Raw genomic sequence first — 142978 nt, 5'->3', positions numbered from 1 at the left:
TTTTAAAAATCAAACTTGGAACTTCTTATGTTCCCATTACACATATGTTGGTGTGCTTAATGGTGACCCACATTTTTCTGAGGCTCTGTTCAATTTTCTTCAATCTTTTTTCTCTTTGTTCTTGGGATTGCATAATCTCTTATCAAGTTTGCTAATTCTTCTGTCAGTTAAAATCTACTGTTGAGCCCCTCTGCTGTGTTTTTCATTTCAGTTACTGTATTTTTCAACTTCAGAATTTCCATTTGGTTCTTTTAAAAAATAATTTCTTTCTCTTTGATATTCTTTGTTTATAGCAACTCTGGATATTGACATCCCCCTGTCCCCTGGAGCTTGTTAATTATAGATGGCTTATTTCCTTAGTGTTGGATGGACTGTTTTAGTGATGTCTATTTCCTCCACATTGTGGAGCCTCTGTTATTGGTCCTCAGATGTCACTGCCTTGATCATGTACACATACACTCTAGCATGACAGTGATTTTAGTAGGGCTCCTTACCATCTCTTTCCTTGACCCTATCCAGCTGTTAAGCTCCACTAGTCATCAGCTGATTGCTCTATTTAGTTTTCAACAATCCCCTGGGGCATAAATTGCACCACAATCTGATCCAATTAAATCCTGGCTCCTTTGAAGTGTAGTATTAGGGAACAATGTTTTTGGTTTGTTCTAAAGCTAGGAGGGCTCTTAGCTGTCTGTTTCCCTGGTTCTGTCTGGTAAGCTAGGTGGCCTATGGTTTAGCTGGTATCTCTTAAAAAGCTACCAGCTTCCTCTTAGTTGCTTTCCATCAAAATATCCATTGTTTGGAATCCGCTTAGACTTGATCTTTCCTACACTCTGTTTCAAATAAAGTCAGTTCCTTTGGGGATAGCTTTGGAGCTCTGTTTTACATCCTGGTTCTGTCCCTAGGCAAAATCACTGAGCCACAGCTGTGGAGCTGGGAGTGGAGACAGAGTTATGTGTCTGAGTGACACTCTTACTTTAGGAGCAGGCTTCTGGGTGGGGATGGTCTGGTCTTCTTGACATGCCTCTCCCAATTTGGAAACTCTGACTTACAAATTAGCTGGGGGGAGAGTGATCAGGGGCCCACTATTCTCAGTGTGCCATGCCTGAGGTAGAGCCTCTATTCTAAAAGTGGGGACTAAGTGAAAGAAGGTAGCCCCTCATTTCTTGGCTTCACTTGCTTGGAATTTAGCCTCTACAACACGTGGCTGGGGGAGATGAGAAATTCTGGTACCCTACTCCTCTCAGGAAGATACTGTAGCCCTTGGCTGGGTACTGAGGGGCTGTACACACCTGGAGTGGAGTTTCCATCATGCTGAGCTGGAGGGAAAAGGGAGGATTCCAATACCACATGGGGTCAAATGCTACAGGCACTGGCTGTTCTTACAGAGTTTTAGCAGATTTTTTGGAATAAATATTTCTTCATTTGCTATATGTCCTTAGATCAATTTCCAGAGATTTTTAAGTGGTTGTTTTTTTAAAAAATCATTGTCGGAGGGCTTTCCTGGTGGCGCAGTGGTTGAGAATCTGCCTGCCAATGCAGGGGACATGGGTTTGAGCCCTGGTCTGGGAAGATCCCACATGCCGCGGAGCAACTAGGCCCGTGAGCCACAATTGCTGAGCCTGCGCGTCTGGAGCCTGTGCTCCGCAACAAGAGAGGCCGCGATGGTGAGAGGCCCGCACACCACGATGAAGAGTGGCCCCCACTTGCCGCAACTAGAGAAAGCCCTCGCACAGAAACGAAGACCCAACACAGCCATAAATAAATAAATAAATAAATAAATAAATAAATAAATAAATAAATAAATAAATAAATAAATAAATAAATAAATAAATAAATAAATAAATAAATAAATAAATAAATAAATAAAAATAAAATCATTGTCACCAGTTAGGTTTTTTCAAGGGGGCTCCTCACACTGCCATTCCAACTGTGGGAGTGTATATGTAAACTTTAAGACTATTAAGGACTGGAGAAAAATTTAGCAGGTCATTTACAGGACCTACTAATCAACTTTCTCTCTTGATAGTATATTGTTAAAGAAATAGAATTAATGGAATTATTGCTTACCTGAAAACTTGGGGCTAGAGCTATTGAATGAGGGAATGGCTGTTTGTCAGTCTGATAAATGTCCTATAGAAATGAAAAAATAGGCCCAAGTAATTGATGCAAATATTCAGTTAATAATACTATTTAGTGGATTTCATAACCACAGTGACAAAGTACAATGAAATGAGGATAATGTTTACCCTGTAGGGTAAGTGGTGAGAAATAAAAATCAGATTTTAAGTAAAGCATTTTAAGTTCTTGCTACATAGCTAGTGTTTTGTAAATGTAACCTATTATTTTCTCACATTAAGTTTTTGTCCAGTTCCTAGTACAAAGCAATGTAAGCACTTTCACAGCTCCTATACAGTATTGTCTTTCAAAAAGCATTAAGTGTTGCATTAGAAATTAATTATTCAAGAGTTAGCCCTCAGGGGGAGATAAAAACAGCCCTAAGGATGAGCTTATTAAATAAAATATAAGTATATTGGATCAAGTAACTAGCAATATATATTTACATGATTCTAAGGACTTATAATTTTTATAAGCAAAAAAAGTGATACACACATACACACATATATAATTTTTTTTTTAATTTGAGATCCTTTTTTACTCCCTACTCAGTGAGCATTAATATAAACAAATCTCAGCCATTCTATTATTACCTTATATGATTGGATTTGAATTTTGGGTCATCTTTAATGGTGAAATGCAAAGAATTTTCATGGTCATACTTTATTTATAGGACCAGCTCTGAAATGAATCCTGCTTTAGTCACATGAAACATGTATGTATGACCAGAGTTAGGGTCTGGTTTCTTTTCATCACTACCTGCTTTCCTGGAGCAGAGAACCAGCTGGAAACTCCTGTTTTATAGTTGCTAACTTAATCCAGATGGAAGCAGGGAAACAAAGTGATGTCATGTCATTTTGTTCCAATCACAACTGCAGAATCCTCTAGTTAAACGCTTCCACTGGCAAAGAGCAGAAGTTAACGTACCTTAATAAAAGTTAAGGAGGGAGGAGTTTCATTGTGGAAATAAATATCAGGAGCCAAGACCTCTTAAGTAAGCAGTGTCTCTCATTTGCTGCATGGTCCCTCACCAGACATCTGCATCTCACTGCATCTCCTCTGTTCTCTTAACGGTTAGTTACCTATGCTTACTCATTTTCTGCTTTTTTATTCCTTTGGCTTGGCCTATTCCTAAACCTGGGTCATGGCATCATTTCAGCTTCAACTCCAATTTTTTAATTGCCTTGATCTATTATACTCATTTCAAGTTTCTGAGAGAGGGAATCTGGCCCAGCTTGAATTTTTGGACTAGGCCACTGGCCATATTTAGTAACAATAAACACTTATTGAGCATTTACTTTGTACTAGTCACTATACTATATGCTTTGACATAATTCTTTCATTTAATTCTTTGACAACTTTATAGAATAATTAGTATTATTATGTCCATTTTACAGATAATGTTCATACAGCAAGTAAATGTTGTTAACTGGGATTTAAAGCTAGATTTACTCTCTTGGCTGGCTTCTGGCATTTATCTCAGATTTATGGAAATGGGAGATCTAGGAGATGGGGACCTCTTTGGCAGAAAGAACTGAGCAGCAACCTCCGCCAAAGAGGTTGAGACAGGCTGGGACCTGGTACCCTTTGCTGCACTTCTGCAATGCCTGTACCCGGACAAACGTCTCCTCCAGCTACAACATATTGATACAAAGAAACTATAAGGGACTAAAAATAACTATGTGCGTGCACAATTGGGACGAATTATGGACAAAAAATACAAAAAGACCAAAAAAAACCCCCCAAACCCCAAAACTAACTGCCACCTATGAAGACCCAGAGCAAAAGCAGGGTACTACTGCACATGCCCCCTGCACACACCACCACCACCAAAGGGGTGGGCAAAACACTTGAGTCATCGCTCTGGCCCGACCACTGGACACACCCCTACCATCATCCCATATAAGGAACCAGCTCACCGCCCTCAGGGAGTGAGCAAGGGAACCTTACTTGTTATTGCTCCTCCCAGCTGTAGCAGGGGCCCCAATAAAGCCTTGTGTGAATTTCTTGACTGGCCTCTGATCAATTTCTATTGACTGGGGAAGGCCAAGAACCCTCTTCAATATCAGTTCCAGATTATTCTCAGGTGCGTAAGCTTTATTCAAGGAAACAGAAGCCAAGAGACCATGTGATAGAGGCTAACGTGAGGTCTCAGTGTACCAGTTCTAGAGCCGTCTGAGTGCAGCTGCACGGTGCGCAAAGGGCCCTCTTCCTGGAATCTAGGCAACTGCAGCAAGGATGGGCACCCCGGGAAGCGCCCCTGGTGGGTGGTCTGTGTTGAGACCAAGTCTCTCGATTTGGCTAACGCTGCGAGGCATCCTGAAATCGACGAGTATTTAGAGACTACTGCTTGGCACTAATTAATGGAAACCGAGTTGACAAAGTGAAGGGAAGCCTAACCCTCCCGCAGCAAACAGCTGCAAAGGCTCGGTGACCAATTGCCCAGGAAGCGAATGGAGAGGGGGCGGGGCCCGTCGCCAATCGAGGGGAGCGGATTGGCTGCTGAGGATCGGGGAGCGGAGCCACGTCCTAGTGTCTGGGAGCTCCAGCATCCCAGTCGCAGGCCGCCGCTTTCCTGCCTGCAGCCCCCAGCGTCTGGGTCTCGGGTTTCCGGGGCGGGCGTTGCTTCTTCCTTTCCTCCTGGGCTTCAGAGAGTCCCGCGCTCCCCCAGACGGCTTCACAGGGTCGTGGGCCCCGCCCCTCCTTGTCGCCTCCGTGGGACTCCTGGAGGGCGTCACACCACGTGCAGGTGGTCTCGGGAGGACAGCCTGGCCACCAGCTGTTCGCGGTGCCCCAGGTCCGCGCTTGTCCGGGGCGCGGCCGGCTTGAACTGCTCGGAGGCGGCCAGCGGCTGCCCGGCGGGGGCGTGCCCAGGTGCGCGTCGAGGCGCAGCTGCCCAGTAGACACTGTAATCCCGCCGGCGGGCGGAGCAGCGGGTGCGCCGCTCCCCGCGTGAATACCGGCGGGCGCCGGGCGGCGAGGCGCCGTCCGAGCTCCGCGGCCCCCGGGTCCATTCCCCAGGCTGCGCCTGCATCGCCGCCGCCGGGGGAGTGGAGGTGGCCGACTGCCGCGCGACGTCGGGGCACCGGGGAAGCGGAGAGGGAGAGCCTGGGACCTCGGGGTCCGCGGCCAGTCGGGGGCCCGAGAGTTCTGGAGTCCTGTGGGTGATGCGCCCTTTCTTGGGTCCTCCCAGAGGCACTAATGTTCGCAAGCGTTGTTTTTGATTTTATGGGGCGGATGCAAGTAGCCAGCAGTTTGGGGCACAGCTGCAAACACAAATGGAGCGAAGCGCCGCCGGAGCGGTGGGGGACTCTGGCTCTTGGGTGCGCTCACTTATTGCTACCCTCTCCCGGACGCTCCTGGTAGAGTTGACCTTCTCTGAGACTAATTCCACTACAGCTACTTAGAACTGCAGGTTGGGGGCGGGGTGGTCGGGAAGCGATGAGGCTTTGATTCCCTTATTGTTTCTGAAGTTTTCGAAGTGTGGTCATGGGAAAGATTTGGCGCCTGCTTGGGAGCTGGGAACGACCTGGTGAAGAGTTAGTTCAAGGCACCTTGATGGGAAGAAGGAGCAAACCTAGTCAAAGCAAAGTGCAGCAGTCGAGTGTGGATGGAGGGCGCCCCTGCTCCGGGAAGGCCTGGGCCGCTCTCTCCCTGCGGCCCAGGCAGTGGGTGCCTCTGGTGATAAGGGTGTCCTTTTACCTCCAGACAGGGAGGAAACCTTTCACATGGGAGACTCAGTTCCTGCTCTCAGGAGGACAGGGAGGAGGGTCAGTGTCCCTCTTGTATCAGCTATTTCTTAAGTAACTTTAATTCAAAATAATTAATATGCCACTTAGGCATATTTGGGGGCAACCTGCCCTGAGCCCCAATACCCCTTGAGATGATCAGTTTATTATGAAAGGATATAACTGAGGAACAGCCAGATGGAAGAGATGCACAGGTCAAGGCGCAATGAAACAGTGCAGAGCTTCCGTGTCCTCACTGAGCTTCGCAGCTCTCCCTGAATCTCCGCTTGATCACCAGCCTTGAAGCTCTCAAGAAGGAATGACTTTTTTGTAAAGGTGTTGAGGCATAAACCAGATAAAGGGCTATATATATATATATATATATATATATATATATATATATATTTCCCCTGCTTATTCCAAAAGGTTCTTAAATAGTTTACATAAATATAGTAGCACAAGATAAACAAATTGAAAATAATTGGGGGAGGAGTTCAGAATAGGGAAATAAGGACGAGTTAGGTTATGTAAGTGGTTGGTTTGGCTCGTAGAATGGGAAAGGGAGGAGTAGTGAGGAGAGGTGAGAGAGCGTGTATGACACCAAAAGAGGTCACTTAACACACACACACACACGAGTGAATGCAGTTTTTTTTTTTGTAATGCTGAAAATATATAGAAGGCCTATAGTTAACAATAATGGACTAACGTTCCATTTCCTGTTTTGATATTGTACTACAGCTATATGAGATGTCACCATTGGGAGAAGCTGGGTGAAGGATATAGGGGAATCTTTGTGTTATTTTTGCAACTTCCTGTAAGTTATTTCAACATAAAAAGTTTTATTTAGAAAAACTATAGGGCTTATGGAATAAGTAGGGTTGGGACACTATCCTGAAAAACTTCATCAGTGACACTTCTTTAAAGAAAGAGATAAAACAGTAACACAGCTTTACACATGTTAAGTGATTGCAAAATTTATAAGTACTACAATAAATATGACTACCTTGAAATAAAAATTGGTATAATTTTACTTGCCTCCAGCTCTACCAGTTGGTCCTGTTAGCTTAAGTGTAATATGCACTGTTCAGTGATCGTGTATGCCATTCAAAGATGGCTCTTTTATTCCAGAACTCCTCTTTTCCCTACCCCCTCTGCTCTTACTGCACCCCCCGCTTCTGTCTTCTCAGCTTCTGTTTTTCCATTAACTCTTTTGAGAACTCACATGATGCCTATTGACTAATGCCCTTTGGACCTGAGACCATTATTCAAGATGTGCCCCGAGTCCCTGTCTGGGTGTGTGAAGAGAATCGTGCCTATAGCTGTTTACTCCCCAGGCATACAGTTAGTAAGCTGCCAGTTGGTGTAAACCAAAAAGTGAAGAGATCAGCAAGTCACATTTCATTGAAGCAGTTGCACTTGTTTGTATAGCTGTTGCTATTTCAACTGTTATTTTAAACATTCGAAACTTGCTTGACTTTAACAGAATTACACTCAGCCTGTCATTTTGGCTGTACTTGAGAGCTATTGTGGCATAGTGTGACACCGTGAGCCAAGTATCAGTTTTCAAGTGTAGCTTTCTTGATAGTTTGGTTCTTTAGGAAGCTTGATTTCAACGCTTTCGTATCAGATCTTTTTCCTACTGTTAAGGAGGTGGATAGGGGATGCAACTCAACATGTTTGGGGGGAGTCACACGATTAGGAAGAAGAGAGAATAAAATATAAGTATTGTGGCAAAAAAAAAAAAAAGAAAACTTAATCTCTCAGTTGCCCATTTGGGGAAGGCACAGGGTAGGGTTGTGCTTCTTTCTGGAGAGGGGGCATGCTAGTCTGACTTTCTTTTTTTTTTTTGGCCATGCCCTGTGGCTTGTGAGATCTTAGTTCCCCACCAGGGATTGAACGCGGGCCTCGGCAGTGAAAGCGCCGAGTCCTAACCACTGGACCGCCCCTAGTCTGACTTTCACTGTTTGGTTTTTTTCAGATTTTTAGTTTCCAAATGCTAAATATGCATGAGATTTATAGCTGCACGTCTAACCTTAATGCACGGCCCTTCCTCTCCACATGGACTGTGGCCTGAAGAAATGGTTTTGTGGTTTAGGGAGCTCTGCGTCCAGTGCTGTCAGCCCCCGAATTTGAGGTCACAACTGGGATTATCCACTGTGTTGAAGGGAGGAAGTCAAATGATGTGCCCTTCACTCTGGCCTTTGGGGTCAGATTGTGGGTTTAGGTGTTCCTTTAAAAATCTCAGGAAAGGGCTTTTTAAAATTTTGGCAAAAATGGTCAGGCTGCTTCTAAATCTGTGTGCATTTACAGTGAAAGAAAAATTGTGTTAGGTGTTGATGGTTTCTAGTTGCCTTCCACATGCAGTAATAACAACAACATTAACATACACAAGATTTATCAAGTTCTGTGCAGCCTGAACGGTCTGTTTCGTGCTCTTACTCTCCTTGAACTCTCCCAACAGTCCTATGAGGTGGATGGTTTTAGGAGAGGGGAAATGGTTTCCCAGGCTCACAGACGCCTCCCTCTCCAGCACAAACACTTTTATTTCGGCGTTTTCTCTTTCTCTTTAGCTTCTCTTGTAATAAAATGGTTTCCAAGGAGTTTAACTTGTCAACCCTTGATTAATAAAAGAAAAAAAAAAAACAAAACCTTTTTTGAAGGGAGCAACGACCAACATTTTTATTAGAATATTAAAGGTGGTTGTTTAAGTGTGCAATTAGAGGATCTCACTTCCTGGTATTCTCATGCTTCTATTTGGGTAAGTTTTAGGAAAAACCTTGTGGGGGAAAGACTGATTCTTGGGAAATTTGTTTTTCACCTCTTATTTTCCCCTTTATAGTCTCCCATTCAAGCACGTGGTGGGGTGCGGGATGCATTCTTTGGTGGGGAAGGAAGGGCACTGGCAGATTCTTCCAGTCGGGGAGACCCCGGCTTGTGCCAGGTGTGGAGGAGGGCAGAGCCCCTCAGGGCCTGGCTGAGTGCAGCGCTGGTGGGGACACCATGCTTGGCATGGAAGCCACAGACCCAAGAGCTCATGTGGGCTGGAATGAGAGAAACTTTGGCATCGTGTTAAGACCCAAAGCTTGATACTCCCCTAGGAAGGTGAGTGAGACCCCCAGGAATGACCTGGGTTACATTTTCTGCCAGCCTGGCGGGATGGAGTCTGGAGTCAGCTGTAACACTGAATGAGACTGAGATTCATACCAGTTATGTGAGTAGACTTTTGTATAATAGGTGGATGATATCAAACTTCTTTTAGAAGTCCTACTCTATGTGAAATAGCCGAAGCTGAACCATCCAGCCTGAAGCAAAAGGAGAGGTGTTTGTTCTTGAAAGGAAGGTTGGGTTCAATTCATTAGATTACAGGCATACCTCGAAGGTATTCAGTTCCAGACCACCACAGTAAAATGAGTCACATGGGTTTTTTGGTTTCCTGGTGCAAATAAAATTATGTTTATGTGGTACTGTAGTCTATTAAGTTCATATGCAATAGCATGTCTTAAAAAAATCAATATACATACCTTAATTTAAAAATACTTTAATGCTAAAACATGTTAACCATCATCTGAGCCTTCAGAGGGTTGTAATCTTTTTGCAGGTGGAGGGTCTTGCCTGGATGTTGACGGCAGCTGACTGGTCAGGGTGGTGGTTGCTGAAGGCTGGGTTGGCTGTGGCGATTTCTTAAAATAAGACAGTAATGAAGTGTGCTGCATCGATTGACTGTTCCTTTCACAAATGATTTCTCTGTGGCGTGCAATGCTGTTTGATAGTATTTTACCAACGGCAGGACTGCTTTCAAAATTGGAGTCAGTCCTTTCAAACCCTGGTGCTGCTTTATCAACTAAGTTTATGTAATATCCTGAATCCTTTGTTATTTCAGCTATCTTCTAGCATCTTCACCAAGAGTAGATTCCATCTCAAGAAACCACTTTCTTTGCTCATACATAAGAAGGAACTCCTCATCCGTGAAAGTTTTATCATGAGATTGCAGCAATTCAGTTGCATCTTCAGACTCCACTTCTTTTTTTTAAAAAATATTTATTTAATTTATTTATTTTATTTCTTGGCTGTGTCAGGCCTTAGCTGCAGCACGTGGGCTTTTTGTAGCGGTGTGCAGGCTTCTCTCTCGTTGTGGTGCGTGGGCTCTAGAGCGTGTGGGCTCTGTAGTTGTGGCATGAGGGCTCTCTAGTTGTGGCTCGTGTGCTCAGTAGTTATGGCACGCAGGCTTAGTTGCCCCGAGTCATGTGGGATCTTAGTTCCCTGACCAGGGATGGAAGCGGTGTCCTCTGCATTGCAAGACGGATTCTTAACCACTGGACCACCAGGGAAGTCCCCCCCAGATTCCGCTTCTAATACTAGTTCTGCTGTTTCCACCACATCTGCAGTTAAGTCTTCAACCCCTCAAAGTCATCCATGAGGGTTGGAATCAACTTCTTCCAAACTCCTGTTAATGTTGATATTTTGACCTCTTTCCATGAATCATGAATGTTCTTAATGACATGTAGAATGGTGAATCCTTTCCAAAAGATTTTCAATTTACTTTTCCCATATCAATCAGAGGAATCACTATCTATGGCAGCTATAGCCTTACAAAATGTGTTTCTTAAATAATAAGACTGGAAAGTAAAAATGACTCCTTGATCAAATGATCCTTGATGGGCTACAGAATGGATGTTGTGTTTGCAGGCATGAAAACAACTTGAATCTCACTGTACATCTCCATCAGACCTCTTGGGTGACCAGGTGCATTAATGAGCAGTAATATTTGGAAGAGAATCTTTTTTCCTAAGCTGTAATTCTCAACAGTGGGCTTAAAATATTCAGTAAATCTTGTTGTAAACAGATGTGCTGTCATCCAGGCTTTGTTAGTCCATTTATAGAGCACAGGCAGAATAGATTTAGCATAATTATTAAGGGCCCTAGGACTTCCCAGTGGTAAATGAGCATGGGCTTGAACTTCAAGTCACCAGCTGTATTTGCCCCTAATAAGAGAGTCAGCCTGTCATTTGAAGTTTTAAGCGAGGCATTGACTTCTCCTGTCTAGCTGTGCAAGTCCTAGATGGCATCTTCTTCCAATAGAAGGCTGTTTCATCTACATTGAAAATCTGTTGTTTAGTGTAGCCGCCTTCATGAATTATCTTGGTTAGATCTTCTGGATAACTTGCTGCAGCTTCTACATCAGCACTTGCTGCTTCACCTTGCACTTTTATGTTTTGGAGCTGGCATCTTTCCTTGAACCTCATGAACCAACCAGCTTCAGACTTTTCTTCTGCACCTTCTTCACGTCTCTTGACGTTCATAGAATTGAAGAGAGTTAGGACCTTGCTCTGAATTAGGTTTTGGCTTAAGGAAATGTTGTGGCTGGTTTGATCTTTTATTCACACCAGTAAAACTTTCTCCATGTCAGCAGTAAGGCTGTTTACTTTCTTATCATTCGAGTGTTCACTGAAGTATCACTTTTAATTTCCTTCAAGAACTTTTCTTTTACATTCACCACTTGGCTAACTGTTTGGTGCAAGAAGCCTAGTTTTTTTTCATTAAGTTCACTGTCTTATTATGGCCACGCTTCGTGGTACCCCAAAACAACAACAATAGTAACGTCAAAGGTAACTGATCCCCAATAACAAATATAATAATGGAAAAGTTTGAAATATTGTGAGAATTACCAAAATGTGAGAGACACTAAGTGAGCAAATGCTGTGGAAAATGGTGCCAATAGACTTGCTCAATGCATGGTTGCCTCAAACTAATTTGTATAAAGGAAGCGTTATTTGTGAAGCACAATGAAGTGAAGCTCAGTAAAAGAAGGCATGCTTGTATTCTCCAAGGATGTTCAAAGTCTGGTACAGTGAGCCATGCGAAGAGCATTGAGGGAGTTGTGCGGGGGGTGCGGCAGGGGATGGGAGGAAGGAGGTAGGACTTCAGTCTTCTGGGGGCTTATTTGTGCCAGACACTTATCCTTCCATCCACATTGTGAGGTAGGTAGTGATAGTTGTATTTTACAGACGAGGAAACAGGAGACTCAGGAGAGCACTTGCCTGTGTCTGAAGAACTGGCGTGAGGGTAGTGGAATTTGCCACACAGGCCCGTGCTTTCTGCCCTCTCTCAATTTCCCAGCAACTCTTGGGTTGCACATTTACCTATCAAAACAGTCCACGATTTTGAAGCGCCTCAGGTAAAGGTCCTGGCCAGTCTCTCCTGCTCTCCATTACCTCCTCTCTGAGGCCTGCCTTCACCCTCAGAGACGAGTCCATTCTTTGCAGGTTATAGGTTGAGTTATGTCCCCCAGAAGACATGTTGAAGTCCTCACCTGTGAATGTGACCTTATTTGGACATAGTCTTTGCCGATGTAATCAATTTAAGATGAAGACATTAGCGTGGGCCCTCGTCCAATGTGATAGGTGTGCTTGTAAGAGGAGAATGCCATGTGAAGACACAGGCACACGGGGAGAAGTCATGTAGAGACAGAGATTGGAGTGATGCGTCTACAGGCCCAGGAAACCCAAGGAAGCTAGGTGAGGCATGGGACAGACACTCCCTCTGAGCCCTCAGGAAGAATCAGCCCTGCCCACACTTTGATTCTGAACATCTAGCCTCTAGAAATCTGAGAGAATAAATTTCTGTTGCTTTAGTTACCCAGTTTGTGGTACTTTGTTACAGCAGCCCTGGGAAACGAACACACTACACTGCCTAAGAGTTTGTAACATGAGGCCCTTCACAGGTTTTCTTGTAACTGGTGGCTCATCTATCTCTCTCCTGGCTCACCTGTGGGCTGGGTTGGTCTTCTCTCAGCCCTGTAATCATAGACTTTGAGCCTCCTTTCACATGTGGCCCTAATTTTGTGTGTCTTAAAAGGCCAAAAGGTAAGGCTTCTCTCAAGGCTAATCTTCCCAAGGGCTCTGGGGCGATGAGACCAAGGAGCAGGAGGTGTAGTGAGTGAGTCCAGCAGTGGGTGCCAACAGCCCTTCTGTGGCTTCTTTGGCCCTGAGGTGGGCAGAGCATGGCCTTGGCCAATGCTGGGTTGGTGGGCATCACGGGGGCGCCTGCAGGGCCGCTGTTGCCAGCTGCATTTGAGGTGCCCGTGGAATGCGCCTTGGATACGTGTACACATTTAAACTCTTCCAGAGGAACGGTACCATGAAATGGTGTGGGTCCTGCCCTCTTCAAGCTCTTGACCCAACCTGTGGGTTTCAGTGTTGGACACCATGTTTTTAAACTTTCTGTGTGAGTTGAAAAGACATTTTGGGAGCTAAGAACTGGTTTGTAAAAGAACTACCACTGCTCAAGTGAAACAAAAGTTCTCCTTTTCCATTAAAAAATAATGTCTCATTTAAAAAGGCAAGCAACACAGTTTAAAGAGGCACAGCAAGCATCACAACCAGACACAGCAGGGTTGTTAGAATTATCCAACTAGGCATTTAGGATATGGTTAACATGCCAAGGGCTCCAATGTACAAAGTAGACAGCATGAAAGAACAGATGGGAAATATAGGCAGGAAGATGAAAATCCTAAAAAAGAATCAAAGAGAAATGCTAGAGATAAAAAAAAATAGTGGAACAGAAATGAAAAACGTCTTTGATGGACTTATTAGTAGACTGGACATGGCTAAGGAAAGAATCTCTGGGCTTGAGAATATATCAATAGAAACCCCAAAATATACAAAGAACTCTTAAAACTCAACAATAAGAAAACAACCAGATGGGCCAAAGACCTTAACAGATACCTCACCAAGAAAGTATACAGATGGCAAATAATGCTCCATGTCATATGTCATCAGGGAAATGCAAATGAAAATAACAACGAGATACCACTACACACCTATCAGAATGACCAAAATGTGGAACACAGACAACACGAAATGTTGGTGAGGATGTGGAGCAATAGGAACTCTCATTCATCGGTGGTGGGAATGAAAAGGAGGACAACCACTTTGGAAGACAGTTTGGTAGTTTCTTATAAAACAAAATCTACTTTTACCATGCAACCCAGCAATTGTGACCCTTGGCATTTACCCAAGGGGTTGAAAACTTATATCTACACAAAAACCTGCACGTGGATGTTTATAGCAGCTTGATTCATAGTTGCCAAAACTTGGAAGCAACCAAGCTGTCCTTCAGTAAGTGAGTGGGTAAATAAACTGTGGTGCACCCACATGATGGGATATTATTCAGTGTTATAAAGAAATGAGCTGTCAAACTATAAAGAGACATGGAGGAATCTTAAGTGCATGTTACTAAGTGCAACAAGCCCATTTGAAAAGGCTATATACTGTATGATTCCAACTATATGACATCCTGGAAAAAGTAAAACTATGGAGACAGTAAAAAGACCAGTGGTTGCCAGGAGTTGAGGGGAAGGATGAATGGGCAGAGCACAGAGGATTTGAAGGCAGTGAAACTCCTCTATATTATGCTGTAATGATGGATACATGTCATTATATGTTTGTCCAAACACCTAGAATGTACAACACAAAGATTGAACCCTAATGTAAACTATGGACTTTAGGTCATTATGATGTGTCACAGCAGGTTCATCAGTTGTAACAAATGTACCACTCTGGTGGGGGATGCTAATAATAGGGGAGGCTACATATTTTGGGGCAGGGAGTATACGAGAAATCGTTACCTTCTTCTCCATTTTGCTGCAATCCTAAAAACTGTTCTAAAATTTTTCTCTCTAAAAGAATACTGATGGCTCCATTCAACAGGCTGGGATTTTGACTAAGTTGGTCTGAGTATTAGGATTGTTTAAATCTCCCTAGGTGATTCTAATGTGCATCAAAGTTTGAGACCCATGGCTATAATACATGCATCAGAATCACCTGGTGAGTTTGTGATCGCACAGCTCTTTGGGCTCCATGCCCAGACTTCCTGATTCAGTAGGTCTGTGGTGGGGTCTGAAAATTTGCATTTCTAGCAAGTAATCTGATGATGGTAATGATGCTGGCCCAGGAAGAACACTTTGAGAACCACTGTATGAGAGTGATGTCAGCTAACATTTTCTTTTCTACCCACTTGCTCCTCCCTCCCAAACCAACCCCTGACAACTAGTAGATGACTCTCTTAGTTTAGTTATATCTACCCAGGCAGAGTACATTCAGTTTAGGAAAGCTATGTCATGAATAGGGTTCTGTTACAAAGCAGGGAGAAAAATTAGAGAAAGATATTGAGAAATTCTTTTTCTCATTTATTTCTCATCACTTGAGTGGAAGCGATGGGTAACACTGGGACAAGTGAGAGGGTGAGGCTGAAGGAGATCTCTCTTCCTTTAAGTTGGTCAGTCTGGGAGCCAACTCCATCACCCACTGCTTTACTAAACATTTCTCTTAAATTGCATTCTTCAAGGAACAGAGACTGATTTCTGCCCTACTTAACACATTCCATAATTTCAACATTCCATGGCTGTAAGAGTGGGAGATACTGCAGTGGTGGGTGCTCCCCAACACTGTGTGACACGGCTGGGATTCCATGGTGCTCCATTTCAGTATCCTCTGAACCATTTCAGTGGTGCTGAGAGAGAGTCATTTCTTTACATCTAAAATCACTTTTTTGCTAGAGAATGAAGTTGTGGAGTTAAGGTGTGTTTTATTAGTTTGCTCATTTGTTTCTCATCAAGTCTTCAAAATGCTAGGGGGTCAAAACTCAAAGACCAGTGTTACGTTTTAGGCCAACAGGAAGTGTAAAGCCAGTTTTCTGGTTGAATACAATAATGCTGAGAAACATTCTGTGTGTAGTTTTAATTTAACACAAATTTATTTCATTGAGTTTTCATTGTCTTCTCCTGGAAAACTAGAAATCAAATGAACATGACAGTATTTATTATCAATGTTTATGTAATGAATTACCCCAAAATTAGTGACTTACAAAAATTAACATTATCTCATAGTTTCTGTGGATTGGGAATTTGATAGTGGCTTGGCTGGGTGTTTCTGGCTCAGGGTGTCTCATGAAGTTTCCATCAGGATGTTGGCAGGGACTATAGTCATCTAAGGCGTGACTGGGGCTGGAGAATCTTCTTCCCAAATGGCTCACACACATGGCTATTGGCAGGAGGCCTCAGTTCCTCACCATGTGAGACTTTTCCAAAGACTTCTTGAGTGTCCTCCACTAGTACATGCCCAGCTCTGAATCTGGGGGTGAAGTCTGAGTCCCTGGTTCTCCAGAGGAGAGTTGGGGTGCAATGGTGAAAAAAAGTTCAGTGTATTCTGGACATGAAAAACAGCAAATGCTTATGCCAGTCTTTATCTTTGTGCTGCAGGCTGCTTATTTAGCATAGCAGATAACATGTAGTAGACATCCAGGAAAACTTTCTTGAACTAAATATAAGTCCTGCTTTTAGGGAGACAAAATTTGGTGATGACAAGTAAACATACATTTTAAGTACAGTGTGGTAAATGTTCTGATGGGGGCCATGGAAGCACAGGATGGGGCATTGACAGGCCAGTGGTGGGGAGAGGGCCAGAAGAGGCCATGTCTGAGCAGAGTCTCTAAGTCAGCCTTGTGTTAGGCTACATGAGCTCCAGCAGAGAGACTGTGAGGAGAAGAGTATGTGGCACCATTGGGAAGCTGTAGATCAGTCTGTGTGACTGAATCAAGGTGTAAGGAGTTGAGACCATGGCAAGACCAGAGATCAAAGAGATGGACGAGGTCTGGCAGGCCTTGCGTGCCCTGCTGGGGACTTTGGGTTTTATCCTTAGGGAGATTCAAAATGATCTGATTAATGTCAGAGAAAGATCCTATGGCAGCAGAATGCTGGCTGGATTTAAGGAGAGCAGGGGATGTGTGTAAATGATGGCAGAGGGACCAGTGAGCTGGTCACTGGAGCAATTAGGTCACATATGATAAGGGCTTTAACTGAGGCAGAGATAGCAGCAAAGAGGATGGAGACAAGGGACGAGAGTAGAGGAAGAGTAGAGAAGAAACTCTTTCCAGTTTGATGTGGCAGGTACTGCTAATTGTCTCCCAACACCCATTCCCCCCTTCTTCCTTTAGAGTAGGATACTACTATACCTCCAAGTACTTTAGCTGGGCACACGGTTACCCAGAACCATGACTACATTTCCCAGCCTCCCTTGCAGCTAGGCACAGCAGCCATGTGACTAAGTGCTGGCCAATGGGATGTGAGCAGAAGTGGTGTGTGCAACTTCTTAGTGTGTCCTTAAATGAAGTGGAGTGTCCTCGGCTATGTCCCGTCCCCCACCCCTTTCTGCCAGCTAGAATGTGAACAGGATGGTTGGAGGTGGAGCAGCCATCCCGCACCACGAGGTGAATACCTCACTTTGAGGACAGCAGAGCTACAAAGACAAAAGGAGCCTGGGCTTCTGACATATTACCTCTGGGTCTCTTTCCTACAAGAGCTAAATGAACTTTGTCTTTTTATTTTTTTTTTAAACCTCTTATTTTTATTTTTAATTTTTTAATTTTTATTTTTTGGCCATGCCTCATGGCTTGTGGGATCCTAGTTCCCCGACCAGAGATCGAACCAGGGCACCAGCAGTGAAAGTGCTAAGCCCTAACCACTAGACCACCAGCGAATTCCCTGAACTTCTGTCTTGATTGATTCTTGTTGTTTTGGATTTTCTGTCACTCACAGCTGAACTTACTCCTAATGAATAAACTTGGGAAGGACTCATGTCATTTATCCATTCTGACTTCCTGTCTTTAGACAAAACTTCAAACCATTCTAAATAGAGACGAACTTGCTGTTTTAAAATATTTGAGAGGGTTTTCTCATGAAATCTCTTTTGCTTTTCATTGTTGATTTTTAACAGGTGTTTGATGTAAAATGCTTAATATAGTGCCCAGTGACCCAGTACATGGTCAGTGTAGCTAATGTGAAAGAAATCGCTATCTGGAAGAGATATCTGCACCCCTACGTTCATTGCAGCCTTATTCACAAAAGCCAAGACATGTAAACAACCTAAGTGTCCATCATGTGGTATATATATATATACAATAGAATACTATTCAGCCATAAAAAGAAGGAAATCCTGCCATTTTTGACAACATGGATCAACCTTGAGGGCATGAGGCTGAATGAAATAAGACAGGCAGAGAAAGACAAATACTGCATGATCTCACTTATATGTGGAATCTAAAAAAGTCACTCACAGAAACAGAGTAGAATTGTGGTTGCCAGGGGTAGGGACTGAAAGAAATGAGGAAATGTTGGTCAAAGGTTACAAACTTTCAGTCAGAAGATGAATGAGTTCTGAGGATCTAATGTACAGCATGGTGACTGGAGCTAACAATGCTGAATTATATACGTCCTTGAAATCTGCTAAGAGAGTAAGTCTTAAAACCCCACACACAGAAAAGGTAACTATGTGAGTTAATGGATGTGTTAACTAACTAGATTGCGGTAATCATTTCACAAATATGTGTATCAAATCATCATATATACTTTAAATTTATACAATTTTATTTGTCAATTATATCTCAAAGCTGGAGGAAAAAAATCAGCATGATGTAACTGAGGAGAACCCACAGAAAATAAACATATATGTATTTTGCATTCCTGAGACTCTTCTATTGCACTGTCTCTAAATATTAATTAAATGTTTTTGTCTTTAAAAAAACTCTGTGAAAACTGCTGAAGAATAGGAAAGTTATAATTAACAGCTATGATTCCACAACTAAACTCATCCTTGTTAAGTCTGTGGAGTTAGTTTATCCCGGGATCTGACTTCCTCTTGAGGGGGCAAAGTATGATTTAAACTATGATTTAAAGTGACTATTGTCATAATTGGCTGGCTGCTGCTTTCCTGGAACCTGGATTGTGTGGTCGGCGTCCAGGCCACTGACAAGAATGGCTGCAGAGGCCTAATTGCATCCATCTCCATCTTGGTGGGTTCCAGGCCTCCCCAGTTTATGAATGTGATTCACAGTGTTCTTATTCCAGAAAATACACCAGCAAAGGAGCCACAAGGGTAGCAGTCAAGATCCCAGCAGGAAACAGATGAGCAGCACACTCAAACAGTTAATTGAAGAGAGGTACGGGCGGCCATAAGGGGCCCACAAAGGATGGAAAATTACCCAGGGCTGCCACTGTTAGCCCTGAAGAGGCAAAGGGGGCAGGGGTGTTACTGGAATCAGGGGAGAACTGTAGCCTTGAAGAGGGGCCACCGGACAGGAGCCACTGCTCAAAGTGAGGTACCACAGCGAGGGAGGGCAGTGGGGGTGGGCAGGAAGTGCATACCTGACCTCTCCCCCCTCCTTCTCTCCTCTCCTGCCAGTGCCTCCCATTGGGTGAATCCAACTGGAAGCCAAAGACAAGGGGACCCAGGCCTAGAGTCCATAGAAATCAGCCCCTTTGCACTTAGTTTGTTGTCTTAGCGATGGACAAGGGGCACCCCGCACAGATGGGTACCACCTCCACCCAGTTCTGTGAGGCCAGTGTGGATGACGAAGGGCCACGTTTTCTCAAGCAGTGTGAGTTCCCGACAGTGTGCTGTTGCTAGGCAACTTGCTAACTTCCCTGAGAAAAGCCACTCAGTTCCTATGAGAAGTCAATGAAATTTACAGCACCACTTTGAAAAGGGATATTGGCCTGGGAAATGCCAGCAATGAGCTCAGTATTGTTGATTATCTCTCAGACCCTGGTTGTCAGTGCCCCTTGAACACAAGGTGTCCTCAAGGTGGTATCGTGGTGGTGGTCATGGGATGGGGGATTCCTGTGTGAGCACAGGCAGCTCTGGAGCCACCGAGGGCCTGGGCAGAGTCAACGAGAGGCAGGTAAATTGTGTTCATCTATGGTGCCCCATTTCAGTCTCTTTTCTGCAACCTGATTCAAATTTTCTGCCCTTGTCATGTTCTCTCTCCCATCTTTAGACATGTTTGCATTGTGCATAATTCTATTATCTAATATTTATTTAATGTTCTGTAGTCACTGAGCACTGGTGATTTTATTTTTCAGTTTTGTTTTTGTTTTTTTGCTGCGAATGAAATGCTAATCAACTTCTGCCATGTGTTACCAGGAGAGCCCTGACAGCTGGTGTAAATGATTCTCTGACCAGCTCATGATGGTTATTGTTGAGTTTGTTGGGTTGAATTACTTGACGTTCTCTTAAACCTAACCCAGGTCACTGAGAATACTGTTGGAATAATTGCACTTGCAACGAAGTGTAATGAAATCTTTTATCTTCTATATATATTTAAATGATAGTTTTATTTATTCTAACGAATACTTGACAGTGTGTAGTTCAACAAATTGTGCCAATGAAATGCTCCAAGATGCTATGTCTCTCCTTCATAAATAGTTGAAAATTAGGAGACTTTTATACTGTATGCTTTATACAAGGTTCACTTTATGGGAGAAGCAGGAAAATATTGATGAGAAGCAAGAACAGGTTGATTATTTCACATTTTCTTGTTAGGCTAGAATGCCCTGGTTGAAGTCGGAAGCCTGTGGCTTAGCAACACGCTGGCCTTTGGGAGGCCCTGGATGATTACCTACATCACCTAATGGCAGAGCTGCCTCTGTCTTCTAGTTCTCTCTGTAATTAGATAGTATAGACTGAAAGCAATCCATGTTCAGTGTAAAAAAAGATCAGGAAAATTGAGAAACCCATGAAGAAAAGGTGCAAAAATTTAAGTGGATTGAGGATTTTGGAGAAGAAATCAACATTCTGTGGGTTTGGACAATTGTATAATGTCATGTTTCCATCATTATAGTATCATACAGAGTAGTTTCACTGCCCTAAAAATCCTCTGTACTCTGCCTATTCATCCATCTCCCTTCCTTACCCCAAAGACATGGCAACCACTTATTTTTTTACTGTCTCCATAATTGTGCCTTTTCCAGGATGTCATATAGTTGGAATCATTCAGTATGTAGCCTTTTCAGATGGGCTTGTTGCACTTAGTAATATGCACTTAAGGTTCCTCCATGTCTTTTCATGGCTTGACAGCTCATTTCTTTATAACACTGAATAATATTCCATCATGTGGGTGCACCACAGTTTATTTATCCACTCACTTACTGAAGGACGGCTAGGTTGCTTCCAAGTTTTGACAATTATGAATCAAGCTGCTGTAAACATCCATGTGCAGGTTTTTGTAAGTTTTCAACTCCTTGGGTAAATGCCAAAGAGCACAACTGTTGAATTGCCTGGTAAAAATAGATTTTGTTTTGTAAGAAACTGCCAAACTGTCTTCCAAAGTGGCTGTCCTAGTTTGCATTCCCACCAGCGATGAATGAGAGTTCTTATTGCTCCATTTCCTCCCAAAATTTGGTGTTGTCTGTGTTTCAGATTTTGGCCTTTCTGATAGGTATGTAGTGGTATGTCACTGTTTTCATTTGCATTTCCCCGATGACATATGATATGGAGCATATATTTGCCATCTGTATATCTTCTTGGTGAAGTATTTGTTAAGGTCTTTGGCCCATTTAGTAAGAACAACAGTGAGGCTGTTTTCTTACTGCTGAGTTTTAAGAGTTCTTTGTATATTCTGGGGTTTTCTATTAATAGATTCTCAAGCTCAGAGATTCTTTCCTTAGCCACGTGCAGTCCACTAATAAGCACTCAAAGACACCCTTCATTTCTATTACAGTGTTTTTGATCTCTAGCATTCTTTTTGGTTCTTTCGTAGGATTTTCACCTCTCAGCTTACATTTTCCATCTCTTGTTGCTTGCTCTCTACTTTATTCATTAGAGCCCTTAGCATATTCATCATAGTTGTTTTAAATTCCTGGTCAGATAATTCCAACATCCCTGCTATGTCTGGTTCTGATGCTTGCTATGTTTCTTCAAACTATGCTGCTTGCCTTTTAATGTCTCTTGTAATTTTTTCTTGATAAGTAGGCATAATCTACTGAAGTGCTGTACTTACACCTTTAGCATATGTGGGGGAAGGTGTGGAGGAAGGGGAAGCATTCTCTAGTCCTATGATTAGGTCTTGGCCTTTTAGTGAGTCTGTGCCTCTGGAATGTGAACTTCACAAGTGCTTCTCACTTTCCCCCACTTAGGTGGGAAAGGATGGCTAGAGTGGCCTGGGGTTGGGTATTTCCCTTCTCCCAGGACACTTAGGCTCTGATAAAGCCCCAGCTGTTAAGCTGTGGTTAAATAGTTTTTCCTGAGGGCAAAGTTCTTTGTACAATTTTGGATAACAGTCCTTTATCAGATATATCTTTTGCAAATATTTTCTCCCAGTTTGTGGCTTGTCTTCTCTATCTCTTGACATTGCCTTACACAGAGCCGAAGTTTTTAATTTTAATAGTCTAGCTTATCAACTATTTCTTTCGTGGATCATGCCTTTGGTATTTTATCTAAAAAGTCATCACCATACCCAAAGTCATGTAGATATTCTCTGTGTTATCTTCTAGACATTTTATAATTTTTCATTTTAGGCCTATGATCCATTTTGGGCTAATTTTTGTGAAGAATGTAAAGCTTGTGTCTAGATTTTTTTTTTTTTTTGCATGTGGATGCCTAATTGTTCCAGCACCATTTGTTGAAGAGACTGCCTTTGTTCCACTGAATTGTATTTGCTCCTTTGTAGAAGACCAGTTGACTCTATTTATGTGGGTCTCTATTCTGTCCCATTGAGCTATTTGTCTATTATTTCATCAACACCAAACCGTCTTGATTACTGTAGCTTTATAGCCTTAAGGAATTTTCAGGAAGACTGATAGGCAGAAGAAACAACAACCACACCATGGAACTGCTCTAGAACAATCCCTACCACCTCTGCTTGGACCTTAGGTCACATGCAGAGCTCTGGATGGGATTCTGGGAAATGTTGATTTTTAGCTTTCCTTACAGAAAAGAAGCCACTAGAGGGTCATTGGGATGAGTGATGCTGAGCCAATTTATCATATATGCCACAAGGATGATCCAAGTTTTAAAAAGAATTTTGCATACAGATGCAAAATTAGGAAAATAGGAAAAGGACTGGGAAGGGTAAATGGGCTTTCCTTGCTTTGCATGGTTCCAGTATACACTGATGTCATTTACCTTGGTTTAGTTAAATAACACCAGTCCCTCCACAATACAGTTCAAATTTCAGTTACCATGGTCTATTAACTGTAAGGAATTAAATAAAGTATAAACTTCGCTGCCAGGCCTTCAATCTATGAGTCACTATGGAAATAACAGATACATGATGAGTCATGATCAATGACCCATTAGGTCACTTCTTTCAAAGTCTGTGATTGGTAACTGCACATCTGTTAGTCAGTTCACACACAGACAGCAAAGCATGTTGATTCCTTGACTCCCAGGGAGAACCCCAAGTGACATTTTACAGAAATGGATCATTGAAAGAGGGAGTTGACCAACCAAAATAAAACTACAGGAAAGAAAGAACAAGTGATAATGTTTGAATGAAATTGTAACCAAATGTAAATGGAGTTGTGGAATAAATACCTGACCATGGGTATATCAATGTTGTCACTGTTCAGAGACTAGATATGCGACCAGAGGAATTTTGTGAATGTATTGCTATAAATGAAGAAAGACAAAGATGTCCCAGAGGAAGTCACATCAGCAAAAAAACCTTAACATTAAAGGACCTCTCAGAGATATTTCATGACATTGAAAGCACAAAAGATAAGATTTTGGAAGCTGATCCAAATTTAGAAAAAAGTATGGGAATTTGCCAAGGTGTGGAAAAGATGATCACTCCATTTCATGAGTTATATTATGAGAAGAAGGCAAGCTCTGTTGAAACTACTTCTAATAAATTTTTTTTTTTTAACTTTTGGGTTTATTTATTTATTTATTTATGGCTGTGTTGGGTCTTCGTTTCTGTGCGAGGGCTTTCTCTAGTTGCGGCAAGTGGGGGCCACTCTTCATCGTGGTGCGCGGGCCTCTCACTGTCGTGGCCTCTCCTTTTGCGGAGCACACGCTCCAGACGCGCAGGCTCATGGGCCTAGTTGCTCCGCGGCATGTGGGATCTTCCCAGACCAGGGCTCGAACCCGTGTCCCCTGCATCGGCAGGCAGATTCTCAACCACTGTGCCACCAGGGAAGCCCACTTCTAATAAATTTTTTATGAGGAAATAAAATATTTTAATTTCCAATATTTCTAATGTTTAAATTACAATGTACTACATAAATATTAGTTTTTCTATTTTTTCAATTCCCTGTTCATTTATAACCATCAGAGAGCTTTTAATGTTCTGACAAAAATTTTTAAAGGTTATGAAACAATAGTAATGTTTTCCATTGATTATTGAGATCATTTTTGCATCGTTTCAGCTTGCATGGCCATTTTTATGGTTCAGCACTACTATGCAAAGCAAGGACTGCCTATATATCAAAATGTTGATGATGGTAAAGTGATAGGATTATTGGCAATTTTTAATTTCTTCCTTTTGCTTATCTGTATTTTCTAGTTTTAATTCCATAAACATGTATTGATCTTGTAATTTAAAAAGTGGCAAAAAATTATAAAAATTTTAGAAGAATTAAAACGATACAGTTTTGTGCAGATATAACTATTAGAAAGTGTCCATTAAGCCTTTTTTTGGCGGGGGTTGGGGGAAGCTCTGAGGAACTAACACAGATCTCTTGTGGTTAAATATTATCAGTAATAAAGAAAACATTTCATGATGGATTAAATCTCATTCTCTAAGAAAAGTAGAATCAGCAACCTAATATTTTAATTGGAAAATCAATGAGAACTGATTATGCAGTTTAGTTACTACCTAAAGTGGTGTAACAGCAGCAGCAGTAACTATTGGATTCACCATAATTTAATTAGACCAACAGTGTTAATATTTTAGAATTTAGGTATAAAGAGTAATATATTTTGTAATTGTTTTAGGTTTTGACTGCTTTTTAAAGTATTTGAATCAGAATCAGCCACGCTAAATTTGTTCATTGTAGTTCACATTGTTTGAGAGATTAAATTATAATTAATATTTAAATATTTAAGAAACATTGGTTCTCAAAAATGTGTTTATTGGATTTAACTATGTGAGCAATAAACAAAGTCCAAATAGTAGTGAATGCTCCTCTCCAAGCACAAGAAATCCTTGGATGGTATAGAATCTTATCCACAAATACACGGAAAGGATTAGTACTCTGAGTAACCCATGAATGAGAGGATACTTAATGAGCAGCCCTTATGTGACATATATTGGAGAATAAAGCCACCTGAAATCCTTTTAAGAACAAAGTGGATGAAAGAATGAATGGACATTGGAAAGTGTATGCATCTGTAATCAAACAAGATGATTACGTTTTTATAAAATTGTAAAATTCCAGCCAGAATAAATTTTCCAAAAATCACAAAGGCCCAAAGGAGTCTACCCTTAACAAATAGTAAGTTAGCTTGTTTCGTTGTTAAGATTGAATGATTCTTGTCCTAGTAACAAAACTCATGATGGTATTCGAACATTTTTCTGTACTTTGGTTTAAAATATTTCTCTCAGAAGATGCTGGTCCTAATACCTTAGTAGCTACTGTCCATGCTATGGATCTTGACAGCAGTGGCATGTTACATAAAATTGCAGGAGGAAACAAAAAGGGGGACTTTGACCTGGAGAGTCAGAAAAGTAGAGATAAGGGCTTAAGAATGAGGGCAGGACACAGTCATATCCATCATTTTATTTGAGCCTGATGACAACGCTATAAAAGTCATTGTTATCCTCATTTTAGAAGAGACAAAACAGGTTCAGAGGGATTGATTTGCCCAAGTTCCCACAGCTGTGCCAGAACTGAATCCAGAATTGAATTTCTGGCTTCTGTCTAATGTTCTCTACTCTATACCACATTCTGGCTTCTATCTAATGTTCTCTACTCTATACCACATTCCATGTGGAAATCTCAGGATTTAGCATGAGTCTAGACAAATGTTTCTCAATTTCTTCTGTTTTCTTATGGCCTCCTAGAGAGCCTTTTCAGGTATGCTTTTTGCAATGGTTTCCCCCATGAAAATTTAATACCACAGACATACTGTATATATCTGTCTATGTACCTGAATGTAGGTTGTGCTTTATCCATAAAAAGAGAATTTTTCACTCCTCCAAGAACGAGTTTTCTCCTCTTTGGGCCTAATATCACTCCCTTAGAGAGTGCGTGGTCTAGAGAGCCAGTCTTTTTCACCTTGTGGATTTGGGGGAGAAGGTGATCGCTGCTGGTATATTGGTGAGACTCAAGCACCCACTGGGCAATCCCACTGGATCATACTGCACACCCTAGGTAACACAGTTTAAAATCCCCTAATTTCTTTTGAGAGACAGATTACATGAGACACACATCATCCTTGGCCATGGACACCTTCACTGACCAACAAGGAAAGACATCTTTCTCTATCTATGGTAGAATTACGAATTCTACTGTGTATTTTTCTTGGTCCAAAGTTAAGCACTCTAGTACTTTGTTCTAGGACATTTCTATGGGAATTTCATTGTTGGAGTTGCTAACACCAGCTCCTTGCGTTCATTATATCAGCACTTAGAAGCTGAAATCATGGGGCTTCCCTGGTGGCGCAGTGGTTGAGAATCTGCCTGCCAATTCAGGGGACACGGGTTCGAGCCCTGGTCTGGGAAGATCCCACATGCCGCGGAGCAACTAGGCCCGTGAGCCACAACTACTGAGCCTGCGCGTCTGGAGCCCGTGCCCCGCAACAAGAGAGGCGGCGATAGTGAAAGGCCCGCGCACCGCGATGAAGAGTGGCCCCCGCTTGCCGCAACTTGAGAAAGCCCCCGGACGAAACGAAGACCCAATACAGCCAAAAATAAATAAATAAATTAATTAAAAAAAAAAAAAAAAGAAGCTAAAATCAGCTGTGGCAATGAGTCTCACCTTCAGTAAGAAAGCAGACTCTTAAAAGCAAGTGCTTAGAGGTAATGCCATTCTATTGGTCTAGACACCTTGTCCAGGGGTGCGCTGTGAAATGCAGCATCGTACAACGGTTGCCTCGTGGCAATGGATCATTAAGATATTGCAGGGACAAATCATTCACGTGATGCAGTGTCCCAAACTGGGAACTGGCAACGACGAGGTATACTGATTAGGGATTACAAAGAACAGACAATCATCGTCATGGAAAGAAACAAATCTCAAGGAAGACAGGAAACTCAGGGAAAACACAATACTGCTTAAAGTCTCTTTAATTCTATCTGCAGCAACTGGCCTGAAATGGATACTAAAAAAAATCTTTAGGCGTTTAGTTACTCTCTCTCTCCTTGGAGCTAAACCTGGTTTCGTATCTCTGCTTCTCCTTGTATGTCTGCTCCATTCTCATCTCTTTGTAGACCCGCTTGCTCTGCTTACGAAGGACTGCTTCCAGCTCCTAGGCCTCGTGATCGTCCAGGTCCAGTGCCTGCCACAGGCAGCGTTAGTCTCTGGGCCCCTTAGTTCATCCGTCGAAGGCATGTGGCAGAAGTCACAGACTGCTGACCAGCCAGGGGGCTGCCTGCCTTTGGCTAAGTGACGGTCCCTGGCTCTCCCAGGAGCTCATGGGGGGCAGCACCACCTGAACTGTCGGAGTAGAGGAGGGCAGGGTATCAGAAGTGACCTGCTTCTATTATCAGCACAGCTGAAGTCACCAAAAGCGCAAGTGCTTTGCAGCTAGTTAGAGCCGAGAGCTGAGTTCCCCACACATTTGCAAAAGGAATGCGGCTCTTGGTGACAGTCAGGGTCGTTCCAGCATCTAGGTTTCTCGTTGCCCGTGACAGTCTTGCGGCTCTTCGTCTCGAGTCCTGTGTTATTCTCTCACAATGTAGTTTGGATACATGACATGCGGCTGAACGGAAGACCTTTACCTCTGGACAGTACAAGTGTGGGGTCTGCTGTGGCCATGGGCGGATCAGGCACTGTGCCGGGCGCTGCTCCTCAGGCTGCCACACCAAGCCCTGGCAGTCCTTCTCGCTGCGGGGACGCGTGGGGAAAGCGTGAGTGCGCGTGCGCAGAGCATTCTCCTGTCCTGTCTCGCTGCTGACCTTGCCTCCAGACCGAGGGGGTGTGGCTCCCGGAGAAGCACGTGAAGGAATTGGGTCAGGTCTGATTTGGCTTAAATGACAAACTGAATTATTTTTCGTTCATAAAGGTCCTTCCGGGGTTTTGTTGTTTGTTGTGTACAGTGAACTTCGGGCTTCTGAAACGTGGCTGAGAATTCCTTTCATGCTAGAACAGTGCTTCTCAAAACCACCCATGGTGAAGAACGAGTTTTTTGTTTTGTGTTTTAGTTTCAATCTGTTACAGACTGACGTGTGGTTTTCCAGTTCACACTGCATGTTGAGCTGTCACGCAGGTCCCCAGCCTCCAAACTCTGCTGAATGCGCCCGCAGGCCAGGATGATGTCCACGTACTGTGAACATTTCCAAACTCATACTTTCAATCCCAGTACTTAGGTCGACGCAGACCAGTAACAAGCAGTTTGAGGGCTGACACCAGTCCGTGGACCCCATTTTAAGCATTGCTGTTCTCTGACTTTGTGTGTATGGGGTCTGAAATCAGGTGATTTGAAGCAGTCACATCGTTGGCCACCATATTCTCATCTGTCCTGATTCTGAGCTTGTCTGGATAACACTTTGGAAACATCTTATGCCATGAGATTGAATGAAGTCAAGTGCTTGCTAAGAGCTGAGTATCTGCCTTGGTCACTTATGATTCTTCCACAGCATGAGGAAATTGAGAGTAAATATGGCCTGTGGTGCCCAGGTTGATATGTTAATGTAACAGAATTCTTCTAGCTACTGAGAATGTCAGTAAAGTTCTGGGGTCCAATTCTGAAAGCACACCTTGAATTTTTGTCCTATCTGTATGCAGAGAAATTTGTATGTTTTCAAGCCTTTAGTGTAGAGGTATATAGTACTTGGAAGTAAAACAAAAAGAGATTAAAATGAAAGTTCCCATGACTTCTTGTCTCCAGATGCCCTGCTGATAGACCGGACGTGACAGACTACCAACTAGTCAGAAGGGCTGTGCCTTTTTCTGTGAAAACTGGAAATGCAGAAATGGAGGCACCTGTCTGGCCCAGACCCTGACTAAGGTTGTTTGCCACTGTAGACAGGGTTATACAGGAAGGTGGAGTGAGGCTGGCAGGTCGGAGCAGAAAGATCTCGAGGACGCAGCTTTGACTCCATCGTGGCGATCAGCATGTGCCTGTTCCTTGTATTAGGTAAAGAAGATCTATGTTTAGTTACCCATTCAGCTGGGAATTATTTATGGGTAATATAAGGACAGATGTTTGCAATGTGAATGCTGCCTTGTAAGAGCTTTAAATACGTTGCTTGGTTGTAAAACCTAGAACATAGGAGTGAATCACAAGTCTTAGGAGCAGTTTAGTAATGCTATAGGTCAGAGAAATGAGATAAAGGTTTGCAGCTCTGGTTTATAGGGACGCATTTGCTTGTATGTAAAACGTAGGTGCTACATGTTCAATAAAATGTCTTATTTAGTTGGCAAATATTTATTGGGTGCCTGTTATGTACCAGGGACTGTACTAGGTAAACAATGCAACCACTAACCTGCTCCTTCCCACTCTACCCTTGAGAGCTTAGGGTCTAGCAGGGACATTAGACTATTAAGTAATCGCGAGGAGGTGAGATGAATGCCAGGATGTGGATGTGCAGTGCTATGGCAACACGGAACAGGACTCAGAGAAGGCTGCAGAGAAAGTTAATGTAAGAGTAAGGAATTTATGTTTGATAGCTATAGGACTCACTTATTATATCTCTCCAAAGATCTATTTTTGGAAGTCTCTATGAAGATGTGATTCAGTTAGGTGTAGCAGGATAGCTAGATTACCTCTGGGACTTCCCTGGTGGCACAGTGGTTAAGAATCCGCCTGCCAATGCAGGGGGCACGGGTTTGAGCCCTGGTCCAGGAAGATCCCACATGCCGCAGAGCAACTAAGCCCGTGCGCCACAACTACTGAGCCTGCGTGCCACAACTACTGAAGCCCGCGCACCTAGAGACCATGCTCCACGACAAGAGAAGCCGCTGCAATGAAAAGCCTGTGCACTGCAACGAAGAGTAGCCCCCGCTCTCCACAACTAGAGAAAGCCTGCGTGTGGCAACGAAGACACAACGCAGCCAAGAATAAATAAATTTATTAAAAAAAAAAAAAAAAGACTAGATTACCTCCAATCACCAGCCTCATGTTATGTTCCTTCTTCCACGTTGTGAAGTATCAGAGGTGATCTAGGTATGAATACCACTCCGAAAAGGCCACCAGATGGCAGTGTAACTATTAGCAAAATACTTGAATAGTTTAAATTACACATTCATAATTGAATTGTATTGCAATGGCTTTTTAAAAAAATTTCAAATAAATGAACTGCATTTAAATTTATTTATATTTATGTGATTCTCAGAGGCCCTTTGTGAAAAAAATCTTTAGGGTGCACAATAGTAATAATATCTCTATTCATTTTTTTTTTTCATTGTAACTCTATTTTCCTATAGTAGTCAGTGGGGGAGGCCAGATTTCAGAAGGCAAGAGTTTATGACTTACTGGAAGAACAAGAATGCTGGGAGTATATAAGAGAAAATATTTTAAACTCTCACGAAGTCTTCTTATAACATGAAGGCTTCATGAGGAGACTATGACCAGCTACTGCTGTTTATTATCAGCATAAACCAGAAACTCCTACTTGAATAATTGTTGAGCATATACAGAATATGGACCTTGCAAGATACTCTGTGACACATAACCAACATAGTAAAAGTGTTTGCTAGAATTCCACTTATTCTTATGATATTACTAAATCTGGTACCATCTCTTTTGTGAATTTTTCCTTGACCTAAAGTTACACACTCCAGTGCCTTTCAGGTCCTGTGTCAGCCTTCAGGCCATTTGATTAATTAATAATTACAACAAGCTTCCCTTCCCATCTTCCTTTTCCTTCCTGTATTCCTCCTCCAAGGGGAGATGTCAGCACCCAGCATCCAAGCAGTTGGGAGCAAAGTGAGGAGTTGTTGCACGGCGACTTGCCTAGCATTAGGGCTTGTCCCGAAGGCAGCCAGGGTCACTGGGTTGTAGGACTTTCACTTTTAAAGCTGGGACAGTCCTGGCCAAACCAGGATGAGCTGGTCACCCTATTAGTGTCCAAGGAAGCAGGGTGGTCCGAGAAGATGTTGCGGAGAGAGGATGATGGAGGAAGTGTAGTAAAATATTAACAATTGAGACATCTGGGTGAAAGGGTTGTGAGAGTTCTTGCAACTTTTCTGCAGGTTTACAACTATTTAAAAAACAAACAAACAAACAAACAGCAAAGTATCTTCTTTTGGCCACGCTGTGTGGCTGTGGGATCTTAGTTCCCTGACCAGGGATTGAACCCTGAGCCCACGGCAGTGAAAGCGCTGAGCCTTAACCACTGGACCGCCAGAGAATTCCCGCAAGGTATCTTCTTGATGAAGTAGAATGGTAAGTTTGGCTTCTGGGATCCAATAAAATGGAGACTCAAATCCCTATTTTACTACTAACTAGGTGTGTGATACCGGGTAAGTCACTTAATTCCTTTGAGACTCCATTTCCTCATCTATAAAATGGGCACACTTAATAGTACTTACCTATTGTAGGACTGTTATGAGGCTTAAATGAGATGGTATATGTAAAACACTTGGCACAGTGCCTTGTTCATAAATGATGAATACTATATTAGCTATTACTTTTTATTATATGTTTCAGGTGTACAGAATTATTATTCATCATCTGTATATACTACAGAGTGATCACCACCACAAGTCTAGCTACCATCCATCACCATACAGCTGACCCCCTTCACCCATTTTTTTTTTTTTTTTTTTGGGCTGCGTTGGGTCTTCATTGCTGCACGCGGGCTTTCTCTAGTTGCTGCGAGTGGGGGCTACTCTCCATTGCGGTGCGCGGGCTTCTCATTGCGGTGGCTTCTCTTGTTACGGAGCACGGGCTTTAGGCACGCAGGCTTCTGTAGTTGCAGCGCGCGGGTTCAGTAGTTGCAGCACGCAGGCTCAGTAGTTGTGGCTTGCGGGCTCTACAACGCAGGCTTAGTAGTTGTGGCGCATGGGCTTGGTTGCTCCACGGCATGTGTGATCTTCCCCGACCAGGGATCGAACCGGTGTGCCCTGCATTGGCAGGCGGATTCTTAACCACTGTGCCACCAGGGAAGTCCCCCCCTTCACCCATTTTGCCCACCCCTCAACCACCTTCCCCTTTGGTAACCACTAATCTGTTCTCAGTACCTATGTTTTTGTTTAATTTTGTTTGTTCATTTGTTTCATTTTGTCTTAGATTTCACATTCGAGTGTATGGCATTTGTCCATCTCTGTCTGACTTATTTCATTTAGCATAATATCCTCCAAGTCCATCCGTGTTGTTGCAAATGGTAGGATTTCATTCTTTTTTATGGATGAGTAGTATTCCATTATATATATAATCTCCTTCATCCATTCATTTATCAATGGACACTTGCAGGTTGTTTCCATGTCTTGGCTATTGTAAATAATGCTGCAATGAACATAAGGGTGCATATATCTTTTTGAGTTAGTATTTTCATGTTCTTTGGATAAATACCCAGAAGTAGAGTAGCTGGATCATATAGTAGTTCTACTCTCTCTCTCTCTTTTTTTTTTTTTGGTCCACGCTGCGTGACATGCAGTATCTTAGTTCCTCAACCAGGGATCGAACCCGTGCCCCCTGTATTGGGAGCTCAGTGTCTTAACCACTGGACCACCAGAGAAGTCCTTGGTAGTTCTATTCTTAATTTTTCGAGAAATCTCCATACTGTTTTCCGCAGTGGCTGCACCCAATTTTCAGTCTCACCAACAGTGTACAAGTGTATATGAACTATTATTTTTAATGCAGAAATGGGTTATATTTCCTTCTACCACATTTAAGAGCAGCAAATGATTCTACATGGGTAGAACTGTCAAAGCTTAAAGGAGCAGGTTAGTTAAACTGATGTTAAGAAAGAAAATAGAAATAGCCCATGAAGATGAACTACAATTTCAGAAACCTAGAAAAATTACTTAGCCCTCTTTTTAAAATTATTATTAGTGCTTATGAATTGCAGTGAAGGAATTTATGCTTAAGTATAATTCCTCTGGCATGTAATTTTATTTGTGAGGAACAAGATTCTAATGTAAAATAGCTCATCTTTAGAAACAAAAAACTCAGCACATATAGATACTGAAAATGTCATCAGGCAGCGGGCCATGACAGAAAGACTGTCATTTTTTGGTACTTGCAGAAAATTGCTTCTCTTTCTGTTTTTTAACATGGTGAAGTATTTCCAAGAAAAGTTTCAGTTGGAACATTTAAATCAATTTAAATACAGCATACGGTCTAATTATAATTTAGAGTTATCAGGTAGAAGGTGGTCCATTATACTGAAGCCCAAATAAGGGCTCAAATTCTGGTTTCACCAGGATTATTTGCTGGGAGACTTTGGGAAAGTTACTTAACTTCTCTGATCCTCACTTTCTTCAGCTGTAAGATGGGGTCATAATACCTACCTTGTAGGATGTTGTAAGTATTGAATGAGAAAATGAGGGTAGAGTACCTGGTATGAGTCATGGTATATAACCAATGCTCCATAATAGTTTGTTTCTATAAGCCTATAACAGTTTTCATGGGTTTTGAGGAGATATTTGGGACTGTAAAAACATGAATACATTTTTATACTTCTTAAGAATAATATGTTTTATTTAAATTTTTGAGAATTTAAAAATGTTTACAGAAGTACAAAAAATAATATACTAGACATATGTTTTCACCATCCACCCAGAATTGACAAATGTTAATTATAAAATATAAATATTAAATATATAAATATTACAGATAAAGCTGCAGTACCTGTGACCCTTCCACTACCCCACCTGCCCCTTCCTACCCTACTCCTGTCCTAGCCCCTTTCCCCTCTCTCTCAGAGCCAAACAGTGGAAAGACTTTGCTGTGCAAGCCTCAATAAAGTAGTTTTTCAAACTTTTTAGTCTCAGGACCCTATTACACTCTTAAAAATTATTAAGCACTCCTAAGAGCCTTTGTTTATGTCAGTTATATCTATTGATATTTACCATATTAAAAATTAAAACTGAGAAAAACTTAAATATGTAATTCATTTAAAAATAAAAATAACAGGCCTATTATGTGTTAACATATAATTTTTATGCAAAAACCCTTTATTTTCATTAAAAATATAGTGAGAAGAACAGCATTGTTTTATATTTTTGCAAATCTCTTTCATGTATGACTAATAGAAGACAATGGATTCTCATATCTGCTTCAGCATTCAAACTGTTACAATATGTTCTTTTGGTAGAAATATCAAAATTTCTTTTCAATGAAAAGCCAGCCTCATATAGCTATGTAGTTGAAAAAGGAGAATGTTATGAGCATTTTCAGATAGCTGTAAATTCTCTTCTTTGATACTATACCAAAACTCGAGAGAGTGGTGGGTTTTTTTTGTTGGTTTTGTTTTGTTTTGTTTTATTGGAGTATAATTGCTTTACAATGTTGTGTTAGTTTCTGCTGCACAGCGAAGTGAATCAGCCATATGAATACACATATCCCCTCCCTCTTGGACCTCCTTCCCCCCTATCCCACCCAACTAGGCCATCACAGAGCACTGAGCTGAGCTCCCTGTGCTATACAGCAGGTTCCCACTAGCTATCTATTTTACACATGGTAGTATATTTATGTCCAACTTAACCTCCCAGTTCATCCCATCCTCCCCCTTCCTGCCGTGTCCACACGTCCGTTCTCTACGTCTGACTTTCTATTCCTGCTCTGCAAATAGGTTCATCTGTACCATTTTTCTAGATTCCACATATATGCGTTAATATACGATATTTGTTTTTCTCTTTCTGACTTACTTCACTCTATATGACAGACTCTAGGTCCATCCACATCTCTACAAATGACCCAATTTCATTTCTTTTTATGGCTGAATAATATTCCATTATATATATGTACCACATCTTCTTTATCCATTCATCTGTCAATGGGCATTTAGGTTGTTTCCATGTCCTGGCTATTGCAATTAGTGCAGCAATGAACATTGGGGTACATGTGTCTTTTTGAATTATGGTTTTCTCAGGGTATATGCCCAGTAGTGGGATTGCTGGGTCATATGGTAGTTCTATTTTTAGTTTTTTAAGGAACCTCCATATTGTTCTCCATAGTGGCTGTATTAATTTACTTTCCCACCAACAGTGCAAGAGGGTTCCCTTTTCTCTGCACCCTCTCCAGCATTTATTGTTTATAGATTTTCTGATGATGGCCATTTTGACTGGTGTGAGGTGGTACTTTATTGTAGTTTTGATTTGCATTTCTCTAATAATTAGTGATGTTGAGCATCTTTTCATGTGCATCTTGGCCATCTGTATGTCTTTTTTGGAGAAATGTCTATTTAGGTCTTCTGCCCATTTTTGGATTGGGTTGTTTGTTTTTTTGATATTGAGCTGCATGAGCTGCTTGTATATTTTGGAGACTAATCCTTTGTTTGTTTCTTCATTTGCAAATATTTTGTCCCATTCTGTGGGTTGTCTTTTCGTCTTTTTTATGGTTTCCTTTGCTGTGCAAAAGCTTTTAAGTTTAATTAGGCCCCATTCACTTATTTTTGTTTTTATTTTCATTATTCTAGGAGGTGGGTCATAAAAGATCTTGCTTTGGTTTATGTCAGAGTGTTTTTCCTATGTTTTCCTCTCAGAGTTTTATAGTGTTCAGTCTTACATTTAGGTCTTTAATCCATTCTGAGTTTATTTTTGTGTATGGTGTTAGGTAGTGTTCTATTTTCATTATTTTACATGTAGCTGTCCAGTTTTCCCAGCACCATTTATTGAAGAGGCTGTCTTGTCTCCACTGTATTCTTGCCTTTTTTGTCATAGATTAGGTGACCATAGGTGCGTGGGTTTATCTCTGGGCTTTCTATACTGTACCACTGATCTATATTTCTGTTTTTGTGCCAGTACCATAGTGTCTGGATTACTGTAGCTTTGTAGTATAGTCTGAAGTCAGGGAGCCTGATTCCTCCAGCTCCATTTTTCGTTCTCAAGATTGCTTTGGCTATTCGGGGTCTTTTGTGTTTCCATACAAATTGTGAAATTTTTTGTACTAATTCTGTGAAAAATGCCATTGGTAATTTGATAGGGGTTGCATTGAACCTGTAGATTGCTTTGGGTAGTATAGTCATTTTCACAATATTGATTCTTCCAATCCAGGAGCATGGTATATCTCTCCATCTGTTTATGTCATCTTTGATTTCTTTCATCAGTGTTTTATAGTTTTCTGAGTACAGGTCTTTTGCCTCCTTAGGTAGGTTTATTCCTACGTATTTTATTATTTTTTTTGTGATGGTAAATGGGGTTGTTTCCTTAATTTCTCTTTCTGATCTTTCATTGTTACTGTATAGGAATGCAAGAGATTTCTGTGCATTAATTTTGTATCCTGCAACCTTACCAAATTCATTGATTAGTTCTAGTAGTTTTCCGGTGGAATCTTTAGGATTTTCCGTGTATAGTATCATGTCATCTGCAAACAGTGACAGTTTTACTTCTTCTTTTCCAATTTGTGTTTCTTTTATTTCTTTTTCTTCTCTGATTGCCGTGGCTAGGACTTCCAATACTATGTTGAGTAATAGTGGTGAGAGTGGACAACCTTGTCTTATTCCTGATCTTGAGGAAATGCTTTCAGTTTTTCACCATTAAGAATGATGTTTGCTGTGGGTTTGTCATATATGGCCTTTATTATGTTGAGGAAGCTTCCCTCTATGCCCACTTTCTGGAGAGTTTTTATCATAAATTGGTGTTGAATTTTGTCAAAAGCTTTTTGTGCATCTATTGAGATGATCATATAGCTATGTAGTTGAAAAAGGAGAATTTTATGAGCCTTTTCAGATAATTGTGGATTTTCTTCTTTGATACTATACCAAAACTCGAGAAAGTGGTGTTTTTTAATTTTTTTATATGTGTATATGAATTTATTTATTTATTGGCTGCGTTGGGTCTTCGTTGCTGCACGCGGGCTTTCTCTAGTTGCGGCGAGTGGGGACTACTTTTTGTTGCGATGCGTGGGCTTTTCATTGCAGTGGCTTCTCTTGTTGCGGAGCACAGGCTCTAGGCATGTGGGCTTCAGTAGTTGCGGCATATGGGCTCAGCAGTTGTGGCTCGCAGGCTCTAGAGTGCAGGTTCAGTTGTTGTGGTTCACGGGCTTAGTTGCTCCGCGGCATGTGGGATCTTCCCGGACCAGGGCTCGAACCTGTGTCCCCTGCACTGGCAGGTGGATTCTTAACCACTGCGCCATCAGGGAAGCCCAGTGGTGGTTTTTTAAAAGTTAGTTGCAATTTGGAACCTGCAATTTGCGAACTCTGTTCTATTAAAATCCATTGCTCTGTCTTGTAATTAGAATGCATCTTGTACCCATTACAAGAATATTGATTGGTTTTCTGAATTATATGACCACCCAAAAGTTGACACATTTTATTCCAATATCAAAAAAACCCTAATTATATCACCACCTATTTCATTAGAAAAGTCTGTAAGCATTGGAAAGCTGTCAAGTTCACAGTCCAGAATTCTAGTTTTTACTTGAAAACTCAAAATTTATCATTAGCCACAAATACTGTCAGTTGTTTTCCATGAAGTGACAGACTCACTTCGTCCATTTTTGAGAAAATGTCTGCCAAATACCCAAGTCTGAATAACCATAATTAGTCTGTCCTTGTTCTTTCAAGTAAAAATGGTGTTTCATGAAAAAGCTGCTAGTTCGGATCATAGCTCAAATACCTCAAGTTGAGACAACCACTGTACTTTGCTATCCAGCAGAGGTGCTTTATGTGTGCTTCTCATTTCATATAGAGAATATTAAAAAGATATGACATGTATTCAAGGTTCAAGAGTTAATAAAATTAATACTTGTTACTGTGTCACCATGGACATTAAGTGAAATCGTCATTTTTTAAAACTGCCAGTAAGTGGTGTTGGTGAAAAACAATGTCACTGCTTTGATGCATGCTGAGTTGCTACAAGTTCTTCCCACCATTGCTTTTGAATCACCAGTGCAAATGTTAACACAGCAAAAAGGCAAATTGCATCTTAGTATTGTGAAAATAATTCTGACCTCAAAGACTCTCTGAAAGGATCTGGGAGGTCCTCTGGGGATGGCAGACTATACTTTGACAATGCCACTTCAGTCCATTTATGTGTACATATTTGTATGTATACATACATACATATCTATGGACAGTATATGGCATTCTGGGGGTTTTATAATTCACACATATCATATTGTACTTATTTTTTCCATAACTTGCTTCTTTTGACTCAGCAGTATGTTTTTGAGATCTATTCATATTCTATATACTAGTAACAATTGGAATCTGAAATTTAAAAAATTATTTGTAATAAAATTTAAATAAATTGTAAAGGAATTTAAATAAATTTAAAGGAAGATGTGAAAGATCTCTGTACTGAAAAACTATAAGTCATTGCTGAGAGATACTAAAGAAGATTTAAATAAATGGAAAAATATGCCATATTTATGGATTGAAAGACTCAAGATGTCAGTTCTTCTCAAATCTTTCTATAAATTCAGTGCATTTTATAAATTTATTTATTTATCTTTTTATTTTTGGCTGCACTGGGTCTTCATTGCTGTGCATTGGCTTTCTTTAGGTGCGGCGAGCGGGGGCTACTCTTCGTTGCAGTGCGTGGGCTTCTCATTGCAGTGGCTTCTCTTGTTGCGGAGCACGGGCTCTGGCCACAAGGGCTTCAGTAGTTGTGGTGCGTGGGCTCAGTAGTTGTGGCGTGTGGGCTCAGTAGTTGTGGTTCGTAGGCTCTAGAGTGCAGGCTCAGTAGTTGTGGCACATGGGCTTTGTTGCTCCGCGGCATGTGGGATCTTCCTGGACCAGGGCTTGAACCCATGTCCCCTGTATCGGCAGGCGGATTCTTAACCACTGCACCACCAGGGAAGTCCCTACCACATCTTCCTTATCCATTCATCTTTTGATGGACATTTAGGTTGTTTCCATGTCTTGGCTATCGTAAATAGTGCTGCTATGAACACAGGGGTGCATGCATCTTTTCAAATTATAGTTTTATCTGGGTATATGCCCAGGAGTGGAATCGCTGGATCATAGTTCAACTCTATTGCTAGCTTTTTGAGGAACCTCTATACTGTTTTCCATAGTGGCTGCACCAATTTACATTCCTACCAAGAGTGTAAGAGGGTTCCCTTTTCTTTACACTCTCTCCAGCATTTATTATTTGTAGACTTTTTAATGATGGCCATTCTGACTGGTGTGAGGTGGTACCTTATTGTAGTTTTGATTTGCATTTCTCTAATAATTAGCGAAGACGAGCATCTTTTCATGTGCCTATTGGCCATTTGTATGTCTTCTTTGGAGAAATGTCTATTTAGGTCTTCTGCCAGTTTTTCAATTCGGTTGTTTGTTTTTTTGTTATTGAATTGTATTAGCTATTTGCGTATTTTGGAAATTAAGCCTTTGTTGGTCGCATCATTTGCAAATATTTTCTCCCAGTCTGTAGGTTATCTTTTCATTTTGCTTATGGTTTCCTTTGCTGTGCAAAAGCTTATAAGTTTGATTAGGTCCCATTTGTTTATTTTTGCTTTTATTTCTATTGCCTTGGGAGACTGACCTAAGAAAATATTGGTACGAGTTATGACAGAGAATGCTTTGCCTATGTTCTCTTCTAGGAGTTTTATGGCGTCTTGTCTTTAAGTCTTTATGCCATTTTGAGTTTACTTTTGTGTATGGTGTGAGGGTGTGTTCAAACTTCATTGATTTATATGTGGCTGGCCAACTTTTCCAACACCACTTGCTGAAGAGACTGTCTTCCTATTGATATTTTGTTAATTTAGGTCCTCATGATTTTATTACTCTAATACATGATTTCCAAGCTCTGTTCTTTAGAGCCTAGGGTAGAGTTTCAGGAGTGGGGGGAGTGATGCAGGGATGGTTTTTACAGTGATAAGAGGACTAATACCAGGACCCCAGGAAGCACCAGAATGAAAGAGTGGGAGAGAGGCAGGGCAGAATCCAGAAAGAGGATTGCACAGCAAGAGAACAAGGCAATGGTTGCCACTGAAGCACTGATTTACTTTCACGTATGGAGGAGCTACTTCCATTTATTTTTCCTAAAACTTTTCAAAGCTCTACCATTTCATTCTGGAAAAGACCATAAGCCATCAGTCTTATCCTCTCTATCGAACGTTGGAAGCAGCCTGAGTACAGTGGAAAGATCACCAAAGCTCTGGCTCCACCCCTTGTTTGTTGGGAAACCTTGGGCAAATGATAACTCTGGAACTTCAGTGTTTTCATTGGTTAAAACATGTGTAACAGGGTCGTTTATAGGAGAAAACTAGAATCATGTATATGAAGAAAGCACTATATGATATTTGCTAACATTTGCCCATGTTTCTAGATGTCAGGCCTTGTTTAAAAAGCTTACCTGTATTATCAAGTTCTGCCTTTAATTCTCTTATCAACCCTAAGATTAGGCACTATTATAATTCCTGATTTACAAATATGAAAACTAAGGTTCAGAGAGGTTAGTTTGCACTCAGTATAGATCGTGTGCACGATCTATGAATACCCTTTTTTCAACTTCGTTAATAAAAAACACAAGAACATTACAGAATGAAGGTAAATGTAAAATGGGCTTAGTAACTCTAGCCGGGATATCAAGAGAGTTAATTAGGCGCTAAACACTGAGAGCTAGTCCTGAGAAGCAGCAGAAAAGCTAGATCTCACGTGGGCCATCAGCTGTCTCGGAAAGGGGGCGGGGACGCTGGCGCCCAAGACACGAGGGCACATCCGCCGAGAGGACCTAGGTAGTAGGAAATCTCAGAAATGTAAGTGGGAAAATTGAAAGCACCGAAACAAACTTTGCCTAGATCACAGTTTGAACCTGTAGATCACAGTTTGAACCTGTAGTGCTCACTGCCTTTTACGAAGACAATGAGGCCTATTGATGAGGCTGTTTCATTTGCTCGCTGAGAAACTCCCAGGGAACCGGGAAAACCAACCTGCGACCCAGCTTACCCGCAAGCCGTCTCCCAAGGCAACTGGGAGGAGGCGTGGCCTGAGGATAGGTCCCGCCCTCTTTCTCCAACTCAAATAACGATTGGCTTGGAGGCGCGGCGGTGGCGCCGGGAGGCGGATCTAGGATACCCAGCTCTGGCTGGGCCGCGCAGCCATTTTGGACTGTGTGGGTTTCCGGGACGTTCTGAGTGCGTCCTAGGTCCCAGGGGTTCTGCAGATCACAGGCCCAGGGCCCGCGTCCGAGTGTCAGGTTGGAGCCGGGAAACGTCCCGGGGGGTAGCGGCGGCGGGGGCAGGATGAGCGCGGAGGCGGCGGACCGGGAGGCGGCCACCTCCAGCCGGCCCTGCACCCCGCCGCAGACCTGCTGGTTCGAGTTCCTGCTGGAGGAGTCGCTGTTGGAGAAACATCTGCGCAAGTCCTGCCCGGGTAAGCGCGGCGCCTGCAGCTCGAGTGGAGCGGGACCCGGCCACCGGCGCTGCCCTCCCGTCTTTCACCATCCCACGCCTTCTCGGCCACGAACCTGCGGCTCGGGAGGCGGGGACCGGAGCCGAGCTCTGGCGAGGCCCCCGGCTAAGTATTAAACACACCAGTGCGAGGGCACTGCTGTGGGAGGCCAAAGAAAGGCGCAAAACAAAGGCGCTTCCGCATCCACCCCCTTTTACTGTTCGGGGTTTTAACACCTGCGAGATGGCCTTGTGAGAGTATTTGGTTTGGGGAGGCTGGCTCGACCCCTCCTCTTGACAGAACCCCGCACAGTTTGGGGAGATGGGGAGAGAAATCAGCTGTTCGGGGGCTAATCCTGACACTAATTAGTTAACTATCTTAGGTTCCTATTTAACTGTTTTATTCCTCAACGAGGAGACTTTACCGACTCTTAATTATATATTTCAAAGTTAGGCTGCAAATCAAAATGAGGAAATCTTTGAAAGCAGAAAAAAACTAGTTGCTAGATGGTTATTGTATAATGATGATCATGATTAATATCCCAGTTAATGAGTGCTCTCAGGGAAGGTGGAAAACCCCAGGCATTTCTGGAAAGAGGTACTGGCATGAAAACGTTAAGTTCCTTGGATGATATTTTGCTGATTAAGTTTGAATCCAGATGTGGCTTGTTCAGTCTAATAGCCTGGCCTTAGTCTCCTGGTGGAGCCTGCTGTGCGAGAAGTTAGTGTACTTCACTTGGGCAGTTTTACCACCTATATTATATTATGTTCTTTTAATTCACTGCTTTTGACTAACGTTTGTTGAGTGTTTCTGCGTGCCAGTCACTGTGCTTAATGCTTCGTATTTGTTATCTCATTTAATCGGTCTTCATAGTAATCCTGTGAGGTAGGTGGCATTATCCTCTATTTTGCATGACAGAAACAGGTGCAGAGGTAACTTGATGCAGGTCCCACTAATTAAGCGTTAAAACAGTGATTCTAAAGATGACATCTCTTTCCTCTAATTGACATTCGTTGTTTGCTGAACTGGAAATCTATAACCATTATGTTCTTCCCTGTAAAGTGCTTTCTTCTGCAGGAATCTGTTATCCTTTCTTCCTTACACCCTTCCTGATCTTTCCCTTTAATCCCCAGGCACACTTCTTATAAATCATAATCCTTAGTTATTCTAACTACACAACTGTTTGGATTTTTTTTTTTAACTTTCTTTTTAATTGAAGTATAGTTGATGTACAGTGTTTCAGGTGTACAGCAAAGTGATTAAGATACATATATATATATTCCTTTTCAGATACTTTTCCATTATAGGTTATTATAAGATATTGAATATAGTTCCCTGTGCTATACAGTAGGTCCTTGTTTATTTTATATGTATCTGTCAATCCCAAATTCCTAATTTATTCCTCCCCCCTTTCCCATTTGGTAACCATAAATTTGTTTTCTTTGTGAGTCAATTTCTGTTTTGTAAATAAGTTCATTTGTATCACTTTTTTAGATTCCACATAAAGTGATGTCGTATGACATTTGTCTTTCTTTGTCTGACTTACTTTTCTTAGTATGATAATCTGTAGGTCCATCCATGTTGCTGCAGTGGCATAATTTCATTCTTTTTTATGGCTGAGTAATATTCCAATGTATATATGTACCACATCTTCTTTATCCATTCATCTGTCAGTGGACACTTAGGTTGTTTCCATGTCTTGGCTATTGTGAATAGTACTGCTATGAACTTAGGGGTGCATGTATTGTTTCAAATTAGAGTTTTCGTCTTTTCCGGATATGTGCCCAGGAGTGGGATTGCTGGGTCATATAGTAACTCTATTTTTAATTTTTTAAGGAACCTCCATACTGTTTTCCATAGTGGCTGCACCAGTTTACATTCCTGTCAATCATGTAGGAGGGTTCCCTTCTTTCCACACCCTCTCCAGCATTTATTATTTGTAGACGTTTTGGTGATGGCCATTCTGACTGGTGTGAGGTGATACCTCATTGTAGTTTTTTTTTTTTTTTTTTTTATAAATTTATTTATTTTTGCTGTGTTCGGTCTTCGTTTCTGTGCGAGGGCTTTCTCTAGTTGCGGTGAGCGGGGGCCACTCTTCATCGTGGTGCGCGGGCCTCTCACTATCGCGGCCTCTCTTGTTGCGAACAGGCTCCAGACGCGCAGGCTCAGTAGTTGTGGCTCACGGGGCCAGTTGCTCCGCAGCATGTGGGATCTTCCCAGACCAGGGCTTGAACCTGAGTACCCTGCATTGGCAGGCAGATTCTCAACCACTGCACCACCAGGGAAGCCCCTCATTGTAGTTTTGATTTGCATTTCTCTAATAGCGATATGTAGCATCTTTTCATGTGCCTGTTGGCCTGTTTGGATTCCTTTGTGGTCAAAAACTAATACAGTGAATCCTTTGGATCTTCATAATTAGAACTTAAGTTCAAGAATTATTTTCTTTTAAATCCTAGATCCTGCACCAGTTCAACTTATAGTCCAGTTTTTGGAACAGGCTTCTAAACCTTCAGTTAATGAACAGAACCAAGTTCAACCTCCACCTGATAACAAGAGAAATCGTATTTTAAAGCTTCTTGCTCTTAAAGTTGCTGCACATTTGAAGTGGGACTTAGATGTATTAGAGAAAAGGTATACAAGATTTAAATGAATTTATTTTTAGTACTGTTAGATATCTTGGTTTATTTCAATATGTGTTCTTATAATATTGGCCCTTAAAATGAAAATTATTTTTCTCTGCATTCTTGGTAAAATATGCAAGTAGTTTTCAAAAGGTGTAAGAAAATATTTGACTATTAGATGAATTTAAATAACCTTTTAAAGTATAAACTTGGTGTTATCAATAATGAGCCATTTTATTATTGTTCTTTTTTTTGATGTGATAAGTAGAGAAAATCCACACCTAAACAGTTTTAAATGTTCAGTTTACTTTTACATATCTGAAGAAAATGAATAAAAATTAATGATGGATGGTACATAATGTTATGGATGATTCCCTATTGAATAAGTTAATTTTACTGGGCATAAATCAATCACTATCTCCCAAACCATTAAGCTGTCTTATTAGAATCAGTGGTTATTTGTTTACAAATAAATAATTTCAAAGGCGTAGTTATAAAATGATTTGTTTTCATCCCCTTCTCACAATTTAAAAAGAAATACCTTATAGAACATTTGGGAAAATTCAGAAAATGGGAAATAATAGAGGAGGGAAGAGTAGTATTTTTAACATTTTTGTGTGATTTTTGTTGTTTTTCTCCCTTTATTTTTAAACAAAGTTGTGAACATACCTTATATACTGTATTGATTTGTTTTATTTCACATAGCAGGATATCATGAGCATTTTCCCATTTTGTTTTTTGGAGTTTATTCCATTGTATAGATAATTTATTAACTGTTCCTCTATTGACAGTTTTCTCTAGTTTTTCACTTTTATAAATGACAGAGCCTTAAATGTCTATGTCCGTAAACTTTATCTGAATTTCGAGTTACGGCCTTAGTATAGATTGTTAAATTGCTTGGTCAAGTGGTATAAACATTTTTAAAGCACATGATGCATATTACCAGATTGCATTCCAAGGGAGTTGTATTAGTTTATACTCACACTAGTAGTATTTAAACATTGTTTTTTCACCATATCTTCTATAGCATTAAAATTAGAATTAAAAAAAAAGTTTTATTCTTTAATCTAGGGGGAAACTTATCCATTAATAGATTTGAGGCATATCAGCAGGTAGCAATGTGTACAAAAAAATATGATGTATGTGTTACACTTGGAAAATTGAGCATTGATTGGCTATTTGATGGTAAGCAATTAAAATTTTTTTAGATGTGAAATTTACACTGTCATTATGTTAGGAGGTAATTTTTTGGAGATAGATTCTGAAATACTTGTGGAAAAAATGATTTAATATTGGGAATTTGCTTCACAATAATATGGGAAGGAGGGAAGTGGGTGGAGTGGAGATGAAACAAGATTGGCCATCAGTTGATAATTGTTGAAGCTGGATGATGGGCACATTGGGCCATATTATATTATTCTGTCTACTTTTGTATATGTTTCAATTGTTTTCATAATGAAAGCTTAAACAGTCTTTTTGAATTTGATAGGTATATTTTCATATAAGTTGTTGAGACAGGTTAATAAAATGGTCCTGTAGATTTACTCCTTTAGCAGTGTAATTATTTTTAGTGAAAATACTGAATTGTGTATTTTGTGCTTACACAGCTTATATATCTTTTGATTCTTCCTTTTTAAGTTTGTCTGTTCCAGTATTGAATATGTTACTAAATGAACTGCTGTGCATCAGTAAAGTCCCTCCTGGAACAAAGCACGTAGACATGGATCTGGCCACTTTACCTCCAACCACTGCCATGGCTATACTTCTCTACAATAGATGGTAAATGTTTTCTTAAACCTGAAATGTGTTGGGCAGCCTCTCTTTAATTGCACTCTGACTTTCAGGAATATGCTTTTAAGTTACCCCTTCTACTCTAGGGATCTCTCAGAGGATCTTGGGAACAGTGAATCTGTTGGTGGAGAAAATTTATGACTGCATAGATGAAAAGAATTCTGATAAAGATGTGGATGACTTACAAAGTTTTTATTATATATCAATTAGAATTTCAGATAGTTTTTAAGTCTTCTAAGGAGTACTTGAAAAAATACTTGAAGTGTTATATATAGTGTGTTAAATTTTGGTTTTTTGGTCTTTTTTACAGGGCAATTAGGACAATTGTTCAAAGTAGTTTTCCTGTCAAACAAGCAAAACCTGGACCTCCTCAGTTAAGTGTGTAAGTTGGCCAATAAGACCCTTACTTGGCACTTTTTTCATCAGAATTTTTTTTAAATTTTGTAAGTTTTTAATAACTCCTGGTACAGAAGGAGTAGAGCAGAAATTGGAGGGCAGAAGGCCTGCACAAAGGTGGGTTTGGAGGAGTTAGAAGGGTGAGAGATTCAGATAGTGCTTTGGATATCTAGAGTAGAGAGCTCTGAAAAAGAAGGGGAGCACTTTGTAAATTGTGCCTTTCATCTTAACATTAGCTGACCTGCTTCCAAGTATTAAGATTGTTTTCATTTAATTAAATTTACTTGAAGGAGATATATTTGTTTTGTATGCTGGAAATTATTTTAATTTAGAGTGCAAAAGTTAATTACCATAGTTTGATCATATCCAGAGTTTTAAACCTAGTTCTTAAGTTCCAGATAGCAACTTACCCAAATTTGGAGGAAGAGAGTATAGTTTCTAACTTGATACAAATGAGCTTTTGCTATCAGTAAGTTTTATTCTTAAACTGAGGGTTTGTTTATCCTTAATGTCTTAATCATTAGTTCATCTGAAGAGTTTAGCAGCATTCCTAGCACATTTTAAATGCCTAAGAAATATCTGATAAGTAAATGAATAAATGGAAGAAATCATTATTTCTAGGCAACATTATTTTCTAATGCTACCTACAAATATCACCTAAAAATACCATTAGTAGAGGGACCCTGGTGGCGCAGCGGTTAAGAATCCGCCTGCCAATGCTGGGGACACGGGTTTGAGCTCTGGTCCAGGAAGATCCCACATGTCGTGGAGCAACTAAGCCCATGTGCCACAACTACTGAGCCTGCGCTCTAGAGCCTGCGAGCCACAACTACTGAAGCCCGTGGGCCTAGGATCCTGTGCTCCACAACAAGAGAAGCCACCTCAATGAAAAGCCCACGCGCAGCAACGAAGACCCAGTGCAGCCAAAAATAAAAATAAATTAAAAAGTATATATATCATTATTAGAAAATCATTTTCTGGGTAATGTTTTGATGCTTAGCATTTGTGTTATATTTTTGTTTGTTTGCATGTCTATATCACCATGCAGATGCTTATCTTTTGTTACTTTTTAAACACCAAAAAACTGTTTGAGGAAATGAGTAAATGAAGAAGTAAAAAAAAAAAAAAAATTGAGAGTTTTTTTGTAATACAAAGCAGATGAGAAAATAATGGTAAAGGAGCATCAGCATTGAGTTTTTGTTTGTTTTTTAAGCATGAAAAGAAATAGCATTAAAAACATTTTTATATAAATTCAACCTCACTTTCAAGAATGATCTTTAAGCTGTGAATTTTCAGTCTTTCAAGTAATGTTTGATACTCTTCGATCATTTCTCTTGTAGTATGAATCAGATGCAACAGGAGAAAGAGCTAACAGAAAATATTTTGAAAGTGGTGAGTACTGGCATCAGTTACGCTCTAACCTTTCTGGGACATATTTAGAGCATGTGTAGGAGCTTCTTCTAATCTTAGGTATATAAGAGTTGGCAAGGTCTAGATGCAGTGGCATTTAGATTTTTACTTGTTAGAACATAGTTTGGTAATATTCTAAATAGTACATTTTAAAAAAAAATTAATTAATTAATTAATTTTGGCTGCGCTGGGTGTTTGTTGCTGTGCCCGGGCTCTCTCTAGTTGCGGTGAGCAGGGGCTTCTCTTCATCGCGGTGCGCGGGTTTCTTATTGTGGTGGCTTCTCTTTGTTGCAGAGCACGGGGTCTAGGCGCACGGGCTTCAGTAGTGGTGGCTTGCGGGCTCTAGGGCGCAGGCTCAGTAGTTGTGACACACGGGCTTAGTTGCTCTGTGGCACGTGGGATCTTCCCAGGCCAGGGCTCGAATCCGTGTCCCCTGCATTGGCAGGCAGATTCTTAACCACTGCGCCACCAGGGAAGTCCCTGTACATGTTTTTAATGTTAATGAGAGTGCTTTACCACCAATTCTGTTGTCACATATTTCACAGTACTTCAGCAGATGTGAGAAATCACTCTTATAGGTGATATGTTTATATTCTTTTATGTTCTCCCCAAATTCTACAATAAACATGCATTATATTTTAAAATTTTATTTATTTATTTATTTATTAAATTTTATTTTTTAAATTAAAAAAATTTTTTTTTAATTTATTTTTATTTTTATTGGCTGCGCCGCACAGCTCTCGGCATCTTAGTTCCCCAACCAGGGATTGAACCCGGGTCCTGAGAGTGAAAGTGCCGAGTCCTAACCACTGGACTGCCAAGGAATTCCCTAAAACTACTTACGTAGTCAGAAAAATACAGTTATTTTTTAATTGCTCTAGTCAGTATAAAAGTAGAAACACGGTAGTTCCCGTAATTTAAAAATGATCTCTGTAATTCTTTATTTAACACCTACAGTGTGCCAGAGATAACAACTAAAGTGCAGGGGCTGGGAGAGGAGAAGGAAGATAAGAGACAGTCTGTATCTGTATACAACAGATAATGTATTTTTAATGTAGAAGCAAAAAACCTGCATCAGTTTATTATTATTATCTAATGCCTACTAAAAATGGCTGGCACATTGAAGCATACAAAACATTTCTTGAATAAATCAGTGGAACTGTGCAAATCTTTAAAACATTTTTCATTATTAACTGTTTTATAGAAGAAAGACATCAATCTTTTCCAATATGTGTTTTCTAATTTCACAATAGGAACCTACTGTTTCATTTAAAAAAAAAAAAATTATTTATTTATTTATTTGGCTGCACTGGGTCTTAGTTGTGGCACTTGGGATCTTCGTTGCCATGTGCAGGATCTTTTTTTTTTTTTTTAAATTAAAAAAAATATTTATTTATTTATTTATTTATTTAATTTTGGCTGCATTGGGTCTTTGTTGCTGCGCGCGGGCTTCCTCTAATTGCGGCGAGCGGGGGCTACTCTTCATTGTGGTGCGCGGGCTTCTCGTTGCGGTGGCTTCTATTGTGGCAGAGCACGGGCTCTAGGCCTGCGGGCTTCAGTAGTTGTGGCACGTGGGCTCAGTAGTTGTAGCTCGCAGGCTCCAGAGCGCAGGCTCAGTAGTTGTGGCGCACGGGCTTAGTTGCTCCGCGGCATGTGGGATCTTCCTGGACCAGGGCTTGAACCCATGTGCCCTGCATTGGCAGGCGGATTCTTAACCACTGTGCCACCAGGGAAGCCCCCCCGTGTGCAAGATCTTTTAGTTGTGGCATGCAGGATCTTTAGTTGCAGCATGCGAACTCTTAGTTGCGGCACATGGGCTGTAGTTCCCTGACCAGGGATCGAACCCGGGCCCCCTGCATTGGGAGCGTGGAGTCTTAGCCACTGGACCACCAGGGAAGTCCCTCTTTTTTTTTTTTTTAAGATAATTTTAACAAATATAATTGCACTCCTGCTATGTTAGAAACATTTAAAAAATAGATTAATACACTAAGCTACTAAGTATCCTGTAAATATTTTTTGGTTAATATAGTCCAGTGCTGCCATTTTTGTATTTTAATAATTTGTTTATTGATCTTTTGTAGCTAAAAGAACAAGCTTCTGATTCTATCTTGGTACTAGAGGCAGCCCTTAAGTTAAACAAGGATCTTTATGTCCACACGATGAGAACTCTAGATTTATTGGCCATGGAGCCAGGCGTGGTAAATGGAGAGACTGAGAGTTCCACTGTTGGATTGAAAATCAAAACCGAGGAGATGCAGTGCCAGGTATTTATTTCAGTATTTAATCAATGCATGGCAAATTTTTGGAAAATCTTATTTTTAATTAGAATTTATTTCTGCCCTTGTCCCTTTGATTTTGACTTCAGATGCTGTTAAGACTTTGCATTGTATTTAATTTGTGAATTTTATAAGACCTCACTTGAAATTTTTCTAAAAGAAATGGAAGGAAAATTTCATTTGATCTTTTGTCTCTGAACTGGTTTCCCAGTTGTATTTAGGAGACTGACAATGCAGTGAGTATGTAACTAATTTACAGTTCATTCAATATTATTAGAAATCTAATCATACCAAAAAAACAAAACTAATATTGTGCTAAACTTTGAAAAATGTGGGATACTAGAGAAACACCTAGTTTTTCCAAGATCTTAAGGTTGCCTGCTTTCTGTAACTCTGTGCTGTAGTTCCTTTGTTGCTTTCAGCTGTTGTTTGTTGTTAGATATTTTTTGTATTGATGTCTTCTTTTTCCCTGCTGGATTGTAAACTCTTTGAGGTCTCTTTTTTTTAATATATTTGCCTCTTTCTCACTTTCTAGCACAGAGTCTTGAATATAATAAAAATTTTAAAATATTTGATGATTGCCTAGAGAGGGCCACTAGCCTTTTACTTTCTGTGTTCTTTTTACATTCTATGTTCATTGTGTGAGTTGGCATGACTTCTTTAATCACTATTTCCCAATCTTGAAAGAGCAGAAGTAGCTCTGACTTTAAAGGGTTTGGAGGTACCTTTTCAGATTAGCTGGTTCTGGAGTTGAAAATAATCCCTTTTCAAGACTTGTTAAGATGGAGTCTTGTACAGTAGGAGTAGGAGTCAAGAGGCAGTGACAGTTGGTAACCACTTTAAATGGTCAATGAAACTTCCATGTAGGAGGTTTCTGGTACTGTCATATCTTACACTCACTGAGTCTGTTTAAAGTCTTGGTAACATGTCTGATTTTCACAATGTAGTGGATGATATGACCTGAAAAAACAGAACTCTTACATAAATGTGCAAGGTAAACCCTATGAAATATTCTTTTAATTACATAGCTGAGCCATAATTTCTGTTTTTTGAAGAGCAAATTAGTACTAATACTCATTTCCTGACATGTTAATGTTTAAAGTGCATTTGCGGTCTTTATGTTACTAAAATTTACCTGACTCAAAAGAAAAATCTTAAATTTTTCCTTAGTTAAACCATAAGTATTACTGTCCTTCAGGGCAGCTTCATTATCAGATTTGTTTTTTTGTTTGTTTTAACCTATTGACCACCTCTTAACTATAGAATTTAAACTCGTTTTAATGGCTAGTCAGTATAATTATACTTGAAAGTATCTTTTTGGTATCTTGTACTCTGCCTGGAAAGGGGAATTATATGTAACTGTAATATGTATGCATATGTATGTGTGTTTATGTGTGTTTAAAACTTTCTCTATTATGTATACACACACATACTATTTTTAAAAATTGCTTTAACACTCTTTTACCCTAGATGGAAGGAAGCGCTCTAGAATGAAAATCAGCCCAACATTAAATGTGGATTAAATAGTGCAAAGCAGTATTCTGGAGGCTGAGAAGAATTAATCTTGATTTGTTGAACAGGGCAGAACAGTATCTGTAATGCATATCAGTAAAGAGTAGTTCAGTCATGAGTACCAGAGACTATTACAGCTTAGGAGTTCAGAGGGGGAATGAGTATCTGTTGGCTAAGGTTGGTTTGGTGTAAATGGAAATACGGGGTGTGGAATGAAGTTCATTTGTAGATCTGATGTGAATGGGGAATTGAGAAAACTGGTGTGATTGAAATAGAGGAGAATAGAGAGGTTTGGAGAGAGAAATTAGTCCAGATTCTGAGATCCTTGAAGATCAGGCCTTGGGGTTTGAACTTTCTCTTACCTGGGGGAGTAATTTGAAGGCTTTTTAAGAAAGTCATATTGAGAAGACAGATCAGTCAGCCTTGTGTAGAGTAAATTTGAGATAGAGTATTAGGAACCTAGAGATCTGGCTTCAAGTCTGGGCTCTGCCAGTATTTGGTCATATGCTTTTAAGCAGAGATGTCACTTTCTGGGCCTTAGTGTTCTTGTTCATAAAATGGCCAAGTTGAGCTCAGTCTTTGAGTTCTGCATTCATTAAATTTAGGTATCAGTTTATGAATGTTCTTGGAAAAATATACAGGTTCTATTAGAAAAAGACAACTGGAAATGCATTATCATTTTATAGTCATTAATTCAAATTTCTCAATATTTTATTCTGGCCAGTTCTGTGATAGTAGACATTTGCCCCTTCTATCCCTTTTGGAGAGACACCCCGGTGGCTGTCCCCATATTCTATGTTAGAAGAACCCCCTACCTTCTGAGACTTGATGGGAAGCAGAGCCTGTTTCCTATAATAAAACTGAAAACTCCAGACACTAGCATTCTCTACCCCTTATCCTGTTCCAGGGCAAGTATGTCACATAGGTGTGACACACAGATACATTTAGTTTAGACTGAGTTAGGAGCTAGCTATTAAGTCAGTGAAGTGGGGAGGGTAGATAATCCAGTTGTCCTTTTGTGATGGTGAGCCAACAGCAACAGTGACAGTAACATCTAGTTTCCAGGGGCAGCCCTGGCAGAAGTGGAGCTGCTGCTTTCAGTGTCTAGTGCTGGTGGCTGCAGGTGGCATGATGTGTGGAGTCTGGTGTTGAGATGGCTGCAGCGGTGTTTCACTGCATCAGTTCTGGCTCTTGTTCTGGCTGCTTGCTTCCCTTCCCCTGTTTGTTTTCCAAGCCTGATTCTTTGGCTTTCCCTATAACTCTGTAGGCCACCTGACATCCTGAGGGTAAATCTCTTTTCTGCTTAAGTCAGTCAGAGTTGACTCCTGTTGCTCGTGACTAAGAACATGGATTGTTTCACTGCTCATTGAAATGGTTTTTTCTTTTTTGCTGTATATGTTCCTGTGTTTTGCTGAGATGAAGACGCCTTTGAGTTTTGTCAGCTCTTAAGTTCATGGAAAATTACTGAGCAAACTGGTGTTCATTACCGTTTTAGGTGTGTTATGATTTGGGTGCAGCATACTTCCAGCAAGGCTCTACAAATCCAGCTGCCTATGAAAATGCCAGAGAAAAATTCTTTAGAACCAAAGAACTAATTGCAGAGGTAAATACAATCATAACAGGCATATGATTTTCAGTCCTTGAAAACATCTATATGTTTTTTGGCTTTAATTTTTCTGATGATTAAAAAAAACCCAGTAAATGTTCATTGTTGTAAATTTGGTAGTTCAAAACAGTAGTGAAAACATCAAAAAAAAATCTGTAATACCCCTTTCGTAGTTTTAGCTTATTTTTTTTCCAGTTTTTATTCTTTATGTTTTTATACAGTTAAGCTCATGCTGTAATATGCTATTTTGTATCTTGCTTAAATATTTGAATAGATATTTTAAATGTATTCTATTCTGTTACATAGTTGTGCTGTGACTTTATTTTCCTAATGTTTGGGCATTTACATTGTTTATTTTTTTTATTTATTATAAAGTTGCAAAATTTATATCTCCAAGCATAAACTTTTGTTTGGACTTTAGATACTTTCAGGTTAAATTCCTGCAAGTAGAATTACCATGTCAATGGTCATTAATTTTTTAAAGGATGTAATAATATGTAAAGCCAAATTGCTTGTTAGGTACATTTCTCCGAAGGCACTCCGATCAGCAGTGAATTTTTTTTTAATTGCTAATTTGATGTGTGATCTAGAATATCTTTTAAAAATTTGCATTTCCTTGGTTCCTAGTAGGGTAAACATTTTCATGTGTTTGTTGTTTGCATTTTTCTTTTTGTGATTCAGAAAACTGAATTTTAAAGTATATAACTAGGTTTTTGTATGCCTGGTGCCCAGGAAAATTCCCACTTCAATCTTTCCTTTCTTCACCAGAGACATTGATTAAATGTACTAGAGATTTACTTTATTGGGAATCCCCATTTTACTTTGCCTGGGGCACTCATCAGATTTCTAATTTTATGGCATTTCAGGTATAGTAGTTTAAAACTTTAATTTTTTAAAAAAGTGTGTCTTTTAAAAGTTTTTTTCTGTTTTGGTGGAAGCATTTCTGTTTATTCCAGTTGAGTGAAGATTGAGTTTTCTTTGCTGTCCCCCTTTAAATCTCTGCAAGTATATGTATTTTAAAATATTTTAAGCTTGTTTTTAACAGTGTTCACTCTTTGTTAGTGTCTTAATTTTCATACCTACATAGAGTAATAATAATGTCTACCTTTGTGTTGGCCTGAAAACTCTAAACCAGGAGTCAGCAAACTTTTTTGTAAAGGGCTAAATAATAGATATTTTAGGCTTTGTGGGCCATATACAGTTTCTGTGGTATAGTCTAATTTGTTGTTATGGTTTTTTTCCCCCCCCTTTACAACCCTAAGAATTGTTCTTAGGTCAAGAAATCTATAAAAACAAGCCACGGGCTGGATTTGGCCTGTGAGCAATATTTTGCTGACCCCTGCTCTAAACCTTTTAACTTTTTATGGTTCCTCCAGCCCTGAATTTTCCATTAGCATTTTCTTGTACTGTTAAAATGCACTAAATGGGTGCTAGACTATTGTTTCTATTACATTGATGGATAATGATATATACCTCTTACTTTACAGATAGGTTCATTATCTCTTCATTGTACCATAGATGAGAAGCGGTTAGCTGGCTATTGTCAAGCGTGTGATGTTCTTGTACCTTCTTCTGATAGTACATCTCAACAATTGACTCCATATAGTCAAGTCCATATTTGTTTGAGATCTGGCAACTATCAGGTAAGATGTGTGATGGGGATACAATAGTGTAATGGTAAAGCACTGGAAGCCAGACAGCTGAGTTCAGATCCTGACACCACCATTTACAGTTGTGCCATTTAGGGCAAGCCAGACTGTCAGATTGACCTGCAAAATAGTTCTAATAATTAAGCTTCTTATGAGAATCAAATGAGAAGTTATAGTTTATAAACTCTAAGGCAAAGCACTGGACAGATGTTGACTCATTATTGATATTATCCTTTCTTGAAAGTGTAGCATTTGCCCATTTTAAGTACATTCTATAAGAAACTCTGTAGGCAGAACTTTTAAGTTTTAAAATTACAGGTAGAGAACTTTTAGTTTTATGGAGCCTAAAGTCTTGTGTCTGATCTGAAAGTATGACCTCGTAACCCTGCCTTATTAGCCACTGCGAACGTTAAGACTGAAGGAGAGCGTGAGCAGAGCGGTTTTGGTAGGTTTGGATGGTCTATTGCATAGCCCATTTTGCCAGGGGGTCTGGTCATCATCTCAGTTTTAATCATGAAAAGGGCTTAAATTAGTCTGTTGAGATTTTTATTGCACCCTCTGTGTATATATCTTTAGTTTTGTAATGAAAATCACTGGGAATTAGAATTTGTACTTTTAAAACCTTTTTTGGAAAGCCTTCATTCTAGGAAGTGAACAGTGCCTTCATGTTATTTAATTCAAAACAGAAATTATGAAATGACAAAGCTATAGCATACCTTTAGTTTTGTGTCTCCAAACGGACTTTTAGCCTAGGTTTTTAGTTCAGTCTTCTCAACTAGAGTTTATTTTTTTTCAGAGAAAATAGAAGAGAGGGGATAAGTACTTCCTCTCCCTCCCTCTGGCCTCTTTTTTGCAAATTCTGCTTTGCCCTAGGGAAGAAAATGAAACTTTCTTGAAGATAGATTTCAGATACAGATGAAGTTATTACACACTAGAGATCTTTCAGTTACGTATTCCTAGTACAGGCTTATGGAGGGTGGGGATCAATTACGATAAGATATAGAATCTTTAAGAAGGTCCCTGGAATGGTAAGACCTGTGCAAACAAGACCTTGGAAATAGTAGTCATAAATAGGCACTTATTACTGTGAATACAATCAAGTGCCAAAATGTGTCACTCAGAAAGTAGTGTAATGGGTAGCTAGGAAGGGGGAAAGAGCAATTTTGTTGCAACTCTGAAATTTATCACTTCAGTTATGTATGCAGGAGTATCTTAGAAATCATGTTTACCTTTTTTTGTTTTTTTGTTTTTTGGTAATAAGATTCTGTTTGTATTAACTGTATATTTTTGTTTTGTGCTGATGAAGTAGTTATTGAACAGTTGTAACAAATATGTCTTCTCATATTTAGGAAGTGGCTTACTTGCCCCTGTGTAGCTTATGTTTTGCTATGGAGGTGAAACAGTGGTTGCTTTATAGTTTTGAAACCATTTTTGTCAGTGCTTTTGTGGTAGAGCTGATTAGCTTTAGCTGTTTCCAGAAATCCCCACACTATCACCCCTTCTTTCTCTCTTCCATTGATAAAGAGATAAAGAGTTGATAAAGAACAGAAAAAGACTCTAATAATGTGGGTGTTTCTGTAATTCACTAACTAATATATTTTAAACCATTTAAATTGATTAGAATAGTTTCTTAACGTGTTATATTTAGATGAATTATTTTTAATTAATTATTTTAGTGTTTTAAAAAGTTTGTTGTATGAACCCCTCCCCCCTTTTTTTTTTGGCTGCACTGCACGGCCTGTGGGATTTTAGTCTCCCTGCAGTGGAAGTGCAGAATCTTAACCGCTGGACCGCCGGGGAAGTCCCTGAACCCCTATTTAAAGTGGATGAGAAGAATTTAAAAACTTTCTCTCTAATAACATAGCTGAATTACTTCTTATTCATTGATTCTTCTCTCACCTCTCCCTTTTGATCTTCAGTTTTCAAAAAGGGTGAGGGGGTGCTATTTGTATCTAATGTAATTTTAAAATTTTAGAAAGAGAAGATTTTCCTAGCAAGATTTTTTTTTTTTCCTAGCAAGATGTTTTAATGATTTTCTTCACTGTGTAATTTCTATTATAGAAAGACTTTTTAAATTTTATTAAAAAAATTTTTTTTGGAAAGATTCTTTCATGATCTTTGAAATGGATGCAATTTTGTGTCTGTGTTCTAGGAGGTAACAAAGATTTTCGCTGAAGACAATTTAACCTTCAGTTTACCTGTGCAGTTCCGGCAGTCAGTCCTAAGAGAGCTCTTTCAGAAAGCTCAGCAGGGGTAAGGAAGTGAATTACTTTTTGATTTTTGAATAAAAGGGTAAGTGTGCATTTCAGATTTATCAAAAACATCCCTCCAAACTACCTGTATGTCTGACACAATACTTTCACTTTTTTTTAGTATATGGGAAGTTAACGTGGCCAGAGGAGCCACTTTAATGTTCATCTAATCCATTTTAAAAGTGCTTGGGGAAAAAAAATTTACATAGCAGAATTTGATTCTGTTACCTAATCTGTATAGCTAAATTGTCCCTTGATAAATTCAAGAACTTCCCATGACTTAGGTATTTACTAACGTGCCTGAATATCGTAAGATCTTACCTCTCAAGAATAAATGGCTCATTCTTGTGATTTTAGTTTTGCAATATATTCCTTTTTATTAAAAAAAATTAGTGTATCTGCTTTTGTATTCTACAGAAATGAAGCTCTAGATGAAATCTGTTTTAAAGTCTGTGCCTGTAACACAGTCCGTGATATATTGGAAGGTAGAGCGATTGGTGTTCAATTTAACCAGCTATTTCTTAGACCTAATAAAGAGAAAATAGACTTTCTTCTTGAGGTAAGATGTCTTTTCCCCTTTTGATTTATAATTTTGCTTTAAGTTTACCAGTGATCTCTTAGCTACCAAATCCAGTGCCCTCTTTTCTGTCTTCATCTGACTTGCCTCTCTGGCTGATAGACGTTACTACTGATAGACCATGATCTCCAACCCTGTCTTCTGCTGGAGCTCTTTTCTGGTTCTCCTCCATCACTGGATTTTCCTTAGTCCTCCACTGACTTCTCTTTTGCTCTCCCTTTAATGTTTTTATTTACAAAAGTTTTGTCCTTGGCTCACTTAACTTCTCATATCACTTTTTATTCTCATCCAAAACTTCAGTCACCTGCTCACTAAAAACCCTTGGATCATACTTCTTGCCTCTCATGTGAGCTCCAGAATCTGTGTTTCTACTGGATCTTTCTCTTTCTTTAATAGTCTTAATGTAATAGACCTTGAGAGGAGTACATAGAGTACAATTAATACCATTTAGTTCTAAACATACAACACTACCAGTGCTCTAGAAGTCCTTCTTATGCTCCTTACCAAACCCTCTCTGCCTCTCCTTGAGGAAACCACTGTCCTGCGTTTTGTGATAATCATTTCCTTGCTTTTCATTACAGTTGTATCACCTTTGTATGTACCCTTAAAGAATATTCTTTAATTTGCCTGTTTCGAACTTTCCATAAATGAAATCATTCAAAATAAATTCTTTGCCTCTCAGTGAACATACATGAGATGTTTTTTCAAGTTGTATGCAGATACAGTTTTTTTTTCCATTGCTGTAAGGTGTTACAACATTATATGACCATGTCACAATTTATTTATTTATTCTTAAGATGATGGACATTTGTGTTATTTACAATTTGTGCCTATTGTGCTTCTTGGAACATACTGTACATAAATCCTGGTGCACCCACATACGATTTATCTGTTACATTCCTGGAGAAGGTTTATCTGCAATATTACTATATAATTTCCAAATGTTTTTGCCACTAGCATGCATGAGAGTTCTCGTTGGTCAGGATATTTGTCAGCACTTGGTATTGTCAGATTTCCTGTCAGGGTCATGGTATAATGGTATCTTATTGAGGTTTTAATGTCCATTTCCTTTATTACTGAGGAATTTAGCAGCTTTTCATTTATTTTTTGCACATACAGATTTTGTCTTTTGAGGTACCCATTCCAAGTGGTATGCCTCATTTTTCTGTTGAATTGTCTTTTTTTTTTTTTTTTGCAGGAGTTTTTTATATATTCTGTCCTTTACTAGTTTTAAATATTGCAGGTATCTTTTCTGCGTTTCACTTCTCTTTTAACTTTTTATTATTTTAAAAGTTCTTAATTTTAATATAATAAAATTTATCAATCTTTTCCATAAAGGAAAAGATTAGTGGATTTCTGTGTCTTGTTCAAGAAAGCTTTTCATATCCTGTAGTCGTGAAAATTGTCGTATATTTTACCTTCTAAAAGCTCTAGAGCTTAGCCTTCTTTTCACATTTAGGTCTTTAATCCACCTATGATTGATTTTTGTGTATTAACATGAAGTATGGGGTCTGATGTCATTTTTTTCCTCACTTGTTCCAGTACCATTTATTGAAAGTTCCATCTTTTTTCTACCAATCTCCAGTACTACCTCTCTTGAATGCCAAGTATCCATACGTGTGTGGGCCTGTCTCTGGGCTGTGTTCTGTACCACTTTTCTGTTTGTTTACCCATACATCAGTATCCCTGTCTTGATATCATCTGAAGTACAAACCTTGGTTTTCAAAGTTGTATCGGTTATGCTCGTCTTTTTGCGTTTTCTTGTCGACAGTAGACTCAGATTGTCAAGTTCCGCAAATAAGCCAGTTGGATTTTTGTTTGGAACTACATTACCTTTAAAAGCCGATTTGTGAAAAGTTAGTGTCTTTACAATACTGAGTATTCTAATCTGTGAACTGGTGTAGGTTTTGATTTATTTAGGCATTCTTTAATGCCCTTTAAAGCTTTATAATTTTTCCATAGAAGTCTTTTTATTTTTTTTATGAACTTGAAAATAGTTTATGCATTGGTATAGAGGTATAGTTGAACTCTGTATAATGATTTTGTTTCCAGCTACTTTGCTAAACTCTTAAAAATTCTGTTTATCTGTAGGTTCATTTGTTTTTCTAAATAGTCTTTATCTGTAAATAATGCATTTTGGTTTTTTCATTTTCTAGCCTTTTCATTTTTATTTCTATGTACTTGTTCTTACTGTGCTGACAATGATCTCCAGAACAATGTTTGGTAGAAAGGGCTCTGATGGGCTTCCTGGTTTCATTCTTAGTCTCAAAAGCTTGCACTCTTTCACTGTTTAGAATGATGTTTATCATAGGTTTTTCTTACAGTTACTCCTTATCTGATTAAGGAAGTTTCTGTTTATCCTTAATTCACTGAAGGCTCTTTTTTTAAAAAAAATCATGAATTATTTTTAGATTTTATTAAATGCTTTTTCTATGTCTATTATGATAAGCACGTAATTTTTCTCTTCTAATTGGTTAATGTAGTGAAGTATATTATATTGAAGTACCTTGTCTGGATAAACCCAACTAGGTTGTGATCTTTTTTTTAAACTGAGATATAATTGACATGTAACATTGTATTAGTTTTAGGTCATGTTATGATTGTTTTTAATACATATTGCTGGATTTGGCTTGCTAATACTTTAAGATTTTTTTACATTCGTGTGTGAGATTGATGCATCTGTTTTTTTTCTTTCTTGTCCTGTCTTTGATTTTGTTACTAAGGTCATGTGTGCCTCATAAATAAATTGAGGTATGGATCATTTCTTTTTGCCTGGAAAAGAAAATGGACTCATTGCTTTTTTCAGTGTTTGGTAAAATTTACCAATGATGTATTTGGGCCTGGAGATTTTTTTTGTGGGAAGATCTTTGGCATTGATTCAATCTCAGTGATTTCATCTGCTGTTCTTTTTTCTTGATTAGTTTTGAGAAGTTCTTTTCTAAGAATTTGTCCACTTGATCTAAATTTTTAAGTTGATTAATATTAATGTTTTTAGTTATCTTTTCAGTTATATAGCATCTGTAGAGATGTCACCTATTTCATATTTTTCATTTTTAAAAAGTTGAGGTGAATTCACATAACATCTCTGTTATGTTGCTTATCAGGAGTTACCACATATTCCCAAACACATGACGACACATGTACAATGCATCTCTATATTTGAATAAACAATCTCATGAAAGGACACTAAAGTATTATTTATCATAAGATCTTACATATGGTAGCAAACTTAATTATGTATACAGTGGGGCAAAATTATTAGAATGTAAATATATTGTACATACTCCAAGATGCTCAGATGTGTTATATACTGATAGCATGACCTATTCATCTGAGCAAAGTACTTTTAAGATACTGTTTCTGAGCATGGTAATTAAAAATACTATTATTCCTTTTTTTCCTTTAATAGCTTCATTGGGATGTAATTCGCATACCATACAATTCACCCATTTAAAATGTACAGTTCAGTGATTTTTAGTATGTTCATAGAGTTGTGCAGCCATCACCTCAGCCAGTTTGACAACATTTCATTCCTCTCTGCCCATCTGCAACAAAACTCCTTATCCATTAGCAGTCATTTCCCATTTTCCCTCAATCCCTTCAACCCTAGGCAACTATTAATCTACTTTTTGTCTCTGTAGATTTGCCTGTTCGGGACATGTCATATAAATAACTTCTTTCATTTAATGTTGAAAACTTGAAAAATTTGATCCATGTTGGAGTGGGTATCAATACTTCATTCTTTTTTATAGCTGAATAGTATCCCATTGACTGGATATGCTCTTCAGTGTCTAGTTTGAGTGTTCATTCATCAGTTGATGGGCTTTAGGGTTGTTTCCACTTTTTAGCTCTTACGAATAATGCTGCTATAAACATTATATAATTTAATTTTTGTGTCAACATATTAGAGAATATTTGACAATTTCTTAAGGTTAGGGAGCTTTTACACTAATAATATATATTTTTTGACTTCTTGTAAATAATATGTGGGAAGGAAGCCTAATCTAATAAACTCAATAATATTATAAGGATATTATTTTTAGATAACTAATATTTTCATAGCTGGTTTCTGTTACTCTTTATTTTCATTGTTTAGTTTTTAAACCTTGGTTATCTTCTTAACCATTGGTTCTATATACTTTAACTATTATCGAACATTCTTTTCAACTATCTGAGATGACCCTTTTCTCACTTTTCTGACAGGAACTTCTGATTCTTAAATTTATCACTCCATTTAATTTGGCAACGTACTTTGTAAATTTCGGCAGGACTTGTTCGTATGCTAAATAGATTATTCTTTACTGCATATTCTTTGGTCTCATCTCTTAAATTTCTTAACCAAATCTGTGACTGATAATGTTTGAAAGGAAAATTCAGTTGTTTTTAAATCTAAACTTTTCAGACTGTAGTATAATTATTTTAAAGTACCCATATTCAAATAAAAATTACTCAAATTCCTAGGTATGTTCAAGATCAATAAATTTAGAAAAAGCTTCAGATTCTTTGAAAGGAAACATGGCAGCTTTTCTAAAGTAAGTGCCTTTCTTTTCTTTTTCTTAATTTTGAACTTAGTTCTGTGAGAAAAATATATTTTATTCCTTATTGTTTTGGATTTGCCCTGCCTATCTTATAACCAGGCAATAATTGGTATTTAAGAACAGTTATGGTTTAGATTCATGTAGTCGCATAAAACTTAGGATTCTGTCGGTTACTCCTTTTGTATATTGTAGCATTGAAATCACAAATTTTAAATAAGGACCAAAAAGAAATTTTAAAAGCTGTTTCAAATTATTGTTGTGCAGTTATTGAATGGTGGCTTTTTAAACAGTTTATTAATAAAAATTGGTTAATATGATTGTTTTCCCCAAACTAAAATTATACACTTTTTTGTTTTATAATATTTCTTACTGATCTAGGAATGTGTGTCTGGGGTTGGAAGACCTGCAGTATGTTTTCATGATTTCTTCACATGAGCTTTTCATTACATTGTTGAAAGATGAAGAACGAAAGCTACTTGTTGATCAGATGAGGAAGAGATCCCCTAGAGTAAATCTGTGCATTAAACCAGTAACTTCATTTTATGATATCCCAGGTTAGCTCTGCTAGCTAAAATGTTGGCACATTCTGCCCCTCAGTGTATTTGAGGATATCCTCTTAATTTGTTTCAGATTACACGAATGCTGGTAATTAATAGACATTTACCTGTCTTTTGTAGTCATATTTCTGTCTAAGCAGTTAAGTCTTGGGACTCTGCTGAGTCTCTGGTTCATGGAGATATAGGCCTAGCTACATAAAAGATTTTAGCTGGGGAAGTAGACCCACGTAACTCTGCTGCTGTGTTCTTGAAGGTAAAAGAGGATGGGAGGGGAGTGGTTGAGAACAATAAAAGGTACAGGCTTGCATGCATTTCAGCCTATATATCACCGTGATCCTGTCTTCTGGCTAAACATTCAGCTTTGGTAACATTGCCATTTTTGCCTTATTTATTTGATGATTTTCTTGCATTTTTTTCTCTTATTTTATAAATATAAGTAGAAAATATAGTGCTGCTCATTAATAAGGAATACAAGCTTCAACACTTAATATGGGGGAGACAGAGAATTCAGTTGGCTGAACGAACTTTTAGCTGCTTTGACCCTCATTAGATTTAAACTGCTTTGACAGTCCAGGTGTAAAGGGAAAGAATAATATTAACACAGATAAAATGCTGGAAATGCATTATTGAAGACTATATCTGAAAGCCGAGTTGTAGTGAGGGATTTTAATGATCAATTCTTCATTTTCTGGGGAAGGCAGTGCCTCCACCCCCTCATTCTCCCCTTCAGAAAACACATTCTTAATGTTTATTGCTCAAAACATTTTATATGTGCTTTTAACACAGTATGTTCCAAAGTAGGAGACTGTCTATATAAGTTAAATTTTTCCATATATCCCACATAATTCTTTCCATGTACCAGTTACTGATTTTTATGTTTTTATTTTCATTATCTTTATTAAATGCATTCATTTATTAAATGAAGACATAATAAAAATTGTGTTAGGCTTTCTATATGAGAGTGAAGTTAAAATAATTTGCATTAAGTTGAATAAATCAGTTTTCAAGATGAGAGATGCTTTTAATTTATAATACTTATAAACATGCACAATTTCTCTCAGTAAATTACCATTCTCATATTTATAGGATTATGTATACCTTTGAATCAAATCATTATTTAAATGGAAACCTCTCCTTCCTTTCTTAGCCTCAGCAAGTGTCAACATTGGCCAGTTGGAGCATCAGCTGATATTGTCAGTAGATCCCTGGAGGATTCGACAGATTTTAATTGAATTACATGGTATGACTTCAGAGCGCCAATTCTGGACAGTGTCTAATAAGGTAAGAAAACCCTCTCTTAAGCACAGATAAGAAGGGACTTCTCTGGTGGTGCAGTAGTTAAGAATCCGCCCGCCAATTCAGGGGACATGGGTTTGATCCCTGGTCCGGGAAGATCCCACATGCCGCAGAGCAACTAAGCCTGTGTGCCACAACTACTGAGCCTGCGCTCTAGAGCCCGCGAGCCACAACTACTGAGCCTGCGTGCCAAAACTACTGAAGCCTGCGTGCCTAGAGTCATGCCGTGCCGTGCTCCGCAACAAGAGAAGCCACCGCAATGAGAAGCCCACGCACCGCAACGAAGAGTAGCCCCCGCTCACCACAACTAGAGAAAGCGCGCGTGCAGCAAGAAGACCCAATGCAGCCAGGAAAAAAAAAAAAAGAACAGATAAGAAAATTATCCTTATTTTCTGATGTAATTTCATAGAAGAGCTGTTCCCTGACCTTTTTGGGAATAAGAACCCCTTTTATTTGTCAACAATTCATCAACAACGTGAAAGACCTGCACATGAGAGTAATTGCACTTTGAACATCCATTGACAGAGAAAATATGAAATATCCAAAAAAGATACTATTAAATCAGTAACAACAAAAAATGAGTTTATATTTCATTTGTTGTCATAACACCTACATGCATTTTCAGTATAGCTGTTAATATGTCTGTAAGGTATATATAATATTTATGCAGTCTGGAGCTAATACTTGCTGTGTGCTTACAGAGTATTTTTGGTTTAGTTTCTTCATATCTTCTTGAAGTCTAAAGCCTACAGTTTAGAACCACTTCATTAAAACTTCTTTTTAGAACATTTTTGGCTCTAGATATTCTTTTTAAAATGCCAAGCTAATGTTTCTGAAGTTGTCTATTTAAGTTTTCCTGTGTGGAAAGTGCAAATGAAAATAGCTTTTTAAACATTTCAGTGGAATGTAGCTTGAGATACAAGGGAAACAGTCCACAAATACAGGTGAAATTAAAGTACTATGGTAGAGCTTCTAATTTAACTGCATACTCCTCCTCTGCTGAATATGTAATAAAAAGCAGCAAGAAATTGCTGTATATTTTGTGAGGTTTGAACGTAAAAGTGCAGTGAAATGAAAAATTGGTCTGAACCTTAGTTGGGCTTCTTAGCATTGACATTGTTATTTGTGTTCATTTATATAGAGAGCAAGTATATAGCATAATAGTTAAGAGCGGGAGTTCTGGTACTAACTGCCTGAGTTTGAATGCCAGCTCTCTACTTAACTAGCTGAATAGTCTTTGGCAAGTTATTTGACTTCTGTGTGTCTTCATTTTCTCATCTGTGAAATGGAGATAATAGTACCTACTTAATACTGTTGTGAGGATCATATGAGTTAATACGTATTAAACTCCTAGAATTTTCTTTTCCTTCTTTATTTCTATAGGCTATCCTTCAGAAAGTTCCAATCCATTTAATTATTTATTACTAGCTTATTATAGTGATTATGTTCATTTTGATTAGCATTTCAATACAGCTGTCATTTTCCTTTCTCTTTCAAAAATGACTTTTGAATGATTTTTTAAATGGGGTTGACTATTACTGAAAGATTCTTATCTAGATTTGGCTTTATGTGTGTGTATTTGTGGATTTTTATTTCTTCTAGTGGGAAATACCTTCTGTCTATAGTGGTGTTATCCTGGGAATCAAAGACAATTTAACAAGAGATTTGGTTTACATTCTAATGGCCAAAGGTTTACACTGCAGTACTGTTAAGGTGAGTAAAAGCATACATTGACGTCTGGTTAAGAATATGCTTTGTAAATTTAGCATGAAGCCAGGAATCAGAATCAGTTGTGTTTTCCTGATCTTAAAATCATAGTTGTAGGCCTAGGAGGATATTTGAAAAGACGTTTTGGTTTATTCTTTTTCCTTTTACCCTCATAACTATACGAAAATGGTCTTGGACATATGGCTACTACTCTATTTCTTTTAAAAAGTTAGAGAACTTGAATAGTTCTTATTTGTATTCAGGGTTCAGTTAGTAAAGATTGTATTCCAAGCTAAAGAAAAAAACAAAAATCATTAAAATTACTTTTGTAGATTTTACATAAGGATCTATTTGTGAAGTAGTCTGGGATGGAAATACAGATTTGGAAATCATCAAAGATCACCCTGGGAGAATATTCAGAACCTAGGGGATCCAGCACAGGGTCCAAAAAGAGTGGCGTGAGAAAGAGTCTGGTATGAAGACCAGACTTGTGGGGTCATAGTAGCTAAGGGGATAGAGGATGTCAAGAAAAGGGAATGGACATTACTGGGTTGCAGCCCCTAAGTCCAGTAAGGTAACTGAAAGGTATTGAGTAGATTGTGCCATTAGAAGATCTTTGTTTAGTAAGAGCTATTTCTTCTTCACGATGTGGGGGATAGAAGCCATATTGTACGAGTGAAGGAATCAATGTGGAGAGAGTAAGCGAAGGCTACTCTTTGGAAAAATTAGAAAGAGATGTGTAGGAAAGGGCTTGGATCATAGTTGATTTGATTTATTTATTAGTCAATTATATAGGCTAATAGAGTCGTGTGCAAAATTTTAGAATGTGGAACCTTGTTGAAGGGGGTAAGGTCTAATTCTGACTATCTTAGGTGGAGAAGGGTGTTTAATCATGGAATTTTATACCTGTATGATATATGTATATAATATTTATATAAAACTTTTAGTTTTGTTATTTAAAAAAATTTTTTTGGCCATGCTGCGTGGCATGGGGGATCTTAGTTCCCAGACCAGGGATCGAACCTGTGCCCCCTGCAGTGGAAGCGTGGGGTCTTAACCCCTGGACTGCCAAGGAAGTCCCCTAGTTTTGTTATTTTATAATTTATGTAAAACTTGTTTAGTAATATAGCATGTATATTATATTGATTGTTTATTGGATGTTTTTTAAAAATTACAGGTAATTCCCTGGCGGTTCAGTGGTCAGGACTCTGTGCTTCCACTGCGGGGGGCACGGGTTCGATTGCTGGTCGAGGAACTAAGATCCTGCATGCCGTGTGGTGCAGCCAAAAAAAAAAAAAAAAATTTACAAAAGAATTAAGTATTTATTGGAATAAATCAACAATGCAGAGATGATAAAAAGATGATAGTCTAGCCTCATCTCCCAAGATAACCAGTGTTAACCATTTAAATTAATTCTTCTCCTCTTTGTTCTGTACTTATAAAGACGTATTTTTTGACTCCAGAGGAAAGGTGATCCAGGCTATTCTGTTTCTTTTTATAGGACTTTTCCCATGCTAAACAGCTTTTTGCTGCTTGTTTGGAGTTGGTGACAGAATTCTCACCAAAACTTCGTCAGGTCATGCTGAATGAGATGCTGCTTTTGGATATTCATACACACGAAGCTGGAACAGGGCAATCTGGAGAGAGACCGCCTTCTGATCTTATTAGTAGGGTGCGAGGATATCTGGAAATGAGGCTTCCTGGTAAGACTTTTTTCACAAAGCCAAATTTCAGAAATTTAGTACTCAAGTAACTGTGGGGAATATTCTAAAAGAATATTTACTGGACTTTTTACCATCTATGAAAAAATTATTTGTCTTTTAAAACAGAATTCAGATGTGGAGTTCACTTGAAAACATTGGGGAAAATGTAGGAAATTATTAATTTCCTAGGATTGCCATAAATAAGTACCAGAAATTAATTAATTAATTAATTAATTTAAAATTTATTTATTTATTTTTGGCTGCTTTGGGTCTTCATTGCTGCAGAAATGAATTTTTTCATGGTTTTGGAAATGAGATTTCTGAAATCAAGGGGTCTGCAGGGCTACACTCCCTTTAAAGGCTCTAGAGAAGGATCCTTCCTTGCTTCTCCCTAGCCTCTGGTGGCTCCCAGCAGCCTTTGGTGTTCCTGGGCTTGTAGCTGCATCACTCCAGTCTTTCCCTGTTTCATGTGGCCTTCTCCTGTGTGTGCGTGTGTCCGTGTCCTCTCCTCTTGTAAGGGCAGCAGTCATTGGATTTAGGGTCTACCCTAATTCAGTATGACCTCATTTTAACTAACCACATCTGCAAAAACCCTGTTTCCAAGTAAGATCACCTTCTGAGGTTTCGGGTGTACATGAATTTTGAGGGGACAGCATTCAACACACTACAAAAACTATATTGCAATTTTAAGATATTCTGTTAAAAGATTCAAAATGTCCTTGAAGCTGCATGTTGAAGGTTTATTTCCTCATAGCTGCCATAGACAGCCCTCAGCATGATTGTCTGTGGGTCAGGAAGTCACTTGTGGTCACTTTAGGAACAGATTTTGACTGTCCAGTTCTAAATGTAAAGATCTTATTATGAAAAGGAGCTTATCATAAGAATTTTTTTTATCATAAGAATTATCATCTGTTACATATAATCTTGCTTAGTTAAAGCAGTTTCTTTTACATGTTTTAATAATATTTAGAGCATTTCAATCATACTGTACACATTTAATACTGTAAATAGTAAAATTGAAGTGTAAAGCAAGGTCCTAATAATGTGCCCAAACAAATGGCTGCTGGCCCTCTGGGGTCTTTTGAATTAATTTGTTGTAACATTGTGATTTCTTGAAGAAATTACAACTTTTTAGGACTCTGTAGATAGAATACCTTTGAGTTTTAATGCATCAGTGCCCTTCAGTATCACAATAAAAATTGATCTAATTAATATATACGAACTGTCAACAGAGTGTTTTCTAAAACTTTTTTTTCCTTTTTCTTTTCGGGCCGTGCTGTGCGGCTTGTGGGATCTTTGTTCCCCTACCAGGGATTGAACCTGGGCCCTCGGCAGTAAAAGCACAGGGTCCTAACCATTGGACTGCCAGGGAATTCCCCAGAGTGTTTTCTTTTTAAAGGTTGAAGATTGGTTCTCTAAAATGAAAAGCAAAAAGAATTTTAAAAACCCTAACATTTATTGAGTGCTAACTACATGTCAGACACTCTTCTGAGAGCTCAGGTGCATAACTGATTTAGTCCTCGCAGCAGCTTCATGAAGTAGCTTCTTATTTAATTATCCCCGTTTTGTAAATCAAGAAAGTAAGGTTAAAGAATTTGGCCAAAGTCATGAAGTAAGAGACGGAACTGTGTTTTGAACTCATCAGGCCAACTTAAGCCTGTGCTTTTACTCTTTGAAATGGTTGGAAAATGCCTTCAAATTATTATAGTCTCTTTGTACTACCTTTTTGGCCTTTGAGTAGTTTGGAGTTCACTTCACTTTTCCTCCCTCCCTCCCTCCCTCCATTCTTCCTTCTCTCCCCTAACTTACTGAATGTTCATCTATTTGTCCCGTAGTTTGTGTTATAAGCAGTGTTTGAAATGAGAAGGAAAGGATGTACTGTTAGGAAGAACAAGAAAACGTTTGAACCCCACTCTCTAGATGCTGATTCTTCTTTAAGAACCATTGTGGACTCACTAATGAGAGATGCCCAGTGAATAAAGGACGCCTTAGAGCCAAATGCTGTCTGGCCTTCCTTTGGCAAAGTGTATGGTGCACAATGCACAGTGACATGTTGTACACTGGGATATTAAATTTACTTCTATCTTCACTCCTTCTTTAAGAAGATGATGCAAATAATGTATTTTTACTTAATTTTGGTGTGTTCCTGTGCCTCTTTTTTGTCCTCTCCAGTTGCTTTTTGGGATAAAGTGAGATATAAACAAATAGCCACAGGCAAAGACTTTTTAGAAAGACTGAAAAATATTGGTACTCAAGAAGTTTAATAGCTCTCCCCATTTTAAGTTTTAACATTGTTATTTAGTATTCATTGGGTTTCTTTTCCTTTTTCTTGAAACACATTAAAACCTGAGTATTATATACTTTGAGCTACAAAAATTCACAATGTATTTAATATTAAGGTATATTTAATAATTATTTATTTCAAAGGAAATAATGGTCAAACAATTCTGAGTGATTTTTTTCCCCCCATATCTTTTTATTTAAAATTGTTACAGGTATAGTAAGTAATTTTTGAATGAGTGAATGGTCTCTTAAGAATATTTATCATGTTTTAATCAGGAAAAATTATTAAAAAATGAAAAACATATTAACATGAATTTATTACAGCTTTAAACGTGGTTTACCTATCTCTGTGCTCTAAATAGCTAGAAGTTTATACCATACCATTATATATTTGTTTTGTTTGTGTGGTTCTTCTCTGCTCATTTATTTATTTATTTTTGGCTGCGTTGGGTCTTAGTTGCAGCCCGTAGGCTTCTCTCTAGTTGTGGCGTGTGAGCTCCAGAGCTCGTGGGCACTGTAGTTGCAGCACACGGGCTCTCTAGTTGTGGCCTGCGTGCTCAGTAGTAGTTGCGGCATGTGGGCTTAGCTGCCCCCGTGGCATGTGAGACCTTAGTTCCCTGACTAGGGATCGAACCCGCGCCCCCTGCATTGGAAGGCGGATTCTTAACCACTGGACCACCAGGGAAGTCCCTCTCTGCTCATTTAAATTATAAGTTTGTAGAGGCTGGGTACCAACTCCTAGACTTCCACAGTAGAGTATTAGGCATCTTAAGGTGTTCTTAGTAGAGAATTTTGTTGATTAATAGTGGGGACTGTGGCAACCTGTTATTGGGAAACCTTAAAACTTTCAAGAGAAAAGTATAAAATATTAGTGTTTTTCTATTTTTTCATCTGTAACTATTGTTTTTAATTTGTTCAGCTGGAATCTGAGCAACTGTTTGCTTTGTTATTTATTGATTGATTGATTGCCACACCGCACTGCACAGCTTGCAGGATCTGAGTTCCCTTACCAGGGATCAAACCTGCACCCTCTGCAGTGATGGCACAACGTCGTAACCATTGGGCTGCCAGGGAAGCCCCATGCTTTGTTCTTTTAGTGTTATGACGGTAACTCCAACTACTTTCTTCTTTGCTGTTTAGATATTCCTCTTCGTCAGGTTATTGCCGAGGAGTGTGTTGCTTTTATGTTAAACTGGAGGGAAAATGAATACCTTACCCTGCAGGTTCCTGCCTTTCTGCTTCAGAGTAATCCATATGTAAAGGTAATTCATGTTTAATCTAAATAAAAGGGTTATTAGGCTGGGATTATTGGACCAGTTTCTCTAGATCTGTACTACTTAGGGAGCTTGTCCAGTTTCTAAGATTCAGTCTAAGTTTGGACAGATGCTTGTTGGTTTGTAGGTAAAAGTATAGTTTTTGATAATTCAGGCACTTGAGTTTGCCCTCTCTAATATTTTTTTCTTCTACCCTATAGTTATAAGAATGCAAGCAAAAATTATTTCGTTAATAGACAACATTTTGGTATAATCCTAAACTAGTGAGAAGTTAGTCAGCTTTTCTTGCTTTGATTGATGTAGTCAAACCCTGGTTTCAGCTCTGGAATACCCAGGTCTAGCTGGGTTGGACTGGGGGGGCCGTTAGGGGTGAGCTGCACCCATTTTTCCATTTGAGCACCTTACCCTTCTTCAAAGCCTATTAAACTCTCCAAGTTGATACCTGATTCTTATTAGGCTACATGTTTGTTATTAGTGATTATTTCCATATGAAACAGTTCATTCAGTGAATTGATGGTATGTTGTTTGTTTATTCTCCTTTCTTAATTACACCTATCCTGCACGACTGAAAATGCTTCTGGGTGGAGAAAACATCAAAAATAAAGAGAGACAGGAGGTCTTCCCTAAGATTCTTTCTTTCATGTGTTAATATTATGTTTACCCTGAATAAGCAGTGAACTTTTCTCCCTTTTTGGTCTTGTAGTTAAAAAAAAAAAAAAAAATTCATGGTTTACCACTTTTTTGTATATGTTTGGTCCTTCAGATTTCCTTACTCTTTTCTTAATGCTTGTGTTACCTTTTGTTCTTACCTGCCATCATCTCATCTTCAGTACACAGCCCCTTAAATGGATGGTTATCTGGAAACCTTGCAACACTGTACCAGTTTTTACATTTGCCTTTGGTTATTTGTTTCTTCCTCCTTATTTCATGTATGGCCTTTAAAAAACTGAGCTCATTTCACTTCAACCCTTTGAAGACTTACTGATTTCTTTTGTTTTTTTCCTCCTTTTTGTTTTCTTTATGGTCGTTCATAAAAATTTGTCATACTTGAGTCATCCTTCTCTTTGGAATTTCAGACATTGGATTATATCTGTTTTTTTAGTGAACTTTCTGAGATAGGAGTTACTAATATCTAGGGTATTTGTCTGATTATGCCCAGCGGTCTCTTGTCTTTAGTAAACTCTCAGATGAGACGACCGTTTCGTTTCAAGATTATCATTTCCACTTAGAACGGTAGCTCGTTGCTTAGTATTATGACAGTGCAGTAGCTTTTCTCTTTGCTTCTCTTAGCTGTGAATTCTGTGGAGCTGTGCACCAGGAAGCCTGGCCGCATGTTTGAGGGCCTGCAGTGTGGAAGGGCACGGGGTATTGTGTTGTAGGTTGCCTAACCTTGGGCTAGGTTAGCTCACTGCTTCCTGCACTTCCCCTTGATCTGGCCGCAGAGGAGGAAGGGTATGAGGTGACCTTGCTGCAGGGGCCACTGAGGCATCTCATCGTCTCATCTGGATTAGGGTTTTGTGTGTCTCCTTCCCTAATGGGCCCCTTGTTCCCTTGTTAATGTAGAGGAGAAAGTAATCAGATTGAGAAGTCTAGAGTAAGGGATTAGGTATTAAAAATTATACAATTTAGAGCAGCTTTCAAACTTTGAATTTGGTGTGGAATATATATACAGATGCTTAGGGAAGAGTCTGGAAGGATATTAACAGTCATTATCCCTGGGTAGTGAAATATTAAGTGATCTTTAATCAATTTTATTTTCCATTCTCTTAGGAATGGAAAAAGGAAAGGAAAAAGTCTTAAGCATGTGACTGAATATGACCTTTTGAAATAATAAAAACAGTCCAGCCTCTCCCTTGGATCAGTATGGGAGGTAGTGTAGTATATTGGAAAATGTACAGCATTTATGGGCACGTGGATTATGAGAAACTAGCTAGTGGGAGGAGGAGGAGAGGTTGGTGCTAACAGTCATAATGGTATAAGACAAAGACCATGGCTTTTGCCATGGCCTGCAAAGCCTTTTAAGGTGTGGGAGCTTCTCCTTCTCCCTCCCTGTCATGCCAGCTCTGTCTGTGGTGCCGGAGTGCTCACGGCCCTTGTACACACAGTGCTTTCTCAGGCTTCCGCACTTCTGCACTTCTGTGTGCTGTTTGTTCATTTAGCCGAGATGCTCTTCCCACTTTTGCCTGTTTGTGTAGTTTCTTTGAAGCTTTCCATAATTCTTTTCTTCGCAAACTTGCTGTTCTTGTTACTTCTGTACTGTTGTACTGTGGACATATTTCTTTTGTTGTACTTATACTGTATAGTAAATTATTTGTTCACCTGTGTGTCTTCCCCGTAAAGCAGTGAGCTTCTTGAGGACAGTTAATTTTCATATTTTCAGTGCTTTGCTTGATACCCAGCACATAGGAGATGCTCAAGAATGTTTGTGGAATTCAACTGACTTGGGGCCTAATACCTCTGAAAATTCTTACTTTTAAGTGAATTTACTTGCTTAATGTAGTAACCTTCAGCCAAGCATGTGATCTCTGACAACAGAAAATGAAATTGAGAACTGCAGTAAATAACTTGTGTATATTGTGATCCTAGTTGTTAGAGAAGAGTATGTGCAGTAGGCACGCAGGATGAAATGTCCTCCTAGATCAGGGACCCTTGATTTCCATTCACATAGCCTAGCTAGGGTTTTTTTTTTTTTTGGAGTCAGAGAACATAATTTCCTCCTTTTTTAAAAAATTTATTTATTTATTTATTTAATTTTGGGGGCTGTGTTGGGTCTTCGTTTCTATGCTAGGGCTTTCTCTAGTTGTGGCAAGCGGGGGCCACTCTTCATCGCGGTGCGCGGGCCTCTCACTGTCGTGGCCTCTCTTGTTGCGGAGCACAGGCTCCAGACGCGCAGGCTCAGTAGTTGTGGCTCACGGGCCCAGCCGCTCCGCGGCATGTGGGATCCTCCCAGACCAGGGCTCGAACCCGTGTCCCCTGCATTGGCAGGCAGATTCTCAACCACTGCGCCACCAGGGAAGCCCCCTAGCTAGGGTTTTTAACACCATTTTCACTAGCTTTAGGAAGCACCAGAATTCTTGTAAATTAAGTCAAGTGTTCAGGTATTTATTGAACTGTACTTTCAACTTTACTATGTTTGAAATTTGGGGGAAAAGCACTGTTTTCACCTTTGTCATAATCCTGCCTCTTTCTTTAAGCAGTGGGACCCCATTATGAACCTTTTCTAGGTCCAGTCAGGGAACTGGGGATTCCTGATGGACGTGAATTATCGTTGGCTACTTTACCCTCTAAAGAGAAATGATGTATAAGAATTACTATAAACAAAGGATAGAGGGGCCCTCTCTTGCTTAAATTATAGAGGGAAAGACGTGCTGGATTTGGCATATAAGCCTATTTCTTTCTCTACATTTTGGGCCCGTCTTTTCTCTGCCTTTTGCTTTCAGCCCTTCCATTCTTTATTTCTGGGTCCTTCCTACACCTTTGGTCCTGAAGGCTGCCTTTATTCAGGTCAGTCACTTTCAGTAATCTGTCCTTCCTTAATTCTACCTCCTCACATCAGCAGTAGCTCCATCCCCAGTTGCTATCATTTTTCTTAGAGAAAAGTTGCTCTAGATCTTGTTCCTTTATTCTGCCAACTTCAATGTCCATATTTTTTCCTCGTTTTTTTCATTAAAATTAAAAAAAAATTGTGTGTGTAAGTGAAATTTAACCCCTATTTTAGTCTCATCTCTGGACTTTTACAGTTAACATTGTAGTGTATATGTTCCATTACGGGCTTTTTTTTTTTTTTTAAGGTGGGATCATACTATGTGTATCTAGCAGTTTTTTTCCCACTTAATAGGTCACATACCTCTTTGCATTGTCTCAGTTTTATTCTCATTAGACTGTAATTGTTTAGAAACAAGGAAGTTTATAATGTGGCGGAACCAGAGAATCCCCTTCCCAGATTGGATTCAGATCTGTCAGTAGACAGTGAGCTCTCAATTCCTCAGTGGTTGAATAGAAGGCACAGCATAAGATACCTGTGCTTCGTATGTGTAGGCAGTTATTTATCTTTCTTCAGATGTTCCTCAGTAATAGAAATAGCATGTATGACATTACAGATTATCTTTTGTGTATTTTCTGTCTGTTTTTCATGTTATAGCTTGGACAGCTTTTAGCAGCTACATGCAAAGAACTTCCAGGCCCTAAAGAAAGTAGACGGACTGCTAAAGACCTTTGGGAAGTTGTTGTTCAGATCTGTAGTGTGTCCAGTCAACACAAACGAGGAAATGATGGCAGAATTAGTTTAATAAAGCAGAGGGAGTCTACATTAGGTATAATGTATCGGTATGTTTCTATCAGTTTGTTCTTTTAGTTATTTATTTATACTATTTGTACTGTTGTAAGAACATCTACCATTATCCTTGAGTATCATAAAGATGGACAATGTAAGAATTCTGTGGTGCTGATCTCCGATGGACTTGTCTGATATGGCCACCTTAGGAAATACCTTGTTTATATGTTACTTTAAGAAACTACTTATTAATCATTTAATATAATCAAACCTGAGTTCAAAATCAACAGTTTTGGTTGGATAGTACTGAAGATGTCTCATGTGATTAAAACAGGAAAGACATTTTATTAGGTTAGTACGACAGTAGAATATTATACTCTTTTATACATGCAGGACTGGAAAGTTAGGAATAAACCTTCACGTATAATTTACTTTCTTGTTTTTATTTTTAATTTCTGATATTAAATGTATATACACAATTTGTGTTTTTTGTAGGAGTGAACTGCTTTCTTTTATCAAAAAATTACGGGTAAGCTTTATAAACGTTGATCTAATTACTATTGCTGATTTCTGTAGAATATGACAAAAGAATATTGAGTGTTTAAATGCTGATTATTTAAGTAATCTGTTAATGTGCTTTTTATCTTCAGTGATCATTTTTTTGAGGATGGGATAGTCTGAATGGAGAAGTTTGTTTTGCATTTACCTTACCATGTTTTAGTGAATAGAACAGGTGTTTTTTTTTTTAATTTATTTTTATTTATTTATGGCTGTGTTGGGTCTTCGTTTCTGTGCGAGGGCTTTCTCCAGTTGTGGCAAGCCGGGGCCACTCTTCATTGCGGTGCGCGGGCCTCTCACTATCGCGGCCTCTCCCGTTGCGGAGCACAGGCTCCAGATGCGCAGGCTCAGTAATTGCGGCTCACGGGCCCAGTTGCTCCGCGGCATGTGGGATCTTCCCGGACCAGGGCTCGAACCCGTGTCCCCTGCATTGGCAGGCAGACTCTCAACCGCTGCGCCACCAGGGAAGCCCCAGAACAGGTGTTTTTTAAACTGTAAAGAATTCTTCATAATAGGGCTAGATAGGTGAAGCCTAACTTTAATTTTTCTTGATAGGATTAACGTCATATTTATTTATTGGACATAGATTCCACTCTTTAAATTCCATCCTTTAAATATTATTTTAAGGAATAAAAAGTCAACTTTTTCTAGAGGTAGCTGAAAGTACTAGTTGGAAAGAGGTCTATTTACTCAATTTCAAAAGATGTGAGGACAGACACCTAAATTTGGTCATTTTTGTGTAAATTGTGTGTTGTCATTTCTTTCATGAGATTAAAAATAAAGTTGCTCTTTAGTGTGCTGTAAACTAAAGCAGGTGGTAATTTTAAAAACCATAAGAATCTTTTGAAGGAAAATACTTGGTATCCTTGAGGTTGATGGGAGAAATATTAAAATATATATAATATTTAAGGATACTGTGTTTTCTTTCTCATAGGAACCGTTGGTTTTGACTATTATTTTATCACTCTTTGTGAAACTTCACAATGTTCGGGTAAGTATTTTATAATTTCATCTAAAAAATCTTTGGAAGAAATTTCCTTTTAAATCATGCTTTTTTTTTTTTTTTTTTTTTTTAAATAAGGAGGACATTGTGAATGATATTACAGCTGAACACATTTCTATCTGGCCATCCTCCATCCCCAAGTAAGAAGTATTATAGCTTACATTTTATTAAATTGTTTATATATTTAGAAACCATCCTGACTGATATAGATAACCTTGAATAATTTGATGAAAAGGCTGCAATTTGTTAGGACTCTATAGCCAACTTCATGTTTCTCTATTAACAGTAATAATCTTCCTAAAAATTATGGATAAGGCATAACTAAGTAAGAGCTAAGGTATACTAGCCTTAAGTAGAACCTAGACAGTCTCTCAGTAGTCCTGATTCCTTGTCAGTGGTAGAACTAGAAAATTGAGGCTAATGAAAGAATGACTTTCTATCAGGTTTTTCTAACAGTGATTGTCAGAGGTTCCCAACCCTTTTTAATTGCCTTAAGAAGTTCTTTAAGTAATTTAAGAAATCTTCTCTCTTAACTTTCATCGCCTGAGAATCACAGTAAGAGGATGGGGGAAATTTGGGCGGGAGGAAGAAAAGGTTCCTTTTCTGGAAAAGAAAGCATTTATATTTTTCTCTTCCCACACATAGCAACTTCTCATTCAAGAGAGTCCATTTGTTTCCTCACAAAAGTTACTTTTCCTTTTCTCCCTTCCCGGCCAATCATCTTCTTTGTGCCTGAAGGGCAGATCTAGGCCTTATTTTATTGCTTTTAGTGGCATTTTTGAAGAAGAAAAGATTGTAGTAGGTAGGTAAGCAGGCAGTAGAATGAGAGCAATTTGCTTCTGTCTCAGTCTTAGAGATTGGAAGCCGTTCTCTCTCTGACAGGGATTTGGAGAGTCTAAAGTGGGTGAGTGACCCTTCCCTCTGCTTACTGAGCCTTAGTTCCCACAGAAGCACTATGCTTCCTGAAGCAAATAACTGCAGATTTTTACATAAAATTCGGTATATTAGATAGCAATCCAAGAATCAGGTAGAGGTCATTTTGCCTTTTTAATTGATGGTTGTAATACCTCTTTGGTGTTACTTCTTTGGCCTAAGTTTAGACTGTAAACTAATGATTGATTTTTTTCGGTGTGTGTTTATAAATGGGGCAAAAGAATGGTTTATCATAGAGGTTCTCAGCCAGACTCAGAGATTGAGTCCCAGCCTCTCCACTTCTCAGGTATATGACCTTGGGTTAGTTGCTTTCTGTGCCAGTTTCCTCATCTGTAAAACGGGTGTAAGAATAGTACCTACCTTGTGAGGATTAAATAATAAACTTTCTAAGCTAGGTGTTTAGAATAAGGGCTGCCACATAGTAGGCTTAACTATTATTTTCATGATAAAATTATTTTAATGTAGATTAACCCAGAGAAAATAAAATGTGACTAAATGTTTGACCAGAAAAGATATTTCTCTTGAGCAGGAGTCTTTATTGACTCCAAGAATAGTGTGAGGATGGCATGGATTAAGTATTACTATTTTAAAATTGATTGTTTGATATGTAGATAGAATTCTTAGACTTAACATTTTATAATTTCTAGGAAACATAAACCAGTGTAACTCATTTAAATAATTGTAAATAAATTAGTTGTAAATCAACAGGTGGGTATTTACTAATGGCACCACAATACTTTCCCACTGTATTGGGAACAGTGGTGAGTTATGGTAAAATCTAACCCCTCAGGGCAACAGGAGTACTTTGTCCAACCTTCTTAGATGATAGAGCCAGGACTTGAATCTCGGTGTGTTTCTGAAGCCAAAGCCTGTTCTCCCCCGCTGGGTCTCGCTGTAGGGGCTGTCAGCGTGTTTCTTGGGTGCTGGCTTGGCTTTATCCTCACAGTTCTACCTCCTAATTCTGCATCTCAGGACTTTCAGGCTTAACTAGGCTCAGAGCAGCTGGCCCCCTTCCGTACTCTTTTTTGGATTCTTCATTGCTTCCAAATGTGCTGCAGTGATACCCTTGCCACAGCTCGCCCCACCTCGGTGAAACATCTAATCCAGAGGAGTTAGTTAACCCTTACAAGAAGCCACAAGGTGAATTTAAGGCCACGTAGCAGTACTGTTAGTGTTTGAGCCCTTATTTTCTGTAGCTTCCTCTAGATAAACAGAACTTAAAAATCATTTGGAAAATTTTTATGAGTCTGTCTCCTTATAATTTTGTTACCTGTAAATTGTGCATAAAAAGTGGAGACAGGGTTTTATCCTACGACCTTTTTTGTGCATTATATTGTCGAATATTTAAAGATACTTTTTAGAGTGGCCTTCTTTGGCATTTTGGGGAAAAAAAGGAATCAAAAATCAGATTGTTTTCAGCCCCTTATAAAAAGTTAGCTGATCACACTTCCTCAGATTTAGTTGTTTTGATAGTTTTAAAATATTTACTCCTAGTAATATTTAACATTGTATTTATGATCACCTACATTTTGACTAAGTCTTTTTGTTTTTAATAAATGTGTGTATGGAATTTGAAGTTGACTCTTAAAATAGAGATTATGTTTATTGTCTTTCATATAGCCTCCAGTCCGTGGACTTTGAAGCTGTGGCTATCACAGTGAAAGAGCTAGTTCGGTATGCCCTCAGTATAAACCCAAACAACCATTCCTGGTTAATTATTCAGGCAGACATTTATTTTGGTAAGTGAGATGTATGGTTGCTTTGTGTTTTGTTTTTGTAGCAGTTTTAGAAGTGAAAATAAATATATTACACTTGTTATTACAATACTTTATTAAACTTAAGTCTTGTTTTTGACATTCTCTAACTCTTCTTCCTAGATAAAATTGAAAGTAACTATTATTGTTATATGTATGCATTTTTCTGAGACTTTGATTCAGATGCTTTTGGTTTTATGTTGACTACTTTTTTTCTGTGTTTTTTTAAAATAGTAAATGGTCATCTAAAAAGTTGGTAAAACATTCTTAAGGAAAGAGGTTAAAGTTTAGTTTACAAAATTGCTCTTTAAAGGTTCTAAAATATGTCCATGCACTCTTTTTTTTTTTTTAAATTAATTAATTAATTAATTTATGGCTGTGTTGGGTCTTCGTTTCTGTGCAAGGGCTTTCTCTAGTTGCGGCGAGTGGGGGCCACTCTTCATCGCGGTGCGCGGGCCTCTCACTAGAGCGGCCTCTCTTGTTGTGGAGCACAGGCTCCAGACGCACAGGCTCAGTAGTTGTGGCTCACGGAGCTAGTTACTCCGCGGCATGTGGGATCCTCCCAGACCAGGGCTTGAACCTGTGTCCCCTGCATTGGCAGGCAGATTCTCAACCACTGCGCCACCAGGGAAGCTGCATGCACTCTTGATAATTATTTGCGTTCTTGAAAATAGATTCCTAATTTTTCCCCCCGGTTGTATGTGATAGATTTTCCAACTTGATAGGGAATTTCTAATATTTCTATTACTATACAGATCAAATTAAAGTTTTGACTGGTGTCATTTCTGGGTCACTTTTTTAGGAGTTGATTTTTTTAAAGAGAAAGTTCACAATGTAAGAGTAGAGAGAATAGTATAATGAACCCCCATGTATCTCCTGTGTCTGCCACCCAGCTTTTTTTTTTTTTAAGTGACTTATTGCAAGCAGCCTTAAGTCATTTTTATTTTTTTCATTTTTTTAAATTGAAGTATAGTTATGTGCAATATTACATAAGTTACAGGTTTACAACATAGTGGTTCACAGTTTTTAAAGGTTATATTCCATTTATAGTCACTACAAAATACTGGCTGTATTCCTTGTGTTGTACAATACATCCTTGTAGCTTATTTATTTTATAGATAATAGTTTGGTGCCACTCAGCTTTAACAGTAATTAACTCATGGCCAGTCTCATTTCATCTGTACCTTCACCTACATCATCCTACTCTCTCCTGGATTATTTTTGAAATAAATACTTGCCAATTTTAATGCTCATTTTTACCCCAGCCCTGCAAAGAATTTATTATCAGGATCTTAATATCTTTATTCAGAATAGATTTTCTGATTCTAAACTGCCTCAGAAAAATAAGGTCTGTTTCTAGTATAGTCATTTGGGAAATAAATACCTCCAGATACTAAATTCTGTACCAGTAAGTTTGACAAGGAATCTGAGCTAAATATTTGGCTAATCAGTTTTAGAAGGAAAGACTCTATTATACAACTACTTTAAAGTGGTTGAAAAAATAAAGCAAATTTTTCTCATTGTTGGCCTGGCGAAGTGTTATCCCTAGGTCTGTGGTTTGAATCTGCTTTTGTCAAACATGAAGTAATACCTGACTCTTCACAAAAGAGGTCCTGTTTTTCCAGCTGTGTATTTAATGGCAGGTAATTCTTTATCTCTGTTTTCTACTTCAAGCAACAAATCAGTATTCGGCAGCTCTTCACTATTACCTCCAGGCAGGAGCTGTGTGTTCTGATTTCTTTAATAAGGCTGTGCCCCCAGATGTTTATACAGACCAGGTAGGTTGTTTTTGCGGGCTTGCTTTCTTCTTGTCTGTCTTTAAATGTTCTTCTTCCTGGGCCTCTTTTTGCATGAGCTTATTCATTTCCATGTATGTGGTGGTAACTCCCAAATTGATTGCTCTAGACCAGATTGCTCTCCATATTTCCAGTGCCCACAGCTATTGCTGCTTTGATTTCCCAAAAACACCTCAAACTCAACCTGTCCAAAACTGATTCAGCATCTTTTTTTTTTTTTTAGTATTTATTTATTTATTTTGGCTGCTCCAGGTCTTAGTTGTGGCTTGCGGGCTCTTTGCTGCAGCATACAGGCTCTTAGTTGCGGCATGCGAACTCTTTCTTAGTTGGCAGCATGCGTGTGGGATCTAGTTCCCTGACCAGGGATCGAACCCGGGCCCCCTGCATTGGGAGCGTGGAGTCTTACCCACTGGACCACCAGGGAAGTCCCCTGATTCAGCGTCTTACTTTACCAGTCTCTCCTCCTGATGACCTTCCCACACCAAAACAACAACAAAAACAGAAGACCCCGCTGAAATAGCAGTCACCTTTGTTTAGCTCTTTGAGTTGACTAAGCATAAATCCTGAGTGTCGTCCTCTTTTCTTTACTAACTCTCCCACCAACATCTACTCAGCCTTCAAGGCATATTGATTCTGCCTCCTACATCTCAAATTTTGTTCATTTTCTCTCAATATGCATTACCCTTTCCTCTGGTTTTGGCCACCAATATAATAATTTAATAAATGGCATCTTTTAATATTTACAATAATGGTTTTTGAAATAAGATTTAAAATTTTTTAATAACTAGATTTTTTTTAACTTAAAGTTCTATTTTTTGGAGCAGTTTTAGATTTATAGCAAAATTGAGTGAAAAATAGAGTTTTCATGTACCTGCTGTCCCTGTACACGTACAACCTACTTCACGATTGACATCCCACATCAGAGTGGTACATTTGTTACAATTGACATTAACTAGTTTTTGAAAATAACCAGAATTTTGTTTTTGTAGGTAATAAAACGAATGATAAAGTGCTGTTCTTTGCTGAATTGCCACACACAGGTTAGTTTATAATATTATGATGCTGGTCTGTTTTCATGAATATTAGAGTTTATAATAAATGTAAGGCATTGGACTGGGAAGTAGCTTTTATTTTCCATATCATAATTGCTTAAATTTATGGTATTTAAGAATTTGCATGTTCTTCAAATTTTTTTTAAATAATTTACAGAATTTTAACTAAAATGAAAGTATGAGTTAGAAGACATTGGTCTTTGAACCTTATAAATGGAAAAAGCATTCTCAAGTATGTTTTCTTATATTTAAAAGTAGATATGTACATTAATCATTAGGGAAATGTAAGCACCCCAATGAGATATCACTTCACACTCACAAGGAGGCTGTAACTGAAAGATAGTAACAAGTATTGGTGAAGATGTGGAGAAATTAGAACCTCATATGTTGCTGGTAGGAATATAAAATGGGGCAACCTCTTTGGAAAACAATTTGGTGCTTGCTCAAGAAGTTAAACATTGAATTACCTACTATATGACCCAGCAGTTACACTCCTGGGTATATAACCAAGAAAAGTGAAAACATATGTCCACAGAAGAATTTGTACGTGAAATGTTTATAGCAGCATTATTCATAATAGCCAAAAAGTGGAAACAACCCAAATGTTCATCAGCTGATGAATAGATAAACAAGATTTGGTGTGTGTGTGTGTGTGTATATGTATGTGTGTGTGTGTGTGTGTGTGTGTATATATATATATATACACACACACACATATACACAATGGAATATTATTCAGCCATAAAAAGGAGTGAAGTACTGATATATGCTACAACAGGGACGAATCCTGGAAGTTTTATGTTGAGTAAAAAAAAGCCAGATACAAAAGGCTTTGTATTGTATGATTTCATTCATTTGGAATGTCCAGAATAGGCAAATCTATAGAGTCAGAATGTAGATTAGTGGTTGCCAGAGACTGCGGGGTGGAGAGGTAGGGGAGGAATGGAGACTGACTACTAATGGGTATGGAGTTTTTTGTTTTTTGCGGGGGGCGGGTAATGAAATGTTTTAGACTTAAAAGCGGTGATAATTGTACAATTTTGTGAATATTCTAAAAACCACGGAATTTTATACTCTAAGAGGGTTTACATTATGGTATGTGAATAATAATCAATTTAAAAATCTTTAAATATTTAAAAAAGAGATCAGCATTATGACCTACATACCTGACTGAAATGGATCTGTTTTCTATGTTAAGCAGACTGGCCTACATTTTGCCAAAATGAGCTTCTGTACTTGCCAGCTGTGAAAGGTTTAATTGGACGTTCTATATGTCCTTGAATGTTTGACACTTATGTTTGGCAGTTTTCCATTTCCTTCAGTTTTCTAAACTGGCTTTTTGCCAGCTTCTCATTCAGGTGAAGCTCTAAAAATTTATGATTTAGGTCACTGGGGAAGAAAATATTGGGCAGACAGACACTTGTGTAAGGATTTTTTACAATTAAAATTGGATGGATTCCATACATATGAGCTGATCCACTCATCCTGATCTGCAAGGCCTCTTATATTAAATAATGTACTCTTGACATGAGAATCATTAAAAATTACCCCTCCAAAACCAGTAGTCATTGTTGATACTAGTTACATGAAACCATTTTCAATTCTTTTTTTTATGTAGGTGGCAATTTTATGTCAGTTCCTCAGAGAGATTGACTACAAAACAGCCTTTAAATCACTGCAGGAACAAAACAGGTATGAATGGTTTTTGAAATAAAATGCAGTTGAAATTTTTCTGCTTAAGAAAGAGGAAGTAACTGAGTTCTGTTTTTCAGTCATGATGCTATGGACTCCTACTATGACTACATATGGGATGTTACCATTTTGGAATACTTGACTTGTATCCTTCATCAACATATATGTGTGATGTTAGAACAATTCATTTCTGTAAATTAAAGAAGTGTTTAATATTGTATATTTTCTAAATAAAAAACAAAGAACAGTTGAGAATCTATCATGATATTTAATAGTATCAAATTTATTATTCTTAACTGATTCATTTAGATCTTCATCACAAAAGGGGAGAAACAGATAAAAGACAAATTGCGGTAAGTTATTTTATGCCTGATTCTTCAATGATGTGCTTAATTTCCCTAATACTAAACTATTTCCTGTCTCATAACAGCATCAAAGTCCTTAGAGTGGCCTGCAAGGCCGCATGTGACTTGACCTCTAGCTATTCATTCGACTGTCCCTTGCTAACTTCTCCTACACCAATACCCCTACTGTTCTTTGAACATGCCAAGAACATTCACTACCAAATGGCTTGTGAAATTTTCTCTTTCAGGAACATTCTTTTAACTTCCCTCAGGTCTCTTCTCAAATGTCACCTTCTTAAGAAGTAATTGTCCTTTCCTGACCATCTTATAAAATAGCAATGTCTCTCCCCCCTTTCCCTTCAATACTTTTAATTCTCATTTCCCTTTTAAAACTTGTCTCCATAGCACTTATCTACAGCTGACATAGTGTATATTTACTTATTTATTGGCTGTTTCCCCATGAGGGTAGGAATTGGTTTTGTCACAGTTGATACCTAGAATGGTGCCTGGCAAATAACAGATGCTCAGTAGTTACTGGATGGATGAATTATTTATTTAAATTTGACTTATAAACCAAAACATTACAAATTCACGGTCATTTTTACTAGCCTAACATTTGCTGTGTCACTATTACCATATATGTTTTCTCTTTGCTCTTTCACTCATTAATAAAAGTATATGCTGTTTATTAAGTGTCCTTTAAAGCTTTGTACTTGGACTAAATTGTATGGCCATTATTTAGAGGAAACAGAATAACAACAGCATCTTTCAAAAAAAAAAAAAGAGAAAGGAAAAAGAATATGGTGCCAGTTCCACTTAATTGGAGACTACTCATTCTCCCATTTCCAACTTATCCAGGGCTGGAAGGCAATGCTGAAAATTTCCCAGTTCCCTGATGGTGTTTCTAGACTATCTCTACTTGTATCATTTTTTAAGCCCTTTCTCCTTGGAAGCTTACACCTACCTCACTAGCTCATCTAAACAACTACCTGGCTGTTCCTCTACATGCATCAAAAGACATGTGGTCAACTTATCCAACAACCCTGGCACTCCAGGTTCCATTATTACCTTTACTCTTCATCAGCCACCCACGGCCAGGCATTTTTGTCAGAATTGCTCTACATAAGATCTCTGTGCCAGTAATCTATCCCTTTCTTACTTCTGGGCTCCCATGTTCCTCATGATCAGTGAGACGTTCAAGTTCATGACCAAGTTTTCCCCAGTCTGTCAGCCCTTTTCCAACTTCCGTTCCTTCCCTACTGACCTTGAGTACAGCAAATACTGGCCTGTGTACTCTCAGAGATACTGATTCATTTGATTTGAGATGGGACCCTGGGATCCAATTTTTAAGTTTTCCCAGGTAGTTCTGATTATAAACCAGATTTGGGAACCCCTTCTATCTATGGTTGACTGTCAGGACTACTCTGATTAATATTTTCAGCATCTTTGCTTTTTTGTCTTTTGCTTCATCTGGAAAAGTCCCAACCCTGAATCAGTTCAAAAATTTATGCTTTTTTCCCCCTGAGCCACTGAGTTCTGTTGGAAAAAATCCTACAACTGTATAAACTTGTGCCACTACCAAACCATGGCCTCCAACCTTAGCTGGCCACTCATTTCTTTTGTTTACTTGCCAGTGGTCAGTGGTCTGCATTCTTTTTTAGGGAATATTTTAGCCTTTCACCCTATTAAGCCCCTGTCCTCTCTCCCTTTTCCATTTTCAGTAACTTCCTTGTCTGTTTGGAGTAGACCAGAAAAAAAGACTGATCAGCCCCCATCCTTGTGAAAGTTGTAGTCTTGGGAGTTGTGGCCCTGTGAGTGCCAGCTTCACATTCCTGTTTCAGGTCCCTGCTTTCCACCTTCAAAATAATTGACAACTGTATTCATTGTTAAGTCCACGCTTTTAGTCAGTAAAAGCTTATGCTACTCCTTGTTGAAGACAAGTTTTTATGCTTTTGATTCTATCCTTTCAGTGATTCTGTCCCTTTCAGTTAATTACCTCCTCTCCTATACTGTCAACCACTCCCATACCTATAAACTATTTCATCCTTAATAGAAACTTCTCTTGACTGTACTCCACCTCTCTCTCATCCCTCCTCTGCCTAGTTTTTTAAAGCTCTTTGACCCAATACAATTTGACTTCTGCCGTCCCCACTCTATAACTGTTCTCAAGGGTCACCAAATGCCAAAGCCAGTGAATACTTTTCAGTCTTTATCCTGTTGTTTACACGCCTTCCTCCTTGAAATTCTTTATTCCTTTGGCTTCCCTGGCATTTTTACTCATTTCTTCTCCCTGACTCTTCTGCCTTTTCTTCTTTGTGGGTATTTCCGTCTGTCTACCCCTTAAACTTGGTTTTCCCAAGAAGTTAGTCCTTGGGTATTTTCTGATTGCCCTACATTCTCCCTAGGTAATAACCTCATCCACTCATGGTTTTGACCACTACCCACCTAGGATGTGTTATTTCTCTCAAATATCTGGCTCCTATTCCAATTTCTGCCTTATACTTTGAACTTTTATAGCCAGTCGTCTTCAGGATACTTTGTTTGAAATAACTCTTTAGTTTTACCCCACTACTAGGTTTTTCCACATGTATTCTTTCATATTGAAATGGCATCATCCGCAATTCCTCCTACCCGCGAACCTAACTGATGATCATTTCTGGATAGTCTTAGCTCCCTTCAAGCTACCTATCAGAATAGTCTCTGTTGTTTAAAAAAAAAAAAAAAAAAAAAATATATATATATATATATATAGGAACTTTTTTAAACAAAAGGTAATTTTAAGGTCCTAAAACATGCTCTCACAAAACACTCCATGGCAGAATACTATTATGGATTTTTATCAGGCTCAAGTATTTCTAATCATGAAAGAGAAGGGTCACTATATATTATATAGTGCTGAGCAAACTAGATATTTTTTACATATTAAAAAAGTGAAGCCCTGAAACATGAATTTTGATATTTCAAGTTATTTTGTAGGAGCCTTAATTGTAAAAATGTGTCAGATTACATGTAGAGTTTATTTACTGTTTTTCTAAAAATATTTAATTTATTTGGCTGCACCAGGTCTTAGGTGCAGCATGTGGGATCTTTAGTTGCGGCATGTGGGATCTAGTTCCCTGACCAGGGAATCGAACCTGGGCCCCCTGCATTGGGAGCATGGAGTCTTAGCCACTGGACCACCAGGGAAGTCCCTTTACTGGTATTTTTAGTCAAATAAATTTACATGAATTTACTTAATGTTACTGAAGATAATTCCACAAACTATGGTTCAGTAATTGAGTGGCTCCAGTCAGTCTTTATGTTAATTTCTTCTACACCTCTTAGCATCTACAATTAGAGGTTCAGTTTATCATTGTTAGCAAGTAGGTAGTTTTATATTTTGTATACTAGCAAAACTTTGTTTTTGACCAGACCTCTAATAACATCACTTTTCTGTTTTGGAAGATCAAAGCCATCGGCCAGACAGAATTGAACGCAAGCAACCCAGAAGAAGTGTTACAGCTGGCAGCGCAGAGAAGGAAAAAAAAGTTTCTTCAAGCAATGGCAAAACTTTACTTTTAAGCAGTTAGTTAAAATTTTTTAACTTTTATTTTTTAAACAATGGGCTAAAAATAAACAGTATTAAAAGATTAAGTTTATATAATACATATTTACATATTTAGTGGCGTTTTCTTTTCAGACAAAATACTGAAACATATTAGTTTAAAGACAAAAACTCTACAGAAGACTTCACACCATAACAATAAGCTTAAATTTATAATTTCTTCAAAGGAAGAAGAGATTCACATGTCCAGTAACAGAATAAACTAGTAATCTAGTATAATTTTTCTAATCAAATCCACTTTTGAGGCTGAAATTTCATTTTTAAAAAACTAAAATATTTATGTAGAAGTAGCTATATACAGCAAGTTCTTATGTCAAGGTTTTGTTTTTTTTTTTAAATAAATAGATTTCTAGGAGTCGTATACATTTACTGCTTCTCTGCCTTAAGAAAATACAAGTTTAGGTCAAGTGTTAAGCTTTATCACTTTGACACTGTCCTTAACTCATAATGTAGGAATTTAAAAAGGACCTTAGCAGTTTTGCAAACATAAATAAAGCCTTAGTCACACTAAATTGAGATAACCCTAAAGATTTTTTTTTTTAGAGTAATAAAGTGACTTTCTCATATAAATAGTTTGAAAGGGTACTTAAGTTTTTCGCCCAAATTGTGATGTACGAAAAAGTTATTATAAAGCAACTTATACGTCAAAGCCCCATGGAGGAGCCACAGCATTTATCTTGTTTATAATTTCTTTGGTATTCCCACTGTTTAGAGCACAGTTTAAACACCATGTTCATCTAAGATTTACTGGTTAAAAATGTTATGGCAAGGCAAATAAAAATAGTCAAACAGATTAAAGTTCACCATTTTTAAAAATTCAAGTTTTATATAGCTTGCTACAGCAGCTATAGATAAATTAGTCACCTTATTACAAACCTAAACCTTTGTAAACAAGTTTAAATTTTATTTTCAAGAACCAAATTGCACTAGTTAAGAGTTTATAAATTTTGAGAATCTAAAAACTAGATTCAAAGTACTGTATCACTTAATGTACCCTTTAAGGTAGCACTTATCTAGTCAAAAACTCCAATGATGAAATTCCTAGTTTATCAAGATAAACACAGTAACACCATATCAAAAAAATTCTTATGTCATGAATCATGGCTGGCTTCTATCCAGTCAGTGTTGGGAATGAAGTCATCTTTGTAAACAAGTCCTGCTGTTTCTTTAAACAGCGAACATAGGCATTAAATTTCCTCCTTAGTTAGTGCCAATTTTAAGTGGTTTTTTAAATCAAAGAATGCCAGTGAAACTTCTGAATCGGCCAGGACAGCCACAGCACTATTTTCCTGTAAAACTTAAGTAGTTAAGTTCTATGAAATGCTACGCAGCGCTTCATCAGTTCCAACTTGTTTGCTCAGTTAACTTTAGTGTTTTCCTGGTGGTTTTTCAGTGCTCTTCGGTGGTGTCATAATGCCTCCATTGCAAACTGGTGACAACTGTCCCCCCTTTCTGAAGGTGTTCATGTAATTTACTTCATCCTATACATGTGAAGAAATCACGCAGAGATTAACAGCTAAGATAAAGCATTGATATGGTAAAACAAAGTCAAACCAGACTTCTGTGTACTAATTTGAGACTACTTAGGCCTAATATAATCATCTCTTTATGTGTTTGCAACTGTGATTAGTCATATTTTAGAGGTTCAACTGCCTGCAACTTGTATTTTTAAAAACTCTTACCTGGACTATTGGCATTAATCTTGAGACACTTTACAAATCTTGCTTTGACTTCAAAGTTATTTTATTAGCTTTTCTACATTTTGAAATCAGTGTGCCCATTGGAACTTTCTATCCCCTTACCATCTTATATAACTGCTTGAAATATTATTCCATAGTATCCTTACTATCAGTTTCAGTGACTTACCAAATAGTAAGACCAAAAAACTACAAGAAAGAAACATACCAGCATAGCCAGATAATTTGTATGTGTCTGTATATTGTGTCTGTCTTCCATAGAAATCTTCTTAAAAACCTTCAGCTTCACTGGGCTAGTACTTTTTACTATGCTGACAAAAGGCACCATCCAGTCTACACATTCAGAAATGTTGTCCCATTCCAAACCTAGATAAAGAAAAGTTAGAAAAATGTGAAGGTTACATCAGAAACATATGCCTACTTATTTGCTTGTGCTTCAAAATTTAAAGATAGTTAATTTAAAATTCATGTAAAAAAGGAAACCAAAACAAGCACATAATATAAACCCAAATCAACAAGTTTATGTGGGATTAGCAGATGTAAACTACTGTATATAGGATGGATAAACAACAAGGTCCTACTGTATAGCACAGAGAACTATATTCAGTATCCTGTGATAAACCATAATGGAAAAGAATATAAAAAAAGCATGTCTCTATATGTATAACTGAGTCACTTTGCTGCACAGCAGAGATTGGCACAACGTTGTAAATCAACTATACTTAAAAAAAATTTAAAAAGAAAAACAAGTTTAGCAAGTCAAAACAGACTATCACTCTCAAATATGTTTATAATGTGACTATTTTGAGGGAGAAAAAGACTTAGAGCTTCTTAGCCAGTACCTGCTGCATAGGAAACTGAAATTGTCAAAACCCAAAGAACTCTTTAATGTGGAGCTATAATTACATTGACTAACTTCAAATGGATTTAAATTCCATTAGACCTTACTTTTTGTTTGTGGATATTTATTGAGGATTAGAAAGTACTTCTAACAGAAGGGAAGATAATCGCTAAACTGCTAACTCTTTTCCATTAAAATTTTAAATTCTTGTTTAGCAGGATGCTAAGTTCAAAATAGTCCCTTTAAAAGTTGTGAATGGGTAATAAGAGAACAAAATATACTGTCTTACCTGAGGCTTTCTTAACCACTTCAAGAGAGGTAAAATGGCACAAGGCAGCAGCAGCGAGTATTCTGTACTGGAACTCTAATGAATCGATGGCAAGAATACACAGATCTAAAAGCTAACAGAGGAAAAAGTATAAGAATTTAGGAGAAGGATGAGTACTACATGTCACTACTAAACATCCGTCAGCTAACATTTTAGATTGCTTATGATGTGGACCATATGCCAAGAATTGCTAAAACTACAGGGATCCAAAGAGAAATAAGCTGCCACCCTGAAGGAAGTTCAGTCTTGTTAATAAACAAGTAAAGGATTGTTACGATATAGCATGATGTGTACTATTAGGAAGTGCACCTGATCCAGAGTGGGAAAGACAGGGAAGACTTCTGCTTAAATGAGTCTTAAAATACAAGGTAGCCAGGAAGACTGGGAGGTAGAGAATGTTCTAGATATAGGAAACAGAATTTACAAAGATAAATGAGAAAGGATTACTTTTCTTTGGAACTCAAGTAGTTCAGAACACATAAGGTAAAAAATGAAATAAGGAATATCTTTCCTTCATTATTTTAAAAAAAGGGGGTTGCTGGAGAGGCATGGCCTAGGTTAGATCATAAAGGGTCTTTAAGAAGTCAGAACTTTAAAGTTCTTATTGATTATTGAAATTACTAGAAGATTTTAAATCAGGAAAATTACATTTTAAGAACAATCCCTTAGACTATGGTGAAGCAGAAACACAAGAAGGGAACATGTTTCTAAATAGATGAGTTAAGAGGTAGTACAATCCAGGCAATAAGAGATCTGAACAACGATCAGTGAAATTGTGTAAAAAGGTTAGATTTCAGAGGCCTGAGGTGATACCTGTCCAGTGAAATAAAACTTATTTTTGTCCCCATGGGTCCAGAAGACAGAAACACGAGTAGAGGAGTTGGAAATGAATTATTACTATTATATACCTCTAGAAACTTTCCACACTGTTTATCAGCTTATCAAAGGTTTGCCCTATCAAAAGCGTTTAGCTGCCTAGGATAATCTGGGATGCTAGGAAATCTGATGGAAAAGATTAATATGACTTCATTAGAAAGTTCTACAAAATGAACCAATTCTAATATATTTACTGGTTCTCCAGTTTTAGTGTTCATAATGAGTTTACTAGATTTAAAACACAAGTTGAATTTCAACGTAGGTTACTTAAAACCCATCCAGAGTACCACAGTTTCTTCAATTCCATGTGTAAGATTTTCACATCCTACACAGAATAAGAATCTGGGTGTTCTTCACTTATATATGGCAGGTACAGCAGCCTTAAGATCCTACTTATGAGAAGCAGGCAGGAAAGAATGGTACCGTCCTCCTGTAATTACTTTCTTAGAATATTTGTTATACACTGGCCTAGGAAAGTTTAATTTAAACTTAAATTTTTAAATAATGTTATAACTAAATTAGGTGATTTTAATTTTAACACGTAAAATAGGTTCCCTGTGTATTCAAATATAAGAGAGTAAGATAATTTTACAGAATAATTTCATACTATTATAAAACCTAAAACAACTGGCTGAAAAATACCTTTCCCCATGTTACATCAAAGAGAGGTATTTAACTCTCTACCTCATACTCCTAAAGAGTAAAAAGTGCTCATAATATATTTAAACGCAAGTTTTAAAACTTTGTTTTCTAGAATTTTCAGTAAGCAATGTAAATATTGGGGACAGAATTTTATGCATCAGAAGTTTTGTTCTAGTCAATTAAGGAATGAGTTTAATTCAGTATGCCGTCATTTTGTTGTGTAGCCTATTTAACACTATAAATACTAAACAAAACCTGTAATTAAAAACATTAGCAAATATTCAATAAAAATATCAATACCTGAGCTATTTGAATGAACTTTTCCTGAGAATACTGAGGTAGAAGAACTTTAGGAGCATCTTTAAGAGCATCAACTTGGAGGAAGAGATTTAGCCAGGAGATGACTGTTACAGGACAAAGTTCCCATTTTAAAGCCTGTTAATGAAATTTAAATGCCTGTTAATAAATGTAGGTATATATACCACATTATATAGGTACTTCCTTAAATAGTCATTTAAGAAACTTTTTGCTTTGGGCATATTTCTTCCTATTTTCATAACAATATTTATAGATACCTCACAATCTAAGGCTGCTTATGTTTTAGTCTATTATTGATACAGACCCCTTTATTATTCTCTAGTTATCTTTATTGACAAAGTTCCTTGGACCTATTTTTCATTCCTACTTTTCTCATTTCTTGCAGCCCCTCATCTTCCAAATGTATTCTCTTCTTTATTGAAACTGCCCTTTTAATTTTATTCAATAACTCCACAGCTAATTCCATTCAGATATCTGAAGAACTGATTCTACACTTTTTCTTTCCGTGATCTATAATGGCTTCTGTTCAACATGTAAAAGCTAAAAAAAAGACAAATCCTAATTTATGATATCTTTCTCTCCATGAAGCCCTGGGACTTTACCATTTATAAGAAGTCAAAAATAGTTAGGAGAGAACAGAGAGTCTTAATGCCTGTAGGACCACCCAGAGAATTCCATCTTCCCATTATATATCCTCCTTATACTACAAGTCTGAATCTGGATAACTTTGTTACTAGAACAAAGCAGAACTATATTCAATGTCTTATAATACCCTATAATGGAAAAGAATCTGAAAAAATATATATATATAAAACTGAATCACTTTGCTGTACACCTAAAACTAACACAACATTGAAAATCAAGTATATTTCAATAAAAAAATTTCTTTTAAAAAGAACAATATCAGCATGCCAACAAGATCCCATTCTTACTGAGCTATCAATCTGAATGTTTATAAACATAACAAATTTATAATGTATATAGGTATCTTGTAAATGAAAGTCATATTGTGTTTTCTTGTGTCCTATTTATAAAACCAGGATGCTCAAATTTCATAACATACTTTCTAGTAGCTAACATTCACCCTTTAATCTCTAATTCAAGGCCCAATTAAACATCTTAATGCTTCTCTACCCTTCAATTAATAGCCCTTCCCATGCATATAGAAAAGAAAAAAGGCAGTGAAATAATTCTCATTCTCCACCTGCTGGAAGAAGTGGAAACTCAGAACTAAGATTTGAGAATCACTGTTGGAATTCATTATATACACATGCTATGCTAACTACCTATAAGTTTTGAAAGTGTTAAACACTTTTAAATTAAGAAATAATATTCTCAATATAGGAAAATTGAAAGATACAGAAAAATAGAGTTTACAGGTTAAGCAAATTCCCTTCCCATCTTAGAACTGGATCCTAGTACTAAAATCTCAGTTTTGACTACTTAACATTGTAGTCTTTGAGTTTAGTAAATTACAGAGTTATTAAATTGCAACTAGAAATAATAAAGATATATTATTACCTTTAATATAATGAGTTCCATCCTTAAGATATCCTCTTCACTGCAAGCACCATCAGTGACATAAGCAAACTCTTGCAGCTTAGGAGCGTAGATTTCCTTTAAAATAGATTTAATTAATATCAAGCACAGTTGAGAGTGAGATTAAAACAACAGAATTATATACAAACCAATCTAGGCTTCATTTTTAAAGGACAAAATGATTATAAATCTTAATAAAATAATTCTACGATAGCCAAAGCAACCTTACCTTTAAAGATATTTTTCGTATCTGGGTATCTAAATTAGCCAACTATATTGACTGAAACATTTTTATAGAACTGATTTTGAATCTTAGTTAATAAACAATTAAACTATTTTAACCAGTCATTTCAGTGACTGGTTAAAACAAAAAGCCAAACTTGTTTTAGGATTGCCTAGTATATCAGACTAAAACAAGATACTCAACAAATAAGGTCTAGAAATTGAAAACATTAACTTTATCCTAGTACAAAAGTATGGTTATTCAAACAATAATTTGTGCAGTTTGGTTGATGACAGGTCTGTCTTAACAGTTCAGAGAATAACAACTAGAATGATCAGAGGAGTAGAAGAGATGCTGCCACAGATGAGAACAGGCTAAAGATCAAGATTTCAGTCTAGAAAGGTATCTGAAACACACAGTATGATTTCAGGTAAGGATACACTGAATACAAACTTATTCAGCAAATTTGGCAGAATTTGGGGATAGCCCTTAAGGCTCAAAAGACAAATGTGGAAGAGGAGAAAAATACACTGAAGGAAATTAATGCATGATTCACAGTCCCTCTTCTACCCTCAAAACAATACAGGCTTCAAAAATTTCAGATGAAGGTACTAATGATATGTGTTGAATTTAAGAAAAGTAGATTGAGATCATGTGAAGGAAAATCTCAGGCAGGAAAGGTGTTTCCTTCTGTCCTAGCACCATCATCAGATATAAAAATACTAGGCTGGATATAGACCATTATTCTAACCTAACATAGCATTTATTGCATTTGATTGGTTAATTAGGTTTCAGAGACCATTTTATTGAATCCAAGTGCCATAACTAGGTATAGAGAGACAGCGTTGGTCTTTCTGTTTGGCACAGTTAGCCATGGAATATTTCACCTAGATACTAGCTCCAGAATCAAACCAGAGACTTATAATAGGCTCAGATACTTTGAAGGGAACCATGATAATTATCCTTCCACCCAAATCATAGTGTTCAGCAAATGTATTGGAAAAAACTCACTCATCTTTCCTAAGGATTAACATATCAAAAGTGGTACACAGTATTCTCTGGGATTAATGCATTGGTTAAGACAAAAAAAGTTTGCGGTAAATATATCTATGGATAAACTTTGAGAACTTACCTCAAGTTTGGAAGCAATGAATAATGAGGTAATTCCAATGAGTTGAAGCATATTTTTATTTATATCCTTTTGTGTCAACATAAATCTATCAAAAAAGTCTTGCGCAAGATAAAATGTTTCCCTATGAAGTGTGTATACTTCACACACCTAGAGAAGAATCCATTTAAATATTATTCCATTAATTTCTCCAAATTAGAAAGTTACCTCTTAGCATACCAGATTTCAGAACACTTTCTGAAGCCCAACTTGCTTTTTAGGATACCAAAGCTAAAATGGGGGAAAAATTAACATGTGCTAATAGGATAAATCTATTACAGTCCTCTTAGTTTTATAGGTTTTTTTCACATAGACTTATTGTGTTTATTCCCAGATACATTTACACTTTTGCTGACTATGGATGAGTACTTTTTTCCTATTAAGTTTCTTATTTCTTTAAAATTAATTTTTATTGGAGTATAGTTGCTTTACAATGTTGTGTTAGTTTCTACTGTACAGCAAAGTGAATCAGCTTTACGATACATATATCCCCTCTTTTTTGGATTTCCTTCCCATTTAGGTCACCACAGAGCACTGAGTAGAGTTCCCTTGGCTATACAGTAGGTTCTCATTAGTTACCTATCTTATTCATAGTGTCAGTAGTGTATATATGTCATCTAATTTTTATTGATGACAAATGGGTAAGTTTTTATGCTTAGTTTATACTCTAATAGTTCCAACTGATTCTCTTCATCATTCTACATATACATTTAACTACAAAATGACAACTCTGTTCCTTTCAATGTTCTTACCTCATTTAAGAATTATAGAAGAAAACTGAATGAATAACAATGGTGATTGACAAAATTTTTATCTTATTCCTTGTTTCTGACTATAATGGGAATTCCCCTAATGTTTCACTATTGTTATTAATAATAAGTAGTATCTGTCATTTCCACACTTAATATAGGGAAAGCTTTTAATTCTCAAAATAACTTCATGAAGTAGGAAACAGAGGGACAGACATATATGAGTTTCTAATAAACACTTAATGTGTTAAGGAAATCTATCCCTAGTTTATTGCATATTTAAAAATCAGGAATGTATACTGAATTTCAAAAAATAACTTTTACATCTATGATATATAACCTTATGATATTCTCCCTTAAACTATTAATAGATTTTCAAATGTTGGACCATTTTTGCATTCCTAGATTGAAAGAAATACTAAGACAAAGTAGAGTTTAATGCTCTGCTGGATTTTTATTTATATTATATTTGGTTTTGTATATATAATCATATATTTAATGGAAAATAGGGATAAATTTGATAGACAACCACTGAAGAAAAATCAATGTAACATAAAAAGGCAAAATAAAATAACATCAACATAATTGTGCTTAAGTTGCATCTATGATCATTAGACATTCAGAAAAGTCAAAATCCAACTACATTCTTGTACACACATGATTGAAACATAATCTTCCCTTCTAGTCAGAATAAGGAATAAGATGACCTGACTCAAAAGGAAAACATTTTGCAGTCTTAACGAACTTTTCTGATAGCTTCTGAGATCTATTCTGCCATGTGTTTCTCCACCAAAAAGCCTGTGGTAGTTCCCCCTTAGAGTTCATTGTCTCTATCTGTATTAAAGACAGGGAAACTACAGAGCAAATATCCAAGGGCTGGGGGAACATTAGTTTGTTATCAATATAAGTAATCATCTCAATAATTTTAGAGATTCTTTCAGAATTATTATCCAGAGAAAGGGAATGGGCCTAAACAAGAGAGGGCACAGATATTTAGGGACTTCTGGATAACTATTATTCCTTTTGATTAATGGTACAGCTCATTTCTGAAAGGAATAGAGGGATATAACAAAAGCAAGCTACATGGAGCCTCGAGGGCTTAGGGCTACTGGATATTCAAAGCCTCCTTATCATTTAGGATATAGAAATTAGGATTCCAAATCATAATTTGATTTTGGTGATGAAGAAAAGGACTTCTGAGGGTCCTGAAGCCTAGTCCTGGTTCTTTACATTGCATAGCAGAGTTCAAAACCTTGTCAAATTCTGTTCATCTTGAGTATCCTTGGCACCAGGCACAGTGCCTAGTACACAGCGATACTCAGATACCACAATTTCTGAACTGGGTTTGGGTTGTATGGGATCTAGTGGCTGTGTCCTCATGATTTTACTCTTATCAAGCAGACAGTCAGTTTCCATTTTGGTATCCTCAACTACAGTGAGTAGCCCCCCCCAGAATGGCTCCTGGCAATAGGTAATATACCATGAAGGCACATGGAAAGCATATTTATGTCTAAATATTTTTCCACCATACAGACAAAAAAGGAAATTTGTATTGCTGGAACATACCTCTAAAAGCCAGTCTAGAAGTATTGACCTCATCTGTGGTTCCAATTCAGAATGCAGAACTTCAAAATGTTTGTCATGAACATATCTGGTCTCTTTTTTTAACATGTTTAGCCAAACATCCTGTGAACATCCCCAGCTATGGAAAGGAGCAAAATAATTGTGTGACCTACATAATATACAAGCTACCTGTTTCACATAGAGTAAACTCAACTTTCAAACACTGAAATCCAACTTTGAATTAGAATTTGGAAGGACAACCTCTTAAAAGTAAATCGGGAAAAATTGCTACTTTTAGAAACCATTTCTTTAGCATGAAATTATACAGCAAGAACTTGGACTATGAGAATCTAAATTGACAGATTTCAAGAGTGCTTTCTAGTCCCCATTTATTTATAATTTACAAAGGCACCTGTTTAAGATAACCATGTTTTCTCAAGAGCAACACTAAAAAAGTAAATATTTAAAGCATATGATCCCAGCAGAGACAGTCTCAATCACCTCCAAATATATCATCACTACATTACAGTGGGGTTAAGGTGGGACAGTATGGAGAAGAGGAAGACTGGTGAGTTTAAATGTATGAGTCCATTAATTTGCTTATTAAAGCCAAATATAAATTATTACACTACACATTTTATATAATTTGTACCTCTTATTCATTAACTAGAAAAAAAAAAGTATAGACCTTAATAAGTAGGCTTGGTAAGAAAAATAGCTGATCAAATGAAAATGCTGTACATGTTAAAATTCTTCCATGTTAACAATTTAGGTAAATTATTTAAACTCCATTAAAAAGGTGATTCAGGGTTTCCCTGGTGGTGCAGTGGTTAAGAATCCACCTGCCAATGCAGGGGACACGGGTTCGATCCCTGGTCCAGGAAGATCCCACATGCCGCGGAGCAACTAAGTCTGTGCGCCACAATTACTGAGCCTGTGCTCTAGAGCCCATGAGCCACAACTACTGAGCCTGTGTGCCCTAGAGCCCATGCTCCGCAACAAAGAGAAGCCACCACAACGAGAAGCCTGTGCACACCAATGAAGAGTAGCCCCCCCTCACCGCAACTAGAGAAAGCCTGCGTGCAGCAATGAAGACCCAACGCAGCCAAAAATAAATAAATAAATAAATCTATAAATAAATAAATAAATTAAAAGGTGATTGAGTTCTTCTGATAAGGCTTACAGTCTTCAGCAAGCAAGTGAAAATAATGATATAGAATCAATGTTTTAAATACCCATGTTATTTGCATATAGCATTACTGTCAGATAAAATAATATATGCTTAAAGACTAGTTAAAAAAAAAGCAGTTTCTCTACAAGTTTTTCTATCTTATAATGAAGGCAAAAAATAACTCAAAATAGCACCATATATTACATCAGTAAATTTTAATCTCCGACATTAAATTACTGAAATTTTTCTTACCTTAAATCAGGCAAAGGTGAAGGATTAATGAAAAGATTTTTAAATCTGTAATTTGTAAATCTGGAGAAGTCGCTTGTTCCTGTTTCTTTGTGGGGTGTTTCAATGATAATGCAAGGACTGATCCCCCCAGATAATACAGGTGGCCAACAATTCTGTCATTTAAAAAAAATAAAAATATCTTTGTGAAATAGGAAACCAGCTTTTGTCTTGGATCTTTTATAAATGAAAGCTAATACTTCTAAACAGTCTACACTTTTCCCCAAACACCATCGTTAGCTAACATTGCTGACTAAGCTGACATACATATTTTATAAATAAGCCATATAGCTCATTTCAATCTTCATAAAGAATAACAGGTAGGATGTTTTAGACAAAATACAATTCTGGAAATACAAGACATTAGGTATTGAGGGAGAGGAGAAACAACAAAACACGTGTGTAGTCAAATATTAATCACTTTCAAGATTATAAAATTTTCCCTCTATGTTTAGCAATAGTGGCCAGGGCACCTTGCTTTATAGACAGCTACCCCCTGCCCCCCACTCGTTAAGGCCTGTGCCAGTACTTTCAAATACAATACAAAGACAAGACCTTAAAAGTGGAAACAATTACTTAAATACTTAAAGGACCTTTTCGCCAGTCAATGCTGGTTTCAAAGAGAACCACTGTTTCTAAAGTGTCTTCTGTACGACACATAGGAAGAATAGGTAGCAAAGGGCTGGGTGCCAGTCTGTCAGTGACCTCACATCCTATTTATGCCCTAGGAGCAACCATTAGGACTCTCCACTATAGTCAGACAGGGAACAAAGAGCAGTCCATTGGACAGATTAGGCGGGCCCTGGTGCACCAGGCAGCTCCTAGAGGGAGGGATTTACAAAGAGGAACCAGCTGCGTCAAGGCTTACTCTGTAGCTGTAGTAGGATTCAGGGACATAAAAACCACCCAAAGACAAGCGCCTTCCCGCTGACCTCTAGGGGCATTAAAAGTGTCAGAGGACCCTTCCTATCACAAAGCAATAACACAATTCTATTCTTTTTTGTCCTGCATTTGTCTCCCCCAAACCCAGCCCAGTTCTGCATTACCCTAATCTCATACTGATGTTTCTTGATGACCTTCTCCTCTTTTCTTTTTTTGACATCCTGGAAAATAGAAAAGGCCATTGTTAAACTAAGGTCCCTGCAAGGAATCTTCTCTTTTTCCTCTCTCTCTTCCCCCCCTTAACTCACCTGGGCCGTTTTTCTCTTCTTGGCCTGAATTATCTGGGTTTCTTGTGGGGAATCCGTCTGACTGGGCTGGGGCTGCTGTTTAGCTTGTAAACGGCTACTATAGAGTTTTTAAAAAGGAAGTTTAATTAGTAAGTGACGCATTTCAAAGGCAGCAGCCAACTCTGAAACATATCTCCAAGACAAATAACGTTACCTGCGTCTTGACATTCTCTTCTTTCAGGTGTATGAAACCTCTGGAGGGGAGAGGAAAAACCAGAGTCAAATACATTGTCATCCATACTCTCCAAGGGCCATTCAGAGGTTATAACTAAGTCCCTCAGGAGATGACCTGAGCCGTCTTACCACGATGATTTCTGCAGTATGTTAGTGCATGATTTCGGACTCATGCTTTTGGACACATGCCTGCATTTCCTCAACGAAATGTACAGCCCGGATGAGAGCGTCTTCAGAAATTTGCAAACCACCCTCAGCGCCCGGAAAGCGCAGGGAGGCAGATGGGTCTCTTCTGCGTCCTGCAGTCTCTCCCCCGGACAGCCCGAGTGGGGCTTGGGCAGCGCCCCTACTTCCCCCCTCCCATCCTGCCCGAGCCGCGGGGAGAGGGGGCTGTGGAGGCGAAACACTGTGGAGAAGCCGGTTCCGCGCCAATTTGGAGAGCGGCGGTGGCGGGGAAGCAGGGGGCGGAGGGAACTTGTGTCACGTCCTTCAGTCTCCTTTCCCTCCTTCCCAGCCCCAGCGGACCCTGCCCATCGCTTGGAGGGGCACCGGGACCCCGACTACAGATGGGGGATGGGAGTGAAGGAAAGGGAGTTCAATTAATAAAGGGGGAAACTGGGCTTGTGGGGGAACTTTTCTCCCCGTGAAGGAGACCCAGACCCCCATCCTCTCTCCTGCGGGATAGCTCCCCAAATGGGGATGGCAGAGAGAAGCCCCCAGAATGAGAGGCTTTCCGTGGCCTCCCACTTAGGGGCAGCCCTCCATCCACCGCCGCCTCCCAGGCCCCCTGCCAAGGGTCCTGACAGGGACGGAACGCGGGGACCCATCGACCCCAGATGCCTAGTTCTCAGCCCTCCCACTTTTCCTCCCCCAGGCTCCCGCCCGCGGGATGGATCGGCCCCGAGGGGGGGGGCTTTCTCTCCTCCCGCATCCCGCCCTACGCCCAAGCACCTCCTCACCGCCAGACCCGCTACCGCTCGGCTCTCAGCTGGCGCCGGCGCCAACCCAATATATAGGCCGGGCCAGGCCCGCCCCGCACGCATGCGCCTCAGACTGACACCTCCGGACAGTGCGCTCCCCTCCCCCGCGCGCCCGTCCGCAGGCCCGCGCGGCGCGCCCTGCCGTGAGTCCGCGCCCGCCCACCTCGAGGGGTCGCAGAGCCGGCTCGCCTAAGCCCTCGGTCCGCGGTCACCTGAACTTCACCTGCCTGTGCGGCGGGAGGGAGTCTCTCAGAGGCTCCTCTTCCGCAGCCCGGCTCCCCGCCGCTCGGCTTCATCTCCCGCCAGTTCGTGTCTGTCCCCTCCCTCTCTCAACTCTCGGACGCCGGGGGTGTCAGGCCGCGGCCTGGCCCCGGCGTACGGCCAGGTGGAGGCGGCTCGGGCGAGCATAGCGTGGCTAGGAAGTGGCCATCCTGTGGCGCACCCTGGCTGTCCCGCCTAGGCCTCCAAGAACCCGGGTTTTCCGAAGAGACTCGGGGACCAGGAGGGACCGCCCCTGCGGGAGGAGCGTAGCGTTGGCTGGCGAGCTGGCCAATGGGAGGCGAGGACTGCAGCACAACGTGGAGCGGCTGCAGAACGTAAACACAGCCGGGCGCGCGGCTGGCCACGTGTGTTCCCGCGCGCCACCCAGTCCCCTGGGACCACCGGCGGCCGCCTGTGGCACCCCAGGGCAGCCATGCTCAGGGATGCCTGTCGTGCACTTTGCTCTAGCCCGCCGACCGAGGTACGTATCAACCCTGTTTTCCCGCTCTCTGCTCCGCCGAGCCGGTTACCCTCCCCGTGGGTGGGTCATCCGCACCCCGCCGCCCTGCCACTGCCTGGCGGCTTCCCACTCAGTAGTTCCAGCGCAGGAAACGCTGGCGCCAAGCCGCGCGCTCCCTCTCTCCTCTCAATCTCCAATTATGGGGCCCCCAAGGGTAAACACCTCTCCGGAGCGGGGCTGAGGGTGGCATTGCCCCTTCCTCAAGAGAACAGTGGCTCTCCGGGGGTCACGCCGGGCGGGGAGAACGGTTCCACCACGTGCAGTCTCGGATCCCGCCCCGCCGCCAGCGCGCCCTGCAGAGCCCGCGCGAGCCGTCAGCGCGGGAGGGAGCCGACCGCCTCCGAGCTGTAATGGGAGGAGGCGGTCCGACGCGTTTCCCTCCTCTTCTCCCGTCTCCAAAATTTGGGTTCCCTCGCTGCCTCTACTAACGCCCCGCTCCAGTGCGCACCAAGATTGGACATCTCCATGCCGTTGATACTCCGCATACTGGGTTTGCGGCGGGAGCAGCGGGGCTGGGGGACGCCGGCGGGAACAAAGACGCCCGGGGCGGAGGAGCCTTGCGAAGGCTTCCTTGAACCCGCGGCAGCTCGGGCCGGAAGCGGGCAGGCCGTGTTCGTCTCTCTGCCCTGACTCGAGTGAGCCGCTGGGAGAGGCCGAGGAGACCTGGCCGCCTGCGCCGACCAGGCGTTGCGGCCCAGGCGGGAGCCCTTCCCGAGATGCACCAGGAGGCGGCGGCGGGGACCGTCCCGGGGTCCCCGCCCTGCGCCTTTTGTGTCGCGCCGCCCGTGCGGGGCTCAGAGCCTAGAAATAACGAGTGCTCTTCGGCCAAAGTCCTCTTTCAAGATTTTCCCTCCACAGTCTCGAGACGCCGGCAAAGTAATTGTTTTTCTCCCAAATTTACGCATGAGGAAATAAGAGTCTTGCTCAAGGTGACATGGAATCAGAAAAGACCCAGAATCTTGTCAGTCCCGAGAAACGTCGTACTATTTATGATGCTTTGATGGCTTTCTCGGAGGGGTGAATTGGCTCTTTTTTGTAGTTACCTCAAAACGCCGTGCTGTTCCGGTGTAAAGCTTAGAGAGCTAACAGCGTGATAATAAGAAATGGGAGGCTTTCCAGCAAGCGCGGGTGACCTGAACATAAGCAAAACTGGTGGCCTCCATGAGTGAATTTGGTAGTCAAACCGAAAACCAAGCTTACAGTGTTGACGCCCATCACTGGGCCAACTAGTAGATTACTTGTAATTGAGACACCGTGATTAGAAGTGTTCTTTGGACAATGCCGTTGACTATGAAATGAACAGGGTGCAATCCTAGTAAAGGAGAAATTAAAAACAATCCTAAGACTGCTTTGTGTGGAAACGGACAGGGTGAATTCTGCCGTATTACAAGTACCTGGTCACTGGTCAAGTGGGACTAAAAAGAACATGTGCTTACCTTTCAGATGGAGGGAACTTCCCATGTTGCTCTGGCTGTAAGTTCTTGGATCCCTCTGAGCATGCGTTTCCTCTAGAAAAGATAAGACACTCATTTCAAGGGTTGTTTCAAAGATTAAATTTTATACTGTGTATAGAGACCCTCTCTTGCATGTGTACCTGTCACAGAGCAGATGCCAAGTGCTATCTTCACTCTCCTATCCACCCCCCCTTACTAGTTTATACCCATAGAAATTAAGAAGTAGTTTTAAGGATCCTGAATAAAACAGGAAGCCGAATTATGAAATTGCTGTTTCCCAGAGTTTTGTTCTTGTAGTTGTCCTTCTGGGTACCTATTTTAGGTATCATCTTTCAATATGTTGTCTTTGTTTCATATTTGTATGTGTTCAATTTTAGCTCCCTCTTTTTCTACTCATCCCAGTTTTAAAATTCACTTACTTTGAAATGTATGGAATTCCTTTATACTTGTAATAATTTTAGAAACTTTGGCATTTTCTAAAGTATACTTTCTCCATTGAAGATGCAAAGTTAAAACACCATGGTAAATAAAGTATTGGCCTCTACACTGCTTTCATTTTCAGGAAAAAGAAAAAAAAAAAAAAAAGATTCTTAGAAGGACAGATTTTTTAAAAAAAATCAGGCCCAGCCCAGTTATTTCTTGTTTCTGCACCTTTTCTGTGCCATATCTCCTCTGTGAAGCCTTCCCAGACCTCTTTCTCTGTACTCTTCGGTCATGCTCACCTCCCAGGACAATAATTACCAATTAAAATGTCTTTTATCTCCAACTAGGCCTTGGACCTTGTTTTGTTCATTTTTTTTATAGCCAGTACCCACTAGTTCAGAGGCATGCATACATAATAAGACATTGGTAAATACTGAATTGAATTATGGATAGGATATCCCATTATAGAACTTTAATTCTGTAAGGTTAGAGTAATGGATGAAAATTATTCCCAATTAATATTAGGATTTTTTAAGTTAATAAACTGTTTTTTAGAAAAGTTTTAGATTTACAGAAAAATTGAGCAGGTAGAACAGAGCTTCTATGTACTCCTCTACCCTTCCCCACCACAGCACAGTTCCCCCATTATTGACATCTCATATTAGTGGGGTGCATTTGTTACCATATGAACCAGTGTCGATGCATTATATTATTATTATAATGCAAAGCTAATAGTAATTATTAAAGTCCATGTATCATTCAGATTTCCTTAGTTTTACCCTAATGTCTTTTTACTGTGGCAGGATACAGATATCACATTTAGAAGTCATGTCTCCTTAAGGTTCCTCTTGGCTGTTGACAGTTTCTCAGACTCTCCTTGTTTTTGATGATATTGACAGTTTTGAGGAGTACTGGTCAAATATTAATATTTGGTAGGATACCTTTCTAGGGGAATTTATCCGAAGTTTTTCTCATGGTTAGACTTTCTCATGGTTAGATGGTTATGGGTTTGGAGGAAGAAGATCACAGAGGTAAAGTATCATTTTCATCACATCATATCAAAGGTACATGCGATCATCATGGTTTATGGCTGCTGATGTTGACCTTGATCACCTGGTAGTGTATGTCAGGTTTCTCCATTGTAAAGTTGCCCCCCATCCCCTACCCTTTCCATACTCCACCTGCTCTTTGGAAGGAAGTCACTGTGTGCAGCCCACTCCTAATGAGTGGAATGTTATGCTCCCCCCTCCTTTAGGCTGAAATATCTACATAATTTATTTGGAATTCTTCTGTGTGTGAGATTTGTCTCTTCTCCCCCATTTATTAAGTCATTCAATGATTTATTTATATCTTTATCTTGTTGCTCAAGTTGTTCTACCTTTGGTCAGGGTAATACCTGTTTATTGTTATAGGGCTGATTTGAAGTTAAAAATGAATGTGGCTAAATGATAATCAGCACTTCTCACGTAATAGGAGAGGAATAAAACTTTTCCCCCCATTTGATTAGACTTGCTTATTATCCCTATTAGCCAAAACACAACTATAGGAGAAAAATCCTTCCAAATTTTAATACTGGATTGCCCATCAGACTGTTCCTTTTATTGCCTCATTAAGGACATTTTTCAGTAAACTGGATTTATTTTTTACATGGCAAGTGGTGGTACAATGACTCCTAGTGTAGTTTGGTGCCGCTGCCTTGATTTGTGCTAGGGCACCAACAGTTTTAAATACCATTGCACTTTCGTCATCAGAGCAAACATTAACACAGTGAAAAACACAAATGTCTTAATTTTATTGTGTAAATAGTTGTGACGTTTTGGTCCCCCTGAAACGGTCTTTGAGACCCCCAGACATCCATGGAACACACTTTGAGAACTGCAGACCTAGTTTCCAAACCAGAGTGCTGGGAGTCATCTTAGTCATTCCTTTCTTCTTTTTTCTGAGCTCCATAATTACAGTTAGCACTTCCTGAGTAAGATGTTGTGAAGCTCTACTCTGAGCTTTCACATTGTATTGACTCCTGTAATCCTCCACCACTGTGAGCCAGGTACTGTTACTGTCACTCCCACTTTACAGATGAGGAAGCCAAGGCACAAACGTAATTTGCCCGAGTCCCATGGTAGAATCTGGCTCCAGCCCCCCACCTCCCCCCTCCCCCCTCGCTGTGCTGCCTCCAGTTACCATCACATCATTCCCAAATTCTCTTTTTTTCTTCTACCTTAGTTCAGGACTCCATTCTCTCAGCTAGTGCAGTAATCTAACTGGTTTTCCTGACGTGTGTTGCCCCTTCAATTCTGCCTTACAGTGTATCTCCCAAGCTCTCTTTCTAAAGCACAGATCTGCCCACGCAGCCACCGGCCTGTTATGGATCACTTTGGGTTAAAGGCCAAAGCCCCTAACTTAACACACAAAGCCTCTTGAACCCAGGAAGTCCACCTGGGTGCTGTTCCGCGCATACCTGCCTTCTCACTTATGGCCTTTGCACCTGTACCTCTCCGCCCCACCTCCACTGTCTTCCCTAGCTAACTCCCAGGGATCTGTTAATATGCAAATATGCCTTCTGCAGAAGCTGTCCTGCCCTGCACGAGGGAGGGCTCTTCTCTACACCCTTTCCTCCGCGCTCTTCTCGTTCTTGCCGCTACCACTGCCCTTCCCAGGCTGCTGGCAGCTTCTGGGGGCAGGGGCCGCCTCCGTCGCTGGGACCCTCACGCCGGGCCTGGGGCCTGGCTGACCACAGCGCCCTTTGTGGGATGAATGGCGGGGGCAGTAGAGGTGTGCTCCCTGGGGACGGCCCTCCTAACTAGACTCCAGTAACCGCTCCCTTGAAAGAGCTTTGCAGCTGGCACCTTGGCGGGCCAGCAGGGTCGCGGGTGAGCTCTGCCCTCTAGAGGCGGAACTGTTCCCGGACTCGGAGGCTGCAGAAGCACCACGGAGACTAGGCCGAGAGCGCGGGCTCTGCGGCAGCTGCCCTTGGCCGCCATCTCAGAGGGAGGCCCTTGAGAAGGAAGGCATCGTAGGGTGTGAGAGCTAGAGGGCACCCTAAAGACGATCGGTCCAGCCCCCCCAGGGTTCATGATAGTCCACCGTGCGAAGAAAGAACAGGGATAAACGGCAGCGTTGGAAATCCAGAAGCTCCGGGTGGAGGTTGAAACAGGCAGGGGGGCGCTGGTTGGCTCAGCCTGCTCTGGGCCAGGCGCTGTTGTCGTTAACTGCAGGGCGTGGAATGTCCACAAGCGCTTACGTTCTGTTGGTGTTGGGACAGAGAACAGATGTGTAACAAATAACTATCAATGAGCACTATGGAAAAGGTAAAATGTTCTAACAGGAGAGAGAGGACTACTTTAGCTGTAGGGGGTAGGGAGGGATATGGGATGGACTCAAAGAGGAGGTGCTATTTTACCTAGTGCATTCATTAATTCAACAAACACTAGGGCGTAATATGTAATAAGGTAAACAAAAATTCCTGTCCCTTCGGAGCTTAATTCTAGTATGGGGGGGGGGCGGGGCATAGAAAACAAACATGTCAGATAGTAATAAGAACTCAGAGGAAAAATACAGGCAGCGTAAGGGAAGTGATGGGAAGTACTATATTAGATAGATGTTCAGGGACCTCTCTGGTGTGACAGCTGAGCAGAGAGCTGTGAAGTGAGAGAACAAGCCGTGTGGATAAGGAGGAAGAACATTCCAAGCAGGGGAAGCTTGGCATAGTTAATGGACCACAAGGAGGTCAGGATGGCTGGAAGGGAGTGTGCAAGGGACAGAGTGGGAGAAGAGGCAGCAGGAGGAAGCGTTTTAAAATGATCAGCGTGACTGCTGTATGGAGAATAAATTCTAACGGGGATAGTAGAAGCAGGGAGACCACTTAGTAGACCAGTCGGTCCAGGTGAAAGACTGTGGTAGCTTGGAACAGGGCGTGGTTGCATTCAGGACATATGTTGAAGGTAGAGCTGAAAGGATGTACTGATGGATTAGATGTGTGGGATGGAGACAACCCAAAGGTGAGCACCTAGATGAACGTTTGTCACTTACTGGAATGGGGAACATGAAGGGAAAAGTGGCTTTAGGGCAGGATGAAGTCAAGAGTTGGTTTTTGACAAGTTAAATGTTAAAATGTAGGAGAAAATTTTTATTATAAAAATTTTAAATGTTCAGCAAAATTGAAAGGATTTTATCATGGGCACCCATATACTCACTACCTAAATTTCATCAACATTTTGCTATGCTTGATCTCTCCATCTATCCATCCCTCTTCCATCCATCATTCCATTTTATTTTTTGATGCATTTCCAAAAAAAAAAAAGTTGGGGTTATCAATACACTTACCCATTAACAGACTTCAATATTTGTTTTGTTTTTGTTTTTTTTTAGTTGAAGTAGAGTTGATTTCTAATATTAGTTTCAGGTGTACAACATAGTGATTCAATATTTGTATAACTTATATTCCATTTAAAGTTATTATAAAATCTTGGTTATATTCCTTGTACTGTACAATATATCCCTGTATTTATTTATTTTATACATAGTAGTTTCCTCTCCTCTTCCCTCTCCCCACTGGTAACCACTAATTTGTTCTCTGTATCTGTGAGTCCATTTCTGTTTTGTTATATTCATTTGTTTTATTTTTTAGATTCCACATATAAGTGATAAAATACAGTATTTGTCTTTCTCTGACTTATTTCACTAAGCATAATACCCTCTAGGTTGATCCACATTGTTGCAAATGGCACAATTTCATTCATTTTTATGGCTGAGTAGTATTCCATTGTATATATATACACATCCTCTTCATCCATTCATCTGTTGATGGGCACTTAGGTTGCTTCCATATCTTGGCTATTGTAAATAGCGCTGCTATGAACATTGGGTTGCATGTACCTTTTTGAATTAGTGTTTTCATTTTCTTTGGGTATATACCCAGCGGTGGAATTGCCAGATCATATGGTAGTTCTATTTTCAGTTTTTTAAGGAAACTCCATGCTGTTCTCCATAGTGGCTGCACCAGTTTACATTCCCACCAACAGTGTACTAGGGTTCCCTTTTCTCCACATCCTCACCAACATTTGTTATTTGTAGACTTTGTGATGACAACTATTCTGACAGGTGTGAGTTGATATCTCATTGTGATTTTGATTTGCATTTCTCTGATGATTAGCGATGTTGAACATCTTTTCATGTGCCTGTTGGTCATCTGTCTATCTTCTTTGGAAAAGTGTCTTTTCAGTCTTCTGACCATTTTTTTAATTTTTTTTTTTTTTTTGATATTGAGTTGTAAGAGCTATTTATATATTTTGGATATTAACTCCTTATCGGTCACATCATTTGCAAATATTTTCTCCCATTCAGTAGGTTGTCTTTTCATTTTGTTGATGGTTTCCTTTGCTGTACAAAAGCTTTTAAGCTTAATTAGGTCTCTTTTGTTTATTTTTGCTTTTCTTTTTTTTTTTTTTTTTTGCCTTAAGAGAAAGATCAAAAAAAAAAAGCTGCAGTTTTTTGTCAAAGAGTGTTCTGCCTATGTTCTCTTCTAGCAGTTTTATGGTTTCAGGTCTTACATTTAGGTCTTTAGTCCATTTTGAGTTTATTTTTGTATACAGTGTGAGAAAATGTTCTAATATCATTCTTTTACATGGGGCTGTCCAGTTTTCCCAGCACCATTTATTGAAGAGACTGTCTTTTCTCTATTGTTCAGTATTTGTTTAGTATTTTTTTCCTTTGAGGTAAAATTTCAATGAAAAGTACAAATATTAAGTGTACATTCTTAACAGATAAACTTGCGTAACCCAAACTCCTGACAAATTATAGAACGTTACTGTCACTTCCAGAAAGTTTCCTTTCCCCGTTAATTCCCATTTCCATCTTCCTAGAGGCAGCCACTGTTCTGATTTTTTCCACCATAGATTGGTTTTACTAGTTCTGTACTAGGGAGTATTTATATATATGAATATATATGGATAAATGGAATCTCACATATACACTCTTCTGTATCTGGCTTCTTTCTTTTTTGTGGACAAGCATATTCATTTCTTTTGGGTAATACCTAAGAGGGGAATTGCTGGGTCATTAGGGTAGGTATATGCTTTAGTTTTATAAGATAACTGTCAGACCTTTTCCAAAGGCCCATCAACAAAAGAATGCATAAATACATTGTGGTGTATTCATATTATGGAATGCTGTGCTATGGTTAAAATCAAGTAGAGCCACATGTATCAACATGGGTAAATTTCAAAAACATAATTTTTGGGGGGGCATATTTTAGATCAAAACATGCAGTATGATACCTTTATATAAAATTTGAAAGCTTGTGAAAGAAATATATAATAGTTATGGATACTTACTTATGCAGTAATAGCATAAAAGCAAGCTTTGCAAAAATAATCAATTTCAGGATAGTGGTATCTCAGGTGGGGGTTGGAGAGACGAATGGGATCAGAGGGGTTCATGATTGGCTTCAACTATATCTGTAAAGTTGTATTTCCTTAAAAACATCTGAAGCAAATATGGTAAAAGGTTAAGATTTTATAAAGTTGGGTGCTAGATACATGTTCCTTATATTAGTCTCTAGTTTTTGGTTCACCTTATCTAAGGTGCTGCCCCTGCCCTCTACTTCTGCAGGTGGTGGAGACTGGGCTGAGCCCGGATGTGGGAGCAGAGCTGCTCGCTCCCACTGTGTCTCACTCACGTGGCTGCCACGGTTCAGGGGAAGCTCCCCAGAGACCCCAGGTAGGACGGCCTGGCAGACAGCACCCTGACCTGCTCCCGGTTACCGCAGCCTTGCAGATGACTTCCAGCCCTGCCTTCCCCACCTTGCTCCTAAATTTAGGTCTGTGACCTGGACCTAGCTCTCCCTCCAATCCCAGTTCCAAACCCTACTTAAAATTGGGTTTATTTTAAAATATCTGTTCTGTTCCATTGTTTTGGGGTTTTTTCTTCAGGAACTCTGACTTTACACTTGTGTAATTTCCTTTGTCTGTCTTCCCTATCACTCCCTCTCTAATGATTTTTATTCATTTCCATTTTATCTTCTTCACTTTTATTTCTATTCTTTTTATCTTCCATGGTGTCCCTTAGAGTGGTGTCTCCTCTCTCTTGTGTTTCTTGTAATTTGGTTTTTGTATCTGAAATGTTTTGTATTTATTTTTCTTACACTTATTTAGTAAATCTACCCATTTCTCTTCCCTGTCCTCCTCTTGTCTGTCACCTTCCGTTCCTTGACCTCACCATCACTTCTTTGAGTTATTTCTGCTTTGTCAGCTCCCTGCATAGCTGCCACTGCCTTGTTACATTTTTGAAAATTCATAATAGGATGTTGGGTTAAAATTTTCTTCTGCTTTGTGGCCACATTTCTCTGATGAGTTTTCTTAGTCTGCAGGGAAGTTTTGTTACTCCTTTCCAGATTTTCTTCTGATGGTACCTTTGTATGGATGTTTTTCTTACAGTACCTTTGATTGGATGTTGAGTTATAAGTTTTTATCATTTTGGAATGAGTTGGATTTTTCTAAAACAACTATTGGCAAGAGAATCCCATGATAGGAACAAGGGAGCTTTCCTCATTTCTCAGCTCAAGGCTTCCTTCTGTCGGTCTGGGGGTGTGTATTTTACTTTAGGGCACCTACCTGTAACGGGACCTCCTCTCAATTTAGGATTCTAACCTGGATCAGCTGAGCTCCTACAACTAGTCTGGAGCTCCCCTGGTTCCTCCCCCAGCCACTGGTTTCCAGGCATTCTGCCCCTTCCTGCCAGCCTGCTCTTCTCTTTTTCCTAAGCTGCACCTGTGGGTCCTCCAGGCACTTACGGATTCATTTCTTCCTCTCCCAGTATTCGTACCCTCTTCCTTCTTAATCCTGCTCACATCTATTCCCACCCAGGCTGAGCACTCTCCTGAGTTGAATTTTTGCTGAGAATTGCTGTACCTCCACCCTCTGGACTCTTGTGCCATTTCTGGTCTTCCCTGGGGTACCTGCTAAACTGCACGTTATGGTTTCCTGTGCTGGTTCGGGGAGGGGGGGGGGATGATGCTATACACAATATGAAGTTTGTGAAATTTCTCACTTCCTTGTTTTACTGAAGATGTAAGCATGTAGGCATTTCATACCCTTGTTCTCATTGCTCTGAATGATTTTCAGGAAAATTGGAAAGATTCTGAACAAAGCTGTCACCATGTACCCTTCAGGCTGACCTAGAGTCCTTAGCCAGGCATTCGAAGCCCTCCACAGGCTGACGTTGGTTTTTCTCCCTGCTCTTAGGTGTGACCACGGGTCCAGCCAGACTAATCTCCCACCATCCCACCATGCACATTCCTTCCTCTGTGTTCTAACTGTTTTCCACAATTGCAGTGTTCCCTTCGGGGACTTCTTTACGGTAGCCATTGTTTTTGGTGACCCAGCATGTATTTCTCCCTTTCTCTACCACCCATCAACAGAGATAGATGCATAAACCCAGCTTGTTAATCATGGTGCCCCTTCCCTGGGCAACAGTTTCAGGGAAAGCTGAATGGTCCAAGTAGGGCCAGAGTCCCTCCCTGACTTCCTTCCACTAGAGCTAGCTGGGAAGCCTGCCTCTTGCCACTGGTGTCACTGTGTCAAAGAATATTCATCTGGAAGAACACACCATCTGCAAAATTAAAGGATATGGTGATACAGAGAGAGAGAGAGAGAGTTTCCTTGTTTAAGTCCTGGATCCACCCTGAAGTTCCTGGTGACATAAGCCAGTCGATCACAGTTTAGATTAAGTGCAACTGAAAGACTCCTAACAAACACACCTTACTGTGTTCTCCCATCACCCTGGTGTTTTTACCTGTCGTAACACACATCACACCATATGGTGATTGTAATTGCCTGTTTATTTGTTTGTATCCCCCACTGAAAGCCCTTTACCACAAGGTCCACACTGTTCACCATTGGGTGCCTGGTACCTTGCATTATGCCTGGCCAGCATTGGGCCGTCATTTAGTATTCAGTTGAAACTTCATTTCTGCCTTTCCTAATTCTTCCCATCACTCAAGGTCTTAGACTCCAAGTTCTTTGTGACGCATTCCACATCAAGTTGAAGAATCTACATAAAATGTCCAGGATAAAGCAGGCTCTCATCAGAGCTGCATCCTCCTCGTCCCTAGTTACTCGAGTCAGAAGTGATGTCTCCCTCGTGGGAGCTCCTATATCTCATTTAATCAAATGGTATCTACTCATACTGTCTTAAAAGAGAAATGCAAATGACTTATAACTAACGTAAGTTTTCAAATGTGATTGTAAATGCCAGAAGCAAGGACCTAGTACAGTGCCTCATATAAAAGAATCCACAGTTGTTGAATATACAACTGAATATACAGCACACTGATCAATACTTTAGAGGTTAAATGGAAACCGGTAGTCTGTTATTGGCTGTGGGAGGCCTTATGTTAAGTGAGTCACGGGGTAGATTCAAAGGAACCTGAAAGAAGGATAAAGCTGAATCACACTTTTGCAGAATGCATGAATGCTGTTTGAAAATCGAATTAAGCCATAACGACTGACCACAGCTGAAAAATAGTAGTGGTTATTTTCTACAGCCAAACGTCTCATTACTTGGTAAAGGCTGTTAACTTGTCCAAGCTGAATAGTTGGAAGGAGAAATGAGGCATGAGGAGGGCAAGTTAGAGTTTATTGTGCCTTCCCTTTCGATAAGGGGAAACTGAGTGTGGCTAGGAAAAGAAGCCTGAAGCTCTGGCTCCAGAGCTATGTTCATACCTCTCACATCAGCCTCATATTTTTTTTTGGCTGTGTCTTCCATATGTAATTAGTGATAGTCTGATTGATTCAATTCTTCTGGTAGAATGTAAGCTCCAAAAAGCCAGGGACTTGGTCTGTCCTGTTCAATGCTGAGCCTCCCAACACCTAAAACAGTGCCTAGTCCTTATGTCTGGGGCCATAGTAGGAGCTCCATACATATTTATTGAATTCATATCTCTACAATACTGGACACAGCTTGTTTACCTTTTATGTATCTTGCTAAAATATTTATATGTCCAGATTTCCTTTTCTGATGCAGATGTTAAAAGAACATCTTCAACTCCAAGTTCTATGATATCAGTGACCTCCAGTGTCTTATTCACTAAAGTATCTCTAGTGCCTAAGACAGGAGACATTCTGTCAATACTTATGGAATGAATGATTTAAGTATTTGATTAGTGAATTTTAAATTGAGCGAAAAAATGGAAATGATTGGCTCAGACTTTTGGGGGGTTTTTTTGGAAACTGTTTATTTTCCGTCAACCTACTTTCATTTTACGAGTTTGCGGAAGAACAGCTTAAGACCACTCAGTGGTTGTTCCTACCCATTCAGTGGCCTGAGCACTGGGAGCTGCAGACCAGTCTTCAGTGGCAGGCTGAGCACTCCAGTCTTCAGTGAGGGACTACTGAATAGGCACAGGGAGCATCTGCACACCTCGGACCAGTCTGCCCCCTCAGGTTGCGTAGCAGTGAACTCAGAAGCTGGAACAGATCATTCACCCTGAAATTCCTCCATGGTCACAGCCTTCCCAGCTGCCGCCTGCTCTTCCTTTTCAATCTCTTCAGGATCTCCGTAGAAGCAGAGATCAGGTATGACCTCCCATGGGTGTTCGCGGGAGATGGTGCCACGCATGCACAGAACTTCCCCGGCGAGCGTCCACTACATCAGACCCCCTGAGTGAGTTCCCTTGTTGCATGGGATAGCAATGTCCACATAACACAGAGGAGAGTCTGTGTTACACAGAGCAAAGGTAGGCAGGTTAGCGTAAGAGGCCTCTGTGAGAGGCTGGTGGTCAGCCCTGGGATCAGTAACCACCGGAAGTCTTGGCTCCCGGAAGGCTTCCTGGATCTGGTTAGTGAAGACTCCAGGAGAGAAGCAGCCAGCAATAGGAGTGGCTCCAGTGACAGCAGCAAACTTCAGCACAGCTCACTGGCCAGTATTCCTAGAGGATACGACACTGACATCAGCTGGGTTTTCAATGGCAACAGTGGCACGAGCTGCCAGCAGAAGCTTCTCCCAGGTTCTCTTCAGATTTATGTTGTAGACGCCATCACTTTTCCTTCTGTAGATGTACTGTTCCATTTGGAAGTCTAGGTTGGTGCCACCTAAGTGGGTTCCTGCTGCAAGAAATTTGAGTACATCCTCCTCCTTCATTTGCAGGAAATCAAGGGCTCTGGACATTGTGAAAGTTTCCCTTTAAGTTACAGTGGGAATCCAGAACAATGTCGTATGGACCCCTGTCTGGGTAGTGTGGAAAGGGCTCAGACTTAGTAAGAATGTTCTGCTATGTTTGTTTTAACCTCTACAGTTTATAAGTACCCTCACAAATATCCCCTCACTTGAATCTTACAACAACGCTATGAGATTTATTTTGTCAGTTTTATAGATGAGGAAAAAGGCTCAGAGGAATTACGGGGCTTGTCTAAGGTTACACAGTTGGCAGATTGGGACTTGAACCCTAGACTTGACTCCAAATTGTATGATCTTTCAACTTTTTCATGGATACCAATTGAAGATGAGGTGGAATTATTAGAACACTGTCAACACTGTATCATTGGAATTATAGAGTCTTAGAGGTGGAAGTGGCCTTACGCATCACAAATTCCAAACCCCTCTCTCATTTTTCAAAATAGGAAAAGAAGGTTTGGAGAATTTCTATGACGTGTCTAAAGGCACACCTCCGGTTTGAGAAGTCATTACGCCGAAGCTGGCTCTTCCACTGACTGCTTCTGGCTTGTCCTCAGATCTCATTGTCAGTTGGAGATTGTGGACTGAGCTTGTGGGAGACCAAGCTCCCCTCTGCTTTCCTGCATCAGAGGCCCCGGACGCCGGGCCCTTTCTGACAGGAGCCTGGCCCTCGCTGAAGGAAACAGGGTTTTTCTCTCTCCCCCTTTCTGTCATTTCTTTTTCCTCTTTCTTATTTACCTAGCAGGTGAGGGGCGAGGGTTGTAAAAGAGGCATCCAGTCTTCAAGGTTCCCTACTCCTTCCCCTATAAGACCTGGTTTTGATAAAGGTTTCCAAGTTTGAAAGTTAATAAAAATAATGCCACTGACCTCTTCATTTATTTATTGTTTTTGAACTGTCTACACCTCAGAGTCCAGTTTTGTTTTCCTTTCTTTCTATGATGCCCTGGGTATAGACCCTGCTGGCTACCTGAGGGTGCGCTTTGCACAGAATCCAACAGAATCTTGCCCCTGTCTTGTAGGAATAGCTACCAGGCCTTAGAGAAGATAGATTCCATTGTTTGGCTTTGCACGTCACAGTTTTTTTATGAGTCAAATCTGATAACAGGGGAGCACAAATCTAAATTTTACCAGTAATCAAAGAAGTGTAATGAAATACCCTTTTGACCATCAGATAGGCAAAAAGTAGCGAGATTGATATTTTGTGCTGGCAAGAGGGTGAGAAAACGAGCGCTCATATGTTGCTGCTGTAAATATGAATTGCTGTACCTTTTGGGAATGAGGCCAGCTATCTATTAAAAAATACAGAGATTACATTCAGTACTGTCATTTTTGTTCATTTAGCCTGTGGAAATCAAGGTTCCAGTTTGTAAGGTTATATGTTCAAGAAAGTTTACTAAAGCTCTGTTTGTAATTGCAAAAACCTAAAAACCCCTTGAATTTCTGTCAGGAAACGTTGAATAAATTATGGTTTATCTGTAATACAGAGTATATCATATAGTAATAAAGTCACAGAGTAACATTCATGGAATTATCTTACTTTTGGAAAAAGCAAGAAAATCTTCATATGTGTGTATACGTGATTACAGATCTTCCAGGACTTATGATGGGGTTACATCCCAATAAACCCATTGTAAGTTGAAAATGCATTTAATACACCTAACCTTCCGAACTTCATAGCTTAGCCTTGCCTACCTTAAACGTGCTCAGAACACTTCTATTAGCCTAGAGTTGGGCAAAATCTTTGAACACAAAGCCTATTTTATAATAAAATGTTGAATATCTCATGTCATTTATTGAATACTTTATTGAAAGTGAGCATCAGAATAGTTGTCAGGGTACAGAATGGTTGTCAGAGTATTGGCTGTTTCCCCTTGTGATGGTGTGGCTGACTGGGAGCTGCGGTTTGCTGCCACTGCCCAGCATCTCGAGAGTATCAGACCACATATCGCTAACCTGGGAAGAGATCAAAATTCAAAATTCGAGTACAGTTTCACTGACTGCGTGTCGCTTTTGAACTGTAGTAAAGTCAAAAAATAGTGAGTCAGGGAGTTCCCTAGTGGCCTAATGGTTAGGGATTCGGCACTTTCACTGTGGAGGCCCGGGTTCGATCCCTGGTCACAGCTAATAAAATGTATGCCTCGAGGGTAGAATTGGGATTGGGAAACAGACATCAACATATCTGTGTTGTTTGTCTTGTTATAACGAGCATGCATTGATTTTGTGATTTTTTTTTTTTTAATAAAGTGAAAAAATTTTGAGAGAGTGGGTTTGAGAGATAGATGGGTTATAATCTATTTTCTGTCACTTAATAGTTGTGAGAGGTTTGGTGAAGTACTTAACCTCAGTCCTCATCTGTAAAAGGGAAATAATATCTACATCACTGTGTTTGATTAAAGGAAGTAAAGTATACAAAGCATGTAGCACATTGGAATCCATCTATAAATGTTAGTTTCTTTTTCCCTCCACACAAGCAATTTGGAGTAGAATATTAAAACACATGCAAAATGTGTTGGCGCTGCTACCAGTGTGTGTTACCCTGATGTGCACAGTGTGGCATTGGCCTACCAAAGGGGTGATTTAGTGACTCTATTTGCCCCCTTAATCCTTATAGAGACGAAGAATAATGTACAATGGTGCCTTGGCCCTCCGGGGTTATTTACCTGGTACCTCAGTTATTAGTAATCCAGTTGCAAAGTAGGGAGGAGGGAAGAGGACCTCTGAATAGCCAAAACAGATGTCTGAAGTTCAAGCTGCTGCTGGATCATTTATTCTTATTTTAGGTAACCCAAACAAGCTTTTCCAGTGATGATGCTATGGCAGTTACCCAGAGAGCAGCCAGGAGGGTCCGAGCCCAGGGGTGCATGGTAGACTAAAATGCAAACACAAGTACTCAGGAAGCCGGATGGTCTGGGGCCAGGCCCTGTTTTCACAATTAATAACTGATCTTAATAATGATGATGCTGGATTATTAGGGAGAAATTAATTCATGCTTCATATAATCTTGTAAAGGCCCCTAATTAGAGTATGATACAGTCTAGAAGTATTACCACCAAAGATGATTAAACTTTTCAGTTTCATTGTGTAAAAAGTGAGTTTTCTTTTTGTATTAGTGCCAGAATATAACAGAGGTCTTTATCCTATGAGGGAAAGATAGAGTAGATGCCTATAGTTAGAAATCTGGACAGCCAAGTGTGGCAGATGTTAGAAATTGTTCAAAAAGGATTTTAACCTGGAACAATGGAATGATGTCTCACAAGTGCATTATTTGCTTTTTGACTAAAAGAAGGTCCACAATCTATAATCCAAAATCCCTGGGGCCTGGTGAGTTTTGGAATTCAGAATTTTTCAGACTTCTTGAGAAGTAGTATGTAATGTAGTAGCCCTAGCAGGGTCTGAGGCAGCACACGATAGTCAAACATATTAATATTTCTGTAGTGAAGTATTTATTAGAACAAATAGTGTATAGTTTATTTAAATAACAAACCACTAAATGAAATAGTGGGATAAATACAGAATATAAATATTCTAGTAATCTTATTTCTAAGAAAACATTTTATAAATCTTTAAATTTATGCAGGTTCGATTTCAGCTAAATGTGCTGGGCCATACACAAACCGTGAACCTCCATCTCCTCTGGTTGCTTGAGCATCTTAGAGGAACCTCAGTGCCTGTCACCAGCAGCAGCTGGAGGGGCACCTGTGATTGCAGGAGCAGGACTAAGGGCCATTTTAAGCACTTTTTCCTGGGTCAAATGCTTCATTAATTTAGGTTTCCATCTAAGCAGTCCCTGCTAAATTATGAAAACCTCCATAAGCTCGTGTTCATTGATAAATGTGCATGGTTCAAAGCTAGCCACTGACTGATCACACATTTTCACCATCTCATGTAGGGATTTTTTTACCACCTGTGTTTACAAATTCATCTCCATCATCACTGTTATCCTCATGATTAACTATATTTAAAACCATTTCACACACCCATGAGGATAGCTACTATCAAAAAAAACCAAACAACGACATTCACAGAAAGATAGACAAGATGAAAAGGCAGAGGGCTATGTACCAGATGAAGGAACAAGATAAAACCCCAGAAAAACAACTAAATGAAGTGGAGATATGCAACCTTCCAGAAAAACAATTCAGAATAATGATACTGAAGATGATCCAGGACCTCGGAAAAAGAATGGAGGCAAAGATCGAGAAGATGCAAGAAATGTTTAACAAAGACCTAGAAGAATTAAAGAAAAAACAGAGATGAACAATACAATAACTGAAATGAAAACTGCACTAGAAGGAATCGATAGCAGAATAACTGAGGCTGAAGAACGGATAAGTGGCCTGGAAGACAGAATGGTGGAATTCACGGCTGCGGAACAGAATAAAGAAAAAAGAATGAAAAGAAATGAAGACAGCCTAAGAGACCTCTGGGACAACATTAAACGCAACAACCTTCGCATTATAGGGGTCCCAGAAGGAGAAGAGAGAGAGAAAGGACCAGAGAAAATATTTGAAGAGATTATAATCGAAAACCTCCCTAACATGGGAAAGGAAATAGCCACCCAAGTCCAGGAAGCGCAGAGAGTCCCATACACGATAAACCCAAGGAGAAACACGCCAAGACACATAGTAATCAAACTGGCAAAAATTAAAGACAAAGAAAAATTATTGAAAGCAACAAGGGAAAAACGACAAATAACATACAAGGGAACTCCCATAAGGTTAACAGCTGATTTCTCAGCAGAAACTCTACAAGCCAGAAGGGAGTGGCATGATACACTTAAAGTGATGAAAGGGAAGAACCTACAACCAAGATTACTCTACCCGGCAAGGATCTCGTTCAGATTCAATGGAGATATCAAAAGCTTTACAGACAAGCAAAAGCTAAGAGAATTCAGCACCACCAAACCAGCTCTACAACAAATGCTAAAGGAACTTCTCTAAGTGGGAAACACAAGAGAAGAAAAGGACCTACAAAAACAAACCCAAAACAATTGAGAAAATGGTCATAGGAACATACATATTGATAATTACCTTAAATGTGAATGGATTAAATGCTCCAACCAAAAGACACAGGCTTGCTGAATGGATACAAAAACAAGACCCATCTATATGCTGTCTACAAGAGACCCACTTCAAACATAGTGACACATACAGACTGAAAGTGAGGGGATGGAAAAAGATATTCCATGCAAATGGAAATCAAAAGAAAGCTGGAGTAGCAATACTCATATCAGATAAAATAGACTTTAAAATAAAGAATGTTACAAGAGACAAGGAAGGACACTACATAATGATCAAGGGATCAATCCAAGAAGAAGATATAACAATTATAAATATATATGCACCCAACATAGGAGCACCTCAATACATAAGGCAACTGCTAACAGCTTTAAAACAGGAAATTGACAGTAACACAATAATAGTGGGGGACTTGTAACACCTCACTTACACCAACGGACAGATCATCCAAAATGAAAATAAATAAGGAAACAGAAGCGTTAAATGACACAATAGACCAGATAGATTTAATTGATATTTACAAGACATTCCATCCAAAAACAGCAGATTACAGTTTCTTCTCAAGTGCGCACAGAAAATTCTCCAGGATAGATCACATCTTGGGTCACAAATCAAGCCTCAGTAAATTGAAGAAAATTGAAATCATATCAAGCATCTTTTCTGACCACAACGTTATGAGATTAGAAATGAATTACAGGGAAAAAAACGTAAACACAAACAGATGGAGGCTAAACAATACGTTACTAAATAACCAAGAGATCACTGAAGAAATCAAAGAGGAAATAAAAAAATACCTAGAGACAAATGACAATGAAAACACGATGATCCAAAACCTATGGGATGCAGCAAAAGCAGTTCTAAGAGGGAAGTTTATAGCTATACAAGCCTACCTCAAGAAACAAGAAAAATCTCAAATAATCAATCTAACCTTACACCTAAAGGAACTAGAGAAAGGAGAACAAACAAAACCCAAGGTTAGCAGAAGGAAAGAAATCATAAAGATCAGAGCAGCAATAATGAAATAGAAACAAAGAAAACAATAGCAAAGATCAATAAAACTAAAAGCTGGTTCTTTGAGAAGATAAACAAAATTGATAAACCATTAGCCAGACTCATCAAGGAAAAGCGGGAGAGGACTCAAATCAATAAAATTAGAAATGAGAAAGGAGAAGTTACAACAGACACTGCAGAAATACAAAGCATCCTAAGAGACTATTACAACTGTATGCCAATAAAATGGACAACCTGGAAGAAATGGACAAATTCTTAGAAAGGTATAACCTTCCAAGACTGAACCAGGAAGACACAGAAAATATGAACAGACCAATCACAAGTAATGAAATTGAAATTGTGATTAAAAATCTTCCAACAAACGAAAGTCCAGGACCAGATGGCTTCACAGGTGAATTCTATCAAAAATTTAGAGAAGAGCTAACACCCATCCTTCTCAAACTCTTCCAAAAAATTGTGGCGGAAGGAACACGCCCAAACTCATTCTATGAGGCCGCCATCACCCTGATACCAAAACCAGACAAAGATACTACAGAAATAGAAAATTACAGACCAATATCACTGATGAATATAGATGCAAAAATCCTCAACAAAATACTAGCAAACAGAATCCAACAACACATTAAAAGGATCATACACCATGATCAAGTGGGATTTATTCCAGGGATGCAAGGATTCTTCAATATATGCAAATCAATCAATGTGATACACCATATTAACAAACTGAAGAATAAAAACCATATGATCATCTCAATAGATGCAGAAAAAGCTTTTGACAAAATTCAGCACTCATTTATGATAAAAACTCTCCAGAAAGTGGGCATAGAGGGAACCTACCTCAACATAATAAAGGCCACATACGACAAACCCACAGCAAACATCATTCTCAATGGTGAAAAACTGAAAGCACTTCCCCTAAGATCAGGAACAAGACAAGGATGTCCACTCTCACCACTATTATTCAACATAGTTTTGAAAGTCCTAGCCACGGCAATCAGAGAAGAAAAAGAAATACAAATTGGAAAAGAAGAAGTAAAACTGTCACTGTTTGCAGATGACATGATACTATACATGGAGAATCCTAAAACTGCCACCAGAAAACTACTGGAGCTAATCAATGAATTTGGTAAAGTTGCAGGATACAAAATTAAGGCACAGAAATCGCTTGCATTCCTATACACTAATGATGAAAAATCTGAAAGAAATTATGGAAACATTCCCATTTACCATTGCAACAGAAAGAATAAAATACCTAGGAATAAACCTACCTAGATAGACAAAAGACCTGTATGCAGATAACTATAAGACACTGATGAAAGAAGTTAAAGATGATACCAACAGATGGAGAGATATACCATGTTCTTGGATTGGAAGAATCAATATTGTGAAAATGAGTATACTACCCAAAGCAATCTACAGATTCAGTGCAATCCCTATCAAATTACCAATGGCATTTTTTACAGAACTAGAACAAAAAATCTTAAAATTTGTATGGAGACACAAAAGACCCTGAATAGCCAAAGCAGTCTTGAGGGAAAAAACCGGAGCTGGAGGAATCAGACTCCCTGACTTCAGACTATACTACAAAGCTACAGTAATCGAGACAATATGGTACTGGCACAAAAACAGAGACATAGATCAATGGAACAAGATAGAAAGCCCAGAAATAAACCCACACACCTCTAGTCAAGTAATCTATGACAAAGGAGGCAAGGATATACAATGGAGAAAAGACAGTCTCTTGAATAAGTGGTGCTGGGAAAACTGGACAGCTACATGTAAAATAATGAAATTAGAACACTCCCTAACACCATACACAAAAATTAACTCAAAATGGATTAGAGACCTAAATGTAAGACCAGACACTATAAAACTCTTAGAGGAAAACATAGGAAGAACACTCTTTGACATAAATCACAGCAAGATCTTTTTTGATTCACCTCCTAGAGTAATGGCAATAAAAACCAAAGTAAACAAATGGGACCTAATGAAACTTCAAAGCTTTTTGCACAGCAAAGGAAACCATAAACAAGACGAAAAGACAACCCTCAGAATGGGAGAAAATATTTGCAAACGAATCAACGGACAAAGGATTAATCTCCAAAATATATAAACAGCTCATGCAGCTCAATATTAAAGAAACAAACAACCCAATCCAAAAATGGGCAGAAGACCTAAATAGACATTTCTCCAAAGAAGACATATAGATGGCCAAGAAGCACATGGAAAGCTACTCAACATCACTAATTATTAGAGAAATGCAAATCGAAACTACAATGAGGTATCACCTCACACCAGTTAGAATGGGCATCATCAGAAAATCTACAAACAACAAATGCTGGAGAGGGTGTGGAGAAAAGGGAACCCTCTTGCACTGTTGGTGGGAATATAAATTAATACAGCCACTATGGAGAACAGTATGGAGGTTCCGTAAAGAACTAAAAATGGAATTACCATATGACCCAGCAATCCCACTACTGGGCATATACCCAGAGAAAACCATAATTCAAAAAGACACATTCACCCCAATGTTCATAGCAGCACTGTTTACAATAGCCAGGTCATGGAAGCAACCTAAATGCCCATCGACAGATGAATGGATAAAGAAGGTGTGGTACATATATACAATGGAATATTACTCAGCCATAAAAAGGAACGAAATTGGGTCATTTGTTGAGACGTGGATGGATCTAGAGACTGTCATACAGAGTGAAATAAGTCAGAAAGAGAAAAACAAATATCGTATATTAACGCGTATATGTGGAACCTAGAAAAATGGTACAGATGAACTGGTTTTCAGGGCAGAAATTGAGACACAGATGTAGAGAACAAACGTATCGACACCAAGGGGGGAAAGCAGCGGGGGGGTGGAGGGGTGATGAATTGGGCGATTGGGATTGACATGTATACACTGATGTGTATTAAACTGATTAAAAAACAAACAAACAAGTGTTGGAAAGGATGTAGAGAAAGTGGAAGACTTGTGCACTGTTGGTGGGAATGTATAATGGTAGAGTCATTGTGGAAAAGAACGTGGCAGTTCCTCAAAAAATTAAAAATAGAATTACTATATAATCCAGCAATTCCACTACTGGCTAAATACTCAGAAGAATTTAAAACTGGGTCTCGAAGGGATATTTGTACACCCATTTTCATGGCAGCACTATTGACATTAGCTAAAACATGGAAGCAACTCAAGTGTCCGTCACTGATGAATGGATAAGCAAAATGTAGTATATACAGCCTTTAAAAAAAGGAAATTCTGCAGTATGCTACAAGATGGATGAACCTTGAGGACATTATGCTAAGTGAAATAAGCCAGTCACAAAAAAGGCAAATACTATATGATTCCACTTATTTGAGGTACTTAGAGTAGCCCAAATCATAAGGACATAAATTGCAATGGTGGTTGCCAGGGGCTGAGGGGAGGGCAGGCTGGGGAGTTGTTTATATAAGGAAAAGGGTTTAAGTTTCACAGGATGAAAAGAGTTTTGGGGATGGATGATGGCAATGGTTGTACAACAGTGTGACTGTATTTTAATACCACTGAACTGTACACTTAAAAATGGTTAAGATGGTAAATTTTATGGTGTGTATTTTACCACAAGAAAAAAAAATACATCCACACAAAGTCTTAAAAAAAAAACCACTTCAGCAATTTCCCCACTCAAGACATGCATAATGGAAGCATCATTGTCAACGTGGAATATTTCATTGATGTCAACTTAATTTATACTTTTAGCTGATAAACTTTTAGCAAAAGGTGGTCTTCTCATTAGTAATATGAAATCCTTCAAAGTATTCATCTGTGGATTTAGCTTCAAACACCACTGTAAACCAAAGTCCAAGCACAGACTTTTAATTTTGAAATAATCTTAGATTTTCAGAAAAGTTGCAAAGGTACTACAGAGTTCCCATATACTCTGCACCCATCTTCCACTAATGTTAAGTAACCATGGCACATTTGCCAAAACTAAGACATTAACAATGGTATCATACTATTCCTTAATGCCCACACTTTATCAGATTTCACCAGTTTTCCCATTAATGACCTTTTTTCTGTTCTAGGATCCAATCCAGGTTACCCCGTTGCATTTAATCATCATGTCTCCTTGGTCTCCTTGAGTCTGTGGCAGTTTCTCAGTCTTTCCTTTTTATCACCTTGAAACTGTTGTGGTGTGCTGGTCAGGTATTTTGTAAAATGTCCCTCGATTTGAGTTTGTCTGATTTTTCTCATGATTAGTGTGTGGTTTTGCATCATATCAATGACAAGCACTTTTGATATTGATTTATCACCGTAATTCCAAGCCTTAGCGCCTGTATTAATGGCGTAGTGAAGACTGAACTTTTCCAGGAAGTCTTTGATTCTGAGGCGCTCGTTAACTGCTGCAAGCAAGCACCTAGGGCAATTTTTGTCTTATTTCTTAAGTGATTTTACTTGTTCTTCCCGGAGGGTAAAATTTCACATTGGCATCACAAGAAGTTCAGGATGGGCATGTGCAACACTTCTCTAGGAAGAGTAAAACCTCACAGTCCTTCCTGAGCAGCCTGCCTGCAGTGAACGCCCACTGCCGTGGTAAAATCCTTCTTGACCCGTCACAGTACAGTAAGTCCCCTACTTACGAAGTCTCCGTTCAGAGAGCACCATTCGTAAGTCCAATCTGTAAGTCCAGCAAAGTTAGCCTAGGTACCCAACTAACACAATTGGCTATATACTACTGTAGTGTAATAGGTTTATAATATTTTTCACACAAATAATACATAAAAAACAAACAGAAAAAATAAAACATTTTTAATCTTACAGTATGGTACCTTGAAAAGTACAGTAGTAAAGTACAACAGCTGGTATACAGGGGCTGACATCAAGTGAACAGGCAAGAAGAGTTACTGACTAGAGGAGGGAGAGGAGGTGGGAGATGGTAGAGCTGAAGATCGTTGGCAATAGGAGACGGAGAGCAAGTTGCACTTTCACTCACGCCTGACGTTATGGCACAGGTTCTGGTTCCTTGCTGGATTCAATTCTATCTACCCTCTTCCAAAAATGATACAGTGATGTCTGGGTAGTAGCTCTTTTTTTCTCGTCACAAATGACACAGTAGCACTGGATTGCATACTGAATGGCTCCTGCAACCTTTGTGTACCATTCTACGTTTGGGTCCTGTGCCTCAGAACCTAACAGTACCTCCTCAAGGAAAATCCCCTTGCCATTTCCTGTGTTGTGAATCTCCTCGGTTCTTCAGTTACTTCTTCTTCCTCTTGTCTGTCTTCGTCCTTTCTCTGGGCCTCCAATTGCATCAGGTCTTCATTAGTAAGCTCCTCATTTTGCACAGCAGGGCGTTCAGTGAAGTTGTCCTCTTGCAGATCTAGCTCCAGCTTCTCGCTGAGGGTCACTCAGTCGCTGAAGACCTCTTTGGACTCCTCATCCACCTTCTCAAATCTACAAAAATAGTGAACAAACTGCAGGCAAAGTTTCCTCCAAACCTCATTCATGGTGATGGCTGTAAACTCACGCCAAGCGAAGTCAATGTTTTTTATGGCCTTGTAGATGTTATAGTCCTTCCAAAATTGTCACAAGGTTTTTCCTGATTCATCACTTGCCTTTACTGCCTGATGAAAAGTGTGATGTGAATAATATTTCTTGAAAGTCTCTATAACTCCTTGGTCCATAGGTTGGATGAGCGACGTAGTATTCGGTGGTAGATGCATTACTTTGACATTGGGATGAAAGTCATCCATGAATGGGGGGTGTCCCAGAGCACTGTCGAGCAGCAAAAGAGTTTTGAATAGGATGTCCTTCTTCAAGCAGTATTTCTCTACCTCCGGGATAAAGTGGTGGAAAAACCAGTCCGGGAAAATGGCCTTTGTAACCCAGGCTTTGGGGTTACTCTTCCACACAACAGGAAGCGAGCCCTTGGCTATGTTTTTAAGGGCTCTTGGGTTCTCTGAATGATAAACTAAGAGAGGCTTCAGCTTCATATCGTCGGAAGCATTGCCACCAAACAACAGAGTTAGCCTATCCTTTGCTGAGTTATAGCCTGGCATCAACATTTCCTCCTTCCTGATGTAACTTCGGTCTGGCATCCTCTTCCAGTACAGTCCTGTCTCATCCACATTAAAAACCTGCTTGGGTAAATACATGCCTTCATCAAGAATTTCTAGAAGTGTTGCAGGAGATTCCCGGGCAGCTACCGTATCTGCACTCACTGCCTCGCCACTTACTTTTACATTGTGAAGGTTGGTTCTAGCCTTGAACAGATGAAACCAGCCATGGTTGGCATTAAAAGATGCGCCCTCTGATTCTTCACTGTGTTTCTTCTTCAAGTCTTCATAAAGGCTTTTAGCTTTCTCTTGAATCAGCATTAAGCTGAGCCGGGACTCGATGCTGATGCTGATCCTGCATCCACACACTGAGAAGTTTCTCCATCTCCTCCCTCACTTTTCCATGCTTCCATATTATTGTCGACATCATCGGCACAGCAGACTTCACATGTTCCATGATCTTGTCCGTGTTCTTTAGAATCGTGCCGATGGTTGAACGATTCATGTTATAAGAATGAGCGACATCTACCATCTTTTCGTCTCGCTCCACTCTCTCAATTATTTTCACTTTTGTTTCCATCGTTATCACTTGGCACTTCTTAGCAGTACCAGCTACATCACCGCTGCTTTTATGCTTGCTTCCGGACATCCTGGGCTTGAAATAAAGATACTGTACTACTGTACAGTAAAGTACACAAAAGCACAGCCACGTGTAGAGGATGCACACACGTGACAATGTACGCCAGACACATGAACTAACAACGTGGTTTGAAAGTTCAAAACTTGAAGGTTCACATGTAGGGTACTTACTGTATTTCTCTGGTTACCTATGTTTTGTTTGCATAGTGCAGCCCAGGTAAGGCATGTACACCTTTTGCACATCTTGGATGCTGCTCTTTCCAGTCACTGCCAGTTTTGTCTAACGTGGGCAGCAGCTGTGGCACACCCAAGACCTGTGCATCTCACTCTTCAGAGTTGTTGATGTCTTTCCAGGAATGTATCTCCAGGAAGGAGCTGTTTCTTCAGCATTGTCAATTTGCTCAAGAATAAGGTTTTTACCAGATATGATTTTATCAAATTTACCCACATAATTTTCTGATGTTTTCTGATCATTAGAAGCTTTTTCCACTTGATTTTCAGATTATTTTACACAATGATGCTTCTTTAATATCTGTAGCCAATTCTAATAAATGTTCACACATACCTTCAGGTTCCATTCTTCATGGTACAGTCTAGCTATATTCTAGATATATGTTCCCTTCTTGTGGAATCCACTCAACCAAAACATGGTCAAGATCTTACATTTTTGTCCTATGCAGCGTTTTCTTGTTTTTATTAATTTTTGTTAATTATCACTATATATCTTAAACAACTTCTGTTTCTTTAAGTCATATTTAACAATTATTCTACTCCATAATCTTCAGTAAAATGCCTCACAGACACCAGGATCAAGCTTCTGTAATAACTTCACTGTCTGTGCTGTTGTTAATGAGAGACGCTTCTTTTCTTCTGTTTATCTTCTCACTGTTACAACAGGGGTATCTTTGACTCTGTTTGACGTTTTCATGGTTACAAAGAACAAAAAAAAGCAACAAAACACCAGCACTCAGCAGATATTTTGGGAGGAATGTTATGACACAACTGAGTCTTAGGTCAGTTCAAGCCAGGTTTTGCTGCAAAATAAGTTTTGTGCCAAACTTATGGAACAACTTTTGGTTTTAAGAGCTTTCAGACTTCAGAATTGCCAATAAGGAATATGGGCCTAATTTTTTGGAAGAAATTTTTTATGTAGTGAAAGAAATAACAGTTTCCTCATACATTCATTAAAACATGTTTCCTGAGCACCTAGGACAGTGACTCCCAGTTTTTTTGTTTTTAACCAGAGACCCCGTTAGCCTTGGAGCTCTATATATACAACTGCCAAACACAGGTTCTGATCAGTATGGATAACCAGCTTAACCAAACTGAAATGTCATTTATAGAAACAACAAATATTTTGACTTGTATAATAATAATGCATATGCATAAAATTTATTAGCTTAATATATATTGTAGTTTAAATATATGTTGAAAATAGCATAGATTCGAAGTCCAAGGGTCTCAGGCTGCTAACTGCCACATATGTCCCAGGTTCTGCACACAAAAGTAAACGTACAGTTCTTAGAAGTACAAAGTGAGTAACATGGAGCCCCCCATATGAAGCTGAGCCGTAGGTGTCCATGGCTCAGGACTTACAATTTAGAATGAGCTCTGAGAAGTTTCATAGATCTTGTACTCAAGGCGAAAAAGCAAGCAGAAGTAGAAGTGGGACTTAAGAGGAATGAGTGACTAGGAGTCCGCCTAGGGAGGTTAGGGAAGAAATAGGAAGACCTAACAGAGTTAAGTGTTGCCTGTCCTTGACTTTGTAGAATGAGTGGATTTTAGTGGATGAGTGGGAGAGATTTCTAGACATTGCCCACCCTGATATCTGTGCCCTCCCTCTTTATCAGTAGTAGATCTTCTTATTTGGCTGAAAGAAAGGCTAAACTTCCCATTCTCCCTTGAAGCTAGGAGAGGCCACTGACTGAATTCTAGCCAGTGGCACATAAGCAGAAATGGTGTATACAACTTAGGGAGTGAGACATGAACGTGTGGTGAGTCTGAAGGTCATTAAGTAGCTGGGGAAGTAGCAAGATGGCATAGAAAAGAGAAGAAATAAAGCCTTGTGCAAGTTCTTAGAGGCTGATGCAATACTTTTCCCTCTGTTGTTTCTCAATAGCAGTTCAACACTGAATCAACACAGCAAATAACACGGAGACCAGCCAGATCCTTGTCCCGTGGGATCAGTGCCACCCAACAGCAAGAAACTTCCTTAATAGAGACATTGTCCACCGGTCCATCCATCTGAGTGGGAAAGGCCAGTGCCCTGCCTTTAACACCTCATCAATGACCCGGCTCCTTTTACATCCCAGCCGTCATGTCATCCTGTCAGCCACTTAAGTGTATTTAGTATTTACATTTAAAGGAATTACTACAGAGTAGGCCCAATTTTAGCTTACTTTACTTATTCAAAACAAAACAAAACAGCCACAAAAGATAGACTTAGAAGACAAACCACTGAAAAGGGTGGCATCAGTGTACAAGTTCTTATAATAAAAATACTACAATCAGGACTTCCATGGTGGTCCAGTCGTCAGGACTCTGTGCTTCCACTGCAGGGGGCATGGGTTCATCCCTGGTTGGGGAACTAAGATCCTGTGAAATGAGAAGTGCAGCCAAAAAAAAATTGTTTTTTAAACAAACAAAGAACTACAATAATCTAAGGATTGCAGTCCTCTGGTTTCTACCTGTTCCCAAGGATCCTCATGTGACAGCTATGGAGGCACTTACTAACATCTTCAAATTAGCCTTACATCCTTGTGGTAGTTTCACATACTTACTGGAATTTCAACTACAACACAGGTGTTGCTGTGCAATACAACCAGAACCCACGTTTCCCAGTGTCTGACTAGGATATTTCCTCCCAATATAACAATTGGAAAATAGAAGTGAAAGTAAGTTCTGCCAAAATTGACAGTAAAACTTTGGGTTTGAAATGGGCTATTTTTATGTAATAACCAGGTATTTGAATTACCCGTAAGTGTATGGCAATGGCACCCCCCAAAACTGGTTGTAAAACTACAACACTACAGAGATTTTAGAAGATGTCAATAAATGTACAGAGTCTATTAAAAAAAAAAGAGGGGGGCGAAAATTTTAGTTGGAACCTAAAACTAATGTCATCTCACTTTGTCAAGTCCTCCCCTAAATGTTATGGCCTCATGCATTAATGTTTTACCAATCCAATTTTATGACAGGGTATACAAGGAAGAATTCTTAAGTTTATTCACGTTGCTTTAAGAATATAAAATGTCAAATTCTCCATGTTTGCTTTTTATTTTATTTAATTTATTTATTTTATTTTTTTTGGCTGTGTTGGGTCTTTGTTGCTGTGCGCAGGCTTTCTCTAGTTGCAGCGAGCGGGGTCTACTCTTCGTTGCAGTGTGCGGGCTTCTCATTGTGGTGGCTTCTCCTTGTTGAAGCTTCTCTTTGTTGTGGAGTAGGGGCTCTAGGCGCAGGCTCTGTAGTTGTGGCTCATGGGCTCTAGAGCACCGGCTCAGTAGTTGTGGCACACAGGCTTAGTTGCTCCGCGGCATGTGGGATCTTCCCGGACCAGGGCTCGAACCTGTGTCCCCTGCACCGGCAGGTGGATTCTTAACCACTGCACCACCAGAGAAGTCTCATCACGTTTGCTTTTTAAGGGCAAAAGTATTAACGGAAGTTTTGTTATGCTAATAGGCCCCTCAGGTACTTCTGCAGAACTCTGGGGCTGCAAATTCATTCTCCAGCACGTGTTGCCAAATGCAACATATTTTTGGATCAGCAAAACTGTTTTTTGTAAGTTGTTCCTTGGTTCCAAGACTTTCTAACTTGCTCTGGATTTCTGGATAGATATTTGTAACTTTTTTTTTCCCCAGAAAAACTACTGCCTACTTGTAAAACTCAGGAACTTCTAAGTGCAACGTACTAACCAGTTTGACTCCCTTCCCGAGCAGTGCCATTGGCACAGTCGGCTCATCAGGCAGACAAAGCCAGGTGCTCTTCTTGTCTCCTGCGGCCCAGGCTTGGTTTGAAGCAGGGGACATTGGCCAGGGCCTCCCAGGGTTTCAGGGGTAATAGTGACAGGGTGGGTCCTGGGAGGCTGGTTAAGAAAAAGCTGTCCAGGGAAGCCACCACTTCAGACTCTGTTGCTGTTACTTTAGAGGCTTCGTTTATCACAGACAAAGCCTGGTCGGCTCTTTAACTACTAATCCATTTTTCAGCTTTACAAACTTCTCTAAGGTGAGCTTGTTAGAAATGCAGAATCTCTGGCCTCACCCTAGACCTACTGGATCAGAATCTGCATTCTTAATAAGGTCTCCCAAGTGATTCGCTTGCACATTAAAGTTTGATAGCACTGGGTGTGGGGTCTTGAGGAGAGTAGAGAAGGGGAATTGTATAGAGTTGACGAGGGGCACACAACAGGATGGCCCAACAGTGGCACTTGAGCTTGTACCCCTGAGTGTCTCATGGCCCCGATCCCCACAGTTGGGTGATTTCCTCCAGTAGCTCTTAGGCAGCTCAGGCATAGAAACAAAGTCCTGCATTCGGATTGACAGGAGGTTGGAGATCAGCAGAGCAGGCATGTCTGAAAGAGAAAAGATTCAGAGTTGAGCATGTGATCATGAGAATGGCCCAAATGGTGCAGAATGGCGTCAAGGCTGGATAGGAAGGAGGGTGGCCGTGAAGAAAGAGGATGACAGCCTGTATATTTCTAATAACTCGAAGCAGGTGAAGTGGAGGGGAAAGCTGCATGGCAGAGTAGTGGTCTGAGATTGCTACGTAGGAGCTGTGGAACTGTTGATAGGTCTAGAGAACACTGCCCAGTAGAACTTTATGGATGATGGAAATGTTCTATATCTGAGCTGTCTAATACAGTGTCCCCTGGCCACATGTGGCTGTGGAGCAGTTGAAATATGACTAGTGTGACTGAGGAACTGAATTTTAAATTTTGTTTGATTTTAATTAAAATAGCCACATGTGGTTAGGGGCTACCATACTAGACAGGCCAGGTCTAGATTTGCAGTATTATGGGATCCTAAATTGTAAATTCAGGCAGAAGTTTTTGTTTGAAGTATGAATTTGTATGCTAAAGAAGGATACGTTAGTATTTTATTTTATTTTATCTTTTTTTTTTTTTTTTTTTTTTGGCCCCGTGGCGTGTGGGATCTTACTTCCCCAACCAGGGATCAAACCCACGCCCCCTGCATTGGAAGGGCAGTCTTAACTACTGGACCGCCAGGGAAGTCCCCGATACCGTAGTATTTTAAAACTAAAATTAACCCAAAGACACAGAACTCAAGTCATACTACTCCTCAGTTGCATATAATCCATGATCTAATGAGCCAGATGACTGAGGCAGTACCACTAAAGGAAGAAAGGAGATCAAGAAAGAAGGATGTGACAGAAAACAGCACAGGGAGCAGTCACACTCTTTTCTGGCTGGCCCCCCGAGACCAAGAAGGAACTTTATGGTGGGAGTGCTGGTGCCTCCCTATGTCCAGAGCAGCAACGTGAACAAGCAGCCTTCAAGAGCCAGACCCCGTGGCTTCCTCCACTCAGCCAACTCGTGTCTGGGATTTCCTCTCCCAAGGAGAGGGTTAGGGCTCTCGACTTCTGGGGAAGGAGGAGGACTGGATTCTAGCCCATGGAATTCCTGACAGCACAGTCTGCTGACTTCCCTCTACTGACACCAGGGGTTCTCAACCTCAGCTGCCTAAAAATCACACAGGGAGCTGGAAGAACCCAGATTCCCAGGCATCCTCCAAGATTCTGATTCAGTAGGTCTGGAACAGAACCAAAAAACTGAAAAAAAATTTATTTAGTTTTATTTAAGTAGTGTTAAATACAAAAGAATGTACACGGTGAAAAGTATATCTCTCTCCAACCCTAGCTCCTAGACCCCAGTTCTCCCTAGAGGAAGTTTCATGTCTAGCCTTTGGGAGGTATTAAATAAGTATGTGCGTATATATCTTTTAAGAATTGTGAAGGGACTTTCCTGGTGGTGCAGTGTTTAAGAATCCGCCTGCCAATGCAGGGGACTCGGGTTCGAGCCCTGGTCCGGGAAGATCCCACGTGCCGCGGAGCAACTAAGCCCGTGCACCACAACTACTGAGCCTGCGCTCTAGAGCCCATGAGCCACAACTACCGAAGCCCACGCACCTAGAGCCCCTGCTCCGCAATAAGAGAAGCCACTGCAATGAGAAACTCGCGCACTGCAACGAAGACTAGCCCCCACTCGCCGCAACTAGAGAAAGCCCACGCGCAGCAACAAAGACCCAACACAGCCAAAAAGAAAAAAAAAAAAAAAGAATTGTGAGATATTCATCCATTCGTGTATAACGATGTATAATACATAACTACAGTCTTATACCTAGGCGAAGAAATAGGACAGGTCCAGGGTTTTGGGACCCCATCTTATACTGGGCCCTGTCAAACACACCTCCTCTGCCCTGCCTGCTAACCACCATCCTAATCTGGGTAGTAATCATTCACTTGCTCTTCATATTTGTGCAGCTATGAATACTCTTCCAAATGATGTACTGTTAACTCAGCCTAACTCTTGAATTTTATATTGTTGAAATCATACTGCAAACATTCTTCTGTGATTTTCTTTTTTCACACATTTTAAGAATCCTCCATTCTGATGTGTATGGCTACAGGTTGTTTACTTTCACTGTTATATAGTAGTGTATTGCACGAGTGCACCACAGTTTATCCAGTCTACCACTGGTGGACATTTGGGTTGATTCAAGCTTCTGGCTGTTGGAAAAAAAATGCCGAAATGAAAGTTCTGGTACATGAGTCCTGATGCCCAGAAGCACACATTTCTGTATGGTCTACACCTGGAATGGAATTGCCAGGACACAGGGTATGCATATCAACAGTAAACCATCTACACTTGGTATTGTCAGTGTTGAATTTTTGCCAATCAAATGAATATATAATGGTATTTCACTATGCTTTTAGTTTGCATTCTTATCATAATTAATTAGCATCTTTTCAAATATTAGTTGGCCATTTGAGTTTCCTCTATTTTGAAGTGCCTGTTCAAGGCTTTTAACCATTTTTCTATTACATTCTTTTAAACTAAATTTTATACCTAGTACACTCCGAGAAGAAATTACTTTTATTTATTTATTTATTTAGGCTGCTCCGGGTCTTAGTTGCAGCATGCGGGCTCTTAGTTGCGGTATACAGGATCTAGTTCCCCCACCAGGGATCGAACACAGGCCCACTGCATTGGGAGCATGGAGTCTTACCCACTGGACCACCAGGGAAGTCTTCTATTACATTTTTGAATTTTTTTTTAATGTTTTGTCAGATTTCTTTATGTATTCTTTATGTATTTCCTTGTTGATTATGTGTTGTGAAAATCTTCTCCCACTTTGTGGCTTTTCTCTTCACTCATTGGAACATTTCTTATTTTGAAGTAATTTCAGACTTACAGAAAAGTTGCAAAAGTAATACGCTTCATCTAACTTCCCCTAATGTTAAAAACATATAATCACAGTACAATTATCATGATCAGGACATAAACGCTAATGTATTAAATAAGATTACAACTTTATTTGAATTTCACTGAATGTCTTTTTTCTATTCCAGGACCTCACATTGCATTTAGTTGTTGGGTCTACTTCATCCTCTGACAATCTGTTACAGTTCCTCATTCTTTCCTTATTTTTCATGTCCTTGACACTTGAGATGAGTACTGGTCAGGCGTTTTGAAGAATGTCTCTCAGTTTGGGTTTGTCTGATGTTTTCTCATAGATCAAGATTAGGTCTTTTTGACAAGACTGCCACAGAAGTGATGTGTCCTTCTCAGTGTATCACATTAAGGGGGTACCTGATGTTAATATGTCCTATTACTGGTGATGTTAACCTTGATCACTTGGCTAAGTGTTGTCTACTGGGTATCTCCACTATCGAGTTACTATTTTTACCTTTGTACAATGATTGATAAATATAATGGGGGAGATACTTTGAGACTATGATGCCACATTTCAAATCTTCAAATCTCTGCCCACAATAATTTGCCTGTGACAGTTATTACTGTGGTGTTTGCCTAAAGATGATTTTGTATTTTGCTTACTCAATTTATGAACTGGAATTCTTCCATATAGAAGAGCTCACTCTTCTCCCCCATTTATTTATTTTTATCAATATAGAGTCATGGATACTTATTTCATTCTATGAGTAATAATTAAATATTTAAAAATTTTTGTTCAAATTATTCCAGCTTTTCACCATTAGGAGCTGCCTCAGTTGGCTCCTCCATCTTCTTTACATACCCTTATCCTTTTTCAAGGATTTATTTTCTGGCTCCCCGAGATCATCTTTAATATTCCTTGTGCAGCCCTGGAATGAATCACTTCTTCAAGGAGCTCTGATTTCTCTTATTGGAGAAAGAGTATAGGAACCAAGATCTGGGTGCTAGGTGTTAACATAGCTACTCTCAGCGGCCCTCTCAAGGAAGTGTTTGTGTGTGCGTGTGTGTGTGTACATTCGCACACATACACATCTGTATTTATTTCTATATTTATCTGTACATCTATTAAAAATTAGTTCACCCTGACACCTTCCATTCCATTTTAACACCATTAAAGCCCATTCTAGTCGTCCCCATTTCCTTAGTTGTAACTTCTTTCTCCAACAGTTTAATGCATTTTCTATGCTTCATAATAAGTTACCACAAATTTAGTGGCTAAGAACAACACCCATTTATTATTTCAGTTTCTGTAAGTCAGAAGTCTGGCACAGCATACTAGGTTCTCTGCTGCCTTCTCATCTGGAGGCTTGACTGAGGAGGGAATCTGTCTCCATGCTCCCTTGGGTTGTTGGCAGATGCATTTCTTTGTGACTGTAGAATTCCTAGCAGCTTGCTTTTTCAAACCCAGCAATGGAAAGAGAGCTTCAAGTCCATGACCTCTAGACTCTCTTTCAAAGGGCTTGCCTGATTGGTCAGTCCCATCCAGGAGGCTATTTTCATCTTAAAATCAGCTGATTAGGGACTGTAATTACATCTGCAAAGTCCCTTCACCTTTGCCATATTCTACTGGTTAGAAGCAACCACTGCACTGGTTCAGCCTTCACTGAAGGAAGAGGGATTACAGAAGCTGTGACTCACTAGGGGTCACTTTAGGGTATGTCTGCCTCATGGGGTGTGTTCAGTCCTAATATACACAATGACGTTATACAAAATGACAGAATTATTAACTCATACCTCTGTGAACAACAGATTACTACTAGTTTATTTGTGCACAGTTCTTTTCATCTTAGCCTTATAGTGCCCAGTCAAAATACTAATTTCCAGTTACTTAATTCTTTTTGTCCCAATTCCCTTCAGTGTGGTTATGTTATCATTTGTAATAGGTCCAGTTGTAATTGGTTCCTATTTGGGGTTCCTCCTTCACCCACACACACCCTGGTTGATTTTCATTTTTTATTTTGGGAGGTGTTGGAAGCATTACTATGGTTCTAAAAGCCAAAGCTATACAAAAGGGATACTCAGAAATATTCCTCCTTCCTCACCCCCAAGAACCTGTTCCAATTCTTCTCTTCAGTTTTTTTACCTGCCCTCTGAAGATTTCGTTTCTGGTTTATTCTTCCTATGTTTTGTACAAATGAGCAGATACATGCGTGTTTTCTTACATCTTCTTCTTTCTTGCATGGAGGGTATCTTACTCTTAGATACTCATTTGCACTTCGCTTTTTTACACTTAAGAGCCTCAGAAATCACTCCAAATCAGTTCACAGATCTTTTTTATTTTATTTATTTATTTATTTGTTTGTTTGTTTATTTATTTATTTATTTATTTATGGTCTTCGTTTCTGTGCAAGGGCTTTCTCTAGTTGCGGCAAGTGGGGGCCACTCTTCAGCACGGTGCGCAGGCCTCTCATTATCGCGGCCTCTCTTGTTGCGGAGCACAGGCTCCAGATGCGCAGGCTCAGCAGTTGTGGCACACGGGCCTAGTTGCTCCGCAGCATGTGGGATCTTCCCAGACCAGGGCTCGAACCCGTGTCCCCTGCATTGGCAGGCAGATTCTCAACTACTGCGCCACCAGGGAAGCCCCTTTTTTTTTTTATTATTATTGATGTGCGTTGACCTCCATTGTGCAATGAACCACAGTATTTTCAACTATTCTCCTGTGTGTAAACATTTGGTGGTTCCTAATATTTTACATTTTACAGACAGTGAATATTCTTCTGGTCAGTACAGGTTCAAACAAAGGAGCAGATAATCTTAGGCCATATGTCAAACTGTGAAACCCCGACAAACCCATCCCCCACAAGCCACCGTTGCTTCTGACTCACCTACGTTAGACTCCATGCAGTCATTGCCCTTGAGATGTGATGGCGCTGCTAATAGAGTCCTGTGACATTCCAGCCACCTTGTAAGTGGACCTTTTTAAACACTCTTCTCAGAAACAACCAGTCACCCGCCACTCCAGGTTAGGCTCTTTCATTTCAAGCTGCTCCATCCCATGACAACTTTCATGACCTTATTTTCATCTTTGGAGTGACCCCCTCTTCTTCACCCCTGCCCCCAATCTTTTCATCTCAGCTGAGAGTCTCAAGAGATGATAAAAATGTCTTGAAATAATAAGCTATAGTTCTAGAATGCTTATCTTCCCCAAGGATCCATTAATATGGGAGTTATTCCTTGTGCTTCCTATTCAAGTATTCTGAATGTTTACTGGCCTATTTAAACTACAGTGCCACAGGAATTCCCTGGCTGTCCAGTGGTTAGGACTCGGCGCTTTCACTGTCCTGGCCCAGGCTCAATCCCTAGTCGAGGAACTAAGATCCCACAAGCTGAGTGGTGTGGCAAAAACAATCAAACAAACAAAAAACCCCAAAAAACACTACAGTGCCACAATACGGGGTATCAGTGGACCTCAGGGATGTCCGTATTGTCCTGAAATGTTTATGTAAGATTGTGTCTGCATTTATCTGGAAGAGGCGCTATTAAGAATTCACCAGGCTTGCTTTAAAAAGGCTAAGAACCAGTGTATTAAATTCTATATTTGTTTTTTAATACAGATTGGCTGGAGGGAAAAGGTTCTGGCTGCGGGTCATCCTCAAATTCATGTTCACATAAATGATTATTCATTTTAGATGAAAAATGTTAATATGCTAATTTATGCAAGTTTAAAAAAAATATTTAAAGTGCTGTACAGCAGGAACTAACACAACATTGTAAATCAAATATGCTCCAATAAAAATTAGTTTAAAAAAAGTATTTAAAGTGCATATTAAATATATCTTTTGGACAAGTAAAACTAAAAAGCAAGTATTTTAAGTAAGTTGTACATAGTTTTAAGACTAATGACCATAAAGACAAAAATAAGAGAATCTGACAAATGTGAAGTTAAAGGACATTTTATTTACTGACAGATTAAAAACCATAACTCCAGGTAGTGCAAAATACACCACTGAACCCAATTACAAAGAACTGGTGTTAATACACAATGTTTAAGCAATGCTACACTTATTTTTGGCAAAGTGCTGTATTGTTTGTTTAGTCTGTGTATAAAACTGACCATCTATGAACTAATCAGTATAAAAACCTTCTATGAAAACAGAAAAAAATATTTAGACAGTGGCTCAAGAAAACAAGCTGCCATTTGTGCATAGATTGATGTACAGTATATAACCTAATCTAATGTCCCTTTTGAGTTTTCAAGTTGTCGAACAAAAATTGTGTCCAGAAACACATCAAGAAGGCACATAGTACAACCTACAATACTCTTCAGTCTCTAGAACTGATGCCCTGCCCTTGAAAAGCAAATGTGTTCACAATTTTACTTGAGAAACAAACAAACAAACAAAAACAAAAAACCAAAGCCACTTAAAAAACACACACACAATTACTGATTAAGGTTCCAAACCTCTGGAGGAAAACACAACCAAAAAGCAAGCAAAACCACTCATACACAGCAAGCCTGGAAACACACACATCCAACCTCCCCAAGTACTGGTTTGGTTTTTAGAAGCCCTCCTAGAAAACAAATACTAAAACTTCAGGCAAATACTGAGCAAAATTGGGCATTTAACAATGATAACAATTTAAAAAAATGTTGTAAGGAAAATTCTCAATGACACACAAAAGAATATCCACTTAAGCTGCCTTCCTTGGAATAGTAACTTCTCCTCCCACATAAAGGATACTGTTGCAAAGAGGAAAAGATATCCTTATCTGTATGCTTTCCAGGACCTCTTTCTCCACCCCAAACCACTGTAATTGGTGTCACATTTCAAGTGAAATTGGTACGTGGCAAGGCTGACACCACTATATTATATGTTTTCTAAATAAAGCATTTTATATAAAAATTTAAGCGTTAAGTAGATAAGGATGCCATTTATAATAATCAACAGGGCCGATGGCAGTGAACCTATCCATGATAGTAGCCCAACGTTTTAAAGAATTTAACCAGTATGTATGGGACTTATAAAATAAAAAGATAATTTTAAGGTAACATTACAAACATATGCTAGTATCTCCAGTACAAGGAGCAGTCTCTTAACCGATTCTAAAAACACAAACTAATACTTGGAAACTCTTAAACTGTCTCTACTAAGCTATTTAAATTTAAATGTCTATCTTCTGGGTGGAGTCCTTCATTTTTTTTGTTTGTTTGTTTCCAACTCAAAGAAAATGAGAATAAGAAAGATACCCTTCTTTGCTCTCTTTTCTTAAAGAGTATATAAGACAATATATTTCCTTGAGGAGGAAGAGAAATAGCAAAGACACTCAGATTCAAGGAAGACATAGAGATTACAAACCAGTGTACTACACAGATTTGAGAAGTAAAAACATTAGGCAATGCTGAATGGCCCTCTCAAGTTTTAAGTAAACTGTTATCTCACTAGAATCAAAGTACTGATACAACATGGAAGGTATGTAAACAGGAACAGTTTGCATGGGAACTGAAAACATGCACAGGAAATGAATGTTAAAAAAGCTCCCTGGAACAGTAAGTAAAAAATCCAATCACTTTGCACCTTCTGCAAAAAATTCCCCACCCACCCAAACATATATTATAAATTGCCACAGAAGATAAATAACGGGTGGTTAATCTTCAACTTACGGTGCAGTACATAATCAAACTAAGTGAAGAAGAAAAAGTAATAAACATAGGATATACATTATAAAATGTTTTATTAACAAAAAACACAAACTTTGAGAAACATGGTGCATTATAAAAACTAAGAAACTCATTCATGAAACACTGCTGTGTGCACCACATATTCCAGACTTTTTCCAAGTAACATTCTATATTATCAGTTTAGAAACAGAGCGCTAAATTCAAAGGGGTCTTATTTCTCACTGCTTGAATTTTTAAGGAATATGCACTAAAGCACATTGTAAACCACTAATATTTACAATAGCAAAAATAATAAACTTATAATAAGCTGCATGTCAGCCACGTTTCAAAGAATACTTAACAGATCAACATCACTCTCTGTTATTATTGGTCTTATGTCTCGCACATAGTAGATCCCTAACAAACATCTAATGACCAAGAACTTCAACTGCATCATATAACCACTTTCTTTAATGCTTACATGTGCCAATTTTAGACAGAAACCTTAGATACTGATACAGAAATGACAGTATGATATCACGGATGGTGTGTGGTAACCCTTACACTGAAAAAACATCGCAAAGACTGAAATCATTTGTTTTCCAGGTACAAAGCATAAAAAACTTGGCCCAAATAAGGCAAACAAAAAGTCAATAACTGATAGAGATGTAAATGTATTTAAGGTATTTGGAAATCTGAAAAAATAATAGTAAAAAAAGACCATTGCAGTTTTATATACAAATCTGTTCATGCTGCCAAACAAATTCTCATGGCTGAACTTCTTTAACTCGTGAGGTACTAACAACTTGCATTTAATATATGAAAAAAGAGACCCCCATGTATTCAGAGGCTTACATCTATGCTCAAGTTAGCAACATACGGCCCTTTAACAGTCATGGTAGAAAACATACACACCTTCATGAAAACTCTACCTTATCTCCCAACTCTGGTAAACACAAATAGTAACAAAATAACTTCTAGCTCAGTTTGACAAAAGTTTACAGACTTGGCCTCTTATTAGAAAACAAATAAATAAAGGGGTAGCTGAAATGGAAGGGGACTAAGGAGAGAAGGGGGATCTAGACTCTTGTTCTAAAGAGACATTCCTGGCCCTTCGGCACAGCCAGTGGACGAACCCACCACCATCTAACTAAGCTATTTGAACCTCTTCTGACTCCACATACCCCAGACTAGTCAGAAAAGAGCCCAGCTCTTCGCTTAAAAAAAGTCTCCCATGGTTCCCTGCATCCAACTGCTACAGGGTTACTGAAGTATATACTAATACTTCATATAACTATATGCTGCTTTCTCCCTTGACAACACTGTATAGCCATGTACTTATTTAATTAGGGTTGCAGAGGAGATGGAAAAATAAGCTATTTGATTATGAAGGTGATAGTACTGCTCTGTCTATGCAGAACGTGCTTTGGATTGTAAATGCGTTTAACTTAATTTCAGAGGAAGCTGGTCAGAGTGCAGATGGCTCAGCAAAACCCATTACAGCTGCTAAAAAGTAAAGTGAGTGGCTAGAGGTAAGGAAATCGATTTCCTCTGCGCTGAGTTAACTGGCCTCTGTGTGAACAGAGCCCTGCCCCGGCCTCATCAGCATCGCCTCTGAGGAGCAGCTGTGGCAGAGGAGTTGCCACAGCCCCACCCCCATCACCAGACTCGGCAGAGAGCCCCCTGGAATTTCACGCAAGGATCAGTTCTCGGCAGTCCCGCTTCAAATCAGTATACAGTCCTCCCAACAACTGTGAGGGCGGTACGTACCACTGCTCCCCCACTGGTGGAGGAAACAGAGGCCAAAGTGGTTAAAGATTTTGCCCGAAGCCCGAGTTAAAACAAAAATACGAGAACTCAAGGAAGCCAACCTGTCACCCCTTCATTTAGATGCTATGAAGAGATGTCA

General features: G+C 39.4%; 3 protein-coding genes and 1 pseudogene across 7 annotated transcripts in view; 1 reads left to right on the top strand and 3 right to left on the bottom strand.

Annotated features, from left to right (window-relative positions):
* Positions 1 to 40926: 40926 nt before the first annotated feature.
* On the top strand, positions 40927 to 87717 carry INTS8 (integrator complex subunit 8). The gene is made up of 27 exons (XM_059901738.1): positions 40927 to 41207; positions 43682 to 43856; positions 45485 to 45625; positions 45948 to 46019; positions 47374 to 47425; positions 49525 to 49707; positions 52727 to 52834; positions 54325 to 54480; positions 56639 to 56739; positions 57156 to 57297; positions 61777 to 61847; positions 62232 to 62407; positions 63558 to 63691; positions 65309 to 65419; positions 66915 to 67116; positions 70540 to 70661; positions 74815 to 74999; positions 75442 to 75475; positions 76439 to 76495; positions 76586 to 76647; positions 79061 to 79179; positions 80869 to 80972; positions 81980 to 82030; positions 83661 to 83734; positions 83815 to 83879; positions 84044 to 84087; positions 87523 to 87717. The coding sequence occupies exons 1-27, from the start codon at positions 41078 to 41080 to the stop codon at positions 87637 to 87639; spliced, it is 2988 nt and encodes a 995-aa protein (XP_059757721.1). The 5' UTR covers positions 40927 to 41077; the 3' UTR covers positions 87640 to 87717.
* An 893-nt stretch (positions 87718 to 88610) lies between these two features.
* On the bottom strand, positions 88611 to 102756 carry CCNE2 (cyclin E2). 3 transcript variants are annotated; one of them, XM_059901233.1, is made up of 12 exons: positions 102698 to 102756; positions 100469 to 100508; positions 100276 to 100372; positions 100132 to 100188; positions 99050 to 99201; positions 97630 to 97765; positions 95279 to 95425; positions 93906 to 94001; positions 92367 to 92501; positions 90510 to 90621; positions 89588 to 89745; positions 88611 to 89163 (listed from the first exon to the last, which is right to left on the bottom strand). In XM_059901233.1, exons 2-12 carry the CDS (start codon positions 100480 to 100482, stop codon positions 89050 to 89052), a joined length of 1218 nt encoding a protein of 405 aa, XP_059757216.1. In that variant the 5' UTR covers positions 100483 to 100508; positions 102698 to 102756; the 3' UTR covers positions 88611 to 89049. The 3 variants fall into 3 exon arrangements, with proteins under 3 accessions (XP_059757216.1, XP_059757213.1, XP_059757214.1); XM_059901230.1 differs by lacking the exon at positions 102698 to 102756 and adding an exon at positions 101692 to 101956; XM_059901231.1 differs by lacking the exon at positions 102698 to 102756 and adding an exon at positions 101681 to 101698.
* An 11649-nt stretch (positions 102757 to 114405) lies between these two features.
* Positions 114406 to 115289, bottom strand: LOC132351475 (small ribosomal subunit protein uS2-like; annotated as a pseudogene).
* Positions 115290 to 139347: 24058 nt separating this feature from the next.
* Positions 139348 to 142978, bottom strand: part of TP53INP1 (tumor protein p53 inducible nuclear protein 1) — a 16274-nt gene continuing 12643 nt past the window's right edge. For all 3 annotated transcript variants that reach the window (XM_059901369.1, XM_059901371.1, XM_059901370.1), the window contains exon 4: positions 139348 to 142978. This exon is cut by the window's right edge and continues 1262 nt beyond it. The gene's annotated coding sequence lies outside the window, so the exon portion shown is untranslated.

The sequence above is a fragment of the Balaenoptera ricei genome, chromosome 17 (genome assembly GCF_028023285.1).
Source record: "Balaenoptera ricei isolate mBalRic1 chromosome 17, mBalRic1.hap2, whole genome shotgun sequence".
Classification (NCBI taxonomy): domain Eukaryota; kingdom Metazoa; phylum Chordata; class Mammalia; order Artiodactyla; family Balaenopteridae; genus Balaenoptera; species Balaenoptera ricei.
Note: the sequence above shows the minus strand (reverse complement) of the source record. Positions and strands in the feature narration are given on the sequence as shown.

Excerpts from the sequence above, each read along its gene's own strand:
- INTS8 (XM_059901738.1), top strand. The coding sequence starts at position 41,078 with ATGAGCGCGGAGGCGGCGGACCGGGAGGCGGCCACCTCCAGCCGGCCC. Across the intron at positions 70,662-74,814 it reads AGAGTAATCCATATGTAAAG|CTTGGACAGCTTTTAGCAGC; the intron begins GTAATTCATGTT and ends TTCATGTTATAG. Across the intron at positions 83,880-84,043 it reads CATTTTGGAATACTTGACTT|ATCTTCATCACAAAAGGGGA; the intron begins GTATCCTTCATC and ends TGATTCATTTAG.
- CCNE2 (XM_059901233.1), bottom strand. Across the intron at positions 95,426-97,629 it reads TTCTAGACTGGCTTTTAGAG|GTGTGTGAAGTATACACACT; the intron begins GTATGTTCCAGC and ends ATTCTTCTCTAG. Across the intron at positions 89,746-90,509 it reads AGTGGTTAAGAAAGCCTCAG|GTTTGGAATGGGACAACATT; the intron begins GTAAGACAGTAT and ends TTCTTTATCTAG.